The sequence below is a fragment of the Nelumbo nucifera genome, chromosome 1 (genome assembly GCF_055504915.1).
Source record: "Nelumbo nucifera cultivar China Antique chromosome 1, China Antique-T2T, whole genome shotgun sequence".
Lineage (NCBI taxonomy): Eukaryota > Viridiplantae > Streptophyta > Magnoliopsida > Proteales > Nelumbonaceae > Nelumbo > Nelumbo nucifera.
This window is the reverse complement of record NC_142649.1, coordinates 73,874,756-73,991,332: the sequence shown is the minus strand read 5'-3', so window position 1 is coordinate 73,991,332 and position 116,577 is coordinate 73,874,756. Positions and strand designations below refer to the sequence as shown.

Sequence of the window (116,577 nt, the reverse complement as noted above, 5' to 3'; positions counted from 1 at the left end):
GTAGGTCCATGAGGTAGTGCTTCAAGTCATGACAGTTGTCGGTGTCGTGGTCGTGGTCTCGGTGGAACTCACAGTACTTGTCGTGGTTCCTCTTGTTGCTTTAGGTCTTCATCTTCTCAGGCCATCGAACACACTTGTTGTCATGAATTTGCATTAGGATTTTAGACTGCGGTGCTGTCAGTGGCATGAAGTTCTTAAAGGTCGGAGGCAGTATCCTCGGCCTTCGCTCTAGTCGGTGGTCCAGTCGCTTGCTGTCTCTATCCGCCCTTTCTGGCTTACGTTCCTCGGGATCTCGTCTCTTCCTGTCTAGTCGTTTCTCTTCGTCTCTTTGTTGTGCTTGTGCTTCTTCCGTGTTGATATACTTTTGTGCATGGCCCATTAGCGTAGCTATGGTTTCAAGAGGATTCTTTGAGATGGAGAAGTTAAAGGGAGAGGGGCGAAGGCCTTGCTGGATGGCGGTGACTACTACTGATTGGTTGGAGGACCAGACGTGCAGGGCTTCGGGGTTGAATCTTGCTAGGTAGTCTCTGAGGGACTCTCCCTTCCTCTGCCGCACTTGCATGAGGCTTGTCGAAGTTTTCCAGTGCTTTTGGCTAGCTGTAAACTTTGCCAAAAACTACTTCTCCAACTGCTTCCAAGAGGAAATGGAGCACAGGGGAAGGGAGGAGTACCAAGTCAGGGCTACTCCTTTGAGGGTTTCCATGAAGGATTTACACATCAAGCCTTTGGACGAGCCATGCAACATCATCTACGCTTTGAAAGCCTCAGCATGATCGTCGGGGTCCGCAGTTCCATCGTACCTCTCAAAATGCGGTGCTCGCCATCTAAATGGGGGGAGCTCGTCTACAATGTCTTGTATGAAGGGCATCTCCTTGATGGGCTAGATGTTTGGCTCCACTGACTAGACTGCAGGAGGGGTTGTACTTCTCTGGGCCTGGCTACTCTCCAACTCAGTTAGGCGTTGGCGGAGTTCTCGGATTTTCACATCCCTATCGTTTGGGACTGTAGCAGGCATGGCTTTTTCCTTTTTGGGCGCCGTCGAGCGATCTTTGACTAAACTAGACTTGGCGATGGAGATTGGCTACTATGTCCGCTTGCCGAGCCTTTCCTTTGCTGGAACTCGAGCAGACTAATAAGTTTTGCTACGGTTGTCGCATTCGCGGGACCGAGCTAAGGAGCTCAATCTTCTTGAGAATTCTTGCTTTTCTTGCTCAGGCCATGCCCTATCCTTGTCCAATCAGCACGTTTTGGGGTCCTCAAGGCAAGGATCAGCCGTAGTACGCGTTAGGGCAGGAGGGGGGATAGTCTGAGTGGGCAGCGTCATAGACCCCAAAGGCTACATCAATGCCAAGACCCGGTCGACCTTTTCTTGCATTACTTGGAATTGAACAGGGTCGATCATGGCTTGCTACCAAGGTTGTTGGGTCTTGCGGCACGGAGGGTTGCGATGAGAACGGGATCCCTGAGATAGGGATTAGCCTGTCGATCTTTTAGAGGTGTTTCTCGGCATCTTTATTGATTGCACAGTAAAGAGAGGGTTTTGGGAAGGTTTTTTGTGTGTTTCCCATAGAAGGTGCCAATGTAATGTTGTTCGGTCTGAGGTAGTGCTTAAACTGAGATCACAATCAGATAATCCTTGCTAACTGGGTGGAGTCGAGGTGGAAGGACGAAGTCGTACTCCAAGATCTAAAACCAAGAAAAAGTCAGAGGCCTAAGGAGTTATCCTCGGGTAGATACTCTGACGCTCAAGTCAATAGAAAGCGGTGGAAAGTTGGACCAAGCAGTTAAAGAACGATGCTCGTCCGAGCAGAGTAACAATATGGGAGTCAAAAGTTGGATCATTTACCTTGAGCAAGAGGTACCATATTATAGCCGATGATCCGCGTCCTGATCGGATGAGGCTACCGGGATGGTCGGAATGAGGTAAACCGTCGAGGTCTTTGGGATAAGACCTAATCCCCAACGGAGTTGTCCCCATCCGTACAAAGTTCTCTTGTCTTGGTCGCGCTTATCCACATGACGTGGTGCCGATGTGGCTAAAGAGATAAGACGGAGCCGCGGAGGTGGCACGGTGCTGGCGCGGCCAAGGAGATAAGGCGGCCACATAGGCGACACATGGCATCCAGAGCCAAATCAACCATAACCCGAACAAAAATAAAAACATATAAATACAGAGATGTTCTTGAATTCAACTACAAAAGGTCATGAGCATAGTGTGACTGTGTGAGTATGCTTTATGAGGATTGGTCTGGTCCCGCTTTTAGCAATGTTTTAAAAAATGACCCGGAACTGGAACCGTTCTGGCCACCGATTTCTGGGTCGATGGTTCGATTGTCTAGTCTGAATGGATGACCCGTTTTGACAAAAAATTATAAAAATAGTTAAAATAAAAAAACAACCAAAACTATTGAACAAGTCAAACGGATTAATGATTCGGACACCCGAATCAACAAATCGTTGACCGATTTAACGGCTTTTGGCTAAAGACCGGATTTGAGATAAAACAGAATCAGTTGTCTAGTTCCCAGGTCGAACGTTCTGACCGTCCAGGTCAATAGCGGTTCGAAAACCTTGGCTTTTTGTATATTTCGGAACCTTGGTTATGTAACATGTGAGACACCTGCTCCATTGTCCATCCATCATACTAACCTCAAGCTAGTGGCCACCCTTCGCAATTGAAGTTTGTAGTAGCAGAAAGGAAAGCAGGTATTTCCTCCGGTGGAGAGATGAATGGCTAGTTCAAGACCACATTAGGCCTAGGGGCATTTGTAAGGACCCCACAGTTCCACACTAATTCTAAATAGAAGTTCCTAAACACCTTTTGATCATTTAACGTGGGAGATATTCTTTTCAGTCATCAACTTGACCAAAAGAACTACTCTCATCCAGGCGTATATAACATCTTTTGGAAAACACAGTTTATTTTTGTGAATGTTTTCAAAATCGAATCAGACCGGAAAAACTGGGAATAGGTCACCTGATTGATTCTATTTCACTTTAAAACCATTTTTTGGCCACAAAGTCATTGATTTATCAGAGAACCACCGACTCAGACAGTCAAATTGTTGAACCATCGACCCAGAGAATGGTTTTGGCCTTTTTTGTTTTTTTTATTATTTTGTCAGAATATGCCATTCATTCAGACCAGACAGTCAGACCGGTTGACCCAAGAACCGGTTCCAAAAACAGTTCCCTGTCTGGTCCGATTTTAAAAACCTTCATTTTTGTCATGTGCGAAGGCAAGTGAATAGGTCAATTAGTCAATACCTATTAGTTAAAAGCAATTTTGATTTGCATAGGTGGAGTGGGAGGTCCAAATTTGACAGCATGTCACCATCATGTATCAACGTGTATAGATAATAGCAGCTGTGTCGACGTTGAGTATTATTTGGTATTGGCTAATATTAAGTATTAATGAGATTTGTATTGGTTTGCTAGATGTATGCACGGATATCTCAGTTCTTCCGCCATTTCCCAACATTTCTCAAGTTTATCTCAGTTCTTGACATCCTAATATTTACTATTGAACCAAAGCAATCGCCCCTTTAAAATTACGTTGGAATCAACCTGCATAAATGAAACAATTCATCCCCTCCCCAAAGACTGCAGATTTTAAATTCACTCAAATTGACATGTGGCAATAGCAAAAGTACAACAATTCAACCACGTCGATTGAGTGCGGGATGGGTAATGTTAAAGAGGTTTGGCCTTCAATTGATGGAATCCGATTCAACCGGATACAAAAATACAAAAACCTTGATTTTCATTTCACACATTTCGAACTCCCCTTCCCTATCCGCTCCTTATTTCGAACTCTAATACAGCAGCTCACTGATACCTTCACTCCACACCAGCACCCCCATGAACGACGAAGCCACCGATGGTGAGAGACCGGGAAGCACCCCCGTGAACAACGATGCTCACCGGTGCCTTTTGGCATTCTCCTTTCTTTTGTTTGTTTCTGATCTTACACTAGTGGAATCAAGCGACCAGGAAGCGCTTCTACCTCTGAAATCGGCGGTTGATCCTTCAAACTCACTTCCATGGAAAGGATATGACTTCTGCAACTGGCAAGGTATCAGAGAATGCTCGAGGGGAAGGGTTACAAAGATTGTTGTCAAGTACTTAAACTTGATGGGAACCCTAGATGCAGCCAGCTTAAACCGGCTCGATCAGCTCCAAGTACTGAGCTTCAAAGGGAACTCGATTTCTAGTGAAATCCCTGACCTCTCCGGCCTCACCAATCTCAAGTCACTCTTCCTGAACGATAATCAGTTCTCTGGCTACTTCCCCAACTCCATTTCTGACCTACATCGTCTAAAGGTTGTAGTCCTCTCAGGGAACAAAATCTCCAGCAACATTTCATCGTCCCTTCTCAAGCTCCAGCGATACGTTCTTTACTTGCAAGACAATCGGTTAACCGGAGAACTCCCACCTTTGAATCAAACCAGTCTCAGATTCTTCAATGCATCAAACAATATACTCTCCAGCGAGATTCTGATAACCCCTACTCTCATTCAGTTCAAATTTTTATCGTTCTCAAGTAACCTAGACCTATGTGGTGATCAGATAGACAGGCCATGTAGTAATGGAACTCAAACTTAAAGCCTCCCCCCGATTAGTCCCGCTTCTCCGATTAATACCTTCAGGCTCTTCGAGTCACCGCACCGGCGACGGAGAAAGCTGGTTGCGATTGTCGTCGGAAGCATTGAAGGGTTCCTTCTGTTGCTAATCTGCTTGGCTCTGTCATGGAGGGCTTGCAGAAGAAGGAATGCAGTCAGAGGAGCAAAGCAATGGTTCAACCGCATTCTTTAACTAACAGCTAAATATCTATTTAAAGTTTGTAAATTTAAAACACGTCGGCGTGGGCGTTTGTGATTGGCAGGTGCACTCGTCTAATGCATGCACAACGCAAACTCACTTCATAGTTCGTACTTGTTGAATCTTACGGAGTGTAGATGCCTGCATTCTCCAATCTCCAATGGAATTCGTCAAACACGTGCAGTAATTAGAGACGGCAATTTCCCCACAAAATCAGGGCCTTGCCCCGCCCAAACGAGGCAGGTTTTCCCTGATGTAAAATGGGATCGGAGCAAGAACAAGAAAGAATCCCCAATGCGAGAATTGGGATTGCAATTCACCGAACCTGATGGCAAACTAGTAAAATATTCACGAGTTCAGTATTAATTTTTAAAAAGTTACCCCCAAATTTTTAAAACCTATATTTCATTTTTTAATACTATCAAATTAACATAATCCAATTCTTAAAATACCCCAAATTCTCATATTAATAAAATGTATTTTTAGGTAATTGCATTGGAACAGGGAAAATTTAGGGATTCACCGTCCATGATGGAGTGGGTGCCACACCCCGAACCCACCCTGCCACCGGGGACGGGGTAGAGTATTTTGGCTACAGACGGGGATGTGGAGGGGGTGCCCCGCCCGTTGCCATTCCTAGCAGCAATAACTGAAATAGTTACCATACTAAGACCGCATTTGGCCTCCTTTCTGCAGTTAAAAACTCAGTGTAGGGGCATTTTAACTGCAAAAAAGGAGTAAAGTTCTTAAAATAAGGAATGCCAAATGCAGCCCAAAACTGAAACCACTCGGAGATTTGAACTGATCCCTCGACAACTTTCATGATTTCATATGGTAAACTGAGCCTATGGAACAGTATGTATAATCGCAAGTCTAATCACAAACGAAACATCATCATAGATGCAAGGCACATTTCTGCATTCACCCGAAACTTTACATAAAATCTAACTTGGCCCTAATTAATCTCTGATTTTGATTCTCTCAGACCATAAACTGATCATCTATACCAAGAGAGAATTCCACAAAACCACAAACACTATAGACAAAACGAGTAAATATTAAATATGGCTTCGGAACCACGATCACCTTCAGTTTACCCGACCACATTGACAGACCAAAAACGAACACAAAAATGCATTATAGCTGCTCAATATCCACCTCACTATTGGCATCCACATCCCCTGCCTCCACATCCAATGCTTCCACATCAACAGTCTCATCATCACCTTCATACTGCAACACCAAATAAAGAGTGGAAGTAGTACAGTGCCCATTTAAGTGTCAGTCACAAATGGCAAGTCTAGCATGAGAAATAGCCTGGACAAAAAGATTGGGTATATTTGATACCGCACTTGATGACTATTAAGGGAGTGTTTTCCCATATGTATGATCATGTTTTTCAAACAAAATCAATTGCCACATCAGCAAAATCATACATATTTGGCAAACACCCCTAAATCATTCACTAAAAAAGAATTAAGTACTTTGTTCTCCAGGACATGAAAGATGAAAGTCCTCTGGCCAAGAAAAAAGAGATGTTCAACATGAAATAACCTGCTTGTAAGCATTTTGAGGGACCACTGGAGGTGGGGGTGGCAAGTGTGACAAGCCTGTCTGCTCATCTATAGTCCCTTTGTCGAAAGGATTAGATGCAGACTCCAACACCTCAAACTTCTCCATTTCAGTTATCTCCACGAGTTCATCAACTGCATGTGCAGCCATGCTGGTTGAAGGCAACTCTGAACCTTTCACCTGCACATTCCACAGGAAACTGCTAAGAACTTTGTTAAATGATTTTAAACTTTTTCTGTATGTCTTGGAAGGCGATGGTTACAGTTCTCTAATATGGAAATTATGGTGGTGTCTGACAACATGGTCAGTTTTGCTGATGTGGTAGGCAGCTGTTTTTGTTTTCAAAAACAAAACCATGTTGTCGAACACCCCCTATAAGAGTTTGGATGCTTATGCCCAACAGAATGTCAGAAACAAGCTAGCTATAAGGTACACCAACACAAATACCTTGTCTATAGAAGCACTACTAAGAGAACCAATCTTTCCTCGCTTGTGCTTGCTCACATTTTCCAGGGGCCTAATATAACCATTCTTTCCAGTCAGGATTCGATTCACCACCTCAGCCTCCTTAATGTTCTCTGATTGAACTGAGGGTCCATCCCACCGAGTGAACTTTTCTAATCTGGTTTTCCCAGACAGAATTCCTTCTCTTTTCCTTGCAGTTGCTGGGATGATAAATATGTTAGCACAAATAGAACATGCACTACACACCATCATGAGATGCAATTCCAAATATAAATAAATGTAACCTGGTTTTTCTTCTTCACTGGTTTCAAGATTGAAACGCCGCCTTTTCTTAGTTGGTGAAGTTTGATTCTCAAGATCATTCTTTGGGCTCATTCTGTTTTTATCATTAGGCTCTCCGTCACTAACAATGTTGATACTCGAATCTTCTTCATTGATAGCAGGTCCTGAGGCATCAGAGCCAAGGAGCTCTCCTAATTTTTGAAGCCGAGCTTGTGACCTTGCAACATAATTTATAAATGATTAAACTAATAAAAAAATTTAAGACCAAATGGAAGGCACAGTAGGTTGAGAAGAAAAGAAATGTTTAACCAAACGCAAGACAAATGTATGCACCTTAATGAAAATAGAATAAAGACTTACCTCTTAAGCTCCTCTTGAGCTCGAGAATGACGAGTATGTGCCTTTATGAATTTCTTGATTTTTGAAGTGACCCTAAAAAAATACAGAAAATGGAACAAAAAACAAAAAACAAAAGAAATACTATTTTTCCCACATGGTAGAAATAAAGAACAGAAATTTTCCAATAATCATATCTGTAATACCTTTTATAATCTTCTTGCTCCTTGGACAATTGCAATTCAAGCTCTTCAATTCTAGAACTGAGACTAACTGCATCCTGTACCCTCTCATCCAGGTCGATCTTGAAAACAAAAGACAATTCAGATTAGTAACATTTTATTCTTTTTTATCAGAAAAATTATCAAAGAATTTCATTAATACTAGTGAAGATACAAGGGCAGACGAAGATACAAGGGCAGACCAAGCCCAGGCCAAGCTCGGCACCTTTAACGAGCATTAATGCAATATAGCCAGGGCAAAGGCGCAGGCCTGGCCTGGTCCAGACAACAAGCCTGAAATTTAAGCCTGGGCCGGGCTTTGAGCCTATTTCACTAAATACATCATATTTAATAAACATGATAATTTATGTTATACGACAACATAATATATGTATAAAATATATGCTATAATTCATATGAATATAAAGTTTTATATTATATCATGTGTCATTTTATAATGTTTATATATGATATATCATATAATATAAAATAAAACATAGATGGGCCTGTAAGTGTTGGGACCAGGACCAAGCCTGGAAATTTGCATGCTGAGCTAGAAATAATCACCCCTAGTTGAAACCTTAACAGTCAAAGCTTTAGCTTTTTCTTTTGCATTTCCTTTCAATATAGCACTGTATCACAAGAAAAACCAAACCCAACCTGACCGTCCCCAGCACAAGTTTTGCTTGGGTTGGACTAGATCAGCTTCAACTTGGCTCTACTAAATTAAAAGTTCAGCTTAATTCGCCCATACCTGACTAAACCCACCCATGTTGAATCACTACATACCATTTTGAATTTTTACCTTTCTTTCAGAACCTTTGACTAGCACCAATCTGATCATCGTTGGTCCCCAAGAACATTGGCATAATTTATTTCAAAACCATCCAAATAAAGGATTTTCATATAATTTTCTCAACTTCTTGCTTCTTTTAACTTTTGAAAATACAAGTTGTCTATTGATTGATGTGTTTGCATATGAGGACCAGGATTTTAACTTTGTCTTGTACCAAAATTTAGGGCTGTTCACGGGTCGGATTGGGTCGGTTTACTGGCATTTTTCCAGTTTGCATATGAGGACCAGGATTTTTTTTTTTTAATCAATAGAGGACCAGGATTTTAACTTTCTGTCTTGTACCAAAATTTAGGGCTGTTCACGGGTCGGGTTGGGTTGGTTTTCCAACCGACCAGACCTGGTCGGTTTACCTAGAAATGAAACCGAAGCTGACCCTGTACTAAGTAAAACCGACCTGGTCGGTTTAAGTCGGTTTGGGTCAGTTTTGTGAATGATTCTCTCAGTGAACGGTAAAGGATTCAAGTCTAAGAAGCGAAGACTGGATGCCTGGAAATTAAAAATGATTTGATGGATTAAAGCTAAAATTTTATATATCAGAAATTTTATATATAATATGTATATTTCTGAAATAAATCTGAAATATATATATATTTCCACAAATATATACCTGAAATATATCAGATATATATTAAAACTGAAATATATATATATTAAAACTGAAATGAAAACCGAAACCGAACCAAACAATCGGTTTATGTTTTTTTGTAACCCGAAACCGACCAATGCTGAAGAAAAACTGGCCGGCTCGGGTTGGATCGGACCGGGTTGGTTGGTTTGGGTCTTGTTATGAACAGCCCTACCAAAATTCAGACATGGCTCAGAATAGTAATTATGACCAGAATTTTCTAAGAGTTTCAAGTTTAGGTAATAACTTTTTTTAATAATCCTTTGTTTATTTTCCTATATTTTCTATTTTTCCAAGTTGGGGGGTTTACCCACTCACAGCTTCACCATTTCTTCCATTTTTTGCTACTTTTTCATTGATTTGAAGAAAAAAATGTGCTTTTCCTTGATTTGTTTTAAATCCCATTTTCATAACCCTCAAAACTGAAAGAAATCCTCAAGTTCAGGAAATGTTTAGATGGTGCAGAAAATTCTGAAAGGTTTGTTGCACCTATGTTCACAGGCTTCACATCCTCAAGATAATGAACCAATCTCAGAATGGTGAGGTCATTAAACCAAACATGCATAGTAACATGTACCAAAAAGATAATGAACTAAATTATGCTTGACAGTTTTGACTATGAGTGAAGTAGGTAGGGTTGCAGTTTATCAGGGCCTGACCCCTTTAGACTAGTTTGCTTTGGGTGTATGGGAAATTTGATGGTTCAGCCCAAGCTAACAAAATCCTTATTAGCTTGTACCAACCAAAAAGGATATTCATTTGTCAGTTTCAATCACAAGTCAACAAAACACTATAATTGAAACAACAAACATATTGTATGATCATCACCATCATCCAAGCCTTATCCCAACTATATGGGATTGGCTACATGAGTCCTGTTTCACCATTCTATTCTGCTTAATATATTGTATGATCTATATGGGACAAAAGTTCACAGACCAGAGAATTCACTGTGACATCACCATTGGCTACCTTACATAGTAATGACAATGCCGCTGGCAACAAAATAATGTATCGAGTAATTAAAGAAAGACAATACTCTAGATAAAAAGAATATGAAAGACTGAAAATAAACACAAATATAGAAAGAAAAACGAGTCCAGAGAACAATACTGCTGACAGGTAGTATTTTTTTATGAAGTTCATTCCATAGTTGTCAAGATGATGCCTAGGCGACAAGACGCCCTTGGAGGCTCGCCTCACCTAATTGCCAAGTAGTTTTTACATTGTGTTATAAAATACTTTTATATTCTTAATTTTTTGAGATTATAATTATAAAATGACACTATTAAACTAAAATATTCATTTTGTGTGTTTATATACTAATTTCGTTTTATTATTTTCATATTTGTTAGGGTTTAATCAACACAAACATTGCTAAATGCTGTATTTTCTGCCTATGTAACTCTTTGAGTGTCTTGATCTGTATTTTTTCCTTTTCTTCTTTTCCTATAACAAAATAGGGGTTCAGCCCCCATATTTTTTGAATCTTCTTTTCTTTCTTCTTTTTCTTATGAATATGTTGATTTTCTATACCTTAACATGAAGTCTATACTTTTCTTATGAAAATTATAGATAATTATTAAGGAAATGTGGTTATGGAACCTAGGGAACTACCCTAGGATATTGCTTTTTATTTAAAAACTCCATCGCCTAGGCGACTAGGTGACAAGGTGCTCCTCTCTCGCCTAGCCTCACCTCGGTGCCTTGAAAACTATGGTTCATTCCTACAAAATTTTACAGCTTTGCACTTTCTGCAAATACAAGGAATCTGTACAGAAGTATTGAACTCACCTGCAGTTGACATTTATGGTCATCAAGCATGTCAATATCCAGCTGTACTTGCTTCAACTGCATAGTCACATGAGAGAGAGTCAGGGTGAGTCATTGGCAGGATGATAATTCCTAAGAGTCAATATGTATAAGACAAAATGAAGTCAAACCTGCTCTTCAAGAGCATCTTTAGAATCAGAAGATCCATGCTTCCCTTCTTTAACTCTATCTTCTGCACCCTCCGAGATCTTGAGACCTCCAGAAATATCACTCTGCCCATCTAAATATTGTTTCTTCTTTTGTCTCTTCTTGCTGTAACATAAACAGTACCGTGTAAAATAAAATGCTTCTACTAGCAAAATGCAATAAACATCAGAAAGGCACAAACAATAAGAACCTACGCTTGTCATAGACCTCTCAAGTATATATCTAGGGTTCTAATTATAGCTCAAGAAATTTTCAGAGCCAAGAAACCATTAAGTTCAAGAACCAAGACCAGAAGTACCTACAATCTAGCATGTTTTTACCATATTTTAACTCTTTTTTTATTCCACGGATACAAATGGAATAAAAGCATGGAAACCAGCAACAATAAAGTGGAACAGAGATAATATATCTCCCAGCCTAACCCCCTGCATCTTTCGAAGATGTCCCCTAATGCCACATACATCAAATTAAAAAGTAGGCTGTTGATATATATATATATATATATATATATATATATATATATTTGTTGTAACTTTTAATCAAATACATACAAAACTCATTTTGATACCAAATAGATGTGTTCAGAATAAAAACACTAATATCATCACAAAAAGTTCTGAACAACATCATCTAAAGAAAATTCATTACATAGATTGATCTGTACAGATAAATCATATCAATTTTACATACAACACTTAGCCGATCTAATCACTTTTTTTATCAGTAACAGATAACTTTTTATTAATCAATTAAAGATGATTTTCAACTTAAGCTGATCCTATCATTCCACATAAATGTAATGAGTAAGTACAGATTTGCTATAAGATGATACCAAAATAGGCAACCATTAATAAGCATTATTTAATATTAACTTGTATTTTAAAAAATAAAAAATTATTAAAACTTGGCCACTTAATTAGTAAAATATATTATAAGTTTTTAATTAAAATGAACTAACAATAAATAACGATATTGAAAACAAAACAAGTTTCCAACATATAAATGTACAGTGTATGTGTTTTTGATATATTGTAAGTACATATAAATATACATGATGAATTGGAGAAACAATTTCAAAAGAAGAAAATAAGAAAAACTACTCCAGCCATTTGCAAGGACACCCTCATGGAACTTTGGCCATGAAAAAAAAAAACATTCTCACCATCTTCAAGTCTCAAATCTAATGAGATCAACCGAAGTAAGATCAGCCCCCCCCCCCAATAACCAATCCCAAAAGAAGAGATCAAGATCAAGAAGTAAAGAAATCAACAAGAAGACTTTAGCTCAACTGACCATGAGAAAGTAAAGGGGATAATTGTTTTGCCTTTGAATGACACACAAATTTGGACCTTCTAGAGTTGTTAGGGGTGATCATTTCTAGCCTGGCCTGTAAATTCCCAGGCTTAGGCTTAGGCTTAGTTTTGTGTCCAGGTCCAGCCCGGCCCCTGGCCACATCAAGCCTGAAAATTTGAGGGTCGGGCCTGGTCCACAATATATGTGTATGTATTATTTAATATTCATAGCAATTTAATATTATATCAAACATAACATGGATTTCATACATATATTATATATCATATAATATAAAATACTATTTATGCTTAAGTTAATATAACATATTTAAAAGTTACAGGCCCAGAAGGCCAGCCCAGACCTGTATAGGGCCTGGTTGTCAGACAGGCCAGGTCTAGCCTAGGGCCCTAGGCTATGCCCTTAGCATAGGTGCTAAGCCCGGTCAGGTATAATGATCACCCCCTATCATGCACTTCCAGGAAACATTTTCCTTTTTCTTCCTCCTTTCTTATTTGACATAAACAAACAACCAATCTACATGATGAATACAATTTTTGGATGGAGAGCATTATTTTTTGACAAGTGCATAGAGAACATTATTAAATAACAAAAAAGTACATAGAGAGCATTATTAAATAACAAATAAGTGCATAGAGAGCATTATTTAGATGCTATGCATGTGCATTGTATGACCATTTTTTGTAGGGGAAATGTATGATCCATAATTGTTAAATACTCGAGAAAAAAACTATGTTGGATTTCAATAAACCAACATGTCTGAAATTACTATTTTCATCCCTAAACTTTTCATACTTGTTACACATGGTATATTCTCTTGCATTTCTGGTTCATTGGCAAAAACAAACGTGCCCACTCGAAAAGTTCCAAAAACTAGCAAAAGGATTCTATGCTTCATTAATACTTTGTTACATATCCTATTCGTCAAAAAAAAATGTTTTGTTACATATCTATCCCCACAAAATGTAAATTTCTACAATTTCAATATCTCGCAACAAAAAAAATCTACTTCTAAAGGACTAACTTCTGTTCAAAATTGTTATACTTGATTTAATGATGTCTAATTCCCCTCAAAACTGAAATTATTATATTTGATTTAACAATTATGGATCATACAATGCCCCTCAAAATTCCCCTCACATTTCCATACACAGCAAGATGGATTGAAAATATGAAGATGTGGAATCAGGAGGATAAGGTCTGTCCGCGTTCTGGTGGTTTTGGAGGGAAAGCGAACAGTGAGATCAAAGATGAAGGGTCTGAGGTTAAAGACAAGGAGGTGTTTTCAGAAATAAAAATATTATTGGTTCGGTTGGGGACTTTTCCTTGGGCTGCTGCATAGAGGATAATGATAGAGAGTCCCAAAAGGAATTAAAAGGGCAGGGCCCACACAAATTAAAGTGGTGGGGCACATAGGAACTTAAGTGGGGTTGCTATATAGAAAGGTTTTCTCTTATTAAAAGGTGGCGGTGGTAGGGGAGAGGCTAACCTGCTGGGACACATGGAAGAAAAAAAGGAGAGAGTTGGGGTGTTGAAAGAAAAGGAGGAAGCTGGAGTTTTAGAAGACAAATAGGCGTCTCAGGCTGGAAAAGGCATTGAAGCTTTGAACGTGGATCGAGGTTCGAGGTTCGAAAGCCAAGCTCAACAACAAAGTTGGAGTGATTTCTACAATGCTTTGTTCTGGGTTAAGGATCTTGAACAAGAGTAAGTTCAAGCATAGCCGAAGATTTGGGTATATGTTTCAGCCTGAGAATCCTGGTAAGTGGCTCTCAAGTCTGAGATACGAGACTGTTCGTGCAGATCTTAAGGAGGGCGATCAATGAGGAAGCCACGATGATAAATTTGATCTAGGGGAACAATGCAGTGAAAGAAAAAAAAAAGGAGAAGACAAGGTTTAGGCAGTAAGCACGTAAGTTTATTTATTTTGGTGATTTTGTAGTTGAGATCTCTTCCAATTCGTCAGAGTCATGGAGTTTGGATGTGGAGGGCCAAGGGATTGTTTGTTCAGAAGGTCAGAAGGAGGGAAGGGAGGTGGGATCTGGGGAAGAAGGGAAGGAGTGAGAAAGGTTGGAAGGGGAAGGCAGGGAAGGATTGTTAGGTAGGGCTGGTGAAGGGGGCAACGACAAGAGACCAAATGCTTGCAGGCACCTAGGTGTCGCCTAGGCGATAAAAAATTTATAGTATTAAAAACCAACTTTTGGCTAGTTCCATAGGAAACCAGATTTGGTGCTCACAAAATTGTGCTGACACTGTTCTCACAGCCCTTTTCAGCCGTGCATTGTGAACATCTCCCCATTAATAAAAAGATACAAGTATGGACATATTCCCGATGCACAGCTGAAAAGGGCTGTGAGAATGGTGTGAGCATAATTTTGCGAGGACTGAATCCACCCTCGTTCCATAGTTTTATATACTATTCAGAATGTATATTAATCAATGTTCAGAGAACCGCACCGGGCATAGAACTGGAGAAGGAAGAGGTTCAACTGGGGTTAAACCGGAGGTCGAACTGTGATGATGTGGCATATACATATATATTACGGGTCATATAAATACTATATATAATATATTTTACAACTTTTAATATACTTAAATATGGCGGATGGATGATAAGCTTCTTAATTTTTTAAACAATTGACTAGGATTCGAGTCTTTTAATTTACATTTTCTTTAAAATACGTGCATAATAATATAATATGTACAATAAAGTCATTAATTAACATAAGTAAAGAGGTGGATTAGTGGTAATTAAGTAATATGTGAAAATAAGAGGTCTTGGGTTCAAATCTTGTTCACCGGTTTTCTGGATAAACCGGCTGATCAACCGGTTTTCACTGGGTTTTAAGCAAGTCCAGTTATCCGATCAAAGCCCTAGGTCACGGTAGCAATTCTCTTTATTACGAACATTAAATTTCCTCTAAAAATGTGGCAAATTATCACATCTAAAAGATAAAAATCTTTTACATATATAAATTTCATTATTTCCAAAAATAATACTACTATAATAAATATTTAATAGAGCAATTTCATGTCAATTAGCAACTAAAGAAGGTTATTAACTTTATATGATAAATATTCAATATGGAAGGTAAAATAGAAAAAACAAGGATTTTTTTATCAGTATAGAAAAAACAAAAAAAACAAGGATGGAGTTTCTGTTTTATTTAATTAGAGAGAATAGGAAAAATAGAACCTCTTTATAATTTTATTCTTTTTCTCTTTCCTTCTTTCTTTTTCTCTCCTCAAAACCCTTTGATCTTTTAAATTTCAATAGTAAAACATTAAAACAAAGTATAATTGATATATATAGCATATAATAAAATGTATCAGAACATACATTAATAAGACAACAATATAAATGATATTATAAAAGGTGTCTGCCTTAGTCATTTTTGTCGCATAGGTGGGTGCCTAGTTGCTAAAAGTCAAGGCATTTGGGCAAGGCACCCAACCAAGGGCACCTAGTCGCCTAGGCAACGCCTTGACAACAAGAACAACAAATCTGACTCATTAGTAGAGTGCAAGGGTCTCCAAAAGTTTGAAGTTTCAGTTGGTAAGATTGGGAGTCCACCTATGTCAGAGAAGAAATGTGAACAAGGAGTCACAGAACCTCTAGATGGGGTGAAGAAAGCCAGAGAGACAAGCAAGTTTCATTTTGTCCAAGTGTCAAAGGTATTTCAAGGCTAAAAGATGGATTGATTGGGGCAGGTACTTCCAATAAATATAAGAGAGTCTACAAGAGGAAGAGACTTTTTTTTATCAATAACAGAGATTCCATTAATTTATTGAGGAATGAAAGTACATAGAAAGGGAGCTAAAATATCTTAACTCCCCGCAACTGCCACTAAACACCCAAAATACAAAAACAGTTACAACTGACCCCAAAAAACAGAACTCATATTCACCCCTTGTCTAGCTAAGACATCTGCAAAAGAGTTTGCACTTCTCTTTATCCATGTGCATTGAACCTCTCTGCACTTCTCTTTACCTACAAGAGGAAGAGATTAAAAAGTATAGATTCAAAGAAGAAAGGCGATGAAAGGAGGGGGTAGGAGCTTCAAGATGTAGTAGGGGAGATAACGTCAACTTCGACAAGGGAAAGTCTGGAGGGTAAGCCAAGGTCAGGGGATAAGGAGGAGGGGGGTCAAGCTGGTGAGAGTTGTCTCGCTTTGTCTCAACGAGCTAGAAAGAAGAAGGAAGAGGGTAAAGTGGAGATTAAGAGCCTGGCTAACAGGGAGGTTAGAATTGGCAAGAGATTAGGGCTATTTTTATTTTTGGGAGATGAGGAGTTTGCTAGAAGAGTTTTCGAAGTTTTTGAAAAGAGTAAAAGAGAAAATGAAGAAAAACTTGAGACGAGGATGATGACGAGTATGATGAGACATTTGAAGCTGAAGACTAGCTGCTTTTGTAGTGGGGGGTTCTCTGTTTCTTTTTGTTTGTTGTGCCTTTGTAGTCCTTTTGTTGTTGCAGTTGGTTCGGGTGTTATCTTAGCACCCATGTTGAGTTGTAACCAGCTTTTCTTTTTTTATTTTATATTTACTTTAAAAAAAAATAAGGCAAGATAATATTGCATTCAAGTTCCAAAGTTATAATAACAAATGTAAGAATTATTCTCAATCAAGTTTCCAGCACAAGGACTTCCTAGGAACTCATCCTATTATTACTCTTGCCAAGTCATGCTTAACTTTGTCACAATGTTAAGTTGTTAACTACAATATTGCAACATTATCCCCATCATGTTACTTGGACAACATATAGAAAAGGCATTAATATATTTGAGTTTTAATTTGTATCCATCAGGCTTAAAGTTGAATTCCTAGATCAACAAATGGATCTAATTTGGAATAGGTAAAAGAAAATTATAAACAAAGTGGCCAATTGGATATTGACAAGGGAGGAGTATAAGGGTGTATTTTGTAGACTATATTATTAGAGGTTGGCAAAAATGACATCATTTTCTTCTCACAGATTACTGGTTCAGCAGGAGTGGGATTCCCGCCACCACCTCAAGGAAAGCTGAAACTTAATTTTGCAAGATTTCTCTTGGCAATCTTAATCTTTTGAGAGGGGGGTTCAAAGTAGTCAATTAGGGCAATTGATTGTATCATATTCTCAGGTCCTATTGGGATAACACTTGACAAAAGAAAGGCTGGAATGGATGAGCACATCTTCAAATGGAACATGGGAGCTGAGACATTACAGGGAGGCTAAAACTTTTGACAATAAGAAACCAGATTCAAGAGAATGTCAGAGTGTTCAAATGGATCTCTAGCTAATGCAAACTCCCTTATGGATGGCTTCCCATCTACTACCAAGAGATAGGATGTTCTTTTTTATCTTATTTACAAAAATGAATCACTTTCATCTTGTTCTTTATAAAAATAAAATTAAGGGTAAACTGCAGAAAGGTACCCTGTACTTTGGGGGTAGTCTCATTTTAGGGCCTCAACTTTCAAATGTGTCACTTTAGTACCTGATCTTCCGAAAACATACATTTAAGTCCAATTCAGTTAAACTAATGTTAGGTTGATGGGTAAATTACAAAAATGCCCATCTTCTGACTGTTTTTTCATTGTTCATCTTTCTTCTACCATTGGACTTCGGACACGAACCGGTGGCAGAAAAGTAAGCTCACCCTGGTCTGTTCATTAGAGATAGTCTCACCTTCGGATGTTTGCTTGGCTACCGTTGGTTTGGTCCAGATTGCAGAGTCCAAATGTAGAAGAAAGATGAATAGTGAAAAAAAATAAAAACAAAAGTCAGAACATGGGCATTTTCATAATTTTACCCCTCAATCTAACATTAGTTTAATGGAGTTGGACTTAAATGTGTATTTTTCGAAGTTCCGGTACTAAAGTGGCATATTTGAAAGTTTAGGCCCTAAAGTGAGACTATCCCCAAAGGACAGGGTACTTATCTGCAGTTTACCCAAAAATTAAAAATAGAAAATGAGTGAATAACCTCGGAGAACCAATTTGAAGATGACGGCTATAGTTGAAAAAGAAACAATGTTGAGCATAAGAGTAGATGCATTTCTTTTTACTCATCCATAAAATTTCATGAGATAGAGATAGAGATAAACAGAGAGATACATGACAGACTATCATCAAATAGACAGCTCAACATCTAAGAACCTCTGAAGCTTTATTTGTAGGAATCATCAAATAAACAGTTTCAACTAGAACGATATATTCATAATGAAGTGGCAGGCACTCATGAATTCATATTACTCTACCTCCTTTTTGCAGGGGACCTTGAAGTACTAAACCCTGCAACCAGATAGAACAAGAAAAGGCAATCAAAAAGTTAGATGTCATTATTAACTTTTAGAACAAAGGAAAAGAACATTGAAAATAGAAAATTGTATAATAACATCAATAAACTTTTTGTAACAAATCCAAAAGCAATAAACAAGAAAATAGAAAACAAAGTAACAAACAAACAAGTTTTCAGCATGAGAATATCTTCATATCATGATATTCATATCAAAGATTCAAAATTTTCAAGATAAACAGAGGTAGAAAAATCCAAGAGAAATTTTACCTACATCATAGAAAAAAGCTTACCCCTGTCATATGAAATTTGTTTCTGGCTACGAAATGCACGCCGGCCTCTTGCATCTCTTACTGGGGAGTATCTACGCTGGGGCGAATGCCTTCTGTCAAGCTTATCCCTCAAATCACTACTTTGGTTATCCCGCCTACCTGCAATGATCAAAAGAAAGCATTTTCAGTATGGTATACGAAATTACCTATCTCTTGTTTCTCAGTTGAAGGCCAAGTGGAGAACCCACAGATGACATAAAAGGCCAGGCTTACCATTACATGGAGCAATACGAGAAACTTAATTATGAATAGTAATAGTGTCTCCTTGCCAGTTCCCAGAGAGGCCATAGAAATTAATTCCCTCATAAAAAAGATAGATACGGCTATACCCGTGTTTGAGCTTAGACCATTGAGAAAACCCATCCAATACTGAAGAAGCAATTAATATAGGATAATTGATATGACTGTCTTCTTGGGCATCAAGAAAAACAATAAAACCTGAAGTGTACAGATTTCTCTCTGGTGCCATAGTAAGACAATAATAAATATAAGCATCTCCAAATCCAATAAAATTGGTCTCCCTTGACCATATCTTCCCATAATAATCTGCAATATTTCACCATTGAACATCCAAAGAAATCCATTTGCCATATTGATATTACTCAAGGAGGACTCACAGATGACGTGAAAACCATGTGCTTCACCGTTACATGAACTGCAGGACTTACTACAGAAAACACTTGGATGTTTTATGCCCTATAACATGATGGAACATCAAATATATTTGAGAAAACCTAACTTCCACAATCCTCTATGTAGGCTCTCGTATTTTATTGAGGCATTGTGAGAACAGAAACAATTAAAAATGCCAGGAAGTAATGTCACTGACTACATGAAGAGATGCCAACCAGAGACCTTCAAGATGCAGAAGAAATGGAACAATCCAGCAAAAAAATACCAATCAATGACATGACAGCAAGTTATAAGACAACATTAGCATCTACCAAGTCAAGAGAAGAGGATTTCCCCACAGAGATGGTTGATATATGCAGAATTTAGCTTGCATACATTGAAGAAACACAACAACAAATATTAATCTGCATATAATGGAGTCCAGTCCTGATGTTACTCATGATGATATAAAAAGGGAGGAGAGCTACAAAATGCAAGTCCAGTAAGACAAAACTAAGATGGAAACAAACCGATCCATAACATACAGAAGAGCTGCTAAGAAATTATAGAGAACTAAATTGGAAAATAGCTCAACTACAGCTTTCATGAGTGAGATTTGCAAGCCTTAAGTGTTTTAAACTTTGAACAGGGTTCAGATTTTCCAATGCAGTGAAATTTTGAACAAGATTATTAAAATCCATGTGTGTGTCCTCCCAACAGTTTATACTGTTTATATTTATCCACTTTCTAAAAACTTTTGAATCTAATTTGGAAGAAACCTTATAAAATTAAATGCATGTCCATATTGAGCAAACACATACATGTTCATCATAATAAATGTTAATTTATCTACTGATCAAAATTATTTTAATGTCTCCTCTCATTGATACTTATCCCTTTGTGTACATCTCGTGGGCCCTTTCTTCTTTCTCTTTCCTTCTAATTGTATACAGTTCTTTTTATTGATTGGCAAGGAACAATTTAGACACATTATCATATAGGGGCTGCAAATGAATGGATCATGATCCTAGTTAAATTCAAAATCAATCTGTTTAACAGGAAAGTGAATGGCCTATATATGTTAATAAAGCAAATTCAAACTCTAAAGTATGATTCAATTATTAATCGCATTGAATTCAAATGCACCATGTTGCAAGCCATTGATATCCAATTCAATTCAACAAACATGATAGTAATACTATATTCAATTAACATGCTCATTAATATACTTGTACATATAATAATGTTTTTTTTAAGAATAAAGAATAAATTCATTAAAATAAAAAGAGAGAAAGATTAGCTACACAAACCTATGAGGCTAAAATAGTAAATCTACTTAACACAGGAAAATTATCAAAAAAAAAAAAAGAGTCTAGTTAACACAGGAAAAATGAAGGCTGTCTTGGCCCTTGGGTTATGGCCCATGGGTGAAAAGAAACTTAACTTGGGCCATTGCTACCTTGTAAATGGTATAATGATCTCCTTAAAAGAGGCATTGGAAGGTATTTTGCAGAAACCATTAATAAAGGACAGGAGAGGGCTTCAGCCCCAGCTACGCAAGAGTGATGAGCTGAGGGGCAAAGAGGTTGAGATTGTCGTTACTTTTCTATTTCAGAAACAAAAGCATCTGATCAAGGAATGAACCCTTGGAACTACAAGCGGTTAGGCTCAGGATGAGATAGATTGACAAAGGGGAGAATACAAGGTTTGAGTCCTTTCCTTAATTGCTTCCTTTAACAACATGTAGTTTGCAATTTCTAAAAATTCAATTTGGTTGCATATAGATTATCAATCTTGATGAACCCTGTCTGTGAGTTTATGTTCTGGAAATATTTGTAGATTTATTCTATTTCTTTTATGTATCATTCTTGAAAGGAATTTCAAATTGTCTAGGTTTTGTGATATTTTGCTTGTGTTTCATATTTTTTGAAAAAAATAAATAAATAATTGAACCAAATCAGATAGAACCAGGTAACTGATTATATTAGGGTTCTGAATACAAAATACTATGTTTTTTATCCATCAGATTCAATCCATTTGCAGCCCTGCTATATAGTAAGTTGACAAACAAATAAATGGATGAGTAAAAAATAGTAATTTGTGACAGCACCAATGAATATGGAAGGCAGTTAGTTGAGCTGACATGAACACACTAAGATTCAACCTAAAAAGGGGATGTAGGTAAGAACCTGAGCTTCCATGCAAACATTGCCTAGACGCTTTTTGTTCATTTGTTCTATTTTTTAACTATATCCTAATACTATTCGATTATTGCTATAACTAATTTTTAAAACAACCTACCAACATGAGGCCACATTTTTATTACCTTGATTGATAATCTGTACGAACTATGATTGTATTAGGTTGCTGATACTATGTCTGAGGATCTACAATGATAATCTTAAGAATCACTTTATTTATATTATTGTTTCCCTTCTTTTAAATATCTTGCAGCAAACCAACCAAAATATTTGGTAGCAATGCAGTGAGTTTCGCAAGGTTTTATTTATGCAAGATAATTTGCAGTCCAGATCATAACCTTGCAAGAATGAATGTCACAACATAATGTAAGAGGAAAACTCAATCTAGTCACTCCGTCATGTTGAACAATCTCAACAACTTCATATTGAGTCGCACTTTTGGGGTTTTTACCTTATTGGAACTACTCTTATAATTCAAAAACGAACATAGTATAAGTAAAACTAGTATTAAAAGGGATTTAACAGTTGCTTGAAACCAATATGTATTTGTTGACAGAATATATGGGAGCTATGGATCCTCTGCATATATAGTTGCTAGCAGATCAAGAACTAGCAAATACTACAAAGAAAATATAGACAAAGCTGTGCCTCTATGTAGGATATTTTATAAGTTACGGAACAGTTACAGTGCGGGACAAAATAAATGAAAATAAAAAATCAAAAAACTCTCACCATTAAAAGAACCAGAGAACCTCCTAAGCTCTGCATCTCCATGGGCGAAAGAGCAGCTCTGTCGCGCACAATGACCTCTCTGATAAAGTATGCAAAGCTTCGTCTTGAAAAGCTTCCTTTCAAGCATAGTTAGTGATTATAAGCCCTCAAATTAAGCAATCATGAGTCGTCAAAGGGATAAATAACCTCGGCCAAGATTATACGCAATCACTCGACAATCATAATAACCTCAGCCAAGATTATATGCAATCACTCCACAATCATATAAAAATAAAACGAATTCGTTCGGCACTTAACGGAAATGCAGACACGAACCAATCCCTACATTTTGAAGAAACCCTAAGCCGTAAGATGGAGATCCAAACAGTATAACAGGAACGAACACAAAGAACATCATTGAGCAATATGTGAAAGTACCTTGAAACGAAAACAACCCGAGTGGCTCAACGAAAGATAGAACCCTATCAATCAACATTCCATGAAAGCATTACAGCGAGAAAGAAAGAACCTTTTAAGTGTCGATCAGACAACCCGGTGCGGCAGAGGCACTGCGGTCGTGTTTTAGCTTAACATGTAAGCAACATCAGACCGGCTCCAGTGCGTTTAGACTCGAAGGGATTTTCTATTCGAGTCCACTAAACTTTTGACACGTCAATACGTATTTAACTGCCAGTTGCAACCGGTTGAAATTTTTTAGGGATAAGTATAATGTATTCCCGTAACAAATCTGAAATGGCAGCCCCTCCTAATCTATTGATAGCCCTCTCATCGTAAATTTGGAATCAATCTACAGCAAGATTCAGTTCGCCCCCAAAAATTTTAGTTCCATCTTAAGGGTGGATTGAACTATAAAAACCCTAATTTTTATGACAACTAGTGATGGGGCACGTGAATTGCATATGTAGGCTCGCTATTTGGGCACGTGAATTGCATACGTAGGCTCACTATTTTAAACATGAATTGGTAAACAAATAGGGTTAACAAGTAAAACGACATAATGTGGAAACTTATTCCTGTCTTTTGAAATGATGAGCAACAATGTTCTCGTGCTTAATATATCAGAATCAAATAAGCATTTAACTAACAAAAAAACATGAAAGGGAAAGAGTTTGAAATTAGGACAAGATCTAGTTTTATCTATTTGGGAGTTACTTAATAAACTCTAAGTAATATTATTAAGTACGAAATGAATGAGCTATTCTTCCATATTGGAAATCGATCAAATCCATTCCCACTCTAAGTACATACACAACCAGGTCCAAGGGTATGTAAAAATAGCACACTAATCCTAGGGCATGTACCCAAAACCTGTGTTCTTTCCGTAACCACAACCATTAAAATTTAATTTGACTTGATTAGGAGATAAAGGATGTCAAATTCCAGGATCAATTTTTTAATTCCATGAATTTATTCAAGGGAATGAGAAAGGTAAATAGAATAGTACTTTACCGAGCTTGTTTTTTCCCTTGAGGCATGCATTTCATAAGATCTTAGCTACATATTGCATAATTGTTGGTTAAGCATGATGGCTTCTTTCCTGAATATCTATTGTTCTTTACAAGTACAAATCCGGATGATGTATGTTATACTAAGCTTTTTCTTCATCTCTTTCAGTTGGAAAAGTTATTTACAGGTTTTTAGTTCAACATAAAGAAGACCGAAGTCTATCTTTGCTTCTATATGTCATGTTTTTTCTCCTCTGCCACGAACTACAAATCTTGATAGTGAAACAAATTTGAAGACTATAAAGGCACCTAAAGGCACTTGTGATGACTTGAATCTTGATAGTGAAACAAATTTGAAGACTATAAAGGCACCTAAAGGCCTTTTCCACTTATGCACCAATTGATTTTAAGCTCCTTTGAACTAAATATGCAAGGCTTGTGTTATTTAGATTGGGTTTTAATGTATAGGGAGAAATCGGTAACTCTAGTATCTTCTCAGTTAGTAAGTTTTTATTCAAGACAATCATAAAAAGAGATGTTGAATGAGAAGGGAGTCCACTAAAAAAAATCAAATACAGTTCAAAACAATAATCGTACTCACTAAAGAAAAGGTTGTTGACGAAGCAAGTAAGATCAATTTATCTTTGGCCAAATTTAATATATTTCATATATGTTTTTTGAAGCATATAATGTGTGTTACTTTGTGTGAAATATATACACTTTGTGTGTAGCACCCTATTATATAGGGACTTTTTGCCTTTTGAATATAATGTGTGTTACTTCACATTTCACAAATACACACACACAAATTGAAATGGATGAACTAAATGGCTTATTTGTTTGTGTGGATAAAATTACCAAATAATAATAAAAAAAAAAATCAGAGGGAATAGTAATTAGTAATCAATGTCATGCCTCAACTTCACCTATGAAGGAGCTTGCAACCTCCTATATTTTATTCACTAAAAAGACAAATTATTAAGCCATTCAATTAAACTACTTCAGTTGTAATATTCAAATATCTCCCACTTATACATAATGCAAGTATTCTAAATGAAGTCTTGTTCAATTAGATATCAAGGCAAAAGGCAAAAAAGATAAATATGTTCAAACATAATTTCAAGTATCACCAAAAGCTATTTTATGTCAGGAATTAATGCATCTAGAACACCAAATGTGATCTCCAACTTCATTGGCAACGTTAGGACCCATTGGAATATAAGCCATTGCTAGCTATATTCATACTAAAAATATGTACATTTAATTTGTTTTTTGTATCTATGCTTTTATGGAACTATTCATACAGGTCAACAAAGAGAATATAATAAAAGCAAGTTTTATATTGAGTATCTAATATGTCACACCCAAATGATTTGTTTGTTTTAGTGGATGGAAATTGTCCAGTGTCAATTGATTAACAAAAGTAGATTATTCTAAAACTTGGAGGATTGATATCTGGGGCTAGATCTTTGAAGTAAATAGTTCCATTTTGCCACATTGCCATCTTTTTTGGATTTCTTAGGCTATAGGCAATTGACTCGTGAGAAATGCTCTCTCTTCCTTGGAATAATGGATTCATTACAGGGGATCGTTTGGAAATTTGAATGGAAGGAGTTACCTCAATGTATCAAATGTGAAAGGTAAATGATCATCCATGATCTACTTGGGGCTAAGGAACTCGGGTTCATATATCTCTTCAATACCTTAAGCTAATTTTGGCAGCCGATGGCAAAATGTCTATGGAGCAATCAACCAAACACATGGAGTGGGCTTTAGTAACCACCTATTATAGACCTCATCTAGATTTTTCAGTTACTAAATTGAACAAACTCACTACTTAGCATATTGAGTCTATCTTCTAAAAAGTGTCATCAGAACTTAATGGAAAATGTATTGCATTTAAAATAAACTTGTTTAAGAAAAAAGAACACGCATGACTTCGTTGAAGTCTGAACATGCATGACTAAATTTAATCCGATGGGTTCTAAAACATCCTTTAGTTTTAGAGAAAAATTATAATTAAAATAAAAAATACAATAGGTAGAAGTACTTTACTTTGAAGTCTGAACATGCATGACTAAATTTAATCTGATGGGTTCTACAACATCTTTTAGTTTTAGAGAAAAATTATAATTAAAATTAAAAATACAATAGGTAGAAATACTTTACTTGCTGGATTAATTACATTGTTGAAATGACGAAGCCACATTAATGGCATCTTATTTGTCCTACCTGACCAACAATCGTCCAACTTTACGACAAAACCGATTTTGATGAGAAAGAAACAAAACCGATTGAAACCTCTTAGCATAACTAGCCCTTTATCAAAGTTAAAGCAAAACACTATGCATTCCAATGGCAACAAGTGTCCAAAAGAAAAATCCTTAGCTCTCATGTTCGCCCATTCTACAGTTGCTTTAACATGTATAAACTGATTTTTTTGATGTTTTGACAAGGGGTAAAAATGGAAATATATTTTAATAATAGGGGTAAAAGTGGAAGTATGAAATCAGTCTTTCGACGATAATGAACCATACTCATTTTTATTAATGGGTAAAATAGAAATATATATTTTAATAATAGGGGTAAAAATGGAAGTATGAAATCAAGGTCTTTTGACTAGGGGTGCCCACGGTATGGAACCGTGGGGTGATTTTCTGGACAGAATCGAACTGTTCGGTTTTTCAATTTAACCAAACTAAAATTGAATTGGTGCAACTAGTTAACTGCGGTTCATTTTTTCGGTTTTTTTATGCCTTCAATATTAAAAAAGGGGGAAAACCTTCATTGTCGATGGTCTGAAGATAGTGAACACTGAACAGAATTGTGAACTGAGACTGAGAGTGAGAGAGAGAGAGAGATTGAGAGAGATGAGTGACTGAGACTGGGAGATAAGAGATTGAGAGAGATCAATGAGTCTTAGTGTCGAGTGGGAGAGAGAGTGAGAGATGAGAGATTGAGATTTCAGATTTGAGAGGATACGCCATGTGTCGGTCTAAGAGAGTGAAGGTTGAATCTGAGAAGAGATGCCAGACGTCGGTCGAAGGCTCGCATGTGGGTAGGTTTGACTTGTTGGGGAAGAAGAAGAAGAGTATGAAATGGAGAACACAAAACAGAGAGTGAGGTGAGACAGACACAGTTGGTCGCCTGGTCAGAGTATCGAATGTCGGTGACTCGATCATCGGAGGCCGTTGGTGATTTGTTTAGAGGGCGGAGCGCCAGAGGCCGTTGGTTCTTTGGGGAAGAAGAGAACTAAGAGTTTAAGAGAGTGAGACTATGAGAGTCTGATTCGAAGAAGTTGGTGGAAAACCACCGAGACAAAAGAGAATAAAGGCTTGAAATTTTTCGATTTTCGAGACTAAGAGACTGGTAGTCTAGCACTCTGGCAGAGGCAGACTGTCAAACTTTCAATTTTCAAATTGAAACTTTCAAAGAGAAAGTCTGAAAGTCTTTCAAATTGCCAACATTGTTTCGGTTAACCGCCGATTTTTTTAAATGGTTAACCGAAACTATCAGTTTTTTTAAGAATGTTGAACTGAAACAGAGCCGATTGATTCAATTAATCAATTTTTCGATTCGCTTTTCGGTCGGTTTGTTTTTTCGATTTTTTTCTCACCCCTACTTTTGACGATAACATTGAACCATTCTTATTTTTATTAATGGGTAAAGACAAGGGGTAAAAATGGAAATATATTTTAATAACGGGGGTAAAAGTTGAAGTATAAAATCACTCTTTTGACGATAATGAACCATACTCATTTTTAGTAATGGGTAAGATAACAATATTTTTTAATAAAAAATTGATATTATAATAGAAAAATTTAAGAGGAAATTCTCGATTAGTACCCTGTACTTTGGGCCTAGTGCCACTTTGGTCTCCGAACTTTAAAATGCGACAATTCAGTACTTGAACTTTCAAAACATCACAATCCAGTACTTGTTGTTAACTAGTTGTTAACTAGTTGTTAACCAGCCATTAAGTGGCATTTGAAAAAGACACAAACGTTAATTTTCTTTATCAACCATCCAAGTATTGACAAAAAATTAACAGTCTCAAATCATTGCCTCTTCTATTCAAGAAAGTCGGTTCACCAAAAAAAATTCAAGAAAGTTGGGGTCACCAAAATATCCACTCAAACGTGACCCCAACTTTCTTAAATGGAAAAGGCAAAGTTTTGGGACTGTTAATTTTTTGTCAACGTTGGTTAGCATCTAGTTAATGGTAGGTACTGGATTGTTACGCTTTAAAAGTTTTGGTACTGAGTTGTTGCATTTTAAAGTTTGGGGACCAAAGTGGCACTAGGCCCAAAGTACAGGGTATTAATCGAGAATTTTCCCAAATTTTAAACCCTTCGCATTCTCTATTTTCGCATGCAAACCTTGCTCCCCCAATCCAACCATTAACCTCTCCTTCAACATGTTTAAAGTGAAACTAATGGGTGTTCTTTTTATGGGTTTTGATAAGGAGGAAAGTTGGTCATGGGATTTTGATTCTCATTGACCAAGAATCCCATGTTCTTTTATTTTATATTTTTTTTTTGTTTTTCATATTTATGTGGGGACCATGGAAAGTTTATTTTTCTAGGTATCACTTACCTGGTGGTACCCATCTCCTAGGTGGGTTAATAACTTTTCCACCTGGGGGAAAGTTGTCAACACTTGAATCGGACAAAAATACCCCTTTTAAGAATGGATTTTTATAGCTGAAATTCTCATTGCCTTACATGGGAAATAAAAGAACATGGGTAAATGCAGTTACCCAGATAAGTCTTTCCTAAGGAACACTTACCCGTGTAAGTGCATTTACCCAGGTAAGTAACTTACCAAAAAGCAAACAGGGCCTGAATGGAAATATATCGGACATATTAAAGGGTATATATCATGTGTGTTCACTGAGGAAGATGGGAAGCAGTGAGGTTATGGAATAGTTGTCTGGCGGAGTTTTGAAATAAAAAAGATAGAATTAGTATTGAAGGTTCTTCAGTAGCAAGTCTTTAGTTAGGCAAGGCTTTTGAAGGTAAAACTAATGGTGGAAACAGAGATGACAGGGTGTTGAAGGAGGTTGAAGATGGTAGGTTTTGAAGGTAAGACTTGGGAGGGAAATAGAGGGAGAGGGGTTTCTATGACAAAGTACAACCCGACCTAGTCAAACAGGTTTCAGTTTTTGTCGACAATGAAGCTTGAATCAAAAGCTATGGCTGTTTTGCCATTTGAGGACTATAAAGGTTATTGCAAATATGTTGCTATTGGAGTCTAGAGATGAACAGGGCAGAGTTTTTGTCTTATTTCCAAATGGAGATGTCTTGGTTTAATTCTACACATTATGTTTCCCCATTACAACCCTGCTTTCTTACCTCTCAGTCAACGAGAATAGGAGTTTTTTGGTGACTGGAGACAAAGATGGGATGGCCTTAGTATATTGTGTTTGGAAGGCTTCAAATGCAGAAGATCCCTTTCCATGGTGAATTTTGGAGCATTTTTCCTCATAGAGAATGGTGGTACGTCTTTAGATTTGAGGAGCATGACATTAGGGAATCTGAATGTGAAGGGATGAACCGCTCATAGTTGTGGTTTGAACACCGTTGATGGAGAGGTTAATGGTTGGGTTGGGGGAGTTGGTTTGCGTGTGTGATAAAAGAGAATATGAGGGTTTTAGAATTTTCTATTGTAAGTAATTTTTTATTAAAAAATATTGTTATCAGTCATAAAGTCTCAATCGGTTGTAGGTGATGGCTAATTGAGCATGGATTGACATGTCAAAATTTTAGTGGACTAGAAGAGAAAATCCCAAGTCCAAATGCACTGGATCGGAGTGAAAGCACCATCTGATTCTTCTAACTTGTTGCCAGTACCTCGACGAGTTATGTCCAACTAACATCAGCCACGAAGATATTTTGGTAATTGAATTATTTAGGTGTCCTTAGTAATTACGCCTTGAACTTTCAAATTCTGACAAAGACCCATGCCATTTGTTTAAATTCCAGTTTAGTGCCTTGTACTTTAGGTTGTGTTTGGTTGCAATGCAATTTTATTTGCACTAGTACAAATGCATGAGAGTGCAAATGTAAAAAATGCAAATTCTTGTTTAATTTTGTTTTGGATTGTACTTTATTTTGCTTCATGTCTTAATTTACTTCACTTATACTTTAATCAAACAAAATAAGCTAAAATGTGAAACAAAAATAGGTTAGAATTTACACTTCAAATATTTGCACTGCCATGGTTTTGCATCAGTGCAAATTTATTTGCATTACAACCAAACACAGCCTTAGGGGTAGTATCAAGTTAGTACCCAAACTTCAAATCGTGTCACTACGATACCTAAACTTCAAAAAATTGTCAAGTTCGGTCCCTACCGTTAGCAGTCCATCAGCTAACTTATCATGTGATGACATGTGCAACTTAAAATTTTTAAAAATGTCAAAACTACTCTTCAAAAGAAGACATTGTTCCTTCTCTTCTACCTTAAGATTGAACCATACTATTCATTGTCTTCTACTATAAGTGTCATGCGAGAGCAATGACTTGGGTTCTGATGTTGCTTAATTAGGTCAACCTTGATCCCCTTCGGCAGTTTGATGGGCTCTTCTTTCCTTGGTGATCTCTTGTTTTATAAACACAAGTTGACCATTCGCTATAAGTGCCTCTGCATGAATAGTTGTCGACGATGCACTCCATATGGCCATTGCAAACAAGTTATTTTCCTAGTAGCCCATTGTAGGGAACACGAACTTAGAGAGCCACAAGGAAAGAAAGGCTACATGCTCCAGTTCATTCCCATGACCCATGAAATAGTTAATCTAGTTCAAGTGGGTGGCTTTCTTTGCTTTTGTTTTCAAAAATTTCTTGCACTCTTTGTTTATCTCTTCTCCTACCCCTGCAAGCTCTTCCGGTAAGCTACCTATTACGAGTCCACCTAGAATCGAGAATCCTCCAAGAACAAAGACATCCTCCAGTGTAATGGTTGCTTACCCCCAAGGGAAGACAAATGTGCTTATCTTTGGGCACCAAAACTCGACTAACCGAAGTATGAGTTCACTATCAATTCGAATTTTACATGCAGAACTCCTAATTGCTTCTTGTATACCGACATCCTTTCAAATGTCTCTGTAATGTGGAGGCAAACACTCGATTCATTCTTTCAATTTTTTGTGGACTTCTCCACTGCTACCCGTTGAAAGCAAACTTTGTAGGCTACTTTGGGATCCCGGAAGCCGCTATGTCAAATAAGAGAGAAGCTTAGAGGACGAACGACTTAACTAGGATACTCTGTACTGGGTTTGAGGAATTTGGCCATCCTCAATGTTGGTTGGCCTCCTGTAAGGGACACCATTGTTTCCTTTCTCTTGTCAACAATGGCATCGTAGCCTAATGGCTTTATGTTTTCATGTTTTCCATGCTCACCATTGTTGAGTCAATAAGAGGAGATGTGAAAAGAGATAAGTGGAGAACACTGTGAGTAATTTGTTAGCTCAAAGGGTAGACTTAAGAAGTTAAAAGAACTGCAATCTCTTTATTTAAAACATTAACAAAGTAGACTTGAGATTGAGGGTAACTGGCTACTACTCTATCAAAGAGAATCTAGACACCCTTATTGTGTAATTGTATTCTTCTTATAAAAGCATCTACATTTATTGCGTGTAGCAAATCTTTGTGCTCATTTGAATCTGATGTGGTTTCAAAGGATATCAAGACACTCTATTTCCACTCTAACAAACAATTTTATAGAGAATGTGATACATATGGTACCGTTGATTTCATATTTAGGAATGTAGTTGTTGTCTTATAGAACTGTAACATGTTTGCTAGGAATTGTGCCATTAGGAGCCAAAACTTATTTCCATCGACGTTCGACAGGAGGTTGAGGTGTTGACGAAGCGTTTTATGTGAGTGTGGTAGATAAAGAAAATTAGATGATAGGTGCAGGGCATTTTTGTCCTTTTGCATGATACTTAATGTCTATTAATGGTTTTGGACCAACTTGATAGTTTTTGGAAGTTTAGGTACTATAGTGACACAATTCGAAGTTCGGGCACTAACTTGGCACTACCCTTAAAGTATAGAGTACTAATATGGAATTTTCCCTTAATTTTGAAAAAGGTTTTCACATAATTGTTTAAATTTTTTTTAAATCCACAAATTACCCTTTTCCAATGATTTGTTAGCATTTTTTTCGATGTTGCAATTCCATCAATTTTGCTTTCTAGTTTATATTTTATTTAAGTTTTTTGAGTGGGTACTTTGGTGGAATCTAAAAGTGTAAGGGGTCTTTGTCACCATGGGTTTGAAAAGTATACTAGATCGATAGTCAGAACTGTTGATCTATGAATCGACCATGGCTTCGGGTTTGATTTTAGATTGCAAAACCGCTTGACTAGGTTTGGACCTTAAGGTCGAACAATTTGACTCAAAAACTTGTGGTCAAAGTAGTTTTGCTTCTAAGCGTATTTTTTAAACCATATTTATCACAAATAAAAGTTAAAGGGATAATTGCCACTGCTCCCACAATATAGGGTAGTGATATGTAATTTACCCTTTATATTTATTTTTCATAGGCCTACACACCTCAACAAACTAGTCAATTTCCATGCCAGTAGGGGTGTCAATGGTAATCAAAAATTTGATTTCGAATTCGAGATTTAATATGACCGAATCGAATTCGGATAATTCGAATATCATAATCGGTTGAGTTTGAATATTCTATTCATATCAATTAGCTAATCAGATTCTAATTCATATATAACCTGATTTGATTCGATAAATACTTGAATTTGACTGATTATTTAATTCTTATATAATATATATAATAATTATATTATATAAATAATTTATATACTTTATATAAATAAAATATTTATTATATATATTTATTAATTACCTAAAATAATTAATTGGTCAAATTCAAGTAGAATCAAATATTTGAATATTCAATCGAATTTGTATATTGGATTTTTTAATCGAATTCAAATTCGGATATTATCCAATTCGACTCCAAGTTGATCCGTTTACACCCCTACTTGCCATCCCACAAAGTCTTGCTTAGGATCAATGCTTTATACATGCATACATGTTTATGTATCTTATCCAAATGTTTCCAACTCATTGTTGATTTAACCATTTGAACCGTTATTCCCTGTTTTAACTTGTTGATTGGATCATGGGTTGCATACTAAATGTGTATAGGGGTGGGTATTTAGTTTATTCGGTTTAACCAACTAAACCAAAGTAAAAAAAAAACAAATTAAAAATAATGAAAACCAAATTGGAACTGAATCATAAAAAAATCGAAAATAACCAAAACTGAAAATTTTGGTCTATTTTTGGTTATTTCGATTAAAACTGAATTAGAATAATATATACACCATATTATATATATTATAACATATATGTTATGAAATCAAATTTCATTCTATTATATATTACATGCTATATAGCAAAGTTTGGTTAATTTGGTTTTTTAACAGAATTTCTAATTCTAAAAATAAAAATAACCCAAAAAAACTAAATGAAAAATGAAATCGAAATTTCTGGTTCGGTTTTCCATTTTAACCAAATAATGTTCAACCCTAAATGTGTATGCAAACTTTAGGAGGCCATAACTTTGCATTCCAACTTTTTGAGATCTATGTATTCTAAGGACCCATAGGTGCATTGCCCTATTAATTTCATGAAAAAAAACTTTTTGGCCTCAAACCATATTTTAAATATTTGGTTCCAATTAAAAAAATAAAAAACTAGATCAAAAGAGCATAAATTTAATATAAAATAGCACATATATTACATGTAAAAATAAATATATATTATTTATTGATAAAATACATATGTAGGCATGCCTATTTACACGCATACACACATGCACATGCGTACATACATATGTGGCAATGTTTTACCCATTTTGACCTAGATGGTTGAATTGATGACTTGTGACCTAGAGGCAAGAGTGGTTTGGGCTTGAGCCGTTTTTAAAACATGGCTGTCATAGTGAAGCACGGTTTTTGCCTCTTTTGTTGATATAGACAATAAGGCTGAACAATGTAAATATTTTCATATTATTAATAGTACTTGTTTATATTCATCTTTGTTTGGATTTCATTAGTTTTGGTTGTTATTGTAATTTTTTAATTGCTATTCATTTCAAATACTTTATAATTTTATCTTATAGGTAGTTGTTGTGAGCCCTAACATCTCGTACCAATAGTTTTCTAAGCTGGAGGAAGAGTTAGAAAGACTGCATTTGCAATGTAAATACTGGGCCAATGTTATTTTACATCCCAACCTGATTTTGTATCCATTTGGATGGAGTGTAATTAAACACCGGAAATTGATGCAAAATTTCATATATATCGATAATTGGTATAAATATAACTTTGATAACTATGATATAAAATACTGATTCACATTTAACACTTTTAAACCTTAAGCCAATTGGTTTCATCTATGTAAAACTACATTTACATGGTTTTCAAATGCTACCAATAAGGTAAATTTATGATGCAAAAAATATATGACACAAGACTTTTAAAGATTCCTCGTGATTTTTTTTTTCCATGGAGTGGGTGGGTGAGTAGGACATGATGGGGATACAAAGCCATCCCACAAACTGAAACAAAAAACCTCTCTAACCCTAATGTAGATGGGGTTCGATTCTAAGTATTTGATACAATTGACAAGGTTAGTAACACAAAACCCAAGTCCAAGAGAAACTTGCAGGAAAATGATAAGATGACCTACTTTCGTCGGAGACAATGGAGTTTGACCATTGGGAGGCTGAAGTTTGGTTGAGATAATGAGAAGTTTTCGGTCCTTGGAAAATTTTTCTCACTTGTTTCTCAATATTTCACTTTGATGGCGCATGTTTTTGATGAGATATTGTATCATTGATTTTGTGAATCAGGTTCACATTGCATTTCACTATTTGTCTTAAACTAAACATGAAAATGGAGGAATCTAAAGGGAAGTTGCCTTTTCTCATACTAGTCACGACAACCAAATGGAACCTTATTTTTTAGGGAAAATTCCCGATTAGTACCCTATATTTTGGGCCTAATTCCACTTTGGTCCCCGAGCTTTAAAATGCGACAATTCAGTACCCGAACTTTCAAAACGTGCTAATCCGGTGCCTGCTGTTAATGGACCGTTAGCTGTGTATGTGATATCATGTGCGACTTAAGTATTTTAAAAATGCTAGAATTACCCTTGAAATAAAACATAGTTGATCATTTTCTTGCTCAAAAAGATGAAACACACAGAACACCAAAACTTGCATTTAGATGTGATTTTTAATACAAATGGGTGATGATGATGCACCCTATTCTTTATTATATTACTTCGAAAAATCCATTATTTGGTTTATTCTATTTTTGTTTTGAATCACCTAGCATCTATTCTCTACCATTAAACTCAAGCAGGGGTATTTTTTCCGTGAAAATACAAATAAAAACCAAGTTTTTGATTAATTGGAACAAGGAAAAAATATCACTTCTTCTACTAAATGATGAATTTAATATTACAAATGGAAAATTTCCCCTCAATTAGGATACATTAATTTGTACAAATCACCCTCCCCTCCAGCAACAAGAGTGTAACTCTTTTATAACACAATTACAGTCTGGCTATGTCCGGTCCTCTTGTCAAGTCGGCCATCTCATTTCCTTTTGAATTACAGGAATTGTAACTTCAACACCAATAAGGCAATAATCCCCAACAAATCAAATGAAAGAAAAACTTTCTTATTATCCTCAAAGCTACAAATGCCAAGTTAAGCTATGGTGAATCAACCCTTACATTAGAATTTGGAGAGCCTGGTACTTGAAATCTCACATTCAAGTCCAGTGGAACTGAATTTGGATTCTACCATAGTGATGATCCCCTCCAAGGTGGTTGAGAACATAACCCTGTCCAAGTGGTTTCTCATGGTCATCCGCAAATTACTATAAATTATTGTATTTGAACTCACAAAAAACTTTGGTTCATTTGAATCTAAACTTTTTATAGGAGCTAGATGGACAAAATCACTATTATTATTTCTTGAAATCGTATCAAGATGTTAAGAAGGCATTGGCACCTCTAAACTGAACTCAAATTACCCCCTTAAGAGAAGAACAACGTAAAGACCAAAGAATGTATTGAAGACCCATCTCTGTATATTGTCATTCACTCATTCATACATATATTTCTAATGCACTGCTGCAACGTACCATACAAAATGATGTACCTAACGTTGTTTTCATTGGTAGTGGGAGCAGATATGGACTCTTGCTAGATTGCCTGTCCCATTGTTTTATAATATGTGCGCCTTTGTTTCAACATTTCACATGTTTTTACAATGATCTTGATCTCGTATCTCAAATTTTTCGTCCCTGGCCATGCCACGTGTCCTATGCACCGGCAATGAAGTGGGCTTTGAAGCTGGATCTCTCTTGAGGATTGCCTTTCGAGCTAGAAATAAAAAAAAATTGATAGTTTCTTTTGATTTGAGTGGATGATTGATAAAGAAAAAATATTTTGCAGTTCATTGCAGAATTCCGAATTATAATTAACCTCCCTCCTCCTATAAACCACATCCTTCCCATGGATTTGGTTAAGGCTGTTCATGGGTCGGGTTGGGTCGGTTTACTGAGATTTTTTCAATCGAGCCGACCTGGTCAGGTTATCTAAAATTGAAACCGAAACCGACCCTCTGTTAAGCAAAATCGATCTGGTCGGTTTGAGTCGGGTTGGGTTGGTTTGGGTCGGTTTCAGCTCTAAGTTCAACCATGGTAATAAATTGGTAGATTGGAGAAAGAAGACTGAAATTTGATTTTAAAAAGGACACATAATTCTATTAGAGAAAGAATACTGAAATTGGTAAGACTGAAAATGATAGGGGGGCGGACCAAGTTAGAATATAAGTTATCAAGAAAATAGAAAGTCAATCTGTATTAGAGAAATAAGACTGAAATTTGTATATTTCAATAAACCTTATAATCTAAGTAAAAAAGGACACATAATTATAATTGTAATTGGTTGCCTATTTAGTGTAAAAGGCCATAAAAAGTAGGATCATTTGATTATTTTCTTTAAACTTTTCCAAAAAAATTCTTTGTCTAGTTGTCTTACAATACTTGCCATTAATGTCATTCATATTTAGAAGACTATAAATTAAGTTAGGTTGTAACTAGGATAGAGACAACTTAGTTAAGTAAGAAATAAGTAGGTTGTAACTACTAATTAGGAACTAACTACCAACTACTAAATCTGTTCGATTCGGGTCGGTTTTGATTTTCATATGTGAAAACTGAAACCAACTCGAACCATCGATTTATGATTTTTTATAACCCGAATCTGGTTGATGCTAAAAAAAACCCAGCCGACTCAGGTTGGGATGGTCCGAATTGATCAATTTGGTCATCCTCTATACGGTAGGTTAAAAAATCTGAGCTGGCTGATCAATCAATCTCCCTAAAGAAAAATACATGACACCCGTGTCTTTTTGCATACCAATAATATTAATTAATGATAAATAATAAATCCATAGTTTTGAAAATCTGGATATTAAATTATTGATTTTAAAGTTTGGGACCAAAATGTCACTATGCCCAAATCACAGCGTACTAATGGCGAATTTCAATCTCCCTAAAGAAAAATACTTGACACTCGTGTCTGTTTACATACCAATAATATTAATTAATGATAAGTAATAAATTCATACGTTTTGAAAATCTGGATATTAAATTATTGATTTTAAAGTTTGGGACCAAAATGTCACTATGCCCAAATCACAGCGTACTAATGGCGAATTTCCCCTAATTTTTACTCGGATACTCCCGTCATCATCTCAACTGAAGTTGTCGCCTGAGAGTTGCGTGCACCGGACTTCAGTAGGTGGTGCTTATATGGGCGTGGAGGCGTGGACGTCGTTCACGTCGTTGGCAATTTTCACGCGAACGTTTCGTTAGAGAAACGTGAGAGTTGAAGTTGAGCGCCCGCTCGAACCTTATTCATGGTTCGTACGACTCGCCTACTGAGCTCGTCCGAGCTTAGTCGCATTATTTTCACGTATCATTATCGGAGTCGGAGCCCCAGATATTTCGCCGGAACTTCTCAATTCCTAAGCAATCACACCAGAACAAGACATAATCAAGACTCGACCTGTCCTAACCAGCAATTAAAGTCCCTTGGGTTCGCTACTGGTCACCGGGAAATTCTACGATTCAAAAGGACAATGGAAACCCGGGCAACACCTTTGCCGGAATTTGCTGCATCTGTCCCTAAGGACTCAGTGCACGTTCAAAACCCTAACCTTCCAGAGATCCCCGTGGACCAATCCGGACAAAACTCTAGCGCAGACATCTTCGAAAATCCCAAAAGTTCATCTCAAACAGTTGCTATGGTTGATGCTATTGGGCTCGGTAATGCTTCTGCAGTTACTGAATCCGAATGTTCTGAAGTTCTTGTAACAGAGACAGAACGGAGGAAGGCTCTTCCTGAAGAGTTTTCGAAAGATGTGGTGTATTTGCAGTGTGAATCGTCTGCCGAAGGTGGTTCCTGCGATGTTTACTTAGTCGGCACTGCCCATGTTTCCATGGTAAATTGTTTTTGTTTTGATTGATCAGTTTCTGTTCTTGATATGTAAGGAAGCTCCCGCGCAGGATTGAGAAATCACGCTTTCTTAGTGGGTTCAAAATATAGATTCCAGTCCATCTTACATCAATTAACGTTAGATGCATTTCTATTATGAACCTCAACCAGTGTTTGTTCTTACCCCTAAGTTGTAAGGTTTTTCATATCTGTCACCTGGAAGGAAATGATTTTCTAATGTTATTCTTTTTCATATTTAAGCCATTTTCATATTGCTTGGTTGCAGGAGTCTTGTAAACAAGTTCAAGCAGTCATCAGTTACTTGAAACCCCAGGTGCTTCCCTTTTGAAATTCACAAACAATTGATTAATGGATGGATACTTTAGCAGGTTGGATACCTGCTTTTTAACTGTACAACTGCTGATTTCCATCTTCTAAATTTGGTGAAGGACTTCCTTATACTTGTGTTTTTTTACCTGTTGATGAAAGGTGGTTTTCTTGGAGTTATGCTCTAACCGGGTGTCTGTACTCACCCGCACCCCTCAAAATGTAAAGGTATTTAATTATCTTTTGTAGCTTTTCTTTTTCTCCCTTTATGTTCATAATTTCCACATATTTGCAATATATCTTTTTATCTCACACAGAATGCGCTACCTAGCAATTAATTGTTGTCTGATTTCATAAGGGCAACTTTGTCTTTGTTAATCCAAACCAATAATGTATTTATTCATTCTCTTCAGTATTTTTTCCCTTCAAGTTAATAACACATTGAACACCATACTTTCTATTAGTAGAAAAATTGGTTCTTTTCATAAACCCGTGTTATAATTGTATGCTCAAAGTAAACAGCAAATTAGCTGCTATTGTTTGTAACCTCTTCCCATTACTTCACTTTTTAGGTTATAAGAATCCATCCTATTGTTTAACCTTTTATGATGAATTGTTACGATTTAGTTTTTTTTTTTTTTTTCAAAAATTAAAATAGATTAGCTAGTATAACAGTAATCTTATCATTCATCTATAGTATATAAAGCAGATAATTGCCTTGGGTTCCATGTATATTTCATAAAAGTTAAATCTAATTAAATACCATACATTATGTATGGTTAATACTTATTTCATTTTATATATATACTCATACACACACAAACACACAAACACACAAACACACTCCTTTTTTTGCTTGGGCTAACTTCTCCAGAGAAGCTGTTGTTTTATGCTCCATAGTTCCATTTTGGGGATCTATGCTGTGATATTCCTTTCTCCCTTTATCCTTGTAATCACTCACTTGAAGAAGGAAAAAGGTTGGTGTTTATATCTTATGTAGCTGGAATGTATGTTGGATATTGTGATGATTCCTTGAGGTTTGCTTGATTGGCACTGCAAGGAATCAAAGCTCAAAGTGAATACGAGACCCTTCTATTTTCTGGTCAGGGGATGATATCTTTTTGTTTTCCAGAATATTGAACTAAAATGGGCTTTTGTCTATGCTTAACTCCATGTACATGAATAAAATTAATGATAAATGGTTAAGGTGCAAAGACATTTGGAGGCCTCTACCTAGGGGATAGGGATAAATGAATAACATGTAAGGTAGGGGAGCTACCTTTCCTTTACCTAGGGATGCCGGTGGGGTCAAACTACCGTCAAAGACAGCAACAATTAACATTTGGAGGCCTCTAATGCAAAGAGTGGAGAGGCGGTTGAACAGATGGAAGGCCAAGTACCTGTCCTTGGGTGGGAGAACCACTCTTATAAAGAGTGTTCTGTCCAGTTTACTATCTTTCCTTGCTAAGAGTCCCTAAAGAAGTGGCTATGAAAATTGAGAAAATTCAAAGAGATTTCTATGGGAAGGAGTGGGGGGGGGGTTCCAATTCATTTGGTCAAGTGGGAGAAGGTGTGCAAGTCAAAGGAGGGGGGAGGTTTAGGGCAAGGGTAAAGTTAATCAACAAAGCACTGCTAGGGAAGTGGTTGTGGAGAATTGGGCAAGGGAGAGAGAGGGAGGTTTTATGGAGGAGGGTGGTGGTTGGAGAATATGGAGTGGTAAGGTTCGGGTGGGAATCAAGGGAAGTAAGAAGTTCTTATGGGGTTAAGTGTTTGGAAAGGAATCATGAGTTTCAATCAAGAGTTTAGAATTTTGGTCAAGCTCAAAGTGGGGGATGGCTCTAGAGTGAGGTTTTGGGAAGATGAGTGGCTTGGGATAGGGAAGCTTTATGATGTTTACCCAAGATTATACAAGTTGACAGAAAAACAAGTTTCAATAGACCAGTGTTATGAGTGGAGAGACGTGCAAATATTTTGGAATCTGAAATTCAGAAGGCCTCTATTGGACCAAGAAGTGGAAGAATGCATTCTGTTATTGGAAAAATTAAAAGGTATCAACATTACTAGATCTACAGAAGATGGTTTATGGTGGAAAGAACGTAGAGAAGGCAGATTCCCTGTTAAGTCATTCTATAAGGCATTATTAAGAGAAGGAATGGAGTCAGACCAGATAAAATGAGTGTGGGGTAACCCAGTGCCCCCAAGGGTAGAAGCCTTTGCCTGGCGGCCCTGGCCGGTGGCGCATGACAGTATTCTCACTTCTGACCACCTGAAGTCTAGGGGATTACAGTTGGCAAGCTGGTGTTACTGGTGTAAACGGGAGGAAGAAACAGTCCTTCACTTGTTCTTCTCATGCAGTGTAGCAAACTTCATTTGGAAGTTCTTCTCCTTTTTGTTTGGAGTGAGTGTTTTCCAAACAATGTTTCCAGCAGAGATCTTCTCCAAATGGCCAAAACTCGGAGGAAGCAAGAAAGGGAGAATTCTTTGGATCTGCATTCCATTTGCAGTATGGTGGTCTATATTGGAAAGAGTGAAACAAAATGGTTTTTGAGAATAAGTCAAAAAGTATTGAATATCTGGTAGCAGCTGTGAGAAACCTGATTTCTGACTGGGTTCTTAGACTTCCAGAATTTGATCAAGTATCCAAAGCTGATCTGTCAGAGAGATTTTGGAGCACCCTTGATTTACAGCCTTGTAATAATGATTAATTTTCAGTTTGATTTCTAGTGTGTATTTGGTTTGTGAACTTGACAACCATTGGTTTTCTTAGTGTTTTAAAAGCCAAAGGTGCAGGCAAGGCGCAAGGCGAGGTGCGCGCCTTTTTGAGGCAAGGCGTACAATTTTTTGAAAAATAAAAAATAAATGAAAAAAATTGAAGGGTATAATTAAAAGACATATTCCTAAACTTCAAATTAAATTAAATGATTAACAAACAACCTATTAATATGCCAGATAACAACAAAAATCTGAAATAATCAAGTTCTCAAGTACTCACCAATGATCAATGACCAATCAACATTAAGTTTAGGACTTCAAGCAAGCTACAAGCCATTAATGCAATACAATGCACAACAATCACATAAAGTTAGAGTCATGTCAAAGTCATACTATCATCATAGGCAATTTTCTTTCAAAAAAAGAGACAGAGACAATTTTCTTTAAAAAAAAAGACATATAGATTATAGACATCATAGACAGTTTTCTACCCAAAAAATGAGTCATAGACATTTTTCTATATAAAAAAAAGAGTCACTTGAATAAATCAGAACTGCTGCTGTGTAATCTCAGAAGAGAAACACAGGTTCGAAGAGAAGGAGAGAGAGAGAAAAGAAGAGTGGAAGGAAGAGAAGAAAGGAAGAAAGAAGGGGTTCGGTTGATGATATCTGCTGCCTCATACATTCTATTATTTATAGCCTTTGGCTCCTTACAAGAATAGGAGAGAAAACATAAAATCCTAGTCCTAGTAAAACAAAACATAAAGTCCTAGTCCTAGTAAAACAAAACATAATATGGATAAACATAATAAGGCCAGCCGGCCCAATCTTAAAAGAAAAATAAAAAATAGCTAGGTGTGGGTATGGAGCCACATACACTAGAGCCTGAGTGTGGGTAAGGAACCCCACACTTGTGACTTAGTAACTATTTCTTCACTCTCCCTCAAGTTGGGAGTAGATATTTGTCATGCTCAACTTGCGTAAATCTGTCTCCAATTTGATTTTTGTGACTGCTTTGGTGAAGAGATCAGCTAACTGCATGTTTGAGGCAATGTAAGGAAGGCATACTTCTTGAGATGCAACTCGCTCTCGGATAAAATGTCTGTCAACCTCAATATGCTTAGTCCTGTTATGCTGTATTAGGTTATGGGCAATATTAATTGCAACTTGATTATTGCAATACAACATCAGAGGCTTCTCATAATCAATCTCCAACTCATTAAGCAAGGATTTCAGCCATAACACTTCTACAACACCATTGGCCATGGATCTGTATTCTGCTTCTACACTGGAGCGAGCAATAACATTCTGTTTCTTGCTTCTCCAAGAAACAAGGTTTCCCTCCACAAATGCACAATATCTAGAGGTGGACCTCTTGTCATCAACACATCTAGCCCAGTCCGCATCTGTATACCCTTTTAGTTTCATATGACCATTATTCTTGAAGAGTATACCTCTCCCTAGACATCTCTTATAGTAGGCAAGAATCCTTTCTACTGCAAGGAGGTGGTGGTCTTAGGAGAATGCATGTATTGACTGACAACTCTAACAACATAAGAAATATCTGGCTGAGTTTGGCAGAGATGAAGAAGTTTCCCAACCAGCTTGTGGTATATAGCCCTGTCCTCATGGAGTTCTCCACTTTCTGCACTTATCTTATGGTTAGGCTCAATAGGAGTATCAGCATGTTTCACTCCTAACTTTTATGTTTCTTCCAATAAGTCCAGAACATACTTCCTTTGAGAGATGAAAATGCCATGCTTAGATCGAGCTACCTCAATTCCTAGGAAATAGTGTAATTTCCCTAGGTCTTTCACTTCAAATTCTTTGTGAAGATGCTGTTTAAGGGTTTCAATTTCACTAATGTCACTCCTTGTTATAACAATGTCATCTACATAGACTGCAAGTAGATTCAGGGAATGACATGTCTTCAAGAAGAGAGTGTGATTTGACTAAGCCTGTATGTATCTGAATTTGTCCAAAGCCAGTCTAAACCTATCAAACCAAGCTCTTGGAGATTGTTTCAGCCCGTACAAGGTCTTCTTCAAAAGGCAAACTTTCTTTCCTTCTTCTGTACTATAAAAGCCCGGGGGTAACTCCATGTAGACTTCCTCTTGCAAGTCTCCGTTGAGGAAGGCATTCTTAACATCCAGCTGAAATAGTGGCCAAGAGTAGTTTGCAGCAATGGATAGAAGAACTCTGATAATGTTCATTTTTGCAATAGGTGCAAAGGTTTCTGTAAAGTCTATGTCATAAGTTTGTGTGAATCCCTTTGCAATCAATCTGGCCTTATACCTCTCTACAGTACCATCAACATTATATTTCACAGTAAACACCCATCTGCATCCAATAGGTTTCTTCCCTTCAGGTTGGTTAACTAGTTCTCATGTGTTGTTCTTGACAAAAGCATCCATCTCTACTTGCATTGCTTCATTCCATTCAGGTATCAAAAGGGCTTCTTGCACTTTTCTAGGTATAGGAATAGCAGAAATAGATGCCAAGTAAAATCTGTAGGATTCTGAGAGACAATTATGGGAAAGGAACTTGGAGATGCAATGGGCAGTGGATGAGGTGCAACGGTGCTTCCCTTTATGAATAGCAATTGGAAGATCAAGGTCATTTGATGGTGGAGATTGAGCATCTGTAATAGTGGGAGCAGTAGTAGTGTCTGGATCCGGGTCTGTAGAAGATGTTGGAACTTGCCTGGATTGCTGTTGAGTACGAGAGTCAACCTGCCTTCACCACTTTCTGTGATACTCTTAACTCTCTGCATTTTTGACAACCTTCTTCACAACTCCCCCCTCAGTAATTGGGACAGGTAAAGGAACTTTTGGTGTTGAAACTGAAATCCCTTCCTCACTATTCTCCCCTTGAGGAGAAGCCCTATGATAGTAGGGCATATCCTCAAAAAAAGTGACATCCATGGACACAAAGCGCTTACCTGAAACCTGCTCATAACAGTAATATCCCTTTTGATTTTGTGCATACCCAAGGAAAATACATTTAGTAGCTTTGGGATCAAACTTGGAGCGATGAGGTCCAAGGATTTGAACAAAACAAGTACACCCAAAAGTTTTGAGGGGAATAGTGAATAGGTCCTTATCTGGATATAGGAGACTGAACGGGATTTGCATGTTTAAAACCTGTGAAGGAACCCTGTTAATAAGGTACACAGCTGTATGGATTGCATCCCCCTAGAAGCGTATGGGAACATTAGAGTTGAGCATGATTCTTCTTGCTACCTCTAACATATGCCTGTTTTTTCTCTCAGCAACCCCATTTTGTTGAGGTGTACGAGGATAGGTGCTCTGATGAATGACCCCATGATCAAGGAGATAGGATGCCAAGGGTTTTGCCCAAGTATTCCTTGGCATTATCAGATCTAAGGGTTTGATCTTGGTTTCAAACTGGGTTAGAACTAGACCTGTTCATGGGCCGGGCGGCCCGACGGGCCAGCCCCCGGACGGGCTTGAACAAGTATATGGGCCGCGGGCTTAACCTCGGGCCAAAAAGCCCGGCCCGCAATAAATTCAAGCCGGGCTCGGGATTTGCCAAAATAGCCCGGCCCAGCCCGACCTATACTTAAACCTAAATAAAACCCCTAGTCGAGACATCTATGCCTCTTCCCATTCTTTTTTTCAGCCGACCCTTCATCTCCAATCTCCAGTTCTCCACATCCTCCACACTCCATAGTTCTCATCCTCACACTCTCAGGCAGCCACAACCGGCGAGGCGGTGAACGTTCACTGGCGCAACAACTCCGGCGGCGGTGGTGAGCTCTCTCTCTCTCTCTCTCTCTCTCTCTCTTTCTCTTGGACGCGAACTGATCAAGTGATCATTGTCAAAATCACAGGTCAAGCTCGCAGCTCACAGACCACAGTCACCGATTCACCGCGAACTCTCCGGCGAATACAATCACCGGCGGCGGCGGTGAGTCCTCTTTACCATTTTATTCTATAACAATCTTTAGTGTTTACTGTTTTTATAACTATTGGTCTTGCTGAAAAGAACAAGGCAGAACCGCAGAAGTGGCTTGTTTCTTCTCTCTGTCTAGGAACAATTAGTTAGTGCTTGAAGCAGAAACGTCAGGAGACCCAGGACATGGTGGAGATGATGTCATGATAAACCCCACTCTAATTAAGTCCTCTCTCGTTGCTGTGGTGGAACTTGGAAGGGTCATCAACTCATCATCAAATCTTTGAATAACAAAGATAAAAACGAAAAAAAAAAATAATAGAAAAGTAATTAAAGACGAAACACAAAAAGGAATGGGGACCAAAGCAACCCATGCGTGTACAGAAAATGTCCAAAACTCCTCTCTCCAAACTTCCAAACCAAAGCAAATTGGAACATAGGAAGGAGAGAAAAACATTAACTAGACTGACCCAATAAGGTAAAAGGGAGTCCGTACTAAGGAAAGAAGAAGAAGAAGGGCCGGGCGCGGGCTTCGGGCTTTTTGTCAGGGCCGAGCTCGGGCCCAAGTTCTAGGTCCGTTGGTCGGGCCGGGCTCGGGCTCGGGCGTATCATTTTTTCGTTAATGAAGACTAAAAGCCCGGCCCGACCCATGAACAGGTCTAGTTAGAACCATTTGATGGAAAGCCTGGGTCAGAGAAGGGACCTCATCTCGAGAGTGCATAAGGTAGACCCATGAAAAACAGGTATAATCATCAACAAATAATAAGAAATATCTGTACCCTCTGATGGTGGGAGTATGATATGGGCCCCAAACATCGGTTTGCACAATTTCAAAAGGAAGGTTGCTTCTTTTATTACTTAAAGGATAAGATGATCTATTGTGTTTTGCAAGCTCACAACTTTCACATTTTAAACTAGACACTTCTACTGACTCAAACAAGTTTGGAAAAAGACTCTTCAAAGACCCAAAAGATAAATGAACTAAGCGGTTGTGCCAAAGCATAATCTTACTACAAGATTGAGAAACAAACAATTGTCCTACTTCACTCTGCTCCCCCTGTGACTGTTCAAGCAGGTAGACTCCATTCATCTCACGGCCAATCCCAGTCACCTTCTTCGTTTCCAGATCCTGAAAAACACACTGATCAGGGAAAAAGGTTATCGAATAGTTTTGATTTTTAGTAATACTACTGACTGAAAGTAAGTTAGCAATAAGCTTGGGAACATGCAAAGGTGAGGATAGGGTGATGGTATCTGACAATCTGATGTCTCCCTTGCCAGAAATTGGTACAAGAGAGCCATCAACAATAGAAACTTTGTCTCTCCCAGAGGATAAACAATAGGTGCTAAATAAAGTAGATAAGTTGGTCATATGGTCTGAAGCACCTGAATCTATTACCCAGAAAGGTCTAGTATTACTTGGGACAGAAGCATGACATGCAGTAGCTCTTGTACCTGTATGAGCAAGGGCTGAAGTAGGCTAAGCAGGTGTAGTAGCTGAAGATTGAGATGTAGATCCAGAAATACCAGCTTCTTTTTCTAATTGTGTCAGTGCAGCTCGAATAGCTGCCAAGGCATCCAAGGATGTGGTCCTTGTGCTGGAAGAGGATGTACTGTCAATAGTAGTTGCTGTATTAGCACTTCCCTTCTTGTTTCTAAGTCTAGCTGGCATTAGGTGAGGATGCAACTTCCAACAGGTGTCCCTAGTGTGTTTGGGCTTCTTGCAATTGTCACAAAAAATATCTCTTTCGTCTTCCTTTTCCTTTTCTCTAACCTTGAATTTTGTTGCTGCTAAGGCTGCTTTTGTGGGCTAGAAGGATAGCATTACCTTCCTCCTACTCTCTTTACTGTGGACTAATGAGTAGGCCTAAGATAGGGTCACACTCTCCCTAGTGAGGAGTTGCTGTCTTGTAATATCAAAATCTGAGTTTAGGTCGGCGAAGAACTCGAAAACCCTATTTGTTTCAACCAGTTTTCTATATGTTGTTGCATCCTTCTGGCTTTCCCATTCAATAGTTTCTAAGTGATAAATTTCATGCCAAAGGGATTTTAGAGTAGCAAAATATATTGAGACTGGCCTCTCTCCTTGCTTGAGGTTTTTCACTTTACATTTTAGCTCATAAGCTCTAGCAACATTGAGGGGTTGGGAATAGGTCTCTTTCATGCTGTCCCATATTTCCTTGGCTGTTTTTGCCCAGAGATAGTTTTGGCTGATGTGGGGCTGTATAGAGTTGCATAGCTAGGTCATCACCAAGTAGTTCTCTTGAACCCATCTTGGGTGGGATACATCCTCCTTGGTTGGTTCTTCTGTATCTCCGGTTACATACCCTAATTTTCCTTTGCCCCCAATGGCCATCATTGCCGATTGGGCCCATTCCATGTAATTTGTTCCATCAAACCTAACAGTGGTAATCTGGAACGTATTTTCAGTCATGTTACCGGTCCAAAAAATTTCCCCTTGAGTTTTTACCTCACTTCCAGCCTTTTCCATACTAAGTAGATTTCAAAGTTCCAAGAAAAAAAGACTAATTTTTTTTTTCAAGAAAACAATCTGATCTCAGCAAGAACAAGTACCAGAACTTAGTTTCAGTTGATAGTTTCTCCTTAAAACTATAACTTTAATCAAAAGAATACCAGATATTAACAGTCCAGAATTTGACCTCAGCCGCCAAGAGTGCAAACACAGTCGAATTCTTTCAAAAAATGTAATCTCAGTCAAGGATTAACTTCTTGATAGATAATCCTGGACTGTACTCAGTCCAATATTCACAGTCAAAGATCAAGATCAGATCTTTTCTCAGCCGATCCCTCCAAGAAAGGCTCACAGTAAAAAAAAAGGTTCGTAGGGTTAAGAACAAACCCTAGAAAAATCAGATTTTCTCAGCCGTACCTTCTGAATAAGCTTAACTTTTTTCCTACTACTGCTGTTTCAAGAAGGGATGAGATCTTACCCAGAAAACTCTGATTGCCTCCTTTAATCTTGATAAAAATCCAATCTTGAATCCTCTAACCTTCTCTGATTCTTCCTGATTACCAAGAATCACCCTCCAATCTTTGGACAGCTGCTAGAGATCTCTGGTAACCTCTAAGAATCAGGCAAAGATAGCTCCTTTCTATTCTTCCAGCCTTAGATGATTCTCATGTGGTCGGTTGGGTTAGACTTCACGTGAGAAACCCTAGATCGTGTTCTGATACCAACTTGAATAAATCAGAACTGCTGCTATGTAATCTGAGAAGAGAAACACAGGTTCGAAGAGAAGGAGAGAGAGAGAAAAGAAGAGTGGAAGGAAGAGAAGAGAGAAAGAAAGAAGGGGTTCGGTTGATGATATCTGCCACCCCATACATTCTATTATTTATAGCCTTTGGTTCCTTACAAGAATAGGAGAGAAAACATAAAGTCCTAGTCCTAGTAAAGCAAAACATAAAGTCGTAGTCCTAGTAAAACAAAACATAATATGGATAAACATAATAAGGCCAGCCGGCCCAATCTTAAAAGAAAAATAAAAAATAGCTAGGTGTGGGTATGGAGCCACATACACTAGAGCCTGAGTGTGGGTAAGGAACCCCACACTTGTGACTTAGTAACTATTTCTTCACTCTCCCTCAAGTTGGGAGTAGATATTTGTCATGCCCAACTTGCGTAAATCTGTCTCCAATTTGATTTTTGTGACTGCTTTGGTGAAGAGATCAGCTAACTGCATGTCTGAGGCAATGTAAGGAAGGCATACTTCTTGAGATGCAACTCGCTCCCGGATAAAATGTCTGTCAACCTCGATAAGAGATCAGCTAATGGTTTAGCTGACACGTTGGCTAAACAAGGGACTGTGAGGGAGAGAATGTTCTGGGCAGTTTTGTAAGCATGATTATTGGGGGCTCAACGCCTACTTAGGGGTTGACAGCTGTACTTAAATCTGGAAAGTTATTCTTAAGTTATATTAATGAAGTTACCGTTTCCAATAAAAAAACCAAAAATTCCTTCTGCATTCTTGGACTTGGATATTTCATCAATGATTACACTTCTCTTGTTCTTGTCCTTTTCAATTACTTTAAAAAGCCCCGTCATAACCTCTTCATCTGTTTCAATTCTCTCTTGATCATCATAATAAAATTAGGGGTTCAAAAAGTAACCAGCTGCATGCAGTGGTTGGTGGAGTTGGCATTCCCACCTCTTATCAATAATTCCAAAAATTTCTTCATATGCCTTGTCAATGGCCTCCTTTGCTCAATCCATAGCCTCATAAATATAACTGAAAAAATGGGGTGGATCCCCTGTTTTTATGATAACAACTAAAAAACAATGGGGCAGAGCCCCTGTTTTAATAAGAAAAACTAAAAAAAGGGGGCGGATCCCCTGTTTTTATAATAAAAACTGAAAAAACAAATGGGGCGTAGACCCAGTTTTTGTGCAAGAAACAAGACTGCAAGAAGAAGAGAGAGGGCGGAGCCCTTGTTTTAAAGAAGAAGAAGAAGAGAGAGGGCGGAGCCCCAGATAACAGATGTTTGAAGTTACCACCCATTTTTATTCTTCATCGTCTTCTTCTGTTTTCTCTAAATGAAGCAATTATACTTCTGCATAATGGAACAGGAGTAGGGTTTGCACCTTAATCTGTTTTTTTAAGGATAAAAATCAATTTCATTAAACTAAAAAAAAGGGAGTACATCTCAGAAAACCCAGTGTTTTAAAAGGGCGCAGAGGCGAGGCGCTTTCCAGGCTGGGCGCCTCGCCCAGGCTAAGGTGCACAAACCTTGAACAGGCACTCGCCTTTGCACCTAGGCATGCGCCTCGGGCCAGGCAACAGGCAGGCCAGGCAAGCGCCTGGATGATGTTTACACAATTCAACTTAAAACAAGATTCAAAATTATATTAAAAAAAAACACACAAAATAGGAAACTTAGGAAAAAAGGAAGCTGAATCAACAGGGTCTTTGCCAAAACAACCAAAAGGAAAAAAAAAAAAGTTTGGAGGGAAGACTTCCTTCATTCAAAAGTTACCACTCCAGAGGAGAAACCAGAGGAAGCTGAAGCTCATTCAAGCTCATGTTCATCCAAGACTCCAAGCCTGAATGAAACAGAGCTACAGTATCAGCCTATCAGGTATGTTATGTTTTCTTTTTTTTTTTTTTGTTCTTCTTCCTGTGGCAGTTAGCAGTCCAGGCTGAAACAGGGGCTCCGCCCTATTTTTCTTCTTCATACAAAACATGCATAAAAAACAGGGACTGCGCCCCCTTTATTTTTTTCGACTTTTCTCAGTAAAACAGGGGCTCCGCCCTCTCTCTTCTTCTTCTTCTTCTTCTTCAGTTTTATGAGTAAAGAGAGGGCGGAGCCCCTGTTTTACTGAGAAAAGTCGAAAAAAATAAAAGGGGCGTAGTCCCTGTTTTTTATGCATGTTTTGTATGAAGAAGAAAAATAGGGCGGAGCCCCTGTTTCAGCCTGGACTGCTAACTGCCACAGGAAGAAGAACAAAAAAAAAAAAAAAGAAAACATAACATACCTGATAGGCTGATACTGTAGCTCTGTTTCATTCAGGCTTGGAGTCTTGGATGAACATGAGCTTCAGCTTCCTCTGGTTTCTCCTCTGGAGTGGTAACTTTTGGATGAAGGAAGTCTTCCCTCCAAACTTTTTTTTTTTTTTCCTTTTGGTTGTTTTGGCAAAGACCCTGTTGATTCAGCTTCCTTTTTTCCTAAGTTTCCTATTTTGTGTGTGTTTTCTTTAATATAATTTTGAATCTTGTTTTAAGTTGAATTGTGTAAACATCATCCAGGCGCTTGCCTGGGCTGCCTGTTGCCTGGCCTGAGGCGCATGCCTGGGTGCAAAGGCGAGCGCCTGTTCAAGGTTTGTGCACCTTAGCCTGGGCGAGGCGCCCAGCCTGGAAAGCGCCTCGCCTCTGCGCCCTTTTAAAACACTGGGTTTTCTGAGATGTACTCCCTTTTTTTTAGTTTAATGAAATTGATTTTTATCCTTAAAAAAAACAGATTAAGGTGCAAACCCTACTCCTGTTCCATTATGCAGAAGTATAATTGCTTCATTTAGAGAAAACAGAAGAAGACGATGAAGAATAAAAATGGGTGGTAACTTCAAACATCTGTTATCTGTACATTTGGGTTTGGCAGAGCATCACCAACACTACCTCAATTCAACATGGGGAACTTTAGTGGTGTTTAAGCGAACCAGTAAATCAAATGCAGGCTGAGTTTAAGAAGCAAATACTGGAGAGTTCATTGCATCCGGATGCAAGTCAAGTTGAATTCTTCAATGTGTAACCATTCTGAGGGCTCCATTATCCATTGTGGTGAATCTCATTATTATTTTAATAGTAACATCAAACTTGTGACTGTTGAGGCATTGGATAATCGTGGGTGTTGGAGTGGGGTTGGGAATAGTTTAATGTTTATGTGAACCAGCATAACAGTTGATACAACTAGTGGATGATTGTGGGTGTTGGAGTGGGGTTGGGAATAGTTTAATGTTTATGTGAACCAGCATAGCAGTTGATACAACTAGAGGATGAGTAGTAGAACTTGAGAGAAGCAGCACATTTCCTATTTCCTTTGCCCTTTCTTTGGACCACATTTTGTTTATATGCCTACAATTATGGTGGAACAATTTGGAGTAATCTCAGAGTTCCTGTGTCAGAAATGTCTTTTCAGTTTCACTTTGGTATTCTTTATAAATGATTTTTCAATCACTTTATTTTTCTCTGAAAAACAAGTCGTTCTCTTTCTATTGGTATCCTCCTGTAACCTACTTATGCTTATGATGCATTATTTATTCATTTATTCATCCAATAATTGTAAGATGGTTATTAACTTATTGGACCGTGTACTTATAAAATAACTTATTGGACTGTGTCACTTTTGGATGATGTAAGGTGTTTAAGCTTTACATTATTGTCCATCATTTAAACTGCAGTTAGGTATCCAAGTTTTAGCTCAGTGTTTTTCTCTGTTGAGCTATTAGGCCGTGTGTTTTATCTCTTATTTTATGTGCATGGGACTAAGTTGTTATAGGCCTGAATATAAATTTCTTAAGTGTTTATTAGTGCAGCCACCCTATTAAGGGATTTCTTGTAATTCTACATTATTTTATGATTAGAACTAATAAAATACGATTAAGGGGGCTGGGAGACAGTTCGGTTCTCTTCTTCCTAAAACCCTATTTCTATCTCTCAACCCTTCTCTAGTGATCTGAATTTTTCTCTGTTCTTTCCTGCTTGTTTTTCTTGATTAAACAATAATATTTTGCTGTTCTGTTTCACTTCTTTCTCTGTTTGATAGTATTTCATATTGGACCTGCTTATTTTTTATCACAGCCATTTAACTTATAATCTGCAACCTTTTAATCTGCTCTTCGTGTGCAAGTTTACTTATCATCAAATTAGACAGGTACCAACCATGAAAGAAATGGTCGATATGTTGAAGAAAAAGAAAATGAATAGTTTTGGAATTCTTTATGGTTGGTTTCTTGCCAAGGTGTGCTTATATATTCTCATTACACTTTCAATTGTTAATTTTGTTTTAAGCGTTGGTTTCATAATTTTTTCCTCTAAGCTCAATTATCATTTTTTTTAGTTTTTGTTTGTTTATGAGCCTGAGATTTCCTTGTACTTTGTCAGGTTGCAAATAAGCTTGAGGTTTTTCCTGGAGCTGAGTTTCGTGTAGCATTTGAAGAAGCAAGGAAGTATGGTGGAAAGGTGATATTGGGTGATCGTCCAGTCAATGTAAGATACATATCACCATTTTGAAGCTGTTACTTGATATGATGCTAGACAAAGTGAAATGGTGGACCAGGAATCCCTTAGTTGATTGAGATGAATGGTGTATGGTTTAATGGTGCTGAGTTGATTTCTTGAATTATATAAGTTTTTTTGATCAATAACAGCAACTTTCATTAAAAAAAGGAAGTGCAATGGACTGGGGATGGGTAAACTCTCTTAACCATCCTCAAGAAAATACATACAAGTCAATTACAAACTGGCGCAAAATAAATGTTCCCTTCCCACCCCTTGGGTATCCGTAAATGTATTAGCACACCTTTTTACCCATTGTAACTGAATCTCCACACCTTATGCTAGCTGGTTGAACAATCTTTTTTCATTAGCATACTTTCATAGACCAATTTCCTCTCTTTGCAGCCATCCTATGACCAGTTTTGAATCCCCTTCAATAATTATCTTTTGGTAGTCCAACTCTTTTGCTCTCTTCATTCCTTCCATCACAGCTAGGATTTCAGCTCGAAGAGAATCGCCTATGCCAATAGGACCAGAAAAGAGAGCAGTGACTTTCCCTTCTTTGTCCCTAAAAGTTCCTCCTGTTCCAGAAGGTCTCGGATTACCTTCACTACTCCCATCAAAGTTCTTCTTTGTAAAACCAGATACTGGGGGAGACCAAAGGGGGCTAGTCTTGGTTTTAATAGGAGCTGAGGTGGCCACTTCTTTCCAATTTCTTCTCAACATATCTGTGGAGATATTCTTAAATAATTGTAGAGACTTCGCTCAATGCACCACTCTAATAGTAACTGTTTCAATGATGGCATCTTTTTTCCTCTCCTCATTAAAAATCCTTGAATTTCTTTCCTCCCAAATTGTCCAGCATATTGCAGCTTTGACACATCTCCAAAGAATTCTTCCCCTCTTCTTTGGCCACCTGAAAAAGGAAGAGGCTAACAAACTTTGTACTGGTGGGGGCATCCATCTGCAACCAAAGAAAGAGAAAAACCATTCCCAATTATGTGAAACAAAGGAGCAAGAGATTAGTAAGTGATAGCCACACTCACCATTTTCCTTACATAGGATGCACCAATTAGGGGAGAGGCGCCAATTAGGTATTTTTCTCTGGAGTAAGTCACAGGTGTTACATCTTCCTAGAAAGGCTTCCCAACAAAAATCACCAACCCTTGGGGGAAGCGTTTACCCCAAACTTCCAGAACTCGAAAGTATATATCCAAGCTATCAGAGGGTTGTGTTACGGCCTTAAAAAAGAAGTACAAGAGAAGTCACCCGAAGGGGTCAAAGTCCAAAGTCTACTATCCCTCTCCCAGGGTCCAACACCACCCCACCCAAGGTCTGAATTAAGGCATAAACCTGGTTGACTTCAGCATCCCTAATGCCCCTTCTCAGACCTAAATCCCAATCCAAACCATGAGAAGAATCTGAAGGTACCACAAAGGTGGACACTGGCTCATTTTTAAACAAAGAAATGAAATACAAGGAAGGAAATTGTTCTTTCAAACATCTCCCAACCAAGTATGTTCCCCAAATTTCGGTTTCCAGAACATAGGTTATACCTGATGAATGGCAAAAAGAAGGAAGAATGGCATGTATAGATTTCCAAGGAGAAGCTCGTGTAGCCCTAGCCAGAATTCCAGCATCCCAACCATCAGCCATTTGCCCATGAATGCTCACAATCACCTTAGCCCATAGCTTGTCTTCTTCCTTTGGCAACCTCCACAACCATTTTTTAAGTAAAGCCTCATTCCTCCTTTGAATTTTTCCTATACCCAACCTGACTAGAACCAAACTGAAAAAATTGACCAAGTCAACTTTGACCCATAGATGTGTTAGACTGGGCTGATTCACCTGAACTCGAGACTTCTTTGGGCTTGTTCATGGATTCTTGGTGCTTAGTTTTTTATGAAATTTGGCACCCTAGGGTTTTTTAACCTTCTGAATCTATTTATGTGGGTTCCATACTTTACCACTTAAACCCTCTGGTTCATCCTCTATTCATTAGAATCCGAATGTTTAAGGAGCTGGTTTAGGGGCTTTCTGAACCTGTTTTGAGCCTAGTTTTTGTTGTAGCCTTATGAGAGCATGATCTACAGTCTAACAAAATTTAATGTCTTTCTTCCATTGGTTTAGTGGTTTCATCATGCTTTAGGGTAGACAAAACATATTGGTCTCATTTATTTATTAACCTTCTGAATCTATTTATGTGGGTTCCATACTTTCCCACTGAAACCCTCTGGTTCATCCTCTATTCATTGGAACCCGAATGTTTAAGGGGTCGGTTTAGGGGCTTTCTGAACCTGTTTTGAGCCTATTTTTTTGTTGTAGCCTTATGAGAGCATGATCTACAGTCTAACAAAATTTCATGTCTTTCTTCCATTGGTTTAGTGGTTTCATCATGCTTTTAGGGTAGACAAAACATATTGGACTCATTTATTTATTTATTTTTTGATCAGCAAGATGATGATTTTATTCAATTAAGAGAATAAATACATAGTTACAGCAGATAGAACACAGAAATTTCGACAGAAAATTTTACAATAAAGCCCACAAACGTTGTTGCCTTTGAACTCCTTGTTTAGCTAAAGAATCAGCCATTCCATTTGCAGATCTCCAAACCCATGTAAACGAGGCATTAAGTTCCCTTGCTATGCTTATTATCTCCTTTAATGGATGTCTGTAGCACCACGGAACATTACTGCTTGAATTGGTACAAGATATCACTGTTTTTGAGTCCCCTTCTATCTCCAAGTTCTTAAGATCAGCTTGCTTGGAAATCTTTAGCCCTTGAAGCAGAGCTCTAACAGTTCAGCTTTTAGAGAACCACCTTCCCCTAGGGGTCCTGAGTACATAGCCAACACCTTGCTTGAGGAATCTCTGATTACACCACCAATGTCTGCCATACCCGGCATATTGGACCTCATAGTGGACATGTCCACCCTTGGAAAATTCAAAAATTATAAGATGAGATTAGAACACAACATGATGGAGCACATAGGGACATCTAGCACATGTACCAGGATTTAAGGTGTAGGAATGTAAAACTCCCTTACAAAAAGCTGGTGTTAATTCTCCTTTAATGACCTTTGGAGAAATTGGTCAGCAGTAGCAAGGTGCTCATCTTTAAAGGACAAATCAATTACAAGCTGGTCTCCTCCACCCGAAGGCTCAATAAAGTTGAACTTTGATGGAAGCAGCATGGGTAATCCAGGATTATCCGGAGTGGGGGGTGCTTTGAGAAATGAGAAGGGAGAGATTTTGTTGCTCTACTCAGGTCCCTTGGGAATTGGGAACTCCATCAGGGCAGAACTCTTAGCTGCTGTACAAGGGGTGCAATTTGCAAACCAGCTGGGGGTACAACACCTAATAATCGAGGGGGATTCCAAAGTGGTGGTGGGTTGGTTAAAAAATTCTGAAGAAGCTATGTGGCAATACAAGAATGAAATGAAGAAATTTAGTTGGTTGACAAGGAATATGTTGGTCACTGTACAGTGGGTGGGGAGATCAGCAAATACTTTGTCAGATGTGTTAGCTAAGCAAGGGGTAAATAGGGAAGAATTATTTTGGGCTCAGTTGTGATTATTGTTTTTCTTTCCTAGTTTACTTGTAAGACTCAAGGAGGGGCTGCAGCTCGTGCCTCTCGTTGGGATGATGTATGAACTCACTCTAAAGTTGCTTCTGAATCAATAAACTTATTATTATTCATCAAAAACAAAGCTGGTGTTAATTATCCTCAACTCTTTATCTGATGAATGGGAACCAATTGCATAAACTATATGGGAGAAGTACAGGAAAAAGAAGATCTACTCCTTCACAAGCAGGCCTGTGAACTTAATTTGACTAAATAGTGCTGCATTTTGCAAGGCATTGGGAGGACCTCTATGCTTTCCCAGCTTCCAAATCTTTGCAATGCAAGGCACATGGGCCAATGGGCTATTGCAGTAGTGGAAGAGATGTCAGAGATGGCTGGGTATGCTGAGTTGGAATGAGAATTAATGAAGATGAAATGACCCTTAATCTTTGTAACGAATTTATGTGTGAGAATGATAGGAGACTGCAAAAATATGCCTTATTATGAGAAACACAAGAAAGAGTGATTCTTTCAAGGCATTTTTTTTGTACATAGGACTTGCAAATGTTCTCTGTATGAAATGAAAGCATGTTATTTTTGGCATTATTTTTTTTATAACATGCTTATACTATTAGTTTGAGTGGGAATTCCAAGGTTGGTAGGAGTTAAAGGATTCTCATCTGGAGCTACATTTTTTTTTTTTTGGATAGGTGGTTCCAAAATCACTGATAATTAGACATTTGAATGCAACAGTTGGTTGGGAGCTTTGTTCCACTTTTAATTTTGTTTTTTTTTTTGGGTGTCAAATTATCATTATTTTAGAAATGGGTCAGAAGGACTGCAAATGGGCTAGCTGATGCCCTAGCAAAACAAGGGGCTGCAAGGCAGCAATTTTGCTGTGCTTCTGTGTAATCTACTTATGTGCATTTGGGGATTACATTGTTGTATTCAAATTGTACTAATCCACCCATAATTGATTAATAATATAACTTTTTGCTGATAAAAAAATTGTGATTATTTTAGATCATTTCTTGTTGCAAAATGGTTATATGTTCATTTGACAGTAAAGTGCTAGTATTTGCTTGTGTTTATATTCTCTATGAAGACTCTTATGGTCCTAGTTTGATGAACTCGAAAAGGGAGAGAATATGGTATGTGTTTCTAAAACCTGGATTTAAACTTGATCTAGAAGAACAAGAGATGATATTTGCTTGTGTGGAAAACGGGTATATTTTGAACATGCGTTTATTCGCGGCGAGACAATCTCCTCTGTTCTTCGTGGCAATCCATTGAAGGGAAGGGAGCTACATCTTTCTTGGAAATTGATTAAGGATGTGGAAAAAGGGAAGGGGAGGAAGAAGATGGGGGGCGGAAGCATGGTATAACCCGCTTGTGTAGGTGGAGTTAGAAGAAACCTTTCCTTCAAAAAGGCAACTGCGGCTTGCATCTGGCCGAGTTTTGGGGAAGCTTCCTTAAAAAATTTGGGAGCTAGATCATTCGTGGAAACGACGACTGAAGGTGTTCAGGTGAGAAAGCTCTTCTTGCAAAGGTGCCTGGTGGGATGTTTGGACCGGAAAATCCTAGTAGAAGAGTTGGAAATGTGGGCAATAGGAAGTTGGAGAGTGGTGGGAGGGGTGAGAACTAAGAAGTTGATTGATGACTGCTACCTATTCATCTTCCCTTCCAAGGACAAGGCAGAGTGGGTCCTCTAAAACAGACCCTAGTGTATCGGTCGGAACAGATTGGCCTTGGATTGGTGGATGGAAATGGTGGTGAGTTTGCTACCAGAAAAACTGAGAAGTTCGAACAACCTGTCGGAGATTTGGTTAAGAGTCTTTGGGCTCCCACTCCCTCTGTGGTCCTCGAGTGTGATTGAAGGGATTGGCAATTTGTGTGGGGGTTTTTTGGGGACAGATGATTTCGTGGGAGAGCTGAAGACATGCGAATGGGTGAGAATGAAAGTTAAGGCTGGAGTGGTGATTCCAGAGAGGTTAGAAATAGTCGTAGGTGACCTTTCTTGCTGGGTGTGGCTTTTGCAGGAGAAGAGACCGAAGGTGAGCCTAAAAGAAAAGAGGGAGAGGGAGGAAAGGGAAAGGTCTTAAAGGGGTGAATTGGTGATGGGAGAGACAGTGGTTTTAGTTCAAGATGAGATGGACAGCTCTAGGGGAAGATCGACGCCGGAGATGGGAGAGGAAGGTGTTTTGATGGGGGAGGCTGGAGTTGGAAGACAACCCGTGCCCAGGACGGATCCCTTGTGGCTGCCTCGTTTGTTGTGTGGGGATGAGAAGAAGAACACTTTGGAGAACCATTCGATCTTGGAATGTGACAGGGCAGGTTCTCCAATGTTATCCCCTCGTTCAAATTTCAAAATGGGGAAAGAAGATCCCTCTAAAAAATGGTTCAAGGAAACTCTATTAGAGTGCCTTAAGGACCTTCAGCTGCTGCCAATTGGAGTTATAAGTGGGGGGGGGGGGGGATGAGCGAAAGTTTAAGTAATGAAGGGGCGGGAGTAAAAGAAGTTGGAGATTTTGGGGAAAGGGCAGCTTTGGAAAAGGAAGGGTCGAACACCCTTGACTCGGTACCTGAGAACTGGGAGCATTCGGTTCGGAACGAGTTGCAGAGTGACCAGAATCCGGTTTGTCTTAGCTAGAGAGAAGACCGACTCGGTCTGACGGAAGGCCTAAACTGGCTCTTGGCTTCTTCCCAACCAGTCACTATTGATAGGAGAACCCCTTGTCAGGCCTCAAAAGAAAGAGATGGCCAGAACAGAGGTCACGACCGAAACCTGTCCAGACTCTGCCAAATGCACAACAATCGAAATTTTCCTCCCCGACGTCGACAGGCTTTGGTATGGTGAACTCGTTAGCTGCTGTTCATACCCCTTGTGAGATGGCGGAAAACGGGATCTTAACCCTCTCTTTGCTCCAAAATGCTGGGGTGGAGGTGATGGAGGCTACCCCCTTGGCTATGTTGGAAGTTAGGGCCCCTCTGAGCCAAAGGCCGGAAGAAGTTGAGGCTCAAGTAGATTCTCAGACGTATGGGCAAGAAAGGGAAGAGAGAAGAACCTGTGTTCAAGATGCTCTTTTGAAAGCAAAGGATAAAGAGGAAGGGGAGGGGAGAAGAGAAGACAGAGTTAAGAAGGTGGCAGAAACCTCAAATTGGGTTATGCCAAAATTGCTGGGATTTGGAAAATTCTTGGGGGGTTTCAATAGAGGGTTTGGAGGAGGAGAAACTGAGATACCTGGAAAGCATCGAAAAAAGATGTCTAGAGGAGAGAGGAAAAGTACTAGTAAAAAAAGGGAATTTGGGGATGAGGAAAAACAGAGAAATGATGAGGCTATATCTTGGGGTCTGAATGACAATGCGGGAAAAGGGGAGGGAGTGTCAAGAGGGGGAGGGGGGAAGAAGAAGATCTAAGGGGTTTGGGGATCTCTTTGTTCTATGGATCTGAAAATTATTTCTTGGGATGTGAGGGGGTTGGTGTCAGGAAGGAGGAGGATGGTGGTATGCGACTTCCTGAATAGGTGGAAGTCAGATGTGATCTTCTTCCAAGAGACAAAGCTGGAAGTTGTGGAGGCAGGAGTGGTTAGAAGCATATGGGGGCAAGGTCACGTAAGATAGGTGAGCAAACCGGCCAGAGTTTCTGCTGGTGGTTTACTAATCTTATGGGACAGGCAAAAATGTAAGTTAATTTCTTCTCAGTAGGTGAATTTTCGATTTCTGTAATTTTGGAGTTTGAAGGAGGCAGCCAAAGGCAATTCACCAATGTGTATGGTCCAACAGTCAGCTTGGACAGGGAGAAGCTTTGGGAGGATTTAGCAAATGCTAGAAGGGGGCTCAACATTCCCTGGGTCTTGGGAGGTGACTTCAATGTTGTCAGGTTCATGGGGGACAGAAAGGGAGAAACTCGAAGAACTAGGGATATGAGAAGGTTTGTGGACTTTATTAACCAGTTTGACTTAATTGACCTACCTCTCTTAGGTGGGCAATACACCTGGACAAACAATCAAGAGAACCCAGCTCTGGTTAAACTTGACAGATTTTTAATCTCACCGGTAGGGCTGTCAGTTGGACTGGATTTGGTCCAATCCGATCCAGTCCAATATTGGTCCATTTACAAATGGACCGGACGAAATCCGATCCAAACCCCATACAAACCGAATCCAATCCAGTCCAATTGAAATACAAATGGACCGGATTGGACCCAATCCGGTCTAAATTAAATGAAGCTTTATACATGAAACACGGATGGTGTTTAAAAATTACAGATTTATCCAATCCGGTCCAAATTAAATGAAGCTTTATACATGAAACACGATGTTGTTTAAAAATTACAGATTTATCCAATCCGGTCCAAATTAAATGAAGCTTTATACATGAAACACGGATGTTGTTTAAAAATTACAGATTTACAGTCCAAACCAGATTGAAATGCAACACTTCATTCCATATTAAGAGTTTGTCAATATAATCTTTTAGATATTAATTCTTCAATACTAATACAAAAAAAAAAGGAAAAGATGAGCCAAATTCCAACCATCTTGACAAGTTCTTAACCAAAGAATACGCAAGAGCTACTGCATACTGTTCTTATGCAGGTTATTACTTATCAATTGAATCCAAACAGATTCTGCTTTCTATTTCCTGCTTCTTGAGGTGCCACTAGCAGGTACACTCCCCACGATGAACACCCCAAATAATGTGAGCACTCTGTGTGGGTGTATGGACACACCCCAAATGCTTTTCTCCTGAAATTTGCTGATTCTCTGAGAAACTATAATCCTGCAATAAAAGAAATGCAGTTAAGAACGAACTCCTTATACTCTTATCCTGTGAAGAAAAAACAAATTTCAGCTAGACCACCAAACAATGCCAACTCCAATTACACGTCAAATTAGGAATTAGGGCAGGAGACTAAGGAATTGATTTTCTGGCAAACCAGGAACATGATTTTAATTGGGAGAGGAGTGAGGACCCACACAAAAAAACACAATAAATGGGTCGCCCATAGAGTTAGAGATTTTTTAGGTAGAAAATCAAGATATTTAATTGGTAATCACCATGAATCTTTGCTGTCAAGATCATCCAACCCGTTATCCAATTTATTACCTAACATTTGTGTTACAACAAATCATCATCATCACTTCAAGTCTCCAAACACAGCTTACTTGGAGGAAACAACTACCCAAAAAAAGTTGTCATCATCATCACTCTGAGTTCTGCAATGCCTGTAAGAAAGTGAAAGAATTAATTAATCAGTGGAAAACGGCTATGGACATGAAAAATGCTCAAGCTACCCAACTTCAAACAATATGTTTTACCATTTGAAAATGAACTTTGCATTGACTACTCTATCAGCCAATTAAACCACAAAGTTACAAGAAATAACCAACACTCACGTCTAATAACCATTTGATTCAATCCAACTTGCACAGTTCAAACAAGTTAGTAGAATCTCCCCATGATCTATGTCTGGAACCTTGGATTTTGACCTGGTTACTAGTTAACAAATCCATGAGTTCCATGACCCATCACTCCATCAGCATTCTGGTCTGATTTTCTGTGCAGTCCAAGCCTGAGAACATTGTTTTGACTAGAAGCTCTGCCTTATTTTATCTTTTCTTTGTTAACCCAAAAGATATTGCTGCCACAGCATAGCAACCCAACCATGTTATTGTTGTCACAGACTCACATGACAGATGATGGACTAGGTGGGTGAGATGGTCATCTCTGACTCTCTGAGTAGTAAGTGGTTCATGTCTGCTACTTCTATCAATGGTTTTGGGAATCAGAAACATTTGAACTATGAGGGTGTTGCAGAAATGATTAAAGCCAAAGACAACACTATGAATTAGACAGAACAGAACATGCAATCTTTAATGGAACACATCTTCTATTTGGTATCCCTTTTGGTTCTGGAGTAAAAATATCATAGCACAGGAGGTGGGTGTTGGAGGCAGAGGACAAAGAAGGATTTATATTAAGAATTTTCTAGTAGTCTAAAAAGATCTTTAATAAGGATCTTACCAATTAGTAGCCCTTTTTTATATGACTAGTAATTCATCTATAAATTCTTCTTATATAAAAATATAAGAAATGGGATTTAGAAAACAACTGAGTTTTAGTTTTTAATTCCCTGTTCTAGTGAAATTAAGAATAACTAGAGTGAGTATGACAACATTTAAGACACATTCAAAGAAACGGAGCAATTAACAAGGCAAAATTCCTAAGAATGCAATGGATAGTTCACTAAAAGTAATGAATCATGTCATCTGAAAAAAAAACAGTAAATTAAAAAGTATATTACTGTTGCAATTCTAGAATGACCACTGAACAATAACTGAAAACTCTCCACTCGTGTTCCACTTCTAGTCCCACATATCTAGCTGCCCCTCCTTGACTGCTCTATCTTTTAAGACCTGTAAAACCTTACAAACAAAGCCCAGCTCCCAATCAAAGAAGATTTTGCAAAATTTAGGAACCCACACAGTACCACCGCCTTCCATCACTACACATCCAGCCAGATAATAATCCTTACATTCAGCTAGTCTTTTGGACTGGTCCAATCCAATCCACTGTCTTATTGGACTATTCAACCTGGACTAGATTGGACTAGTATAATCCACATGAAAAATAATTCACATAGAACACCCCCTTCATCTTTCAATTTTGGAAACAACACATGCACACCCAATCTATTTTCAAACCAGATGGTTCTCATTTGTTTTTAGAACTCACATGAAAAATAATTCACACAAAACAGCCCCTTCATCTTTTTCTTCCAATATTTTGAGAATCATCTCTAGATGTTTTTAGATGCAATCCTACAATGGAATGACAAGATGGCCCATAAATTTCCTAAAACGAAAAACTGTGGATTTTATTCTGTTACAATCTCTCACTAAAAGAGAAAACCCTCTGATTCAGATAAAAATGTATCTCTATTTCTGGTTTGTCAACAGTAAAAAATGGATGTATTGCCTACTATTTCTTGCCAATCAGTTCCTGAAAAATTTGAGCAATCCAGTTTTTTTTTTTATTTATTTTTTATTTTTTGGGTAAGCAATATCTTCATTGTAAAAAAAGATAAATACAACTAAACAAAAGCAACGCAACAACAGAAAACAAATAGACTAAGGTTACTTTTGTATATAAATCTAGGTCTTTCACTAGAGATGCTCGTGATTTGGTTCAAAAAGCAAAAGATGTGAAAGATCTTTGTAATTTGTGGATCTGAAATAGCAAACAACTGGCCGGAACAACCACTACTTAACAATCAGGCATCTTAAGTTTGAATTTTCTAAAAGAAAAAAGAAACAGAAAACAGACCTATACTACCTAAGACAAAGCAACATTAAACATCACTAGACTTAGCACAAACACAATTAGACAACCACTTCAAAAATGAATCAAATAACAAACTAGACTACAAGACAGATGAGCTGCACCATCAAGGAAGCCAACTGAGGGGTGATATATTACCTATTTCAACGATTGATTGCAGTTCACAGAAGAGAGGTGGCCGTTGGAGAGAGAAAACTGGTGGAGATAAAAATGTTAGAGAGAAACTGCTGGAGAGAAAAAATGTCAGAGATAGCCGCTAGTGAAGACTACATTTTCTGCACATGCAACTCAAGCAAACTAACAGAGATAGTCGCTGACTCGCCGGTGAGAGAACCCTCGGAAAAAAGCCGTTGCAGAGAGTTCCCTTGGAGAAACCCTAGGTTGGAGACTTGGAGAGTTGGAGTCTGAAGTGAAGACAATATATTCTCTGTAAATGCAGCTCAAGCAAACTGACAGAGATAGTCACCGACTCGCTGGCGAGAGAACCGTCGGAAAAAAAAAGAGACGTTGGAGAGAGTTCCCTTGGAGAAACCCTAGGTTGGAGACTTGGAGAGTTGGAGTCTGAAGTAAAATCGATCCTCAGGTGGTTTGTGGACTAATCAACTTCATCCGTTTCGGTCCACCAATTACTTAGGACCAAAATAATACGGACCAGTCCAACCCGATGCCAAAGCATGGACCGCCCAACCCGTCCAATTTAAATGCGATTTGGACGGGGTCCAACCTGAATCTGGTCCATTGACACCTCTACTCACCGGATTGGGAGGATGCATATCAGCAAGTGAAGCAGGTGGCCCTTCCGAGGCCTGTTTCTGATCATACTCCATTTCAGTTGAGTTGTGGAGGTTGGGGATCCAGAAAATGCCCTTTCAATATGGAAAATGCTTGGTTCGAAGAAGAGAATTTAGTGCCTTTACTTTCCTCAAAGTGGACAATCAGATTTTGAGGTCTCTAGCTTTCATATCTTGGCTAAGAAGTTAAATTCAATTAAAGAGTTTCTTAAATCTTGGAAGCAGGAGTTTAGAGATCAGTCGGATTCTAAAAAGAAAAAGTGCCTCGAACTGATAAAAATTATTGACTTGGCCGAGGAGAATGGTCCCTTACTTGAAGAGGATAGGAAGAAAAGGTCTGAAGCAAAATTGGTTCTTGATAACCTAGCATATAGGGATGAGCTGAAATGGAGGCAAAGAGCAAAAATCAGCCGGTTGAAGGATGGGGATAGAAACTCCGGCTTCTTTCACAAGATGGTAAATGCAAGGAAAAGAATCAATCATATTGAAAAATTGGAGTTTGAAGGCCAAGTGTGTGAAACTTGGACTGAATTAAAAAACATCGCAACCCGCTACTTTTCAGATTTGTTCAAGGAGAACTGGAAAAGGAGACCTCTCCCACTAGATCTGCCTTTCAATAAATAATCAGCAGCACAACAAAGAGAGTTAGAAGCTCCATTTTCAGAGGAAGAAATATGGCAAGTGATTAAAAAAACTGGAAGTGGATAAGTCACCAGGGCCGGATGGTCTCACAAACATCTTCTATTAGAAGTGCTGGGAGGTAATTAAAGGGGACCCTCTTAAAGTGTTTCAGGAGTTCCATTCCAATGCTGCCCTTGAGAGAAGTCTGAATGCTACTTTCATATCTCTGATTCTGAAGGTGGAAGGAGCTACAAATATGAGGGATTTCAGACTTATAAGCTTACAGAACAACTTCTATAAAATCCCGGCCAAGGATCTGGCTGAAAGAATGAAAAAGGTGCTAAACTCGGTGATTTCCAAGAACCAATTCACTTTTGTGCCAGAAAGACAAATGCTGGACAGTGTTCTAGTGGCAAATGAACTGATTGGTTCTAGGAAAAGAGAAGGAAAGCCTGGGCTGCTGTGCAAGTTAGACTTGGAAAAGGCCTATGATCACTTGAATTGGAGGTGCCTGGATTTTGTTCTGGAAAGAATGAATTTTGGGTAAAAATGGAGAAATTGGATTAAAGTATGCACCACTTCAAAGTTTTCAGTCTTGGTTAATGGTCAGTCAGCTGGATTTTTCAAAAGTTCCAGAGGTCTTTGGCAAGGAGACCCCCTCTCTCCTCTTCTATTCATTTGTGTGACGGAGGTTCTCTCTGACCTTGTGAGTAGGGTGGGAGAGGAGGGTCTTTGGCAAGGTTTTGAAGTGACTCCGGGTGGAGAAAAGGTGCAGCTGCTTCGATTTGCTGATGACACACTATGTTTCATTGATGCTAACTTGGAGCAATTGGGTGTGCTTCTTGGGGTGTTGTGCTGGTTTGAAGTAGTATCAGGATTGAAAGTCAACTGGGTCAAAAGCAGGTTAGTTCCTGTGGGAAAGGTGGAAAATATAGAAAACTTGGCAGAGGTGCTTGCTTGCCAAGTTGGTTTCCTTCCAACCTCTTATCTTATCTCCCTCTAGGAGCTAAATGTACCTCATCTCTGATCTGGGAGCCAGTGGTGGAGAGGTTAGAAAGGAAACTGGCAGGCTGGAAGACCAAATATCTTACTTTGGGGGGAAGAATTACTCTTCTCAAGAGTGCCTTATCAAATCTGCCTTCCTATTTTCTGTCTCTTTTCCCAATGCCAAGAAAAGTATCCCAAAGAGTGGAAAAATTGCAGAGGGATTTTTTATGGAAAGGGTGGGAAGAAGAGAAGAAAATTCACCTAGTTAGCTGGTGGAGGAGATTAATTGCAATAAGGCTCTTTTTGGGAAATGGATTTGGATATTTGGTAGAGAAAGAGGAAGCTGGTGGAGGAGATTAATTGCAAAGTATAATTCAGACAATGGGGACTGGGTTACAACCAATTCCTTGATCTCTCTTGGGTGCTTGATTTGGAAGAAAGTAATGGAAGTCTTCCCATTATTGAGTAATGGCCTTTTGGTGAAGCTGGGGAATGGCCGGAGAATTAGGTTCTGGAAAGATGTGTGGTGCTCTAATAAACCCCTTGCCGATGTGTACCCTCAGCTATTCCAAATGGCAGAAAACCAAGAAGCCTTGGTTGCTGACTGCTGAGATTAGAAACAACACTTGCCTTTGGGGCCCCTCATTCAGAAGGAATTTCCAGGATTGGGAACTAGTTCAAGTCTTAGGGCTGTTGGAGATGTTATCTACTCAATCTCTGGATTTATTAGAAGAAGATTCTTGGATATGGTCTCGGGGTAAAGATGGGCTGTTTTCTGTTTCTTCGTTTTCCAGGATCCTTTCAACTGATGAAGGTGCTGATTTCCCTGCTGATAAAGTATGGAACCAGATTGTCCCTTCAAAGCTTAATGCTTTGATCTGGGCTGTGGCTCTGGATAAGTGCCTTACCAAGAAGAATCTGGAGAGGAGAGGTGATGTAGGACCAGCTCAGTTCTAGTCTTTGGAGAATATTGAATGGTCTTCTTGATCAGAGTTTTATGGCTGTTAATGGCTATAATGGCTTCTTAAAGGAATAAGAGAGAAAATAGGGAGAGAAAGAAGAGAGAAAATACCTGGGATCACTCACAGGGTGCCTAGAATCACTCTAGGGCATGGGAATCACTCACCATAGCTAGCATAAGCTGAAGAATCAATATAATTCATTGCCTTTGTGTAAAACGTCCATACATATTTATAGGAGTCGAACTGTTAGACTCAATAATCCTAGTAGGAGACAAACTAAGTTGCCATATCTTATTTCAATTCAAAGAGGATTCAATAACTCTAATCCTACTTATGCAATGACTAAAATTTTAAACATAAGCAAACTATAACTATACAATTTAAACTAGGGCTGTTCACGGGTCGGGTTGGGTCGGTTTACTGGGGTTTTCTCAACCAACCCGACCTGGTCGGGTTACCTGAGATGGAAACCGAAACCGACCCAGTGTTAAGCAAAACCGACCTGGTCGGTTTGAGTTGGGTTGGTTCGGTTTGGGTCGGTTTCGGTTTTGCTCCTGTACAAAAAGGACATATATATATAAACAAAAATATACATACAAATATATTGGAATATATATTTTCTGGAAATATATATCTCACATATTTCAGAATATATATCTTTTAGATATAGATTTTTTCAGATATTTCAGTTTTTATGTAAAACTGAAATATCTTTATTTAACAGTTTTAAATATAAAATATATTTAAATTAAAACCGAAATATATATTTTAATAGATTAAGTTTTTCATACAAAACTGAAGTTTTTTGTGCAAATATATCATCATTAACCGGATTTTTTTCAAAGCTTAAACTGAAGTTGAGACTTGAGCTTGAGTTGAGAGAATGAGAACTTTGAGAAGATGGGAGTTGGGAGAGCCAAGTTCAAATGATGTCTTGAAGTTGAGACTTGAGAACTTGGAATTTTAAATTTTTGATTCTTGAGTTGAGAGTCAAATTGTATTAGAGAATAGAGATTGTGCTTGAGTTGAGGGGCTAAGGCCTAAGGGGGGCGGACCAAGTTAGAATTAGAATAGAAGACAAAAGTTATCAAGAAAATAGAAAGTCAAACTGTTTTATAGAAAGAAGGCGAAATTTGTATATTTCAAGAAACTTTCTAAGTTCTAATCCAAGTAAAAAAAGACACCTAATTCTAATTGTAATTGCCTAATTGGTGTAAAAGACTAGAAACTAGGATAGAGACAACTTAGTTAAGTAGGAACTAGAAGACTAGGTTAGGTTGTAATTAGGAATTAGGATAGAAGCAACTCAGTTAAGTAGGAACTAAGTCGGTTCGGTTTGGGTCGGTTTCAGTTTTCACACAAGAAAACCGAAACCGACCCGAACTATCGGTTTATGAATTTGTACAACCTGGAACCGACCGGTGCTTATGAAAACCCGGCCAACTCGGGTTGGGTCGGCCCGGGTTGGTTGGTTTGGTCGGGTTGGGCCTTCTTATGAACAGCCCTAATTTAAACCCTATCATTGGACCCCACAGAAAATTGCAAAACTGACAAAAAAACCCCTATTGTCCAAAAATACAGAGATACATAAAATATCATAAAATTCCAATTTTAACTCTTCAGCTCCTGCATCAAGAGGTATGCAGTTGCGGGATTATTCTTGTGTGTTATGCAACCAAGGGGAGGAGGCAGCAGCCACCTATTTCTGCATTGTCCCATCTCCAGCAAAATCTGGAACCACTTCTTCTCCTCTAGGCAGCTATCTTGGGCCATGCCTACATCTATTCTGGATCTCTTATGGTGCTGGGATCAGAGAGGCTTATCTAAGTCAGGAAAAAGTGTCTGGCTCTCAATTCCTGCGGCTGTGATTAGCACCACTTGGGCTGAAAGAAACAAAAGAATTTTCCAGGATAAGCACAATGTGGATCAACTGTTGTCCTGTATTGTTGGACAACTAATCTCTTGCAATGCTGTATCTTTAGGGGTTCAACCAAGGGTTTTGGGAGCTCAGCTGATTGCTGGCAGCTTATCTGTATTTTTTCTGGCTTTCTTGGCCCCAGGCTTTATGGTTTTGGGGCCCCTTGTATTCTGTAATCTGATTCTGATGAAATAAAATTACTTTACCTTCAAAAAAAAAAAAGAAAAAAAGAGAGAGACAGTAGTGCTAGTATTCGTTCTTGTGCACTTATGTCTCTGTGTAGTCTGAAATGCACATGGCATTTGTTTCTAAGATGGCATCTGAATTAAACAAGGGTGAGAAATTGAATGGCATGAGTAAGGAAAGGAAGACAATTTGGATTCTATCTATTAAATGTATTTCACCGGTTGACCAATTATGTGGCCATGGGATGGCTAGTACATAATTGTGGATACATAGTGAGTAGAGAGAGGTTAGGCACAACCTTTGAGGGATTAGGTGTGCTTGATCTGTTGTAACTGAATCTGTGTGAGGAATAGTGAGATCACATTCTATTCATGATTCTTTTTGGCTAGTAGCCACTATGTAATCCCTAACGGGTGCATAGTTTTCGAGCTCCCAAGTGTAGGTGTGCTTTCCGGTTGCACAATCCATTTGTTGTATGCATTTCACCAAGTTGGTTGGGCATTGTTGTGCCCATCATATGCGAGTGGGAGATGTTGGAAACTGGATTCAGATTTGGGGTGCCCATGATGGCTGACCCGACCTGATCCATAACAAGAGGGAGGGGGAGGAGTTGTGCATAGTTGAGTAACTGCCCACAACTCCCCCAACGTGCTGGGAGTTGCAACTCCCATGCAAAACTGACACAAGAAGAAAAAAGAAAAAAAAGTCTCTCACCTCTCCCATTCATTTGTATGTTGTTCCCTCTCATCTCTGTTTTTTTTTTGATCAATAACACTTTCATTAATTCATTAGTAGAAAATTTACAAGTGGAAGACAAACACACTTAAGGAAAGAAGAAAATACAAAGATACAAGGACACTAACATTACAACTTAGCCCAAAACAAGGAATCCCTTTCTGCCCCTTGTTTTGCTAAACCGTCAGCTAGGGAATTAGCTGATCTCTTAATCCAACATGTCTTAACTTCCATCTCCCGCACCAGCCATTTGAATTTCCTCTTCTCATTGTTATACTTCCAAAGATCATTTTGTTCTTTGGTCAGCCACCCTATCACCACCTCTGAATCCCCTTCAATTATAAGTTTCTTGATGTTCAATTCCTTAGCTTTCCAGGCTCCTTCCATAACTGCACATATCTCAGCTCTAAGGGAGTCACCCACTCCAATTGGGCCTGAGAACATAGCACAGATGACCCCATTTTCATCTCTAAAAACACCCCCGATCCCTGATTGTCCCGGGTTTCCCCTACTGCATCCATAAAAGTTTAATTTCAAGAATCCACTAGGTGGGGGGGTCCAAGCCACACTCATTACTGACTTGGTCTGCGTGCAACTTGCAATTTCACCCCACTTCCTCAACATGTCATCCATAGTGTAATCTGTGAATATTTCCAGAGATTTCAGCCACTGTACCGCCCTAAATTGTATGATAGTCCTCAAATCTGCTGTCCCTCTCTGAGTTTCTGAGAATATCCTGGAGTTCCTTTCTTTCCACAGTGTCCAACACACTACAGCCCTTAGTCCTCTCCACATTGCCCTTCCCCTTTTTAACCGCCACCTGAAGAAGGAGGGGGCGAAAAGGCCCTGCATGTCTGATGGGGGATTCCAGCTGCATCCAAACAAGGAGAAAGCCCAATCCCACAACGACCTCGCGAAGTGGCACGACACCATTAGGTGAAAACCAGTCTCCCCATCTTCTTTGCATAGAACACACCACTAAGGTGACAAGCAAGTATTGGGTCTCTTCTTTTGGAGTAGATCACCAGTGTTAATTCTTTCCAGATAGACTTCCCAACAAAAACTACCAACCCTAGGAGGTATAGCTTTGCACCAAACCTCACCAACAGGAAAAGGGGACAGGGTAGGACTGGTGGACTGACTTAAGACTTTGAAGAAAGAAGCACAAGTGAAAATGCCATTGGGGTTAGGTGTCCAAATTCTAGAATCCGCCCTCGTGGGGTCTAAGACAACGTTATCAAGAATTGCAAGAAGGCTCGAAATACAGTCGAAGTCTGAATCCCTCAAATCCCTTCTTAGACCCAAGTTCCACCCAATCCCAGAAGTGGAAGAGGACGGGGTGGTGAAAGACGAGATCGACTCATTTTTCAAATCAGAAAGAGCGTACAAAGACGGAAACTGATACTTTAGAGGGGCGCTCCCCACCCAGGTTTGTTCCCAAAGTTTTATGGAATTACCGGAATTCAAGTCATACCTGATATTAGGAATGAAAACTGGTAGCAGGTCATGAATGGCTTTCCAAGGAGAAGATCTAGCTGCAGGGCTATTTTTGTACTTTTAGTCTTTGTTGTACATCTAATTTATGTACTCTCTTTCTTTTGTACACTAAGGGCAGGTTTTTCCTTTTACTTTTTTTAATATAAATATATCTTTTAGGGTGTCGACTGACACAAGGTGTCACACCCACCAATCTTTTGCTTCTCTCTTTTGACTTGACTTTGACATGGTATCAGAGCAGGTCACGACCTGATCTACACATAGTATCTCTTTGGTTATCTCTATTACTACTGGTTCAAGAACTCTCTAACAGTATTTGGGAGGTTCTTGGGTGTCCTTTAATCCTCTTCCTAGATCTGCTACAGATGTGAACTTTATAGATCGACTTCTTGGACTATTGCACCATCAGATTCATCTTTCTTCTTAGATCTCCTTGTAGAGACATCAGATCAGCCTGAAATCTTAGGTCTGGTGTCACCCAGAGAAGATGTACCGAATCCCTTTGGTTTGGTTTGGATCAGTTTTGATTTTGAGGAGATTCGATCCACTCATCAGTTTAACAGATCATTACAGTTACCTTTTTTTGGACATCAGCTGAAAGGTACTTTCTTCTTCATCCTTTGGTTCGAATTTTGTTGGTTTTTTGGAAGTGTGTGTTGTTGCCTTTTGTCTCCCAATGCCATCAGAAAGGACGGAGGTTCTTCCTATTAATTTCAATGGCACAAAGTACGCATTATGGAAGTTTAACTTTCAATTCCATGTCAAAGCTAATGGTCTTTGGGGATATCTGGATGGCTCTGTATCTAAACATGATGATTCTAATATTAAGGGCCTTAATCAGTGGAAGATCGACAATGCAAAAATTGCGTCATGAATCCTAGGTTTAGTTAAAATTGATATTGCTATTAGAGGTGTTCGATTGCTGATAAACCTTATCGAGATATTGGTACATCTCATAGGCTGTCCTGTACCCTCTAGACAATATCAGATAGAGGTTGACATCTTCTCGTACTATCAAGGAGACAAAAAGGTCCAAGAATATTATGTAGGGTTCATTGATCATTGGACAAAATATGAGTTAGTTCACATGGGAAAGGATCCACCAGACTATTGTGTGAAGTACATGAAGGAACACCTTGACAGGAGGAAGATTATGCATTTCCTAATGCATCTAAAGCCCGAGTTTGAAGTTGTTAGATCTAATATCCTAAACCGAGGAGCACTTCCTGACTTAGATACTATCCTTGGGGAAATTTTGAGAGCGGAAACCAGATTGGTTACACAAACTACACTGGATGGAAGAAAAAATTCCAACATTGATGCTGTCTTCCTGGAAACCAAAAGGGAATAAGGACTTCTCTAAGGTACAATGTTATGAATGTAAGGAGTTTGGGCACATTGTCTCCCATTGTAAGAAAAAAGAATACATGCACATATTGCAAGCAGGTCGGCCATATTATTACTGAATGTCCTACCCAACCTCAGAAAGGTAGTGGAACAAATCAGAAGAAAGGAAGTTACAAGGCCTATCTGACTGTTGTAGATGGTTCAAATGCCTCCTCTATTACTTCTGTAGCTGGCCGAAATGACACCTTCGGTGGCATGTCTGAAGAACGGATTCGACAACTCATGTCCTCGGTCATTTCCTCAACCTTCTCTGCTAGTGGTCAATCTAGTAAGCCACCGACCTATTGTCCTTCACCAAACCACCTCTGATATATTGACTCAAGAGCCTCTAACCATATGATAGGGGCCACACTCGGTTAGAATCCCAAACTCCATCCTCCCAATAAACATATTATCACTACAAATGGTGAAAAATTGGATATACTTGGCTGTGATGATCTATATTTATCTACTTCTAAGTCATCTCCGTTTCATTTATCCAAAACTTTATTTGTACCTAAGCTCACCACCAATTTGATTTCTGTTGGCCAACTTGTAGAGGAAGGTAACACTGTCTCATTCACTTCTGATGGTTGTTTGATACAGGACCAACAAATTGGGAGGTGAAGGGGAAGGGGCGTAGACTGGGAAGACTATTTTCTTTGGAGTTTGAGAAGAATAAGACTGCACCTATTTCTACTTTGTGTTTGCTTTCTACTACTTCTGGCTTTGAATCTTTTAATTGTAATAATGATTAGCATTTGTGGCATAAATGCCTTGGCCATCCGTTTTCTAAGAAACTTGACCAGTTATTTGCTTCTAGTAGTTTACCTGTTTCTACTGTTTCCTTCAAGATTGTGAATAAAAATTTCATTACTCGTGGTTTATGTAAGAGTCATATTTTACCTTTTCCTTCTCACTCTGAGCATGCTACAGTTCCTTTTTATTTAATACATAGTGATGTCTGGTTGTCTCCAGTTGTCTCACAGTTGGGATATAAGTACTTTGTAACCTTTATTGATGATTGCACCCGTTTCACTTCGGTTTATTTTCTTTGAAAGAAATCTGGTGTACATTGTATTTAAACTCTTTTGTACCTATGTTACTGCCCAATTTGATGCTTGGATATGTGTGCTACAATCGGATTCAGGGGAGAGTATGCTGATGGGGACTTCCAAATTTATTTAAAACATGGAATTCAACCCCAAATATCCTATCCAGGCACCCTACAACAAAACGGGGTAGCAGAAAGGAAGAATGGGCATATCTTGAATGTAGTTAGAACACTTCTACAAGATTACCATGTACCCTCTTGGTTTTGGGTGGAGGCGGTTAGCATTGCTGTGTATCTCATAAATTGTCTTTCATCATCTGTTTTGAATAATTCATCTCCTTTTCAATCTTTCTTTCACAAACCTCCAAACCTATTTATGTTAGGGTTTTTGGTTGTGCGTGTTTTGTTCACCTTCCACCTCATGAATGCATTAAGTTAACTACACAAGTAGCTTTGTGTGCCTTTATGGGGTACAGTTCTGAACATAAAGGGTTCCTTTGCTATGTTCATTCATTTTGTCTTATTAGAGTCTCTTGTAATGTAGTTTTTCGTGAGAGTATATCTTTTTTTTGAACATATTGTAAAATTCCCAACTCCTTCCATTTCCTTGTTGCATAGTTTTGACTCTACAGGTACCTCAGATATACCATTGCCACCTCCGCAACAACTTTAGACCTACTTCAGGAAGAAACGGTCTTCTTCAGTCTCAATGCCCCCTCTTCTCCACCTCCAGTTGCTAATCCAATCACTCCAGTTGCCTCAATAAGTGCACCTGATCTTCCCCTTGAACCCATTGCACCCACTTTATGCCATTCCTCTAGAATTTCTTGCCCACTTGATCGTTATGGTTTTTCACCAGACCGTTGCTCCTTTTCTGCTGTTTTATCTACCACAAATATTCCTAGATCTTACCAGCAGGCTATAGCAGAACCACATTAGAAAGATGCCATGGATCCTGAGATTTGAGCCCTTCTTGAGAATGACACTTGGGACTTAGTCAAAGCTCTGTAAAACTGAAATATGATGGAAGCCTAGACAGATACAAGGCTATAAATAGGAATATGGGATAGACTATGAGGAGACCTTTGCTCGTGTAGCTAAAATGACCTCTGTACGACTTCTGATGATTGTATCTGCAGCCAAACAGTGGACAATCCATCAAATGGACATCAAGAATGCTTTTCCCCATGGGGAGTTGAAGGAGACAGTCTATATGAAGCCCCCTCTTGGATATTTTATAGACCTGCGACTTGTTTGTTGTTTGAAGAAGTCACTTTATGGCCTGAAGCAAGTTCCTAGAGCCTGGTTTGAGAAGTTCAGATCTGTCATGACTGATGCTGGCTTTATCTAGAGTTCTTCTAATTATTCTTTATTCACCTTAAGGCGGAAGTAGGGAGTAGCGATATTACTTCTTTATGTCGATATACACATTACAGGGGATGATACAAAAGGAATTGCTAAGGTACAACAGTTACTCAGTGAGTCCTTTAAGATGAAGGACTTGGGGCCTCTGACATATTTCTTGGGACTTGAAGTGAGCAGAAACTTTCGGGGCTATTTTGTTAACTAACAAAAGTATGCGACTGATCTCGTTAAATTGGCAAATCTTAGTGATTCCAAGATTGTGGACACCCCACTAGAACTGAATTTGAAACTTTGCCAAGATGATGGTTCTCTTCTTGAAGACCCTACCCTTTATCGTCAACCAGTGGGCAGTTTAATCTATCTCACCATGACTCGGCCAGATATATCTTATGCAGTTCAGCTGGTGAGCCAGTTCGTGTCTTCTCTAAGACAACCTCATTTATCTGTAGTTCATTGGATCATTAGATATGTGCGAGGCACCCTGTCACACGAGATATTTTTCTCCTCCTCATCCCCTATTAACCTTACAGCTTATGCAGATGCTGATTGGGCTGGATGCCCTGACACAAGATGTCCTTTTACTTTTTATAATATAAATATATCTTGTAGGGTGTCGACTGACACAAGGTGTCACACCCACCAATCTTTTGTTTCTCTCTCTCTTTCTGAACTTTTGACTTGACTTTGACATGTTATTGGTCTCTTTTTGTTCTTTGAGAAAAATTGGTGAGGTATATGAGCTGTGAAAACTGAGTTTTTTCCTTCATTGTGGTTGTGCTTGGATTGGCTGAGTTGTTACATGGTTCAACCGGTTTTTAGATTTTGGGTCATAGTTGTCAAGGCGACGCCTAGGCGTGTAGGCTTTTTAGGGCTCGCCTCACCCAAACACCATATGGTCTCAAGTGATTATATATAACCTGTTACTTGTTACCTGTTTTAATATTCTTTTTATATTATAAGTTTATAATATAAGCATAGACCTGATGCACCAAATCATTATTTTTATTTTGTTCATATTATAATAAATTTTTTATTAATTTCTAATCTTCTTAATTGAGAGATATGATATTCAAAGGGAGTTTGAGAGATATCCTCGTCAAGGTTCCAAGTTGTATGTCTCAGAAAGGGAAATCAATCACATTCAAGGTATGCTTTCTTCTTCTTCTTCTTTGGAACCAAAAACAGGGGCTTCGCCCCTTCCTTTTTTTTGGAGCAAAAACAGGGGCTCTGCCCCTCCTTTTTTTTGGAACAAAAACAGGTTTCCGCCCCCTTCTTTCCTCCTCCTCTTCTCTTCGTCTTCTACTTCTGGAACAAAAACAGGGGCTCCACCCCTTCTTTTTCTTTTTTTTTGAGCAAAAACAGTGGCTCCACCTCTTCTTTCCTCCTCTTCTCTTCGTCTTCTACTTCTGGAACAAAAAACAGTGGCTCCGCCCCTTCTTTCCTCCTCTTCTCTTCATCTTCTACTTCTGGAGCAAAAAACAGGGGCTCCACCCCTTCTTTTTCTTTTTCTTGAGCAAAAACAGGGGATCTGCCCCTCCTTTTTCTTTTTTGTGGAGTAAAAACAGGGGCTTTGCCCCTCCTTTTTTTTTTTTTTTTGAACAAAAACAGGGGCTCCGCCCCTTCTTTTTTTTTGAACAACAACAGGGTCTCCGCCCTTCTTCTTCTTCTTCCTCTGGAACAAAAAACACAGGTCCATTTCTTTTTCTGTAAGAAAGATAGGGGCTCTGCCCTTCTGTTATTTCTATTTCAATGACAAAAATAGGGGTTCATCCCTTTTTTATTTTATTTCTTTTTAGACATTAAGCGACGCCTAGGCGACCGGGGGACTAAGTGCTCGCTTGTCGCTTAGGTTCGCCTTGGCGCCTTGAAAACTGTGTTTTGGATTTTGCTTAAAAGAGGTGTCATTTCTCATCTTTAAAGCATTATATTAGTTTATATGATGAGGGGTCACCTTATGTCTCTGTAGGTTACAGTTGTATTTCTTTTCTTTTTAAGCTAATGAAAGTTACCGTTTCCTATAAAAAATGGTTAGTTTATTAGTTAAATATACTTTAGAATAATTGATTTTTATAATATTTTATTTATTTAGCAATTAATTGAATGCCAATCAGATGGTTGAAACCAAGGTTCAAACTTCAAAGTATTGAAACTCTCGATATGAAAAAATTGCATATAAGAGTTTTGTTCAATTGAAACTAGTTTTTTCTTGATTTAACAATTTTTCAGTGGATATGCTATGACCTCTAATATCATTTACAACCATTGAAATAACCTAAAGTATCCAACATATATGTGACCCTGAAAACCGATATGTATTGCATGATATGCACTGATACATTGCGATATTTTGAACCTTGGTTGAAAGTCATATTAATCCTGACCTTTAGCATGGGTCCTTACATGTGACCCATCATGTGGTGGGATCTTAGGGGCCGTTTGATATTGACTGAAGTTGCTCAACTGAAAGACTTGTTACTTTGTCTTTTAGTTGTTAAAATAATTAAATGATAAGTTTTCATGAGTATAATGATCTACCCAACTTTGGTTTCAGCCAGTACGGAGCCCACAACCTCCTTAAATACTTATTCACTAAAGGACAAAGCAATAAGCTGTTTAGTTCAGCATCTTCAGCTGTTATCAAACACACTTAGTAAATCTCCTAAATATGTAATTATGTAAACCATGGAAACTATGGATTCGTGATTCTTTGTTCCTTGGGATATGATTTTACTTTGTAAAAATTGTGACCTCAATAAGTAGAATCAAGACGCAGATTTTTAATTTTCCATGATGTGAGTCTTACTCTAGATTTTTTTTTTTGTCTCTACCTAGATTATGCCATTATGGAGATGAGTTTACAATTTGCCCATCCCATGTTTTTTACAGTGAAGATCCCACACTCAAAGGTGTGCTTAAAGCAGTCACAGGACCATTTTTACCCTGTAAAATCCAGACTTTTATCTTTGTAGCTGTGTCTCTAGTTCACTATGTGCAATATTTAGCCCAGGCACTAAACAGAACTGAATGGTGAAACAGGAATCATGTAGCTAACCCCAGATAGTTCACTATGTATGTATGTGGTAGCAAGTATGATATCAAAATTTTAAGCAAAGAAAGAAATTACCTGAAAGTGGATTTTCTAATGAACTGCCTTGAAACTCTTCTAGAGAATATTAGTTCTTGTTTGAGATGATTATACATGTGTCTTTTTCGGTCTGGAAGTGGAAACTGTTGTTTTGCACTCTACATATTTGCATTTGTACTCCTTCCAAACTCAGCCTTAGCAATCTCAGTTCTATGGATGCTAATCTTGCTTGTGGGTTTAAATTGGATTTGTTTCCAAATTGAAGGGTGCATGAGGAAGAGATTTGATAAAAGAAGATTGATTTGATTGGGAAACTAATTGGACTTGGAGTTAGACAAAGAAGTATACTAGCTTAAAGGGATTCTTTAGTGGGACCCATTGTCCATGTGCCATATTTGAAAAGCCACTATTTTCTGAATAAAAGGGCTAGCTATGTGGCTGGGAAATAATGCCTCCATGTAAGCAGTATTTGTGTATGTGCTTATTGCGAAAATAAAACTTAGCATAATGGCAATTTCTTGAGCATGCCAAACACTGAGTAGCTTCTTTCTTATATCCTTTTATCCTACACATTGTATTTCTGAATCCCCAGTCGCTTGTGCAAGCAGTCTCTTCTCAGTTTTACACATTTGTGGTGCAGTGCCTGTTATTGCATGTGGACCTTCTAAGTATGACTGATCTGTGAACTGAAATAGATTACCTTGCGAAGGACATGGGAAAAGATGACACTTTGGCACAAAGTAAAGTTTCTATGCTGCGCGTTTTTCCAAACAATTTTTCTACCAAGTTCTGAGGATCTCAATAAAAAGGTAAGCTTGCTTGCCTTCTTATTTTATCAAACATATTGACCTTTTTATGTTTTTCGTATCATGTTGTTACTTAAGAAGGAAATCTATATCATGTTTCTAAATTTTGATTTTCCTTTATATTTGATGATTGGAACTCTGTATGCTGGATTGACTATATCTTGGTTGTACTTATCTCCAGCTGAAGGAAATGGATGATGTGGACATGTTAACTCTTATGGTTCAAGAGATGAGCAAGGCATTTCCCACTTTGATGGAGACCCTCCTTTATGAACGAGATCTGTTAGTATCTTTTGATTCCATATCATGCTGAACTGCTTAGTGATTTTATGGCCTGAGAATAATTTTGTAGGGATGACTCTGCATCTGAACATATTATTTTCCATGGTTAGTTGATCCTTTGTTTTCTATTTTTCTTTTTCCCTATGATTTTTAATTTGTATGGTGAATCTAAATAATAAGGAAGCTGCTATTAACCTCTAACAGTTTATTTTGTATTACTCAACTAAGCCTTGTCCTAATTCTTAACTACACATGTTTAGCTATATGAATCCTGTTATGCCATTGCGCTTTGTTCAGTGCCATTATCCATTGTTAAGTTGCACTTTATTTCATATATCAAGAAAGGAATATTTCATGATATATGTTTTTTAAAATAACTCAATGCATGTAATTTTGTGATGGAAAGAGTTTCTTGTATGAGCTGATATTGAAGGTGCTAACTGGTTTGCCAGTAAAGTCTCTGGCTGGCTGGTTATAGTAGAGATGTGGGGTCCAATCCTTTACCATGGTTGAGGAAGGACTTTCGTGGTTTTGAGGGCTACTCCCCATTGTGTATCTCATTCACCTAGCCAAATATATAAGCTGATATAAAAGACTCATATTCAAGTGGTTGTAATGCATTAAAAGAAATAAAGCTCCCACTTCTATTTATAATATTTTATACTATTAGCACAATATAGAGGGTTTTCATCCTCTATATTGTGCTAATAGGTAATGGAAAACATAATAAAATAAGATTCTTTTTGGGAGGACACTTGGATTGGGGACCATCCTCTTAAGGATAAATTCTCGGCCCTCTATTCCCTTTCTTTGAACAAATTTAAAGTCATCTTTGCCTTTTGTGTGTTTGTAGAATCTTGGGATCTAGGGTTAAGAAGAGGTTTGAGGGATTTAGAAATAGGGTCGGCAAATGAACTTTTTTGCTCTTCTAAACTCTGTTTTTGGACCAATCTTGTCTTGATAGTAGAAGTTGCTGAGAATAGTCCTCAAGGTGTTTTTCTTATTCCTCATTCTTCAATGCATTGATGCAATCTTCTAACTTGGATTCTTCTTTTCCTGTAAAAGAAGTGTGGTGTGTTCCTGTACCTCCAAAGGTGAGGGCCTTTTCTTGGGAAGCTGTTCTCCAAAAAATAAACACTTTGGATGTGCTTCAAAGAAAACTACCAAACTGGTTCTTATCCCCACATGTTTGTAGCCTTTGCTTGAAGAGTGGTGAGACGGTAATTAATAAAAAAAGAGTTGTGAGATGGTAAATCATCTACTAATCTTCTGTCCCTTTATTACTTCTATTTGGGATTGGTTCTTCTCTCTCTTTGGGTACAGGTGGACTCCTCCTACAAGCGTGGCGGGTCTTTTTGAATCTAGCTTCTTCCGACAATCAAAGAAAAGAGGAAAGGTGATGTGGAGAACAACGAGGGCAACCATTATTTGGGCAGTGTGGGAAGAGAGAAACAATAGAATTTTCCAAGGGCAAGAAAAAACAGCACATGAACTCTGTTGAATAACTTAGTTTATTTTTCAGTTTAGTGCCACAAGGGCACATTTGTATTTACACCTTTTTATTTCTGTATGGTCGCCCTAGTATAAATATTAAAAGGCTGGTGCCGCCATCTGACTTTTTCCCTTCTCAAATATTTTTTTTTTCTCTTTTCTCTTTTCTCTTTTCTGTCTTCTCTCTTCTCTCTTCTCCTTCTTCTCTTCTCACTATTCTGGAATCGCACTACCTCTTCACCAAGAAAACATGGTATCAGAGCGGCAGATCCAATCTTAGGAGCAGGGTGGCAGATCCAATCTTCCTTTTTTGTCTATTGGTGATCGAATCAAAGAGAAAGATCTCTGGTGGACGTGTGAGGGAGCTTACAGCGATTTTTTTTTTCTTGGTTGTGAGCCCAGAAATCATCAAGGGGAGGGAAGCCGAATGCTGTGAGTTTGTTTCTTCTTCTTTCTTCCTCAGTTTTGTGGATCGAACTGATCTTTTTGTACCCAGGTGAGTGGGTTATGTGGGTCTAATGACCTGCGGCTGGTGTGAGAGTCTTCTTTCAATGTGTGTGGATCGAGTGATCCTCCTTATGCCCTGAAAGGTGGTTTTTTCAGGTCTGCAAATCTGTAACTGCTGTGACAGCAGTTTGTTTCCTTCTTCTGTTCATATTGAACCTAAGTTGCTATTTGAAAGTTGATGATTTATTGCTGGAGGGACTGGTCAGACCTGTTTTTTGACATGTTTTGCACATCTGAACTGGTTTAGTAGGGCCAAAATCTGAGAACAGTAATGGCGTGTGATCAGTTTTGATTACTCTGTGCAGAACAAGTTTCTTGTGTCCAGAATTCTGGCTGAACTAAGACTTCAACCTGTTTGACTGTACTGTGAGTCTGAACTGAACTGAAAACTTGTTCTCTAGCTGGATTGCGACTGAACCGAATTCAGATTCTATGTCTTCTGAAGATTTTGGTATGTCTGGTGTAACCTCTAGTCAGAGTGGGATGAGCGGAGGTTTTGACATGACTTCCCCCATGGCTGTGATTCCCTTTGATGGCCTCAATTACCTAGAATGGTCAAGGGGAATCAAGCTCTACATAATTGCAAGGGGAAAAGTGGGGTATATCAATGGTAGAATCAGAGAACCCTAGTCTGGTGGCATGGAACATGATAGGTAGGGCCAGGAAAACAGCATGGTGATGTCATGGCTGTTATTGTCTATGCTGCCACAAGTGAGAAAGACCTTTATGTGGGCAGAAGCAGCTTATGAGATATGGAACCAGGCAAAGTCTACATATTCAGAACAACGACATTATGCTAAAATATATCAATTGTAGGCTGCCTCCTCAACTTGTAAACAGGGGGTGAGGAGTCTCTCCGTCTACTATTCAGACTTGACTTTTATTTGGAAGGAACTAGATCACTATCAGAATATAGATTGGAAATGTGATGCAGATGCCAAAGCATACAAGTCTCTGGTTTCCCAGCAACGAGTGTTTGCCTTTCTCTTAGGGCTGAATTTCCCATATGAATCTATCAGGATTCAAATATTGGGGAGTAAAGATCTCCCATCAGTACAAGAAGTTTATGCTCTAGTAGAGTAAGAAGAGAGCAGACGGAATGTGATAAATAATCCTGAGGGATTAGCAACTAAATGGAGTGACTTCCAGAAGAAAGTTGATGACAAAGAAACTATGGTGTACACATTGTCGGAAGTCTAGACATACTTGGGAGCTTCATGGGAAGCCAAAGTGGGCTCAGGAATTGAGTAAAAAGCTGGATCATAATAAGAAGCTAGGACAGCAAGGCCAGAGGAAGTTTAATGCAGCAAACTTAGCCTCTCCAGAGCCTCAATCATGTACCACTACTATGAGTCCTTCCGTGACTAATCCAAGGGATGATATTATTAATTATTTCTGTGACCATTTGGAGTTGTATGGGAGGGCAATCCGCCAGATGAATTCTGCTTCTCTCCCCTGACTTCCTTTGCATCTACAGCAGGTAACAATAGTTCTGCCACAGCTTAGGACAGCTGCTAAAGCCTTCTTGCAACCTCCAAGAATCAGCCGAAATAAGGATCTTTTTGAACTTTCAACCCTAAACAATTCTCATGTGGTTGGCTGAGTTAAATCCACATGAGAAACCCTAGATCTAAGGCTCTAATACCAACTTGAAAGAAGAAGAAAATTGTTTATTGTATTACAGGTTTGAAGAGAAGAAAAGAGAGAAAGAGAGAGAAAGAGAGAGAAAGAGAGAGAGAAAAAGAGTGAAGAGAGGAGAAAAGAAAGAAGGGGTTCAGTGGTGAATGATCTGCTGCCCCATACACTCCTTTATTTATAGCTTTCAGGATCCTTACAAGAATAGGAAATAAACAAAAAGTAGAAACAATAAGGCCAGCCAACCCAACTTAACAGAAGTTAGAAACTTCTAATAACAAAAATTAGAAGCTAAAGAAATTAGAAACCACTAATAAAATAAATTAGAAACAACTAGGTGTGGGTATGAAACCACACACACTAGAGCTTGAATTGGGTATGGAACCCCACACTCGTGGCTAACCAACTATTTCTTCAAAGGGATTGTTCATCTGGAATTTGAAGACATTGAGAGAGAGAGATGTCTCTGGGTTGGAGTTTTTGAGACAACCATGATATTGTAATAGATGACTGGTTTTAAGTTGCGATTTTTTTTATTTTTAATTTTTCGATTTTTTGTTGTTGTAAATTGGGATATTTGACGATAGGGTGTTATTTTGACACTCCATTGTTCTTTTTGTTTCTCTAATAAATGTTTCTTTTCATTGTATTTTCCAAACAAGAAAAAAATAAATAAAAATCTTTGATGTTTGACCAAGCCGTGCAAGTCACCTTGGCCTCATTAAACAACATTTGATGAAGTAATAGCTGATTTTGACTGCAAGTTGAACCTAGATCCTCCTTGTCTCTATTGTTATTGGCAAATCCAACAAATCCAGTAAAGCATATCCTTGACAATCTATTGAATCTTTGGGGATACTTATCCTCCTATGGTGTCTTTTCCTATGCTCCTTCTAAGGCCTTGATTCAACCTTTTGACTCTTTGGGGATAACTTTCCTAGTGAAGGAGGTCTAGGGTAATGCCATCCCTCCGAGAGTAGGAGGTTTTTGTTGGGAAGTCTTCCTGGAAAGAATTAATACTTGCGATTTACTCCGAAAGGAAAGAACTAATTGATGCTTATCTTCACACTGGTGTGTTATGTGTAAGGCTAGTGGAGAAGCTTGCTTTCACTTTTTGATCTCTTGCCCTTTTGTAGCTTTTATTTGGGAGTGTTTTTTCTTGTTGCTTGGGTGTAGGTGGTCTCCTCAAGCTAATGTGCAAAGCTTATTTCCTTCTACTTTCTTCGGATGGCCAAAGAAAAGGGGATGGGTGTTATGGAGATGTGTAAGGGTGGCTGTGAGCTGGACTATATGGGAAGAAAGAAGACAAGGAAAGAAGAAGAGAAGTTGTCATTGAAACCATCATGGAGAGAGTGGTTCATTGGGTAAAATCTATGAAGATATTTGCTGATTTCTTAACAGGTGATATCATGAACAAATGGAAGGAAGTGGCTAGTTCTGATTACCACAAATATATTATAAGCCCTGCTTGGTTTCCTCCAACGGTTGACTACATCAAGCTGAACTTTGATGGGAGTAGTGCAGGAAACCCGGGCTCATCTGGTATTGGAGGGGTGTTTAGGGATAGTAAAGGCAAATTCATTGGTCTATATTCAGGCCCATTTGGAGTAGGTGACTCCCTAAGGGCTGAGGTTATGGCTGTCATGGAGGGATTTCAAAAGGCAAAGGATTTGAATGTGAGGAAGCTGGTTGTAGAAGTTGATTCAAAGCTAGTATTGGAGTGGTTACAAAAGGAAGAAAAAGGTTTCTGGGCTTTCCATAATGAAAAAAGGAGATTCAAGTGGATGCAAGATATGTATGTGCAGTTCAGTTGGGTTAAAAGGGCAGCAAATGGTCTTGCTGATGTTATAGCTAACAAGGGGTTGGGAAGAACCGATTGTTTTTTTTTTTTGATAGATGGAGGAACCAATTGTTTTGGGCTCAATTGTAATAGTTTTTTTTTTGTCTGTGGAGAGTTAAGAAAATTTACCTCTCCCTATCTTGTATTTTTTAAATATTTCTAATGAAATTCTGCTATTGTTAAAGAAAAGACATTCTATTGCACAATTAATTGTGATTACTACTAACATTTTCTTTCATTTCTTGGTTGGAATGATGACACCTTTATTGTTGTTATCATCACTATTTTTTTAATCATCAGCAGCAATCATCATTTCATTATACAATAATAGAATCCCACACTTCAAAAATGTTGAAATGAAGGAACTATTACAACAACCAAGCTCATAAAAAAAAAAAAATACAACAGCCAGGGGTGATACATCACAAAAAATAGAAAACTGTCACCTTGTTACAACATTCCTGAATCAGGTGCAATTTGTAACAAATTTTGCCTTGTTATCCTTGCTTTTTCCTAAGGCTCCGTTTGGGAAGAGTTCAAATACAAATATGTTCAGTACAAATACAAACAGAACCTATGTGTATTATCTGTGCATGTTTGCCTTTGCACTCTTCCCAAACTGAGCCTAAAGCATTGACAATATTATTAGATCATCTAAGTTTGAATGTGAATTAGCAATATTATATACTGGGCATTGTCCTTCTATCAGCAATGATCCCCAGATACAGATACAGACACGGGCATGGATATAAGAAATAAGGATATAACTTGTAAAATCCCAGACACAGATACAAGTACAGGTATCCCATGTAATACACTTATATCAGTTCTTATATCTAGTTTTATCAAGCAAAACATCATTTCTCATCTCAATACTTGCGTCTTTCCAAATTTATTTGAGTTCTAACAAGCATATACTTTTTATGGTATAATTTGTTAATAATGCCACTTTACTTGTTCTAAAAGTGTTAATGATGTAGAGTAGATCTAGAAGTGCCCATGCTGTATCTTGCGTCATAGTCGTTAAATATTGTGCCTGGCATGGGTATGCTAGTAGGCATGTACAGGCATTTGGGTATCATAGCACCAATACAATTTTCCAGTTTCTAAGGATCCTATTATTTTTTTCCTTTGCCACTTTTGTAATATGGTTTTCTGGAAGGGAGGAAGCTCCCCTAATCTTAAAATTTATTTATGCTAATGGATGATTTGCTCTGTGAATGTATCTACTAAACCTTTTACTTTTGTAGATATAGTTGAAACCTTCTGAGAAGGTCATGAAAGGGATTCCTTGCTTGAATGCCCATCATATTGAGAAAGAAGTGATGTCCAACATATTACTGACTGCACTTCCACACGTGCAAAAGACAGACAAATGCATGTATATGTCATGTGTGTATGCATATTGCACTGAGAGTAGATGAAGTAATATCAGTTGATATACATCTTTCATGAAAAACCAAAGGTTTGATGTGTAAAGTGAACCATAAGTAAAAAATCAAAGAAATATTCTTGATGTAAGTGTAGCTTTCCCACTCCCTATTATTATCATATATGAAGTTATTCATTCTGTGAAAACCCATATAACCACCAGAGATTATTGGAGTGGTCAAGGTGAATACTGTGAAATAGTGTTGAGAATGCTTATGCTGGCAATGAATTTTTTCTCTAGTGCTCCTTGTTTTGAAAAATTAGCCATTCCAAGTAATGATAATGATAAGACCCTTTATAATTTGTTTGCTATGATATCTTTCTGTTACATATCCTATAGAGAAACATTTTTTGGCATTCCTTTGAGTTTTAACTTTGGTTATATGGTGGGATAGATTTTTATTATATGTATTTTTAAAATTAATGTCTATGTGCAGGTACATGTCATCCACATTGCTTCGAGTTGCCAGTAAACATACTTCTGTTGTTGCAGTTGTTGGAAAGGGGCACCTACAAGGAATTAAGAAGCACTGGAAACAACCTGTGAAAGTCAGTGAACATTTTTTATTGGAAAAATCTACCTGAACATAAAAATACATATTGAATAGGCCACAAGGAGTTGGTGAGTCGACAACTTAATTTGAATAGGATTCAAGGAGGACGTATGAAAAGCATATTAGCATACTTGGTCTACTGGTCCCACGTAGGAGATTTACTGCACCAGAAGTGGACTGTGCAGAATTGCAGATGACTCAGATGAAATAAACATATGTTCTATGGTTATTTCTGAACTCTGAAATATGTTTGTGCTGTCCAAAAAACTGCAGTTGATCAGATGATTATCTGGTGAGATTGGAAATCTCCCACATGGGGCCAGCTATTGTATCCAATCATCTAGCATGGAACTTGATGAACCAATGTGCATGGTAGACCCTGGTGGCCTGGTTAGATGTAACTTCTGAGGTACCCTAAGTGATGTAGGGTGAGCAGCAGAAAGTCCTATTGGGATGAACATGGTGGGAAGAAGAGTGAGAACTGACCCCAAAACAAAATCGAACTACTTTAGAACTAAGGCAACCCAGTAGGCAATAAGTAACTCAGGGATACTCAAGTAAGGACTCTAACTTGTAAAATAATTCAAAATGCCCATATTTTATGAATAACAATAATTCTAAATACCCATTACTTATCCTGTTAGAAATAACTGTAGAGGCTAATGAATTACTAAATATAATAGTTTGTGATTTTACTATAAATTGTAATTATGGGAATTACTATAACACTAAGTCCATAAGTTAGCAGAAATAGTAATTTTGCTTTTTATCTAATAATAGTAAATTTCTAAATACTTACAGCCGTATTCTTAAGACACCACCAAACTAATGTAACAAAATTCAAATAATCCAAAAATTATGAAATTACCTCTTGTTCAAGGATATGAAGAAATAAGAATCTTCATTTCTTCTTCCAAGGATTCCTTTGCTACTTTCATGCTTGCATCACTAAGTCTTCTCTTTTGTTGCTTCTTATCCATCTTAGTGTCACACAATTATACTTTGAATTTTCCTATCAATACTTTCTGATCATCGGCCTATCTCTCTATCTAAGGAGGACTTGAGGGCAAGGTTCATAGTATCAGAAACGCCAAGTGTATCGGAAAGGCAATTTTAAGAGACGTATCGGGATATGCCTTGGATACGCATGTGTATTAGAGAAAAGCTAAGATACACATAGATATGCTTGGAAACACTATAAATACTTTAATAAATCATAAAAATACATCAACAACATTAAATATAGGACCTCAATGATGTGTATATACATTAAATTAATATATTTTAATGGTTTTATGAAGAAATATATTGTAGTTAATTATAATTTCATTAAAAATCCTATGCCTAACTTAAATTTATAAATTATAATTCTTAAGTTTTAATGTTTTATGGGATGGGAAACAACCAACTCTCCTATCCAATCATAAAACATGCATTGGCACAACTTCTATGTGAAAATATAATTAATAATCACTTATTATTTAAATAATTATTATTTATTATTCATTTTCAAAAGTTATAAAAAATAAATAAGCTATATATAATATATTAAAAAAATAGTTATTAAAGAAGAAATTTTAATTGCTTTGTGGATATGATAGATCATCCATAGAATTACAATATATTCAATCATTGTGATCAAATGATAAAATATAATTAATTAATTAATTATTTTTTTAATTCTAAAAATATTAAAATAAAAAAAAATAATTATTAAAGAAGAAATTTCAATTGGTTTGTGGATACGATAGATCATCCATAGAATTATAATATATTCAATTGTTGTGACCAAATGATAAAATATAATTAATTATTATTTATTTTTTAATTCTAAAAATGTAAAATATCAAAAAATATTAAAGAAGAAATTTCAATTGCTCTATGGATATGATAGATAACTCCATAGATCTAAAACATATTTAGTCTTTATAGGCAGAGAAAAAGTTACATTTTCAAATTTTTTGTTAATTTATATTTTCCCCAAATATCTTCATGAAATTTCCGCAAATCTACTGATAACACAAAAAAATTGTGATTTTTGAATGTAATAAATGTAGATCAACATAAATTTAAACATTCAAGAAAAAAAAAGAAATAACAAGATATTATAAAAATCGAAAAAATTACCTATTTTTGTCATATTTTTTCAAAAATTGAAAAATATTTAGAAAAAATTAACAATTCATACTTGTTTCTTGCAAACTTCTTTAAACCCAGCACTCTAGGAATGAAGTTTGGAGTTTTAGAGTCATTTAGGGGTGAAAGAAGACTTATTTCGGGGAAAAGAAGCTTGCTTTGCCCTTTTTTTTTAATTTTTTGGCCGTATCTTTTTCGTCAATATGCTACCGATACACCCCCGATACGCCCTCGATATGCCCCCGATATGGGTCCGATACGCATGAAAAAAGATGAAACGTCTGATTTCCATGCGTATCCCGTATCTATTTTTCAAAGATACAATACTATACGCTTCGTATCGGGCGTATTGTATCGAAACTTTAAACCTTGCTTGAGGGGAAGGGGTCCAGCTCCATTTCGATTTGAGAATATGTGGCTTTGTCACCTTGATTTTAAGGAGAAAGTTAAGGAATGATGGGAAGAAAACAATCTAAGGGCTAATTGGGAGGGAATGAGGTTCCATCAAAAGTTAATGGAAATGAAAACTAAAATAAAAGTGGATTTTTCAACAGTTTGGGAGATTGGACGAGAGAAAACAAGAGGTGATCAATCAGATTGGAGCTTTGGATGCTAAAGAAGTTGAAGGCACTTTTGGGGAAGGTGAGAAGGAACAGAGATGGTCTTTAAGGAAATAATTGGAGGATATCTTGCTTAAAGAAGAGATAAGTTGGAAACAAAAGTCTAGGCACAAGTGGGTAAAGTAAGGGGATAGAAACACATTCTTCCATGCTCTAGAAAGTGGTAGAAGAAGGAAAAATTTCATATCAAAGCTAGAGCTAAATGGAGTAACAATCACCCAACAAAGTGAAATTGCTGGAGCTTTTATGGATTACTTCAAAGCTATCTTTAGAAGACCACTATTGGGGAGATTGAGAATAGAAGGGTTAAAGTGGCCAAGGTTATTAGGAGACCACAAAGATTGGTGGGAAAGGAGTTTTGATTTGGAATAAGTAAAGGAAGTGGCTTTCTTGATGGATAGAGCTAAAACACTAGGGCCAGATGGGTTTACAATGGTTTTCTGTCAAGATTGTTGGGACCTCTTAAAAGATCTATTGAGGGCCTATGGATGGAGCTAAAACACCAGGGCCGCATGGGTTTACAATGGATTTCTATCAAGATTGCTGGGACCTCTTAAAAGAAGATCTATTAAGGGTCTTTTAGAAGAGGGATAATAAATCCTGGGCTGAATTCCACTTTTATTGCTTTGGTCCTAAAGAAGTTGGAGGCAAATCACCCAAGAGAGTTTAGATCCATCAACCTGGCTAATAGTTAGTATAAAATCGTTGCAAAGGTGTTGTCTCGGAGAATTATATTTGTGCTTCCTTTTATTATCTCCCCAAATGAAGGAGCATTTGTAAAGGACAAACAAATTATTGATCAGATCTTATTGCTAATGAGAGTTTTGAGGAGTTCAAAAGGAATAGAAAGAAGGGTATAGTCTACAAACTTGGTCTAGAGAAGGCCTATGATTTGGTGGACTGGTCCTTTTTATTTGGAAGTAATGGTAAATTTTGGATTTGGGGAGAAATGGTGCAAATGGGTTCAAGGTTATTTGAGAACTTGCTACTATACAATTTTGGTGAATGGGACTGTTGCTGATCACTTTCCAGCAATATGAGGGATTAGACAGGGTAATTCTCTCTCACCCTTTTTGTTTACCTTGGTAGCTGATGTCTTGGGGAGATTAACCCAAAGAGGAGATTGAAGAGAGTTGGAAGGGATAGAATGCCTATCACCCAATTGCAGTTTGCTGATGACAATATTATTTTGTGTAGGAGATGATCTTAGATGTGCGAGAAATCTGGAATTAGTGGTTCAACTCTTTGAGCGAATATCAAATTTGAAAATCAATTTTAACAAGAGTTGTGTAGTGGGAGTGAATATGAATGAAAGGGATATGTCACAATGTGCAGCTATCTTGGATTGTGAAGTATCCAATTGGCCTATGAATTACTTGGGCCTTCCCTTGGCAGACAATCAGAGAACTGATAATTTGGAACCTAGTGGTGGATAGAGTTACGAAGAGATTAGCTTCAATGAAGAGGAACTAGGTATCTTTAGGAGGGAGGATAACCTTAATCAACTTGACTTTAGCCAATTTGTCAGTTTACTTTTTATCGGTGTTCAAAATTCCAGTTGGGGTTTCCAAAAGCCTGTAGAAAATAGTAGGGACTTAACTAGGGGAAAAGAAAGGATCAGATGGTTAGTTGGGAAACTGTAATTAAAAGCATGAAGTTTGGAGGCTTAGGCATTGGAAATCTTCAAAAAAGAAATATGCCTTTGTTGGGAAAGTGTGGAGACTACTGATAGAGGACAGGTTATGGGTTAAGGTAATCTTGAGCATTCATGGGTTGACGATTGAGGGTTGGGATGTGGGAGCATTGGCTCGAGCTACTAGTGCTTCTCCTTGGAAGTCTATACATGCCATCCTACCTTTATTCCTTCCTTTTATTAGGTATAACCTTTGTTCTGGAAATTCAGTAAAATTTTTGGAACATCTGTGGGTGGGGGATTTGCCCTTGAAAGATCGATTTCCCTTTCTCTTTACTTTGTTTGACTACAAAAATGAGCCAACTTCCACTTTCCTCTCTTCTCCTATTGAGGGTCTTGAGCTTGCCTGGGATTTGGGTTTCAGAAGGGGATTTAGGGATTCAGATGTAAACAGCCTTTTGACTTTACTTCAAATTTTAAAAGGAGTTTACTTGGACCCTTCAAAGTTGGGCATTTGGGTCCCTTCTCCATTTGGCAGTTTTACTTGTGCTTCATTCTTCAAAGCTTTAACTTTACCTTTTGATAGTATTGGGCAAACCTTTCTAGTTAAGGAAGTTTGGGGTAAATTGGTTCCACCTAGGATTGGGGCTTTTTGTTGGGAAGCTTTCTTGGAAGGATCAACACTGGTGATCTCCTTCAAAGAAAAAAGCCTTTTTGGTGCTTAACTCCTAACTGGTGTATTCTCTATAAAGTTGATGGTGAGTCTTGCTTTCACTTATTCTTCTCCTGTCCATTTGTTTCTTCTATTTGGGAATGGTTTCTTTCTTTGTTTGGTTGTAGATGGACTCCTCCACCAGATGCGCTAGGCCTCTTTGATTCTTTTGCTGATAGCTGGACAAAGAAGAGGGTTTTGTTGAGATGCACCAGGGCTGCAGTTTGTTGGATAATACGAAAGGAAGAAATCAGAGGATATTTGCTGATAAGGAAAGGAATAGAGGGACAATAATTGAAGTAATCACTTTAGGGGTATGCAATGGGGAAATCCTAGAAGTTATGTGAAGACATTTCTTCAACAGCTCTGCTAAATAATTGGAAATGGCTTGTTCATCTCCTAACAAGAATGTTCCTCATCCTTGTGGTCTATTCCAGATCCTGGTTTTAGAAAGCTAAATTTTGATGGCAGCAGTGAAGGAAAGCCCGGCACTTCAGGCATTGGAGGGGTCTTTAGGAATGAAGAGGGCGAGATTATTGCTATGTTTTCATGCCCAATTGGGGAAGGAAATTCTCTCTGAGCTGAAATCATGACTGTCTTGGAAGGTGTCAAAAAGGCATAGGAACTCAACATAAGAAGTTTGATTATTGAGGAAGACTCTAAATTGGTAATAGACTGGCTGAAAAAGGAGGAGAGTAGCATGTGGAGTTACTTAATCTTTAAATGGTTGATTCGGTGATGTAGGAGATGAAGAGTCCAAATTGGAATTTTGTGAAATTTTATGTATTTCTGTATTTTTGGACATCGGGGATAATTTTGCCATTCTACTAGGATTATTGAGTCTAACAGTTTGACTCCTAGGTTTATTATGAGTTTAGAATCTATAAATATGTATGGGCATTTTACACGAAGAGCAATGAAGTTTATGGAGTTTTCTTCAGCTTATGCTAACTATGGTGAATGATTCCCATGCCCTAGAGTGACTCTAGGCACCCTGTGAGTGATTCCAGGTATCTTCTCTCTTCTTTCTCTCCCTATTTTCTCTCTTATTCCTTTAAGAAATCATTACAGCCATCAACAGCCATAAAATTTTGATCAAAGAAGACCATTCAACATTCTTTAAGGACTAGAACTGAGCTGGTCCTACATCACCTGGGATATGATAGTGAGTTTACAATGGATCAAGAAGTGTTTATCTCCCCCTGGCCAACAAGGGGTGGGAAGAATTCATTTGTTCTGGGCTTATATGTAATTTTTTAGCTTTTTTTTTTTTTGGGGGGGGGGAGTTAAGAGTGTTTATCTCCCCCTGCCTTTGTACCTATCTCTCCTTTTTCTTTAATAAAATGTTTCTTTTATTGATAAAAAAAAAGTGTCACACAGTTATAATTAGAGCAACCTTTTTTTTCTTCTGATATTGATAAGGTTGATTTGTTATTTTTCTTGAAAGGGCCACTACCAATATTGGTCTACCTATCCAAGGTCTTGGGAGGAGTGGATGGGATAGAACTATGGTTCAAAGTATCAATACGCCCCTATGTATTGACAGAGGCGTATCGGTACTAAAAACCATCCGCTTTTATGTTTTTTTAGTTTTTTTTTCAAAAATTGGTTTTTAGGTACATTTTTATTTATATTTTATGTAAGAGTCGACTAAAGAGGGGTATTTTTGTCTTTTCCATCTAAGTAATGTGTTAGTTATATGCCTCCTACATATGCAGGGGCATTTCTGTCTTTGTATACTTATTTGTCAAATTCAAATAGATAGTCGATTGGGTGAGACTCTTGGGCTTCTCAGTTCGACACTCATCTTCTTCTTCTTCTTCTTCTTCTTCTTCTTCTTCTTCTTCTCTCTTTTCTTTCTCTCTTCTCTGTTTGACTGGATAGTTTTCACATGGTATCAGAGCATCACTGATAAAAATCGACTACAGCTTTCCATTGATCTGCTCTCTTCCCTTCCTTCTTCTCTTTTTATTTTCATTTTTTTTCTAGTGAGAAATCTGGGGTAGAAGACTGCGGCGAATCCCAGATTTCTGCGGCAATCTCTAGGGTTTTGGTGGCTTAACCTCTGGTGACAGGGGATGAGTGCAACAGTTTGAGTGAACAAAAAAACAATTTTTTTTTCTTTGTGTGGACGACTGTCACCATGCATGACAGCTGTGGTGGTCGAGTAGGTTCAACTGTGATGGTCTGAACCCTCTAATGAGCAGTTTCAAGAGGGATTCTCTATGGTTATAAATCTGCCTATTTGCAGTACAGTGGTGTTCAAAGTGGCCGAATGTACGTTAGGGCAAGTTCGTGGTGATTATAAGCGTGTTGGTTTGATAGTTGAAGAACAGTAGTGCAGTGGTTGGAACTGATTTATTTTTGTGTGTGATGGGCAGAACTGACTTCGTAGACTTAAATGGCATCGATGGGTGATGCGAGTGGTGACCAGAAATCGAGTGTGATGATCTCCTCTGATTTTTTAAGTGTCCAGGTGACATTCATCAAACTCAACGGTGAAAACTATGTTTTGTGGGCGAAGTCGGTGGAAGAAGTGTTTCTGTAGGCTAAAAAGAAAGCGGAACATGTACGAGAGGAGAAACCTAGTGCTGAATCCCCGGGTTTTAGTGATTGGAAGCAAGAGGATGCTCAAATCATGACGTGGTTGTGGAACAGTATGGAGCCTAAAATCAGTGTTAACTTCATGTTTTTAGATATAGCAAAGGATATATGGGAACATGCCAAGAAACTCTATTCTAGACAAGACAACACTACAAGGTTTTATCAGCTTTATCAGGAATACTTCAATTTGCAGCAGGGAAATCAGACTCTTGAAGAATATTATGCTAGTATGAAAAATCTTCGGAATGAACTTAATGTCTACCATCCCTTAACTCCGGGCATCAAAATTCAGCAGCAACAAAGGGAACAACTAGATGTGACATGGTTCTTGGTGGACTGAAGGCAGAGTATGAACCTGTCAGAGCAAAGATATTGGGAGGGTCAGCTCTCCCTACTCTAGAAGAAGTGTTTGTCCGTCTCCGTAGGATATCTCTTAGCCCCAAAGAGAGTAACATACCTTCCGACAAATCAGCACTTATTGGCACTCGAGGTGGTTCTTATGGGCACAGAGGAGGTGGTCGTATGGTTAAGGGAGGCCGTGGTAACCCTATGGGTGGTTGTAGCAGTGGAGGAGGTTGTGATTCAAGGGGAGGCCGTGGCAAAGGAAGGGGGAGCACTACTAGGAAATGCACACATTGTGGGAGTGGACACACAGTTAAATTTTGTTGACTTTCATGGCCTACCATCCACATGGGCTAATCATGCAGCTGTTGATGGTAGTGAAGTCAGTGATACTCAACCAGTTGATCTAACATCTTCTACAGTCACAACTACTTCTGGGAAGGAGATGATTAGTATTCCAAGAGAGGAGTACGAGAGATTTATTCAGGCCACTTCACATCAGAATACTGCCACCCTTGATCATTCAGGTATAGCTTGCCTAGCATCCAAACCTTCACCTTGGATAATTGACTCTGAAGCCTTTGATCACATGATCGGGACTTCGGGTGTGTTTTCGTCCCTTTCTCCAACCTCTACATTAAATAATTTTACCCTTGCCAATAGATCTACTTCCCTCATTTACGGTATTGGTAATGTTAACACAACATCTCTTTCTTTGTCTTTTGTTTTATACGTTCCCAATTTTCCTTTTAATCTTATATCTGTTAATAAACTAACCAAATCCCTCAATTGTTCTATCACATTTTACCCTTCCTCGTGTTTTTCAAGATCTAACGACGAGAAGAAGATTGGTGGAGGGCATAAAGCTGGCGGATTGTATTATCTTGACGGTGGTGGCTCTATAGTTGCACTTCAAACCTCTTTGACTCCTCTTCAATGGCATTGTAGACTCGGCCATCCATCTCTTAAAGCTCTCAATTTTCTTGTTCTGTCATTGAGTCAGCTGTCATCTTTGTAGTGTGAGTCGTGCCAATATGGGAAACGCCATCGGGTTTCCTTCAGTCGTAGAGTTGATAGTCGTATGTTGAGTCTTTTTGATTTAGTTCATTCAGATGTTTGGGGTCCAATTAGAATTGAGTCTTATAATGGTTACAAATATTTTGTTATCTTTGTTAATGACTGTTCAAGAATGACATGGCTTTATTTAATGAAAGAAAAGTGAATTGTTTTCCATTTTCCAAAAGTTTCATGTTGAAGTGCGTACACAATTCGGTGTTTCACTTAAAATTCTTTGTTCTAACAATGGTAGAGAGTATTTTCTTTCTTCATTTTAGCAATACTTAGAATAACATGGTATTATTCATCAGACATCTTGTGCCTACACCCCTCGGCAAAATGGGGTGGCTGAGAGGAGGAACCGACATCTACTTGAAACAGCTCGGTCTCTTCTTCATCATATGAATGTTCCTAAACGTTTTTGGAGTGATGCAGTTCTTACTGCTTGTTTTCTCATTAATTGCATGCCCTCGTTCATTCTTGATGGTCGTTCTCTGTTCTCTATCCTATTTCCCACTTTGTCTCCATATCCCCTGACTCCCAGGATCTTCGAGTGAATGTGCTTTGTTTAGAATCTTGGTCCTGGTCTAGACAAGTTGGATGCTCATTCCATTAAATGTATCTTCCTTGGCTACTTTACGACTCAGAAAGGGTATAAATGCTACAATCCTATTACTCAGAAATCCTTTGTTTGTCCTGATGTTACATTTTTTGAATCAGTGCCATACTTCTCTGGTCCTGATATCCCTCCTTCTCCTACAGAGGTTCCTCTTCCTCTTCCGGTTGATAATTCCCTTCCTGTGGTTCCCATTATGCCTGAGTCTCTACCTTCCCCAATGCAGGAGCGTATTGAAAGACTACCAATCCGTCAAGTGTATACTCATCGACAGAGACCAGCACCTCCACCACCTTTTACCCCGGCGGCTGATCCAACTCCTTCCACAACCGAATTGCCTTCTGATCTTGACCTTCCTATTGCATTGCGGAAAGGTAAACGTAGTTGCATGCTACACCCCATATCCAATTGTGTTTCTGTATCTCACATTTCTGCTTCCCATCGCAAGTTTATTACCCTGTTGTCCTTTGTATCCACACCTTAGGATGTCCAAGAGGCTCTTACCTTGCCAGGGTGGAGAAACGCTATGGAAGAGGAACTCTTTGCTCTTCATCACAATCATACATGGGAATTCACCACTCTTCCCCCCAAGTAAGCATGTTGTTGATTATAAATGGGTGTATACTTTTAAGTATCTACTAAATGGGAGAGTGGAACACCTGAAAGTCCGTTTAGTTGCAAAAGGGTACTCTCAACTTTATGGTGTAGACTATGTAAAAACTTTTTCTCCAGTTGCAAAGATTGGCTCAGTACGTGTGTTGATTTTCTAGCTGCAATGTATGATTGACTTCTATTTCAGCTTGATATTAAAAATGCCTTTCTCCATGGTGCTCTTCTAGAGGAAGTGTACATGGAGCAACCACCAGGGTTTGTTACTCAGGGGGAGGATGGTAAGGTGTGTAAGCTCAAGAAGGCGATCTATGGGCTCAAATAGTCTCCCCGTGCTTGGTTTGGCAAATTTAGTGAAGTGGTGAAGGAGTTCGGAATGAGACAATGTCAAGTTGACCATTTAGTATTCAGCTATGACTCTATGGCCGGGAAGATCTTGCAAGTAGTTTATGTGGATGACATAGTCATAATTGGCAGTGATAGAGTTGGGATTGATAAACTGAAGACATTCCTACAAGATCACTTTTAGACAAAAGATCTTGGGAAGTTGAAGTATTTCCTAGGTATAGAAATTGCTAGATCAAAGAAAGGCATAAACCTTTGTCAGCAGAAATATGTTCTTGGCCTGTTGGAAGAAACATGATTACTAGGTGCTAAACCAGCTAAAACTCCCATGGAACTAAATGTGAAGTTGGGAAGTGACACAGGTGAATTGTTTGATAATCCTGGAAGGTATAGAAGGCTAATGGGAAAATTGAATTATCTAACTATCACTTGGTCTAATATCTCATTTGTTGTCAATATGGTAAGCCAATTTATGCAGAGTCCTTGGGTACCTCACTGGGATGCAGTTCTTAGGATTGTGTGGTATTTGAAGGGGGCTCCAGGTCGTGGGTTACTGTACAAGCCAGGAGGTGATCTTGAAATAGTTGGATACACCGACGCAGACAGGTTATTGCACCTTTCTTGGAGGAAATCTAGTGACATGGAAGAGCAAGCAAACTGTGATAGCAAGGAGCAGTGCAGAAGCAGAATACAGGGCTATGGCACACAATACATGTGAACTAGTGCGGTTAAAGAATCTATTGCAGGAAATCGGGTTCTCAATAAGCAAAACCATGAAGCTATATTGTGACAACCAGGCTGCAATTCACATCTCATCCAACCCAGATTTTCACGAGAGAACTAAACACACAAAGGTAGATTACCATTTTGTAAGGGAAAGGTCATCAATGGCGTGATAAGCATAGAGCATGTGAGAACAGGTGATCAGTGAGCTGATCTGTTCACAAAGGGGTTGAGTTCGGGAAGAGTGAGCTATATATGTAACAAGTTGGGATTATATGATATATACTTGTTGTAATGTGTATGTAGAGGCTTGTAGCCTACTAAAAGTTTTTTTTTTTTTGTCTTTTCCTCGGTGTATTAGTTATGAGTTGTTGCCCTAAGTATAAATATTAACTTAGGCGCCGCCAACTATAGTTCTTGAAATGGATCTCTCTTTTCTCTCTTTTCTGTTCTTTGTTCTCCCTTCTCTCTTCTAGATCTGCCGAACTACATGGTATCAGAGCTCTGATCTGGGCGCAACTTTTCCAGATCTGGTTCTCTTTCCTTTTCTAGAAAAACTATTTTGTTTGAAGACTCCATTGTGTGCTTCTTCTGGGCGCTACTTTCAGATTTTTTTTTCTTTCTTCTTCTCTCTTGGTTGCTGTACCAAGAAGAAGGGTGTGGTGGCAGCCGAATGCATTAAAAAAATGATAGTTGGATCTGTGGTGGCAACTGAATGCAGTAGAAGGTTTTTTTTGAGTTTGTGGTGGCAGCCGAATGCATTGAAACTTGTCTTTTCTGAGGTTTCTTTCTATGTGTTGTGGGTCGTGGAAGCTAGGTACATACTGTTACATTCATAAGTAAAATCTGGGACCAAGCCAAGGCAACCTATTCTGAACAGAGGCATTTTGCCAATATTTGTCAACTTCAAGCAGAATCGTCTACGTGTAGACCAGGTGACTGTAGCCTATCTACATACTACTCAGCCCTTACATTTGTTTGGAAGGAACTAGACTATTATCAGACCATTGACTAGAGGAAGGATTAAGATGCACAGGACTATAAAAAACTTGTCTCCCAACTGCAGGTTTTTGCTTTCTTACATGGGCTGAACCTGGCTTATGAACCTCTCCGGGTGCAGATTTTGGGAAGTAGGGAACTTCCTTCAGTTAAGGAAGTAACCAGTTGCTCTAGCTGCAATCTCAAGAATGTTTCTGAGGGGGAGCAACCAATTTCCCTAGTTGCAAGAGGGGGCAACACAGGAATGAAAAAGGGGGAACCAAGGATAGGTGAAGATAAGGACGAACTGTGGTGTACTCACTACCAGAAGCCTAGACACACTCGAGAAACCTGTTGGGAATTAGTGGGTAAGCCCAAGTGGCAACCAAAAATCAAGACACTTCAAAGAAACCTCCTCAGAAGAAATTTAGTTCTGCAAAATTGGCCACTTAAGACTATCAGCAAAGTAATCAAACTACTGTGTTTTCTCAAGAGCATCCTAGTGGTTCTGATCCTAAGGAAGATATCATCAACTCTTTCAGAGGTCATTTGGAATTTTGTGGTAGGACACTCGGGCAGTTGGACGGGTCGGTTCCTACCCCTTCTACCTCATTTGCTTCTACATCAGGTAAAGGTGCTTTTGCATTTCATGTGTGTACCTTTGCTCCCGAGTCACCTTGGGTCATTGATTCAGGGGCATCAAACCATATGACCAGCAAGTCAAATATCTTTTAGACCTACACTCTTCTTTCTGGAAGGGATAAAGTGAGGCTTGTTGATGGGTCTCTATCCACCATTGCTGGTTAGGGATCTGTATCTCTTCTTGATGGCCTTGTCTTATCCTATACCCTGCATGTTCCCAAACTTCCTATCAATTTATTATCTATAAGTAGTATTACTCGGTCTTTAAACTGTTGTGTAACCTTTTTTCCTCATTGATGTATTTTCTAGGATTTAACCTTGGGGAGGGCGATTGGTAAAGGACATATGGTTGATGGTCTCTACATCCTAGAGAATAAAGTTGGCCCTGCGGCATCAGCTTCTATGAGTCTTATGAGTCAGCCTATGAGTCAGTCTACAAACAGTCAATTGTGGTTATGGCATAATCGCCTTGGTCATTTGTCCTTTGAGTCTTTGAATATGGTTGATGGTCTCTACATCCTAGAGAATAAAGTTGGCCCTGCGGCATCAGCTTCTATGAGTCTTATGAGTCAGCCTATGAGTCAGTCTACAAATAGTCAATTGTGGTTATGGCATAATCGCCTTGGTCATTTGTCCTTTGAGTCTTTGAATATGGTTGATGGTCTCTACATCCTAGAGAATAAAGTTGGCCCTGCGGCATCAGTTTCTGTGAGTCTTATGAGTCAGCCTGTGAGTTAGTCTACAAACAGTCAATTGTGGTTATGGCATAATCGCCTTGGTCATTTGTCCTTTGAGTCTTTGAAAGTTATGTTTCCTAAATTGTTCAAGTCAGTGTCTCGTACTAGTTTGCATTGTGGAACGTGTCAGTTGAGTAAGCATTGTAGAACAACTTTTCCATTGAATAATAAAAGATCTACTTTGCCTTTCCATAGTCTTTTTTGATGTTTGGGGCCTTGTTAACATACCTACTGAGGGTGGGTACAAGTACTTTATTAGTTTTATTGATGACTTTTCAAGATACACGTGGCTATATCGTATGCACTCGAGAGAAGAGGTACCCAAGATTGTGCAAGATTTCCATCGCATGGTTTTCACTCAATTTCATGTTGAAGTCCAAATTTTCCAATCGGATAACGCAAAAGAGCATTTCCATCATGACTTAGCTGAGTTTTTCTCTTCACATGTATCTCTCCACAGAAGCTCATGTGCCAGAACACCACAATAGAATGGAGTTGCTGAAAGGAAGAACCGCCATCTCCTCAAAGTTGCCCATAGAATGATGCTTCACATGCATGTTCCAAAACGGTTTTGGGTTGAGGCTGTGATGGCTGCAGCTTATGTTATTAATCGTATGCCATCATGTCTTCTGCAATACAAGGTCCCACATCAACTTCTCTTCCCTCAATCCCCTTTATTTCCCATTCCTCTATGTGTGTTTGGGTGTAAATGCTTTATTCATGATCTATCTCCTAGCCAGGGTAAATTGGACCCCAAATCTGTTCCGTGTGTTTTCTTGGGTTATCCCTCCTTCTAGAAGGGCTACAAATGCTTCAATCCAAACACCTCTAAATACTTTGTATCTATGGATGTGTCCTTTATTGAGTCAGAACCCTTCTTTCAAGCCCCTCCTCATGGGGAGAATAGTGTAAAGGAGGAGAGGCAAGCTCCAGCTCCTCAAATCCCTCTTCCTCCTATTCTCGACTCCTCTCCATTCCATGTCTTCTTGAGACACCGTAAGGGACTACTGAATTCGAAGGCTGTGGAGCAACTTGAGACTATACATCCAACACCTTCTGACTCCTTGAAGGAAAATCCAGGTACCCTTGTTCCCTTTGATATGATTGAACCTATTGCTATTGATGATCCTACTAATGATCTTGATGTCCCGATTGCTCATAGAAAAGGGGTTCGATCATGTACTACTAAGCATCCTATTACTCAGTTTTTATCCTATGAAAACATTGCTCCCGCATTTTGTGCCTTTTTGACTGCCATTGATTCCGTCTCTATTCCCAAAAGTGTTTGCAGAAGCCTTATCTATACATGAATGGACAGAGGCAATGAAGGAAGAAATTAGTGCTCTTCACAAAAACAATACCTGGGAGTTCGTGAATCTTCCCGAAGGCAAGGAGCCAGTGGGATGCAAGTGGGTATTCACAATAAAGCATAGAGCAAATGGGTCGATTGAAAGGTATAAAGCCAGGCTAGTTGCAAAAGGGTATACTCAGGTGTATGGGGTTGACTATGCAGAGACTTTTGCCCCAGTTGCCGAAATGAACACTATTCGGATTATACTATCCTTAGTTGTTAACTTTGATTGGGAGCTCCACCAACTAGACATAAAAAATGCTTTCTTAAATGGGGATCTGGCAGAAGAAGTTTACATGATTCAGCTTCCTGGGTTTGTAGCACAAGGGTGTGAAGGGAAAATTTGCAAACTTAAAAAATCTTTATATGGTTTGAAACAATCCCCAAGGGTCTGGTTTAGCAGATTTTACTTGGCTCTACAACAAATTGGGTTCAAGCAGTGCCAATCTGACCATACTCTATTTGTCAAGAGAAACCAGAAGAATGTTGTGATATTAATTGTCTATGTTGATGACATTGTGATTACGGGGAATTGAGACTCTGAGATTAAAATGGTCAAAGAATCCCTTGCATGCAGTTTGAGGTGAAAGATCTGGGACAGCTACATTATTTCCTAGGTATTGAGGTTACCCACTCAAAAGGGGCATATTCATTTCCTAAAGGAAGTATGTTCTAGATCTTTTGCAGGACACAGGAAAGTTAGGAGCAAAACCTGTAGACACTTCTCTTGAAGAAAACCATCGGCTTGGTGATTGTACTGGAGAACCAGTGATAGATATCAGGAAATTTCAGAGGTTGGTAGGAAGACTCCTCTACCTATCAATGACTCGACCGGATATAGCTTATGTTGTTGGTGTCCTTGGTCAGTTTATGCATGCACCAACATCCTCCCATCTAGAGGCAGCTGAGAGGGTACTCAGATATCTAAAGAAGTATCCAGGAACTGGGTTACTTTTCAGGAAACATGATCATATGAAAGTGGAAGTCTACACAGATGCAGATTGAGCTGGAGCAGTTGATAATAGGAAAACAACTAGTGGATATTGTACCTTTGTTGGTGGGAACTTGGTCACTTGGAGAAGCAAAAAGCAAAGTGTAGTGGTCAGATCTAGTGCTGAGGCTGAGTATAGGGCCATGGCAATGGAGTTGCTGAAGTACTATGGGTGAAGATTTTGGTTGGAGAGCTAGGCCTCTCGGTTGATGGCTCAATGTCCCTCTATTGTGACAACAAGGCAGCCATTAATATTGTAGCCAATCCAGTTCTTTATGATAGGACCAAGCACATTGAAGTTGATAAGCATTTCATAAGGGGGAAACTTGAAAAGGGGGAAGTTTGTACTCCTTACATCAGTTCCAAGGAACAACTAGCTGATGTCCTTACCAAGGGTCTTCACTATTTTCGACATAATGAACTGTGTGACAAGTTGGGCATGATTGATATATATGCTCCAACTTGAGGGGGAGTATTGTAATGTGTATGTAGAGGCCTGCAACCTACTAAAAGGTTTTTTTTTGTCTTTTCCTCAGTGTATTAGTTATGAGTGGTCGCCCTAAGTATAAATATTAACTTAGGCGCCACCAGCTATAGTTCTTGGAATAGATCTCTCTTTTCTTTCTTCTCTCCTCTCTTCACTGTTCTTTGTTCTCTCTTCTCTCTTGTAGATCTGCCGAACTACAATACTCTCCAGCTTGAGGGGGAGTGTTAGAGTCGACTAAAGAGGGTATTTTAATCTTTTCCATCTAAGTAATGTGTTAGTTATTTGCCTCCTACATATGCAGGGGCATTTCTGTCTTTGTATACTTATTTGTCAAATTCAAATAGATGGTCGACTGGGTGAGACTCTTGGTCTTCTCAGTTCGACACTCTTCTTCTTCTTCTTCTCTCCGTTCTTCCCTCTTTTCTTTCTCTCTTCTCAATTCGACTGGATAGTTTTCACATTTTGTATTAAAAAAAGAGGGGTCCCGAAACACCTGGGACGTATTGTATTGAAATTATAAGACCTTCAGAATTTTCTTGCACAAAGTGGCTACTCTCAGACTTGAGTCCATGTTCTCATGCTTGTCCACCCGAGGTTTTACCATTGCATCAAGCAACGTCTCTTTTCTTATATTTTGAAATTTAAATGAATAAATCATGAGTTGATGAGTTTTAAGTATTAAACTTGGAGTCATTAATCAAAAGACATCCTGCATCTAGAGTTCTGGACAGTGGGGAACATAAACTTGGAGTCATTAATCAAAAGGAAAAATGCCCTGGGAGCAATGTTTCAAAAGTGCAAGCCACAAGGTCAGAAAAAAAAAATACAAAGCATGGGAAAAAGTTAAAATAGAAAATGAAAAACAGCTATACATTAAGAAACATGAAAATTTGAACTTTAAAAGAAGTTTAATGCTTTAAATAGCCTTTTAGCTCAAACTAAAATATATAAACTGATAAACATGACATATAAAACATATTCTAAGTGAAAATGTGGAAGTGAAAGCAAACATATGTGGATGCTGATAAAAAAAGCAAACATATGTGGATTGTACCTAGGTGCTTCACGCATTCAACAATTCATATGTGGAACTTTCAATCTATTTATTTATTTCTAGTTGCATTATTTATTAAGCATCTTGCATTTCTAATCATAAGAGATTGGTCCTTCATAAAAGCCACTTGACCTAAACAACTTCATGTTGAGGTTTGGGCCCTCCAACATAAATTTATGGTCCGTATATATAATGAGATCAGTCTTGTGATCTTAGTTGCAATTCATTACGCTTTAGGATTGGAGATAATATATTAGTTGTGTTGTTGCTTCTTTAGTGGAAATATTGCTTTTAAGGACCTATTTACTAGAGTTAATGCTTTAAGTATTCGAAAAGTCTTTATTTTTGTTTATTTTATAAGTTAATAGATCGTTATTAGTGTACAAGTAAAAATAAAAGGTAATTCAGTAGTTGATAGACCATTACAGAAGTGTAAAACATAATAGGAAAAAAAAAGACAACTTAAAAAGGTGTATGCCTAGGTTCAGGCATAGTGCGTAATGCATACCTTGAACCGTGCCTTGCCTGGTGTACCTTTGTACTAGTGCATACCCCTGGACTAGGGGCATCTTTCTCTCCCTATGTTTAAAATGAATTTTTAGGTGCCAATGTCGAATGGTTATTTGTTCCATGTATTGCAGATAAAGGATCTGCTAGAAATCCCTGAACAAAAGCCTGCTGTCTCTGCAGTGAAGATCCTCACATCTCTTGGCACTGCAGTCACGGGGGTAGCTATAATTTACGGTGTATATATTGCGGGAAAGAGGTAACATTCCTAAATTTACACTCAAGTCCTAACACACAACATACACACACGCTTGGGGAATTTTCCTTTACAAATAAATATAGCAGTTGCTTGAAGATGCGTGGTTCTTGATCATCAGAATGTCATAATGACAGAGTGAAGCTGACTCACTTTCTGTAAGGTCCTTTTGTACTCGGGAACGGTGTGTCATCTGGTGTTAATATACTTTTGGAATTGCCAGAAGGCTCTCCAATGATAATTAAATTTCTTCAGAGATCTTCTTGCCAGTGATTCCTGTTGGTTTCTTTCTCAACAACAATAATGTACGTTTTGCTTATAATCTTCTAGATAATCTGATATGTAGAGTGAAAATCATTGATGAAAGTGAAAAAAGTGCTTGAAACCTTGGTTTTTTGTTTAGGATGATAACCACCAGACTGGAACTTAAAAAGAGTAGCCAAATTCTGAAACGACAGAAAGTATGAATGGATAAAGATTCTTTGGTTTTGCCTACACTTATGACAACCCCATATTGGCGGGTATTCACCTACTTTCAGTTCTCAATATGATATAAGCTATTGCCTATGCTTTTTGCAGGGCATATGCAAATATCTGAGACTCATAACTTACGGGATGATTCTTATGGTGGTGGAAGATGTAAAACTCCAATGATCACACAAAGCTAATTTCAGTTTGCTTATGTTCAAATAACCAACATTTCAAGTAATTGTTTGCTGTAATTTGTAAGGGCCCGACCTTATTAATAAATGGAATACCTCTATGCTTGTGGATGATGAGGAACTGAACCAATCCAACAAAATTCCAATTTCTTTGATTAGATTGAGAATGCCATTTTCTGGATTGTCGAGTTGCTCTTGTTTCGTAGATTCAGAAAATTAATCATTACTAATGAATTGAAAACAAACGGAAGGAAAATGCATCATTCTATCAAGCAAGGCAAATGAACGTCTTCAATTAGCACATATTAGCCAATTTTTATATGTAAAATTCCTTGGCCAGGGAAGCTCTAGAGATGACCTAACTAGTAAATGGACTCCCTTATTTTCACTATGCGGAGTGATGGCATGGCCAATCTGAGTCACAGAGGGAACCTCTATATTGATTGTCTATTTGGTACTATGACGACTTTCTGCATTTGCTTTGTATGCCACCTTTAATATGTTCGGTTTGACAGAAAATAAGAGAGTTTTCCCTCAACCTTCTGTTTCTCTTCCCTTCTCAAAATATCAAACACAGCTTTAGAATTTTGGACATGTAATATTGATCGTTGGAAGTCTAATATTTCAATATTAAACTTTTCAAAAAAGCATGGATTATTTTGGCCATATGGCTACGTTTTTGCTAAAATTTGCCCACTAATAGAGGATAGTCATATGCACCTAATGCCTTGTGGGGAAATTTTGAGCCTCAAGCAAATTTGTCACATTGGATATTCCTTGGTTATTTGACCTTCCTTGTTAGACAACTTGATCCAGAAAACTGTTCCTTTGCTAGTTGGGTCATTTAGGCTGCGTTTGGGTTGATGGAAAATAAGAAACAGAAAGTTAAGGGCATAAAGGAATCTTATATGGGGACTTTTTGAGAGGGGGGAAAGTTGGTCAATGGGATTTTGATTTTCATTGATCAAGAAACCCATGTTCTTTTTTAGATTTATGTGGGCCCATCTCCTAGGGAAAAATTGTCTTGAATGGGACAAAAATGTTCCTTTGATAATGGATTATTATGACTAAAATGGTCATTATTTTATTTACATGGAAAATAAGAGAATATGGATAAATACACTTACCCGAATAAGTCTTTTCTGAGAAACACTTATCCGGATAAATAACTTACCGAAAAACAAATAAGGCCTATATGATAAACTTTTTAAGAGCTTAAAAGTAGTGTTCAAGTCCCTCTCCTTATGCTCTACTTATGGAAAAAATATTTTCAACCCAAAAGGTCAAATATTGGTCATGAAAATAATCAATACAAGGTTGCGCACATGCCACTCAACCACAGTCTAATTGAGCGGCATGTGCATACAGGAAAGTAAATATGGACCAAAGTTTTTGGGTGGTCATTTGGATGTGAGGCCGAGACAAGTATCGATATTATATAGTAAAGATGGTTGGGTCAAGTCATGTGGGTTTTCTCAGACAACTTAATTTATTTTAGCCACGTAGAGAAATTTCGTTGCCAATCTGGATTGTCCATCGAATAAAGGACTCTTAAGTGGTCGTATGTACTGTTGCATCCTACAGGCAATAACTCAATATCAGTAGTATCAGCGTTGGATTATAGTTCTGTTCTATTAAATACTACACTCACCGGAAAACAAAAAAAAAAAAAAGAACAAGATTGTAGTTTTTTAATTTTTCAATTTATAAGTTATCCATAATATAGGGTTTCTTTTTTAAAAATCTTAGGTTGAGGCCTTAGGGCAGCCTAGCCCAATCCAAACCATATACCAAGAAACCCAATACTGTCTGTTGATATTTGCATATGTATCATATAAGCATGTCTGTATGCATCTATTAACATGTGTATATGCATCAATGATTTTAAGCTCAAGCATTAAGATAATATTTTTTAGAGTGGCATTGGTATAGTACTCCCAAAGCACTAGTATCAACACGTATCGATTCATATTAGTTGATATATATGATGCCAGTGGTTTTCTGATACGTCCCTATAAGGATTGTATCGGATCAACCATTGGTCCAGAGGGTAATTAGGCCTTAAATCGGTTCTTCTGAACCAATTAAAAAAATAAATAAAACATTAGAAACACCGACACAGGCTGATATATCACCAGTGTCAATATTTAGAACCTTGCCCCAATCAGTTTAAGTGGAAATATTTTCTTTTTTAAGGCAACAAAAAAAGGGGCAAACCTGAGTTTAACCCGACCCAGCCCACCCCGATGTTGGTTGATTTTGGGGTTCAAGTTCAACAACTCAAATAAATCAGGGGTAGGTCATAGGCCTATCTATCCCTTCAAATAGGTAAATACCCCAAAACACATGTACTTGATGTTGTAATGGATTTGATACTTATCGGATCATGATAAAATTTCGAAACTTGGTGTGAGCTACTGTGTCAGAGTGGGGAGGGCCCTGTTGGCAGCCCAGGTTATCAAATTTGGACAGCCAATTTTTACCAATCTAATCCAGTCCAATTTTGTTTAGCCCAATATCCATGCATGTATTTTTGTGGCCCTGTATGGCCTAACCTGGCCTGACTTGCCCCTTAAATAGCACCTGATTTAGGGGTGTTAATGGACCAATTTTGAATTAGATCCGTCTAAACAAAAATCAATTTGGACGGATTGGATAGACCAACAAACATATTGAATTGGATCAGTCCAGATCTGATAATCCAAATATTTATTGGATTAGATTGGACCTGATACGTCCACAATAAATTTATATTAGATTGGGTTGGATTGAGCCAATCTATCTGATCCATTGATCCATTGATAGAACATAAGAATATAGGTGTCAATAGACCAAGTTTGGGTTAGGACTAAACCTTAACCTAACTGATGGTGTGCGATCTGACTACTCCTAATTGGAGGATGATTCAGACAGGTAAACGGCGAGCTAGATCGGTCTGCAAAACAATCTATCAGAGAACCCGGTGTAGCTAACCCAATGAAGTCGCTCTGATGCTTAAGTCAGTAAGTATGTTGTAAATGCAAACTGAATGCTTGAGAGCTTGAGTGCTAGAGAGTAGAGTAATCACGCGTACCTTTGCCTTGAGGTTCCTGTCTTTATATACTGGAATAGTCATGGGTCTCACGAAAGAGCTCCGGGATCTCTGGGGTGTGGAGATAAGGTTCGTTCCGCTTTTGAAGGAGCGATAAGTAGATAAGGTTTATTGTTTCACCTTCGACTTTGGTGAAACCAGGATGAGTTCTCATCGTGATCTTGGAAAAGTCGAGGATCTGTTAGCTCATCGTGATCTCGAGAAACTTGGGATCTGTTGGAGAGGTCTCTGGAGTCAATTACGTAGCGATTCAGGTCATTAGCTCCGAGCTGATACTTCGATTCTTTAATTTCGAACTAGATTGAATGTCGAGGTGCCTCTATACCGAGGTGGGTTTTGGGCCGAGGTGGCTGAATACACGAGCTCCAAATGTTGCGGAATAGGCTCACCATGCTGGTCATCCCTTGATCAGATCACGCCCACGTGTCCCTTTTTTCCTAGGTCGTGCCAAATCACCATTCATCACTGACTCAACCCACGTGTCCCCTTTTCTTTAACACGTAGCTTTCCATGCCAATTGCCATTCTCCAGCTTGGTGGAAATCTAGGATACCTAGCTAAGGTGTTGAGCTGCGTCAAATCAAATCCTCTTCTCATATATCTTCGGTCTTTACTTCGTCCACAAGGACCGAGGAAGAAAGCCTGGATTAGTTACTACTTGAAGAGGTCAGTCAATCTTTTTTCCTTTGCTATCGATGCCCTAAAGAGTTTCTGCATTTGTTTTGGAGCCCCAGGTTTTTCTGGGAATGAAATTTGATTGATTTCCTTTGATAAAAGCATGGAATATCTATTGCTTTTGCTCGAAGTTCTATAACCAAAAAGACTGCGCTTTTTGCTTGTTTCTCGATCCTATTACTGACAGATCTTTCGGCCCTCCTTTTTCTTTAATTCTGTAGTTTTTTCTTTTTACATTCTATAGTTGGTAGATGGATTTTATTCAAGGAATTTGTATAAGCGTACAAATGACCTACTGGTTAGTTAACTTAGTTTACATGTTCGAATGGTTGATTTTTTATAACGTTGAGGTTATCAAAATTTGTTCTTTGCTATGACTAGTATTCAGTTTTACATCAGATTGGCTGCGCACTTCACAAACTGACTAGTAATCAGTTTCTGAAGTTCCGGATAAGTGAAAATGGAATAATTTTCCTTTATTGGCGACTCTCTCTCTCTCTCTCTCTCTCTCTCTCTCTCTCGCCTAATTTTGAGATTCATCACTTGTTAATGTTTCTATGTGCTGTATGAACCTTTGAGTTGTCAGTTGGGAGTTGAGTTAAAACTGGGATTATGTATGTGGTGGATAGTGCTTATTTTCCTTCCCTTTTTGGGGGCACTTGGTTTTAGATAGGAAGACACTGTTTCCTCGTCTTATTCCATTCACTTGATGTTCTTTGTAATCCTTTGATAATGCTTCTCAAGAAGTATGTTGAGTGTCTTCGCAGTCAATACCTTTCATTAGGATTCTGTGCTTAATTTATTTCTTGCGAGTCTTTTTCCTTTTTGGATAGTCATTGCAATAACTTTTTCCTCACAATAATAAAGGGGTATTTTTCAGGTGAATAGAGTCTAACAAGCTTCCTATAAACCATTTATATATCACCGCCCTATCCATCTCAGCAGTGATGGATCGACAGGCTCATGACTATGCAGCGGCAATGGCCTATGCTCAACAGCAGCAGCAGCAAGCAGCCAATATTCAACAGCAACAGCAGTTTGGGTTTCATCCACAGCACCAGAAGTTCCCTCAGCAGGTGCATGGTCCTCCTTTTGTACCTCCACATCCTTCTCTTCAGCAGTTTCCTTTCCATCGGCCTTTGCAGCAGCAGCAACTCCACCCTCATCCACACCATCTTCTTCATCTCCGGCAACAGCAACAACCACCACAAGCATTCCCACCTCACATTCCCCATCACCTCGTTCCCTCACCTTTCCTTGGGCCATTTGATTCTGCTCCACCCCCAGCTGCTCCCCCATCTGATCCTGAGCTCCACAAACGCATTGATAAACTTGTAGAATATGCTGCTAAGAATGGCCCTGAATTTGAAGCCATGATCCGTGAGAAGCAGCGAGATAATCCTGCTTATGGTTTCCTCGTTGGTGCTGAGGGACATGATTACTACCGCTACAAACTTTGGTTAACTACAAGTTCCTCAGGTGCTCCTTTCAATCCTTCCTTCTCTTCATCCTCTATACCTATGATGCCTCCTCTGAACCCCATGATGAATAGTTCTCCCTTAAATCCTCCCCCCTTGAATGCTCCTGCTGCTGCTGCTGGAATATTGGGTGCTCACCAATTACATCAGCCTCCTTTTCCACCATTCTATGACCACCAGCAGCATGTTCAACCTTTCTCTGGCCAGCCTCGACCAGATTATGATCCTTTGACCAATTCCTTCAAGGGTCTCTCTGGACCCCTTCCTTCTGATGTTGCTGCTGAGCTCAATAATGTGCTCAACAATCTGAATGGTACGAAGGAGTCGATTAAAGGTGCCAAGATTTGGTTTATGCAGAGGTCTCCATTTGCACCAGCTCTAGCTGAGGCCCTTAGAGATAGGGTGCTTGTTCTTGATGATTCTGAGAGACAATTGCATATAATTTACTTGGCAAATGACATTCTTTTTGACAGGTAATTCCCTAATACCCTAATACAACATTTATACCTTGCAGCTGTTTAATTTTGATTGGTCTTCATGGTGCAGGCATTTGACTTGCTAATTATGTAAAATAGATCTGCTATTTCTTCTTCACATTTGTTAATAGTTTCCAAACTCCATTGTGCCCCCCACTTCCCCTCATTGCGCTTTCTTCTTCACTAAAATACCAGCCATTATTTATACATTTGATATTATTTTAGATTGTTAAACCTATGCTACTGACTGTCATGCAGTTATTTCTTGCTGAATTTCATTTTGGTAGTTGCATTCTACTCCATGAAACTTGAGACTTCAACCTGGATTTTCTTTTGCATCAGTTAAAATTAAGCCTTATATTCATGGTGCTTTCTCTGTGTATTTTATCTCTGCTCTTATAACTTTCTTATGTAATTTTTTCAATCAATTAAATATGAAGGAAAAACTCTGTAGGACAGCTAAAGTTCTAATCATTCTGTATGGGATGGAGGGTTGGCACAATCAAGAAGCAACACATTCACTGAAGAGTGTTCCCAAGATGGTAATCACTCACAACCAGTGTTGCTTGGACTCCAACATGGGAGTTGGAATCTGACACATATCTAGGAGTCCAACATGGTGAACCCAAAAATGTTGGATTCTTATATGTGCCTAACATAAATAAGTTTTTTTGTATATGTATATATTGGACATTATGTTTTTTAATATTATTTTTAAAACTCATAGAGCTATATTAGCATAAAAACTTAAATAGTTAAATTCTTTTTACAATTGACAAGTTAACCTCACAACCTTTTCCTATTTGCCACACCACATGTACACACTAGTTGTTTTCACTGTTTTTTCTAAATTTAACGTTAATTGGAAAAGATCCAACAAAAATGGATCATAAGTTATTTATAAATTGAATAAATACAAACATTAGAGTGCCCTATTGGACAGTTTAAATGCTTGGAGTATTTTTACATAAAGTGTTTAAAGCGAGGATTTATAATTTTGGCGAGTCTATGTGGTGAGCATTTTGGTAAATCTACCTGGTTGACACTGTAGCTGAGTCCAAGACATATTTTGGAGAGTCGAAGATGAGTTGGCTCATGGATCTGGTGCTTTATTCTTGCTTGGTGCTATTGTGCTTGGTGAGAATGCCTTTCATATTCTTGTTTCCTGTCCTTTTGCTACTAGCATTTGGGATTGGTTTTTCTACATATTTGGATGCAGGTGGGGCACCCTGCTGAGCTTGGAAAGATTGTTTGAGCCATCTACTTTTAGATGGCCAAAGCGGAAAGGGAGAATACTGTGGAGATGGGCAGCAGTGCTATTGGTACTATGGAAGGAAAGAAATCGGAGAATATTTGAAGATAAGGAAAGATGCAAGGCAGAACTGATGGAAAGTATTATGATGAAGGTGATCTCATGGGTGAAAACACTGAATTTATTTTCAAATTTTACAGTGGATGACATGATTAGGAATAGTGTTTTAAAAGGCGTGGGAGGTGTACGCTTGGAGGTGCGCCTCTAGGCGAGGCACTTCCAAAACGCCCTGAGGTGTATGCCGGAGGTGCTGACACCTTTGAGGCGTATGCCTCATGCACTTTTTTCATGAGTTGTGCTAGAGGTGTACACCTCATGTGCCTCATGTGCATCTTATATAAAAAGACAAAAAAAAAGAAAAAAGAAAAAAAAGGAAAGGTAAAGAAAGGGAAGGGAAAGAAAAAGAAAGAGAAGAAAAAAAGAGAAGGAAAGAAAAGAAAAGGAAAGGGAAGGGAAGAAAAGATAAGGGGAAAGAAAGTGGTTTGCCCCCTGCCCCTTCAACTAATGTTATGCATCTTTATTCTTAATATAAAATATTTTTATTAAAAATAAAGAAAAAGCGAGACCCCCCTTCCTCTTCATCCTTGTCCCCTTCCTCCTCCTAACCCCCCTCCTCTTAAGGAGGCTTACGCCTCCTTGTGTTTGGGAGGCTTATGGCTCTTGCATTCTGAACTACGCCTCATGCCTCTAGGTAGTGGAACGCCTCGCATCACGCCTCCGCGTTTTAAAACATTGATTAGGAATTGGAGGACAATTGCTATCTCTTCCTCAAAAAAAAAAGAAGGTCCTGAAGGAGTGGGTGTCCCCTGAACCAGGTTTTATCATGTAGTCGTATGAGACTACTGATAGCCGAAGCTGTGGTGTATAATCAATAGGGAATTAAGAGGATGAGAGGAGAGAATGAGAGGAGAAAGAGAAAAGAAGAGAAGAAGATTTCGAAGGATTTCAGAAAAGAAGATGATGCTTAATCTACCACCCCCCTCTTTCTATTTATATTAATTCTAAAGTAAGGATAAGATTGCTTACATGGCAAAATTAAAATCCTAATAAAAGACAACAATTAAAGTCCTAATAAAAGACTAAAGACTAAAGTCCTAATAAAAGACTTGCAACTAATTGTGGACTGACACTTAAATAACTAGTAGTTGTATACGAGTACAATAGAAAGAGGTGGGGACCACATAGTTGTATCCAAGTACAATAGAAAGAGGTGGGGACCACATCAATGGTTTCTACACTCCCCCTCAAGTTGGGAATATATATTTGTCATTCCCAACTTGCATAGATTTGCTTCTAACTTCTTTGAAACTGCCTTGGTGAGAAGATCAGCAAGTTGCATGTTGGAGCTGATATATGGAAGACAAACTTCTTGAGATACAACCCTTTCCCTAATAAAATGTCGATCGACTTCAATGTGCTTGGTTCTGTCATGTTGTACCGGGTTATGAGCTATATTAATAGCAATCTGATTATCACAGTACAACATTAGAGGTTTCTCATAGGTTATACCCAATTCATCAAACAGTGATTTCAACCATAGTATTTCAGCCACACCATTTGCCATGGACTGATATTCAACTTCAGCACTAGAACGAGAAACAACATTTTGTTTCTTACTCCTCCAAGAAATAATGTTACCTCCTACAAAGGCACAATATCCAGAGATAGACCTTCTATCATCAACACAACCGACCCAATCTGCATCTGTATAAACTTCTATCTTCATGTGATTATTATCCTTAAATAGTACACCTCTGCTTGGACACCTCTTTAAATATGCCAATATCCTCTCAACAACAAGTAGGTGGGTAGTTCTGGGAGAGTGCATATTACTGACTAACAACACTGACTGCATAGTTGATGTCTGGTCGTGTAAGACAGATATAGTAGTTTACCAACTAATCTTTGGAACATAGCTTTATCTTCAAGAGGCTTTCCACCTTCTGCACTAATTTTGTGATTTTGTTCAATAGGTGTATCAGTTGTCTTAGCACCCAACTTTCCTGTTTCTTCTAACAAATCAAGGACATACTTCCTTTGAGAAACAAAGATTCCATGCTTGGATTGAGCTACCTCAATACCCAAGAAATATCGTAGCTCTCTCAGGTCTTTTACCTCAAATTCTTGATGGAGAAGTTTCTTAAGAGACTCTATTTTGCTGTTATTATTCCCTGTTACTACAATGTCATCCACATATATAGCAAGTAGAGTCAAGGAAGTATCCACTTTCTTAATAAACAAAGTGTGATCTGATTGAGCCTGCACATAGCTAAACTTTTCGAGGGCTTGTCTGAATCTATAAAACCAAGCTCTGGGGGACTGTTTTAGTCCATACAAAGCTTTATTCACCTGACAAACCTTCTTACCTGCCTTTGTACTATAAAGACTAGGAGGTAACTGCATGTACACTTCTTCTTGCAAGTCTCCATTGAGGAAGGCAGTTTTAACATTCATCTGGAACAAGGGCCAAGAGTAAATGGCTGCAAGAGATAATAACACTCTGATAGTGGTCATTTTTGCTATTGGTGCAAAAGTCTCCAAGTAATCTATACCGTAAGTCTGAGTAAATCCCTTTGCAACTAACCGGGCCTTATACTTTTCAATGGAATCATCAACATTATGTTTCACAGTAAACATCCATCTACATCCAACTAGTTTCTTCCCTTTGGGTTGATCAACTAGCTCCTAGGTATTATTTCTCAGAAGGGCATCCATTTCTACCTTCATTGCATCTTTCCACTCAGGAATGGTCAAGGCTTCCTATATTGTTTTGGGAATGGGAATATCAACAATCGATGTAAGAAAGGACTTATAAGAGGGAGACAAGTGATCATAGGACAAGAATTGTGAGATACAGTGGGCTGTGGATAAGGCGCAACGGTGTTTGCCTTTACAGACTGCAATGGGAAGGTCAAGGTCATTCAATGGAAGTGAGGGCTCAGAAGATGGAGAAGGCTCAACAGCATAAGGCTCATCTGTAATGGGAGTTGGAAGAGATGTAGTACCTGGATTTGGATCTTCAGAAGGAATTGGGGCTGGCCTGGACTGTTGATGACCGAAATCAACTTGCCTCCATCGTCTGTGATAAACTCTCAAATCCCGACATTTTTTACAACCCTCCCCATTACACCCCTCTT

General features: G+C 38.4%; 3 protein-coding genes and 1 long non-coding RNA gene across 16 annotated transcripts in view; 3 read left to right on the top strand and 1 right to left on the bottom strand.

The window, feature by feature from the left end:
- Positions 1 to 5,695: 5,695 nt before the first annotated feature.
- LOC104604909 (Zinc finger C-x8-C-x5-C-x3-H type family protein) lies at positions 5,696 to 23,218 on the bottom strand. The gene is made up of 12 exons (XM_010269482.3): positions 23,037 to 23,218; positions 22,620 to 22,940; positions 19,036 to 19,173; positions 18,705 to 18,738; positions 11,122 to 11,263; positions 10,973 to 11,029; positions 7,683 to 7,780; positions 7,501 to 7,572; positions 7,143 to 7,357; positions 6,841 to 7,058; positions 6,376 to 6,573; positions 5,696 to 6,054 (listed from the first exon to the last, which is right to left on the bottom strand). The coding sequence occupies exons 2-12, from the start codon at positions 22,744 to 22,746 to the stop codon at positions 5,959 to 5,961; spliced, it is 1,395 nt and encodes a 464-aa protein (XP_010267784.1). The 5' UTR covers positions 22,747 to 22,940; positions 23,037 to 23,218; the 3' UTR covers positions 5,696 to 5,958.
- Positions 23,219 to 37,804: 14,586 nt separating this feature from the next.
- LOC104604908 (uncharacterized) lies at positions 37,805 to 106,576 on the top strand. Of its 12 annotated transcripts, none has more exons than XM_010269477.3 (11): positions 37,805 to 38,630; positions 38,910 to 38,957; positions 39,113 to 39,178; positions 52,960 to 53,046; positions 53,190 to 53,294; positions 79,498 to 79,611; positions 79,790 to 79,890; positions 87,232 to 87,343; positions 105,626 to 105,750; positions 106,151 to 106,208; positions 106,327 to 106,576. In XM_010269477.3, the coding sequence occupies exons 1-11, from the start codon at positions 38,046 to 38,048 to the stop codon at positions 106,399 to 106,401; spliced, it is 1,476 nt and encodes a 491-aa protein (XP_010267779.1). In that variant the 5' UTR covers positions 37,805 to 38,045; the 3' UTR covers positions 106,402 to 106,576. The 12 variants fall into 12 exon arrangements, 6 of the variants coding, with proteins under 6 accessions (XP_010267779.1, XP_088759996.1, XP_010267780.1 ...); XR_016085692.1 differs by having other exon boundaries at positions 37,806 to 38,630; positions 105,911 to 106,208; XR_016085693.1 differs by lacking the exon at positions 106,327 to 106,576 and adding an exon at positions 105,911 to 106,052 and having other exon boundaries at positions 37,806 to 38,630; positions 106,151 to 106,223.
- LOC148803438 (uncharacterized) lies at positions 40,579 to 45,902 on the top strand. The gene is made up of 2 exons (XR_016085707.1): positions 40,579 to 45,433; positions 45,515 to 45,902. It is a non-coding gene; the product is annotated as an uncharacterized LOC148803438 (long non-coding RNA).
- Positions 106,577 to 110,025: 3,449 nt separating the features above from the next.
- LOC104604907 (SUPPRESSOR-OF-WHITE-APRICOT/SURP RNA-binding domain containing protein 1-like) overlaps positions 110,026 to 116,577 on the top strand; it is a 12,805-nt gene continuing 6,253 nt past the window's right edge. The window contains exons 1-2 of one of the 2 annotated variants that reach the window (XM_010269475.3): positions 110,026 to 110,165; positions 111,055 to 112,125. In XM_010269475.3, the coding sequence (XP_010267777.1) occupies positions 111,122 to 112,125 (1,004 nt within the window). In that variant the 5' untranslated portion in view covers positions 110,026 to 110,165; positions 111,055 to 111,121. Of the gene's footprint in view, positions 110,166 to 110,190; positions 110,473 to 111,054; positions 112,126 to 116,577 lie in introns of those variants that run through there. The other variant, XM_010269476.3, reaches the window with a different exon arrangement.

What these genes read in the sequence shown, in the direction of transcription:
- LOC104604908 (XM_010269477.3), top strand. Translation starts at nt 38,046, where the DNA reads ATGGTTCGTACGACTCGCCTACTGAGCTCGTCCGAGCTTAGTCGCATT. An exon ending in TCAGTTACTTGAAACCCCAG is followed by an intron (nt 38,958 to 39,112) that starts GTGCTTCCCTTT and finishes TGTTGATGAAAG; the next exon opens with GTGGTTTTCTTGGAGTTATG. An exon ending in AAATTCTGAAACGACAGAAA is followed by an intron (nt 106,209 to 106,326) that starts GTATGAATGGAT and finishes TGCTTTTTGCAG; the next exon opens with GGCATATGCAAATATCTGAG.
- LOC104604909 (XM_010269482.3), bottom strand. Translation starts at nt 22,746, where the DNA reads ATGCTTGAAAGGAAGCTTTTCAAGACGAAGCTTTGCATACTTTATCAG. An exon ending in AGGTCCCCTGCAAAAAGGAG is followed by an intron (nt 11,264 to 18,704) that starts GTAGAGTAATAT and finishes TTTATGTTACAG; the next exon opens with CAAGAAGAGACAAAAGAAGA. An exon ending in CTCAAAATGCTTACAAGCAG is followed by an intron (nt 6,055 to 6,375) that starts GTTATTTCATGT and finishes TTGGTGTTGCAG; the next exon opens with TATGAAGGTGATGATGAGAC.